This window comes from Galendromus occidentalis, unplaced genomic scaffold, assembly GCF_000255335.2.
Source record: "Galendromus occidentalis unplaced genomic scaffold, Mocc_1.1 scf7180000077488, whole genome shotgun sequence".
In the NCBI taxonomy this organism is placed as follows: domain Eukaryota; kingdom Metazoa; phylum Arthropoda; class Arachnida; order Mesostigmata; family Phytoseiidae; genus Galendromus; species Galendromus occidentalis.
The window spans coordinates 150,363-290,987 of record NW_003805476.1 but is presented as its reverse complement, the minus strand read 5'-3'; the positions used below and the strand labels follow the sequence as shown (position 1 = coordinate 290,987).

At 50.5% G+C, this 140,625-nt stretch overlaps 10 protein-coding genes across 10 annotated transcripts; all 10 read right to left on the bottom strand.

Annotated features, from left to right (window-relative positions):
- Window positions 1–14,382: 14,382 nt before the first annotated feature.
- LOC108864577 (glycine-rich cell wall structural protein-like) lies at window positions 14,383–15,273 on the bottom strand. The gene is made up of 4 exons (XM_018640551.1): window positions 15,262–15,273; window positions 14,876–15,053; window positions 14,587–14,775; window positions 14,383–14,450 (listed from the first exon to the last, which is right to left on the bottom strand). The coding sequence occupies exons 1-4, from the start codon at window positions 15,271–15,273 to the stop codon at window positions 14,383–14,385; spliced, it is 447 nt and encodes a 148-aa protein (XP_018496067.1).
- A 39,008-nt stretch (window positions 15,274–54,281) lies between these two features.
- Window positions 54,282–59,094, bottom strand: LOC100897207 (putative phospholipase B-like 2). Its single transcript, XM_018640594.1, has 12 exons — window positions 58,846–59,094; window positions 56,940–57,062; window positions 56,636–56,768; window positions 56,421–56,527; window positions 56,125–56,342; window positions 55,930–56,021; window positions 55,643–55,800; window positions 55,409–55,501; window positions 55,198–55,269; window positions 54,964–55,116; window positions 54,693–54,852; window positions 54,282–54,547 (listed from the first exon to the last, which is right to left on the bottom strand). The coding sequence occupies exons 1-12, from the start codon at window positions 59,049–59,051 to the stop codon at window positions 54,296–54,298; spliced, it is 1,767 nt and encodes a 588-aa protein (XP_018496110.1). The 5' UTR covers window positions 59,052–59,094; the 3' UTR covers window positions 54,282–54,295.
- A 279-nt stretch (window positions 59,095–59,373) lies between these two features.
- On the bottom strand, window positions 59,374–62,914 carry LOC100897492 (transmembrane protein 45B). The gene is made up of 8 exons (XM_018640596.1): window positions 62,544–62,914; window positions 62,093–62,153; window positions 61,695–61,838; window positions 61,333–61,453; window positions 60,689–60,766; window positions 60,405–60,536; window positions 60,096–60,306; window positions 59,374–59,933 (listed from the first exon to the last, which is right to left on the bottom strand). Exons 2-8 carry the CDS (start codon window positions 62,142–62,144, stop codon window positions 59,865–59,867), a joined length of 807 nt encoding a protein of 268 aa, XP_018496112.1. The 5' UTR covers window positions 62,145–62,153; window positions 62,544–62,914; the 3' UTR covers window positions 59,374–59,864.
- Window positions 62,915–68,872: 5,958 nt separating this feature from the next.
- LOC114828380 (zinc finger protein 544) lies at window positions 68,873–76,266 on the bottom strand. The gene is made up of 5 exons (XM_029112272.1): window positions 75,619–76,266; window positions 73,565–73,628; window positions 71,348–71,554; window positions 70,356–70,530; window positions 68,873–68,939 (listed from the first exon to the last, which is right to left on the bottom strand). The coding sequence occupies exons 1-5, from the start codon at window positions 76,264–76,266 to the stop codon at window positions 68,873–68,875; spliced, it is 1,161 nt and encodes a 386-aa protein (XP_028968105.1).
- Window positions 76,267–80,757: 4,491 nt separating this feature from the next.
- Window positions 80,758–81,593, bottom strand: LOC100898796 (uncharacterized). Its single transcript, XM_003746133.2, has 3 exons — window positions 81,271–81,593; window positions 80,993–81,179; window positions 80,758–80,899 (listed from the first exon to the last, which is right to left on the bottom strand). Exons 1-3 carry the CDS (start codon window positions 81,398–81,400, stop codon window positions 80,878–80,880), a joined length of 339 nt encoding a protein of 112 aa, XP_003746181.1. The 5' UTR covers window positions 81,401–81,593; the 3' UTR covers window positions 80,758–80,877.
- Window positions 81,594–87,240: 5,647 nt separating this feature from the next.
- Window positions 87,241–97,638, bottom strand: LOC100898653 (zinc finger protein 64). The gene is made up of 5 exons (XM_029112271.1): window positions 97,599–97,638; window positions 97,212–97,484; window positions 93,096–93,503; window positions 90,826–91,284; window positions 87,241–87,497 (listed from the first exon to the last, which is right to left on the bottom strand). Exons 1-5 carry the CDS (start codon window positions 97,636–97,638, stop codon window positions 87,241–87,243), a joined length of 1,437 nt encoding a protein of 478 aa, XP_028968104.1.
- A 2,418-nt stretch (window positions 97,639–100,056) lies between these two features.
- LOC114828379 (zinc finger protein 214) lies at window positions 100,057–100,607 on the bottom strand. The gene is made up of 2 exons (XM_029112270.1): window positions 100,408–100,607; window positions 100,057–100,323 (listed from the first exon to the last, which is right to left on the bottom strand). The coding sequence occupies exons 1-2, from the start codon at window positions 100,605–100,607 to the stop codon at window positions 100,122–100,124; spliced, it is 402 nt and encodes a 133-aa protein (XP_028968103.1). The 3' UTR covers window positions 100,057–100,121.
- Window positions 100,608–114,228: 13,621 nt separating this feature from the next.
- On the bottom strand, window positions 114,229–124,186 carry LOC100898219 (zinc finger protein 64). The gene is made up of 8 exons (XM_029112268.1): window positions 123,913–124,186; window positions 123,131–123,715; window positions 121,302–121,607; window positions 119,104–119,831; window positions 116,762–116,993; window positions 116,338–116,688; window positions 114,472–114,576; window positions 114,229–114,392 (listed from the first exon to the last, which is right to left on the bottom strand). Exons 1-8 carry the CDS (start codon window positions 123,974–123,976, stop codon window positions 114,229–114,231), a joined length of 2,535 nt encoding a protein of 844 aa, XP_028968101.1. The 5' UTR covers window positions 123,977–124,186.
- A 12,027-nt stretch (window positions 124,187–136,213) lies between these two features.
- On the bottom strand, window positions 136,214–137,183 carry LOC100897933 (zinc finger MYM-type protein 1). Its single transcript, XM_003746127.2, has 2 exons — window positions 136,844–137,183; window positions 136,214–136,764 (listed from the first exon to the last, which is right to left on the bottom strand). The coding sequence occupies exons 1-2, from the start codon at window positions 137,181–137,183 to the stop codon at window positions 136,214–136,216; spliced, it is 891 nt and encodes a 296-aa protein (XP_003746175.2).
- Window positions 137,184–137,669: 486 nt separating this feature from the next.
- Window positions 137,670–138,635, bottom strand: LOC100897786 (uncharacterized). The gene has a single exon (XM_003746126.1). The coding sequence runs from the start codon at window positions 138,633–138,635 to the stop codon at window positions 137,670–137,672; it is 966 nt and encodes a 321-aa protein (XP_003746174.1).
- Window positions 138,636–140,625: the final 1,990 nt, after the last annotated feature.

Here is a 140,625-nt window from a genome sequence, read left to right as displayed (position 1 = left end):
CGGGCGAGTTTGGCCTACGCAACCGAGACCCCACCCGAGGGAGTTGAAGGCTTCTTTTCCCGCTCAAAACACTAAATTCACTCCAGCCGCTTTCCTTCCAGTCCCCCGGTCGTGGCTCTACGCAAGAGGAATGCCGTCCTCTCATTCACTAAGCAGAGAGCAATGCACAGAAGCCGCTTTATATTACGTCCGCTGGACTTGTATAATGTATACAAGAGCACAATGTTCCCTTGCGCGGTGCCACTATGCCGCTGCCGTCTTTCTCTTTAGCCTCCTGTTCGGCGTTGTCTGACAACTGATCAACATTTCAACTCGTTTCGATCGGGAAGGACAACTATTGCTCATTGACTCAGACTATTTCGGTTCCTCCGTCCAACGACTCCCCTGCAGCGGAACCGAAAATGAATAATGCAGCGAGCTACTGTATGCGTTTGGGCAACTTTGAATCAAATCTTAATTCTTCGGGCAACTCTCTTGGAAGCGACTCACTGTACGCATCCACTCGATTTATTTTATCGACGATGGGATAATCTGTTTTTCGTGAAGCGAAAACGCCAAAGATTGGCAGTATCACTGGGCATCCCAGAGGTGCATGGGAAGCATGAGATGGGATCAGACATCCCGTTCGCTATGATGACAGGCAAATCGTCGATTGGGAGTCCCGAAAAAATCATTAATGACGCTTTCTAGAAGCTTTCCGACACCTTCGGAGTGCTCTGAACGAGCTCCCAGTTGAAATTGCAGATCGCCTGAAAATCATAAGGCAGATATGGTTCGTCGGAACAATTATTGGCGATACATACGCAACGTAGGTCCATACGGACAGACGGACGGACAGGCTGACAGACCCAGTGTCTGTCCGGCTGTCTGTCCTACCAGCTAGGGCCGAGTCAGTGGGCCCGAAAGCGACGTCGTGCTTCTTCCTATGTGTTGCGGGGACTGTCGGAACAGACTGCTCCGTTTCTGTTGGGTGATTTATGACCGAGAGATGCGACATCAGGAGTTTAGGATCCATCTTTGCATCAAATGACTTTTATGACAGCGAATGGACCCGACTTCACTCAAGGCGACAGCCAGCTCAACTTTTTGATGCCGCTGCTGCTTCCTTTTCTACCGTTTCTTCTTCTCGCACCGTCTCTATCCTACGACTTCCGGCGATATCATTCCGTGGAAATTTCGCGCACCGTCATCATTTTCCCGATTTCGAGTCGTCGTCTCCCACGTCTTGTCTTTGAAGGTATCATGATTTGTGTATGAGGCATTTTTGAGTCAGCATCCATAAAGTAACTCTTCGGAGAGAATATCCGGAGCGAGAACGTGAGCGAAGACGACAGCAAGACGAGTGTTTTCGGAAAACGAAGACGACTGCGCGAGTGAAGTCGCGTTACTGTACGTCAGGAATGCGCATAGAGGATCCGATGCTAGCCGTACGCACGAGTCGGGGATGATGAATGAAGCCGCTGAGCATTTATTCACGAACAGAAAACTCGCCAGCATCTCGACTGGTACCGGAAAACGAGTTCCAATCTACTTAAAACCCTCACGGAAATTCTCCTCGCGAGAATCCCGCCTTTAAGGTCCTCATCGCCGAGAAGCTCTCCCCGTCACGGAAAACCTGGGTCTCCTCCATGGACTGCAACGGACAGAGATACATGCAGACATACAAACCCGGTTCCAGAACTTGTCCCTCGAAAGACGGGATCCATGGGTAGACGAGATCTTCGATTTTGATTCGACAGATCAGATTTCGAACATAGACTCTCGAAATTCAACCCGTGGGATTTTGGCCACTCCAACTCGCCTTTCGCTTGCTCGTGGAGGAGCTCTTGGGATTCCTTCGCAGTCTCTCCGGAACGCGGTAAGAGAGTCTATTCCTGATCACCTGGATGCTTGCGTGATACCAAAAATTAGCCTCCTTCGAGAAGCTGCAGCATTCGCCCGGCTGGGATACGCGATTCCACTCCGAGCCGCGCCGCTGATTCTAAATTTGACACAGTTTTGGGTTTCACAGTGATTTCCTCGTCTCTTTTCGTCTGGGGTTCAGTATGACTGGACACGAGTCGCCGCGTCTCAGATCTCCTCTTTTTATCCAAACATGATCTTGTGGAGACTCCAAACCAGTCTGTGGAGTGAGTGTTCCGGCTGACAGCTCTCTTCCTTCACAGTGCGAGGATCGCACGCGTTAGTCGGGGTTGGCGATGCTTCAGGAGAAGACTAACCTCATCGGGGAAGTTCCCCAGACGGTCCTCACAACAACAAGGATAACTATTTACAGTCTATTTCTCTTCTTCGCACTGAGAATTATTGATATTTACGACGTGGTTGAACGGAATGCTTGCGAGCCTTCACGTTGCGGGTGGTTACTCAGTCTGTTTGGTTCATTATTCACTGGCGCAAGCACTCTTCGAGCGATCGTTCAATTTTTTCCTCAAGCCTTCCGAGAATGGCCGGATGATTCTCGCCAAAATCGTCAGTTCCCCCATCTTCTCTCGAGCGACGGACTGCGCATCCCGATGCTCAAGAAGCAAGGCAATGGCAGCATTCAAATCGAGGTGATGAACACTGCCGTACGGTTTCAGATGTAGGAGCGACCCTTGCAGTTTCCCACAGGATCGTCGACGTTGTATCGAGATGGAGGTCCTAACTCCGAAGCGAACTATCGGACCTCGGAGAGACATATTCGGAGCCTATAATAATATAATACACCTTTGTCGAATATACATCCCTCAGCCAATGGCCGACTCGACCGCGATGGCTTCCGCGAATCAGATGCCACAGGCTAGCGAGGTCTGTCGAGGTCTGCCGAGTAGAGCGGAGTGGGAAAATGAGCTCCATGACCGCATCTCCCATGTTATCGGCGAGAGTTGTCCTTCCTGAACCACGGTCTGATTTTCATTATCACTTTTCTGCTTTGAATATGCTTCCTCACTCGATTGACGCTCAACTCACCAGCGGAGAGACGTGCCATGCATACTATGGCGGTCTGATGCGCGACGCAGCGGCGGCAACGAGCGACGACGATTCCCAATGTTTCCTCTCCTTTCGCGACCGGGAGCTAGAGCCATGATGAGAATCTCCGAGAATCATGCCATAAACTATGCGGTGGATACAAAAAAAGGTTTTTCGGTTCTCCTTCTAGAGAAACACAATCTTTCCAGGATATCCAGCTCGGTTGAAACCAAGAGGTGTTGCCGTTACTGACGATTCCGCCGACGGACACCTTGAGTGCATCTCGCAAACATATGCAATGAATAACCTGCAAGGCACATTAATAACAGCGCTCGTCTATGTTGTACCAATGGGAACGAATGCAGAGAGTGGTTGGTTTTCTTTCCGAAGCCTTTTCCTTTCAGACAGACAAGTGGCGATTAGGAAGCGAACCCAATATCCACAATTGCAGCGTGTCACCAACCGGTTGAGCCTCCGCCTTCACGCTAGCCTGTAATTATCCACTAACGAGGGATGATAGGGACTCTCGTGTCTTAGCTTCCCGCTCGGAACACCGCGATCCCAGTGTTCTCTGTGGAGTCTGAATCGGGCCGCCCGGCAAGTTCACATCTATCCAGCCGGAGTTCCGGGACACGGTTCACACATAGCAGACATCCCGCTCATGGGGAGGGAAACCCTCCCGCGACACTATCCCGCGCTGAATGGCTGATGGATACTCCCTCGTGCTGACCAACCCGAATCGCGAAGAATCGCTCCTCGAAGCTTTTCATCACGATCTTGCAATAATTCGTTTGCAATCCATTCGTTATGCGACTAGGCCCTTGTCCGGATTCCGGAAAGTTCTTCCATGTCGTAACGAAGGGGACTCGCGGTAGCGTCAATCTCGCCGAGATGACCGGAGCCCCGTACTCATCAGCGCGCGTCTCTGCTGCCTCGCGACATCGTAGTCGTCCAGTAAATTCACGGCAAATCATTTTGTTTACGAGCAGAACACGTCCTACTCCAACCCGTACTGGTGGTAGTTGGGGGAACCGAATCTGTTTTTAACCCTTTCCGGAAGCTCTAAAAACATTCTCGCTCCCAGCGACGGCTCCTTCGCATCCAGGCGTACATTGTTCGCTGTTTCACGCGTCGTATTCTCTCTAGTATCGGGAGAAACGGGAGCTGAGCGGCGGCGGCGACGGTAGCGGCTTTGATGAAGCCCTCGTCTCTTATTCACGTGCTGAGAGGTCCCGGAGGTGTCCCGAGTTCATTTTCCCTTCCTCACCTTCACGTCGACCCATGAGGGATTCCCTAACCATCTCAGAGCTGAAGCAATCGCGGTGACACCATCGCCGAGGGTCGGAGCAAAACATGCATAGATTTCTCATTATCTGTCATTTCACTCGTGAGTCGGCTTTTACTCTGCGAGATTCTCTTGTTTCAAACTTTGAGTTCCGGATTCCCCATCGTCGGTCAGTAACACGAGCAGCGAGCTCAGAGCGACTTCGCGAGCTTTGTTACGCAGTTGGACGAAGTAATTTAGGCTCCGGCGTTATTACGATCACTATTGCCAGGCAGCGGGGCATTCAAACGGCATTTGAATTATCGCTCTCGGAGGAGTCGTTCGAGCGTGGAAAAAAATCGTTTAATACTAGTCTCGTGGCTAGCTCCCACTTTATCAAGGACGTGCGAGATGTCTTTTCCCGTATCTATCAAATCCACGGTTCGAACGTGGAGCCAAGGAACAGCGTTGCCGGAGAGGGAATGGGAAGGATCGGGGTTCGGGTCGGAAGAGTGAGTAGCTTTCATCTAGAAGCCGCAAGCAGAGACGCGAAAAAAAGAAGCTTCATAATTGGCTGTGGTAACCTCCCGCCGCTGCCGCTTGGGATGTTGAAAAATCGTCGCCTCCGGCTAGATAGTCGTCGCTGCTGCCGCTACCGCCGTCGACGTCGTCGTCTATTCTCTACATGCTACTCTCGTGGGCGCTCTAAATTTTCGCCATAGAAAGCTATTGAAGACTGTTCATTTTTCTCGGCCGCTTCCTCAGCGACTCACTGGGCCGGCCGGCCGGCCGGCCGGCCGGCCGGCCAGCCCGCCACCGAGACAGCCAACCCGGACCGACGAACGGCCACCAATCCCCTCCCTGTTCTCGGCTCGCAGTCATTCCAACCGGCTCGACGGCGAGGGATCTGCTTGGGAACACAAAAACGGGAAACTGATGCCACAGGGGAAATATGATGACTAGAACGAGGAATAACTTACAGAAAAGTCAAATTATCCCTCAATTCCCGAGAGAAGGCGGAGGTCACTCCGAGCCGTTGCCGCTGCCGCCGGCCTGGCGGCACCCCAGCCAGCGCCTGGGCCGCCAGCGATCACCCGGCGACTCGTCCAGTCCGCCGTCATCCAACGTAATCTCTTTCTCTCTTGATCTATCTCTGGTGACTAACTTCATTTTGCTCAGTGTGTCCCAGAAGCTTGGCACACCAATGTTTGAGTCGCCACACAATCGTTATCTCCTTGTTCATCCCAGACGAAATTAGCTAAACGAGCGGCCATCAACGCCAAATGAAAACCATCGGTCGTTCTTGGAGCGAGTGCGGAGCAATTTGAAACATTGAGTCGCTCCGTAATCGACCGATATCCGCTCCGACTCGACTAGGAAAGAAGTGTGGGCGCGACAGACTGGCGGAGATCTGATTCCTCGATATCCTCGTCGCGCTTCGATAATGAAGGCTTACTTGTTCGCGGCGATTGTTATGGTGTGTGGCATTTGACTGAGCTCCTTGCTCGCTCATGACTCATTATCAGAAGCCAATAGTCGGGAATGCTGGACAGAATGAATGAGCGCGAAGACGTTCGCCGCTGACGAGCGGTCGACTTCAATTCTTTCCACGCATGCACAGGTGGGAGGATAGATTCGTCCAGAGGAAGATGGGGAAAACGTTGACGATACCTGTTGCTCTCTCGTCAGAGCTCTGAATTTTCAGTCGGGATCCCTTCGAGACGGTACTCCACGTACCCTGACGAGAAACCCAGAAATTCCTCGTCAGCGAACGCAGAAATCTGGGCCCGTATGTGCCTATACGTATTTCGCTCGACAAATATTCGCTCCTCTTCTCGCTTGTACCTAAAGCGAGCTCGCTGGTCTGGCAGCAACTGTCCCCTTCGGTCAAGATTTAGAACACTGAGTTTCTCGATCTAAAATTCATCGTGCTGGCTTTAGAGATGGCGCGCTCCGGATCTGAAACGGGGAATGGGAAGAATCGGCGCGGGTTTATTCAAAGCTCAATGGATCGCTGATATGATCTATTCTCGCAGCCCTCAGAATGTTACACTTACGATGGCCGTCCAGGCCTACCACTTCCCTCGCGATTTCGTCCCGGCTGTCCCAGCGCGGCGTCGCGATGAAACAATGTTTTCCTTGTCACTCGGCAATGTTCGTCTCCTCGCGCCGCTCTCGGTGCACACCTCGCGCGCTCACTCTTCCGTCCCTTGATCTATTCGAGGCTCCGTCACACCTTGGGCGAAGGCTAAGGTCACAGTGGGCATTTGTCATGGAAGCTCACCAAGCATCCAACTCTTCCAACGTACCCTCTTATCAAGGACCTCCATTATCCCCAACTGGGAGCTGCGGGCGGGGAGCAACGAGCCGACGACGAGCAAACGAACGGAGCGAGTCAAGCTGCTGCTGCTGCTGCTAGCCAAGTCAAAAAAGAGAATAACCTTCCATTTCTCATCTATTCGTCCTTTTACATGTTCCAAGGTCAACGAGACGCTAACGACATTTTCCGCAGTACTCTCCCTTTTCGCTGTCATTCCGGTCTGATTCCACCCTATCGTCGACTGCCTCCTTCAACATCGTCCGACAGTGATTCATGAGCTAGCTCGGCGAGCGCCATTATCCGCCCGTGTCTGGAGCGGAATCTCTTCTAGAGGTCCAGAGCTAGAGTATCCTGGAAGCGTACCCGGGGTCCCGACTCGAGTTCGGGTCCACGCGATACTCGCCACTCGGTCAGCTGTCGCGATCACAGTGTCAGGAATCCCGACGATTCCCAGAGGATTCTCGCGCATCGCTCGAGCCCTTCAAACGGTCCAGTAGTTCTGCTGGGTCGTTCTGGCAGAGCTTGGGTTTGATTTTGACAGAATTCGAGAAATCAGCGAGCTGCCATCGGGCTCTCGAGTTGCCAACCGAAACTTATTAGAGTCATTCCGGGAGTCCGCGGGAGAGGTGAGAATTCCGCGGATTCCCACCTACCGCCCAGGAATCACTGCGCAACAAAGACTAATGATAATTCTTCGGATCCGAGCAATGATTCCGGATCAGTTTGATAGTCTCCGAGATATCTGAGATTTCTCCGAGATTCCACAGAAGGTCATCGGACGTGAGCCTCGATTCCCCAGGACGAAGAGTTGAGACCGGGTCGTGGAGTCCGTAACAAGACTGTGTCCCTGCGAAGTTCCGCTCTTATGAAGATGTGAAATAATTATCACACTAGAGAAACGAGTCGCATTTTATCTCCGACTCATCGCTCTCGATTTTGAAGACTCCATGAGCCTCACACACCCCGTGAGAATACAGTGCTCTTCAAGCAAAACAAGCGATCGCTGGTAATAGCCTGTCGTAGCCAGCCGCTGAAAAGCGGCTGCGCCAGACTACAAGCGGCTCCACAACAGTGTCACAAGTGCTCATTCGGGTCTTTTTTGAGGAGGATTTGTCCCCAGAGTCCCACTGAACACTGAGGAGCTGCGGCGTTTATCTGCGACACTCAGAAGCGGCACGACAGACACGGAACTGTTGCCACATGTCTACCAGCGCTTTGGTCTGTTGTCGGTTGGACGGACAGACGAACAAACAGAGAGTCAGTCAGTCAGTTAGTCAGAGGAGCAGTCTGGCTCGCTTGTTCTCCCGCTCCGCTCCGCGCCAACGAGACGAGATGAGAATCCGCACCGGAGGCGACGAACAACCGAGTCCCCAACGACGACGACGATGACGCCGTTCCCCATGCGCGATGTTGCCCCGAGAACCCAGGAACAGTTTCTCGGAATGACGGACGCTCATGGTGACGAAAATCCTCCAATGGGGACTGTCTCTGAAAGAATGTTTCTGATCCGATGGTGACTGCGCCCGCGCTCGTGCTGAAGTATTCGACGTTTCGGACTTCTTGGTGAAAGCGAATCGGGGCTTTCGTTCCTTCTCCGATATCCCGTCGTTTCGGTTTTTGTCTCCAAGAGCGCGAGATGAGCGTGACCAGTCGAAAATTATAATACATGCGCCGGATAGTCTGTCCCGCCGTCCTGTCCGATACGTGATTGAATGGTAGTCCATTGCAGAAAAGAAGCGACGAATGGTGACCCAATCGAGTAGTTTCGCGAGCGGAGCAAAACAACATATGGCGCGTACCGATCGGTAAACAGGTGGCAGAGGTGACGTTGGTCTTCGCGTAAACGTCGACGATCGCGGCGAGACGAGAGAGAAAGAAAAATTCAGTGATCGGGGAATCGGCGTATGGTATTAATAAGGCTGCAAAAGTTTCTACAACAGAGTTGCCGGACCGGCCTATGTGAGCACGCTCTGTTCAGCAACTTCATCCGCATGGAACCGAAGTTTGATGTGCCTCCGATTATCACACCAACACCGACATCGATGACGTCGACGTTGGGACCAACATCTACGAACGCAGCAGTTCCGCCATAAAGCCAAGCAGCGGGTAGAGAAGGCAAAGGGAGCAAAACTTCCATAAGACATTACATGGAGGGCGCCAGATGCACTAGAGCTCAGATTAACGTTGATCCCTGCGGGCGAAACCAGTAGGGAGAATTTCAGTCAGGAAAGCATGACTTAAAGCACCAGATTTCGAAAAATCGGGAGGGGGAGGCGCTCACCGCGCCTTCAACTCGGCGGGCCCAGGTCATACGCATCCGGGAGAAGTTGCCGTTCTCCCACGGCCGTTTCGTGGATCCTCTACCTGACGGGGCATCCGGTCCGCAGAATGATCAAGCCCCCTCCGCGATCGCGATAAAGGGACGTCGACTTCATTCGCCTCGACGTTCTTGCGTTCTTCCCATATTTTTCAACATCGAATGCTCGCGAACTAATACCAGTGCTTCGGACGGAATAACTATGTTCCGAAAGGGATGGATCTCGAATCCGATTTTCCGGGAACCAACATTATGTAATCGTTGCGCAATATTTAAATGCGAACGAAGCGGGGAGAACTCGCGAAGGCACTCAATGCTTTCTAGGAATGGTGGTCCCTCGGGAACTCTGACGAAGCTTCACTAAGATCCAATTTGACTTTTGAAGTTGTCAAATAGAAGTTAATGCCCGCTTCCTCCGAGACGCGGTGTAGCCTCCAATGTGAGAATTTTTCGAACATTGGCACCTTTCCAGGAAGTTTCTCTGTCTGCTCCTCGCCCGGTTTGACGTCTTCCATATTCTTTGGTATCTTAGGACGAATTCCGAATATGATTCCCGGAACAGCATCACTGAATCATCGAGGCCTCCAGAGTCAACTGAATTGTACCGAAACGCTGAACCCAGAGCAGGCACGGGAATCGTCGCGTTCGCAACGTCCCCGAGGAATTTCGTTCGACTCGAGGAAAGTTTTTCCTCCCGGGGACTTTGAGGATACGCATCGAGCCACCCGTCGAACGAAGCCGACGTTGACTTGACAGAGCAATTATTCTGGTCTGAAGGAGAAGAATGTTCAAGTAAGGTTCTTTCTTCAGAGATCAAGCTGGTTCTCCACATGACCCTCGAAAATAAGAGGAACGGGAAACAAGTGCCCGACAAGCTTATTTGCAACTCAAGGAGGATGGAACCTTCTTCTGTTTCGGCCGTCTCGTCGTTCGCGACCAGATGCCTAGAGACGCGACACTGGGAGATTGCTTCTCACTACGGACTCATGGGACCCGCCGCTACATAACACCTATCGTGGTGCTCGGCGGAACCCCTATCCAGCTCCCGCCGTAAACCTACGCCAGCGGTGTCGGGCTGATCTGACGGCGGAAATCTTCGGGGTCGCAACTTAGTGGGAAAGCGCTAAGGACCGAGAGGCGACATACAGGCTCTGCTTGGCGTTTGGACGGCCGCTGGGGCAGAGAGGGAGCGTACTCGCCTATCTGCTCGCTTGCCTGCCTGCCAATTGTATGCTAAGTGATATTCGGTGTAACACCGAGCAGGCCCGAAATAAGCATGCTCGCGCAGCGTGCTTGTCCTCTAATTCGGCCGCGCAGGAGATTCGAGATTGCTTGCAAGATTCCCAGCCGCTGAGGCATCCAATACGAGAACCTCGACTCCGGGTCTCGCCGTCAGGATCGACGGCCCTAAGGGAATGTTGCTTCAACATGGGCATGTATGATATTCGATCTGCAGAAATTTATCCGCGCTCTTCTGCGATAAGTCGCACCCGAACACGACCCTCACCATGTTTTTTCCGAAATGTATTCTCCGGAGCTCAAATCAGGATTCAAGCGACTCTTCAATAATAATTAATAATTATCTCCTTCCGCTCCGCGTGTTCACTCGGACGGAAAAGCAGAATTGATGCTTCATCCGTAACGAGAGAGCATGATGAGTCCGAACGATCCTTGTGATTCATCCGTGAGAAATCAGACAATAGCAGTCACGATCAGGACCTCCGGTCTCGCACTCGAGTAGCTGAGCTGCGCTCTCATTCCCCGTTCATGTCGACATTTTCCAGTTAGTTCGAGATTTCGACCTTCAGTACGATTCCAAAAAATCTCTGATTCGTAGCCTGCCAGGTCTATTCACAGACAAGGAGGAGACGGATTCGCTCCCTCTAGAGATCGTCTGGGCACCGAATTGGCGGCGTAACAGCACCACTCGTCTACCCTCAGAATCGTGCTTGACTCCCCCAGTTGTTGCTCCAATATAGCACGAAGACAATGAGAAGCAACCGGGAGACAACAGTGTCAAAACCTCAGAGCGACGTCGACGTCGCTTGCTCATCAATTTTAGATCAAAACTCTATTTTGTGCCGAGCTTACTTCTTCATCAGTCGGTCGCTTGGTGGGCTCTCCTAACTCCTTCTCTTAGGCCACCGCCGCGCCGCCGCCGCTGTGACTGCGGCTGCTTGGGCTGAGGGGCGACCGGCCGGCCGGCGCGGCGGAGGGGGCTGATCTCGATCCTATTAAGCGTGGAGCTCTTTGGCTTTGGAGAAAAAAGGGACAGCCTCCTCCCGCTCGGCTAGCGACCGAAAGAGTGAGTGGGAGGCGGCGTGTAATCTTCAAGCAAGCTTCAGCAGCCTCCGCCAATACTGATAAATCCTCCTGGACGAAGATACTCTCGCTCAATCAAGCGCCCTGATTAGAGCTAGGTCTTCCGTACATAATACAGCAAACGCCTCTGTTCGAAGACACTCTCTTTTTGATGATCGCATGGTCATCGATGAGAGTAAATCGAGGCGAATAAATAATGCCGAGGAGAGTCTGGAAACATCGTCCTTCCATCCAGGTATTGTCCAATGCCGAGGCGACACACAAAATTAAGGGTTCTCCTCGGAGCGTTATTACGGTCGCAGTGAGCGGCGTCGCCGTTTCCGACAGGGGCTGGAAGTGTGGTATGCGTTAATTTCTGTGAATAATAAACATATGGCTCGCTGGCTCGCCATGCCGCGTACGCGGAGTTATTCCGCAGCAATGAGGGAACCCATACAGAGTGTTGAATCTTGGACGAGCGACGAGTGAAAGTGCTGCGCATCCCCGGGTGTTAGACTTTGTGCGACGCGTGATAATGCGTACTCGACCGCTGCTTGTCGTCCCGCGCCGGAGCGGGATAGGCCAGTGGTCAAATGGAAAACCAGAGATCGTTCAAAGGGAGCTCCATGCCGAGAAACAACACAGAGACACCAAATGGAGTAGGTTTGAGGAGATACAGATCGTTCTGCCGTTCATTCGTCCACGCCGAGGGAATGTTCTGCTTCGCAACTCCAAGGAGTAGCTGACTCTTCACGATGTACGAGTATTTCAGAGTGAACAACCCGCAGGCCCGATTCAGGGATTCGTGGTATTCAGGAAAGCTCGCTGGTACGAGCCCCACGGAGGGCATGGATACGATATGATGGAGGAGATGTATGTATATGATGGATACGAAAGTTTTCGTCTCAGTCCCCAAAGGGTAGTCGATAATCCAGACGTATAATTCTCGAGACGAATGAACTCCCCCTGCTCTGTCACTGTGTCGGCGGATCTTCGAACGTTCATCGGGGTTCGTGAACGATTCGATTCGAAATTTTCACCGCAACGTGAAACGATCTGCAGCATATCGAGACTGACTCTGAGATCGCGTGTTTTCCTGTTCGCCACAGACTGACTTGAACGAAAACTAATTTCGGTGTTGGAGAGCTAAGGAGAGCTCCAGGGAGTGATCCTCGCATGTGTATATGGAAGCGTATCCTTTGTGTTGTCTCCGAATACAGTCGTCAAGCGGTTCTAAAGAGCCCAGGCACTGCTGGAGATCCGATACCCTCTCGAGATTTGGTGTTCCTGATCCGGGCTTGGCCGCATTCGGCCTCCAATTTGACATCACACTTCAGGACATCTCAATTTAAATCGTAGAGTGGCCGGACGAGTCACATTGTTCGCCGTCGTGAAGGATTTGTGCCGTCTTATTAGTGGATGGAATGATTCTTTGTCTAGAGAATTTATTATCGAATCTGACAATGAAGAACCAGATGCGCTCCGAGCGAGGGTCAACTCAATGGCTCAATTCTCTTGGTTGCTATCTGATGCCCCAGCCCGGTGTCAGGGACCGAGAGTCGCCGGAATTCGATGACCGCTGCTCCGGTGAGACTGCGGCTCAACTCTCAACAGAGTCCGATGAAACTCGAAATCCGGTGAGTCAAAAATTGAATAAGTGAAGACCCGAACTCGAATTGCAGATATGAGGCCGGAGTTTTTCAAACACATGTCAACCTTCGTGGCTGGTTTTCGGCTGTCTGGAAAACTAGAAGTGGAGCGAGTTCTCGGCAATAGAGTTGCAGGACGGTCCAGGACGGTCCAGGACTTCGTCATCATGGTCGTTGAAGGAATGCAGGAGAAGAACTCGCCGTCACCCGAGTCGTTATGGAGAGCCACAATCGAAGGGAAAACCCGACTGCTGTGAAATCCTCCGATGTCAAGAATCACAGAAATGCGACGGAGCTCGTCATGACCCTTGACGGACAATGAAGACTCCGCACGTTCCGAGGAACAACTCGGGTCAATCGTGATTGACATATTCGTAGAGTCTGGGAATGAGCCGGAAATTGGCGAGCAGGAAGTGATCGGAGAAGCGGAAACCGATCTGATGGGGAAAGATTGATCAGACGATGAATATCTGCAGCTTCGCGAGGAAGGCAAGACAGGACAAGATAGAAATCGAAGCTCTGATCCACAATTATGAGAAGCTCGACGATCTGCGATTGGAGCGACAGGAGTTGCAGAGAAGCACGTCAGAGCGAGGAAAATACGCGGATAGCACGGCCCACATGGGGACAGCTCTGGAAGAAGTCGGGAATTTTCGCGAAGGAAGGGACGGAGCCAGAAAATCTCTTGTGGATCTCGAGGATACCAAAAGGGATGAAAAAACGTCGGAATCACTCGCTCAGCACTGAGTTTAGCCATCGAGACGGGTGTGGAAGGAGCGACCAATGGGCGCAGCTCCGTGAGAACAATGCGCTGGCATGGCAGTATGCTCAGATGCTGATTGAGCGAAGTCCGATAGATTTTCAAGACTTACTCTGAGAACCGGGATTCGTATCGCAGAGGAGATTCAGGAGGAAATCGATGTGCTTCCACGGGTGTTCTTCGCGCTCGGCCCGCGCGAAATGATTCCGGCGTTGGGGGCTTGCACTACAGGAGACCCGATGATACAGGATCTTTCTAAAAACTGCTCTGAAGAATTTTTCCCCAATCTAAAAGAAGCTCAGTTCTCGCTCAAAAAAATCCTATTATCCTCGGTATTAGGCTCGCTTAGAGTATGCTCAGCGTCGAGCCCGAGCTCCTCCACTTGGATCCCAAGATCTCAAATCGGAATCCCAATTCATGCTCAATTCGGTGAATTTCGGTTGGGAGTGCAACGGCATTCGTCGCTGATCACTAGATCGCTGGACGGGCAATTTTACGGAATCATTCCGCTCAATCGAGCTGTAACGTGAGTATCTGTCGTGCTGGATCGACTCTCCGCTCAGGAACAGAAGATTCTCTCCGAGCCATCGAGTGCGCGAGACCATTGATCGATAGGACTGAAGGATAGAAAAAACACTTGCCCTCATCCATGAGTGTTTCCATAACTTTATATTTACAACATTAGTTCTGTACAAGCTTTTGATATTTGACACATATGCAGATCTATCGATCGATGAGAGACTTGTTCTCGAATCCGGTCCAGTTCATGCAAGAGCGGTAGTTCGGGATTCGTCTCCGGGAACTTGACGCGAGCGGGATATCTCACCATCCACCCTTCGACCAGCCACCACCCCCTTTGACTTTTGTGACAATGTATTTCTTTCCACCCCCTGAAACCGAAGTATAAGAGATTATGGGGATCGCTTATGAGGTTCCCATCATGATGCCGAGGCAGATAAACCCGGGGGAACTCCGACCCCGAAGAACGGAATCAGTGACATTCTGTCGCGAAAACGTTCGACTAACCTTTGCCGTGGCCACCACCGCCGCCGCCGCCGAAGCCCCCTCCGAAACCTCCGCCACCACCGCCCCCGTGTGAGCTCTTGAAGACGAAGGTCGATTTTTTCAAGTGACCATGTCCTTCATTTGGGATGCTCTTCAGGATTACTGTTTCACCCTTGCTTTCTCCGCCCCCCGACCAGCCGCCGTGGCCTCCTGTAACGAGTCAACGTCGGCGTTAGCCTCACATTTTGAGCGAACATCCATTCGATAGCCGGAAGAGCGATATTGATTTCTGATGCGTAATTCTACTCACCTCCTCCTCCGCCACCGTGACCGCCACCACCTCCACCGCCGATTTCTTTGATGAGGTAAGTTGTCCCACCACCACCGCCGCCGCCACCTCCCGACCAACCGCCACCGCCCCCGCCACCTCCTGACCAACCTCCGCCTCCGCCGCAGTAAACCGCACCCAAGAGAGCCGACAAAATCACCTGGAAAAAAACGCCGTGAAGTCATGCACGGGGTTGTTGATTGAAGCGATCTCGGCGGCAGAACACATCATGAACAAAGGGTCACGGTTCTCATACTCGATACTCGATACAGTGGAGCTCGCTTGGAGATCCGAACTCGGAGAACGGACGCTCGAAGAAGGTACCTAGCTCGGGGGAAGCAACAAAACTAGCGAGTCTCTGGGCTTACCAGTGTTCGCATGGCGATGGAACTGTTTTGCAGTGGACGCGTGACGCGAACCCTTATAGCACGTTCAGGGGAGGGCGAAGCAAGGTCAGAAGACTGGCTGGTCAAACCGGCGGTTCTGCTGTTGACTCGTCCCATAGAGGTTCTGAATACTTGCCCCTCTCCTCCAAGCGAAGCGTCGCTCCCTCTTCTTTTTCAGGATGTGATTTATTCGGAGCAAACGTTCTTGTCAAGATGTGCTCCCCCAATCCGAGTAATTCGTTCCATTTCGGGGAGAATTGGAAGTGGTTTTCTCGAAATCGTTTATTCAAGCGGCGGCAACGTCTGCGATTGCTCATTCTTAAGTCATTCCAGTCATTTGTCTGGAGACGTTGCGTGTTATCAATCCTGGTTTGGTGAAGATAACGATCGACGGAATCGGTCCGGATGAGATTTGCAAGAATTGTTCAAGCGAGCATTTTCCCGTGATCTGTCAAGTTGATGAATTCTTGTCCTGGATCCCCTCGATGATGACGATGATGAGATCGTCGATGCTGCTGAGCGGGGGAAAGCTACAACTGGCATCAGTATCCGTTGGTGTGCTCGGTCAAGCGATACACCTCGTCGAATTTCTTAGGGGAAACGATACTGATCCTCGGTCGGTCAGTCTGTTTCGTAAACCGAGGAAGAATATCTAAGTGGTGGTGTTAAATAACACGGAGCGAAACAATGGTGTGAACACGGCGGGATTTTAGCTGTCGCCGTTTCTGAGCTCCGGTAAACAATAGCAGCGGCATCAACACTCGCAACAACAAAAGTTCCGACGATGATGACCGTCAGAGTCATAACGGCGATAACGATTACGGCGGCGGAGAAAAAGTCAATAATCTGAAATGTTCTGCGGCCGTCGAACAGAAACAAGCGACTTGGGCGAGATCAAGGTCTTGGCGTGGCCCGATGGATCGCCAGCTCGCCCGGATGCAAACCATGCCTCCAACCCCAAACGGTCAAAAGTCTCGTCGCGGTTAGCGGAGGAAAGAAAAAGTACTGGCTTTCGGGACGGTTGGACGGATGGACAGACAGACAGGCAGACGGACAAGGGACGACGCAGCAAGTGAAGTCAAGCTCTGGTCGATCCGGACGATGTTTCTCAACGACGCGCCCCGCTGTAGGGAGGGAGGGACCGACGGAGGGTCAACCACGCGGCTCTTACACAATTGATTGTGTGTCTGTGTTTGAAGGAGTAGCCAGAGAAAAGCAAGAGAAGTGAAATGCGCCAAAGAGCGGGTATTCGTGTACACACAGAGACCTTCACTTCGTGGAGAAGCCTTCGTTCATAGGCTGCTTCCAACTCCATTCGGAATCCCGACAAGATGCCAGCCTGCGATTATGGAGTTAATCCAGTACCGTTAGCGGCTTCGCTAAAACCGGGAGCTTCGCATTCGGAAGAAAAGAAGCAATCGGTTGCGGTGTTTATCTCTTAGATCTCTTTTCTGATGTCAGAAGTCAATGCTTGGACGCTGATTTTTCATATGAGGGAATGGTGACGGCGGGACTTGTGTAAGCAGTGAACGTTTAGAATACAATTTTTCTTCGACAAAACCGATTACTTTCCTCGCTCGGATGATTGCGCTCAAGGCTTGTCAATCGCAAATCTGACGGATTTCGCTTCATGCTTCGAAAAAGTGGCGGATGAGCTTGCGTAACTCGAATTGTCCTGACCTGTGTCATCGAATGAACCAGGATGATTCGAAAGCCGATGTTTTCAAGCTTCCCCATCTCGGTCTCCCCCATCGCTTCATTTTCTGGAAATTCCTTCCGGAGCTCGATATCGCGCTATCTCGAAAGCAGACTGGCTCTCCGTCCTAATGGATTTCGATAATTTTGGATATGATGATGACACGATAATTATTGAGATGGCGTGATAGCTTTAGGATGAGCCAGAAAACAACGAGTGCAGACCTCTGCTTTGAATCCTGATCAATAATCAAGATGCTCAGGGATTGCTTGAAGCTCCCGGAGCTGAGTCGACGGATGTCAGCAGAGCGCCGGAATCTTCGAATGGATTGACAAGATCTTGCTTCGGTGCTATTCGGTACATGGGGCGAAGAGAATTACGCTCCCAGAAAATGGTGGAAAACGGATCTTTCTCGGAATGAGTCTCCATTGAAACGCATCGTGCCGCTTTCATGCCGCCGCGCCGCTGCTCGATCTCTCTCTTTGCTGATCTAGGTCTGGGATCTTACACCCGGGACCTAAGAGACAGCTACTGTTGATAGCCTCTGAGGCAAGAACTTTGAGGTTGGTAGTGTGTAGTGTCACACTGCTCAGGTCGATATGAGGTTGGTTTCGAGGAGCAAAGCGACGCTAAAGGATTCGATTCCAGGAGTCCTGAAGTTGACACCTCCGAACCTTGACAAATCCGGGTTTCTGCTCCAAACACACTCCTCGTCCATTGAGGAGTGGCAGAGAAAGAACGAGAGGAGAAAGCTCCGCGCCTCATTCGGATGACTCTCGACCAGATCTTCTGCTTTGGATACCCGATCAGCTACGCGGCCGAACGAGCGAGGAGTCGTGAATTTTCAAGCAATATCGCCGACAAGATCGTCGTTCACGACGGAGATTCCGAGAATGTCATTCGTTCCGACGATATCCGGCGAGGATATCATTTATTCTGCGACGCCCGACATGATCGATCTGTCGGAAGCACATTTTCCTTATCAGGCGTCCTGAGTCCCCTCGCGTTTTGCGGCTTGAATGGTGATCATCGACGAGAAACTCGTCGAGACTCAGGTCTAGCCAGCATCATGTATTGAACCGGAAGTTTTCATAGGCGATGGAGCCCGATATCAAACGACGGAATCCGAACACGCTCCTTCCCTTCTGAGAATTCCTTCGATTCCTGATTACGGAGCTCTAGCGGGGTAGGTGGGTATTTTCCGCGGCACTTCCAGTTTTTTCCGTCTGAGATTTGAGGGCGAATGCGAAGCGTTACGTCTGGTACGGGGGTGAGTCTCGGCCGGACATGGCTGTAAGTTTGTCATTTCGCTCGTGAGCGGAAGCTCCGGTGACAGCCGTCATCTCTATCCTCTGTCAGCGTCAATGTTCAAGAGCTCAGAGCATTCCTACGGCGAGCCGACCAGTGGAAGAGGCGGGCTGATTACTAAACCGGTAGGGAGGAAGGATAATTCACATCTCTACTGCGATTTATTTGTACCGTCACCGGGTCCGGTCATTTGTTCTCTTGATTCATACCCCGGCGTGACTTGATGCCAGGAGCTAGGCACCACTTTCCTTTGGCCGGGCAAATTGTTAGGAAGATTCGTGCCGATATCACAAATTGGCTCATTGGGATTCCCCCCGTTTCGTAATTCCGTGATGAATTCAACATCAGAAAAATAGGGTGTTTATTCGCCGAATGGGCGTGGAGCGAGTTCGTCGGACTGGGGCAGCGACGGCGATATCTTTTCCTAGCTCGGAGGACTCCTCGCATTCCTACAGTTCTGTCCATGGCAGAACCACGGCCCCAACGCGGAGCACCGGGTCGGCGTTTCCCCATTGCGGGCACAGAGACCCCTTCACGGATGAGGATAAATCGGTGTTTATTTGAGCTCTAGTGATCGCATGGAGCTGAGAAAGCTGCACCCCAAATGGATTCAAAATCCCGTATACTTCAAGGGGGGCGGAGAGGGGGCGATGAGAACGGAAACAAATCCTACCAGAAATCATCGGAATGTCGTCAACCAAGGAAGACTCCGAGTCGAGTCTTGCATCGTGAGACCAACCAGCGATCGAGAACTCGTTCGCTTCAATCAAGTTGCGCTCGAGATCATCCTTTCGCACGACGCTCTTAATCTCCACTGAGCAAACGGTTCCACTTCCGAAGTTCGTCCGCGGGAAGGCATTCAAGTTCCCCCCTCTCGAGAAATCCGGACTCCGATCCCGTGTTTCGCGCATGTCCCCAGCGTCGCTGGCACGATCAGCTCGTATGATTCGCGAAGGATGACATCCTGTCTCACATGGGGGAAAACAGCGGGAGCACTGGCGAAAGCTACCTTGTTCATTCGGATCGCTGGAGGATCACCGTCGCAGTCTTGTTGTTTGTTGACCGTTAAGAATTGAGAGCGATAGAGACCGAGTATTTCGTTCGTAGACGGACGAGAGACGTAATTCGAAGACTATCAAGTTGTGCTTTCGTAGTCGAGCCCGGAAGAGCCGAACAGCTGCAGGGTGCGCTCTGAAGCAGAAAGAATTTCGCAAACATCGATGATTGATGGCATCAGTGAAGAGACGCTCGGTCTTCACTTTACTGAAGCGTGCCTCGGACCGAAGTCACTCCGAGCGTAAACCGGAGACGTCGGCGTCTCTGCTCGGTCCGACGAACGGCCAACCGTGGGAGAGGAGGGAAAAAATGGAGCAGACCCCGGAATCACGCAGGCCGAGATAAAGGATACGAGGGAAGAAGGTCTTCTCCGAAGACATAATTTGACTTTTTTCCTCATTCTTCTCCCCTCGAGGTCGTAAAACGGAACAGGGACCAAATTGGCAAGAGTCCCATTACTCTTCGCCAAAAGAAGTGAACTACATTGCAAAGATTTCCCGTGCACGCAAGACATTCCGTTGAGGAGGTTACAACGACATTGGACATATTTCGACTGAACAGTCTCCGACAAGCTCCTCTGTGAGAGAGCAACCTGCTCGAGAGCGGGTCGGCGGCTTCAGATTTCAAATCGGTTCGTCGCTCTTGAACGACTCCTCCTTAAATGTCGGAAAAACGTCGGGAGAAGGGTTTGATGCCTTTCGAATTCCGCTGTGGCATCGCTCGTTCCCTCAACCGCAGAACTCGCACTCGACTGACAAAAACCGATGCCGCGCAAATCTCATTATCGAGTGAGCCCTTGTGGATATTGTGAGGAGGCCCTTCACCGGGAGCGCTATTTCGGTAGGGCCGGTTCGGGGCAGAACGCTTGTGAATTTGCAAACAACGAACGAGAAGGGCTTAAATTAAAGTGAGTTGTGTTGCTGCCTAATGAGCTTGCATGTATTGGAAGCATCTTCTTCCTTCCCGGAGTACCTCTCTTGTCGATTGCCCTGCTCTGTCTCTCACAGGTCCCTCCACTATGCTGTTTTACCTTCACCGGACTTCATCCGTGGCCCCCTTGTCAAGTCCGTTACCGCGGGGCGGTCCGGACGGGGGGACGGAGGGGGGTCGAGTGGAGGGGGGTCAGCGGAGGGGAGGGGGACTCCTATCAGGATGAGCTCGGATGGATAGGGTCGGTGCGCAAGAAAAACCCTTCGACTCCTGCGGCAAGGATTCGGACATGGAGCACAGCTCCGGAAAAAGCGTATGCTTCTTGAATTATTCTGCTCCCTCTGTCCGTCGATTTTCTAGAGCATTCGCGATACCGTATGCGACCCATTGATACCGATTCAGGTGTAGAGGAGAATGGCTGCTGTATCGAATGCTCGTACATATGATTCTATCCGCTGATCGCGATACATATTTTGTGACGGCAGGGTGATCGCCATTCCGGATCGGAAACAGCGCGTTGCTCGAGTCTTCGGAGGGGGAACTCGATGCTTTCATGGGGCTCAAGGGAGTGGAATAATCCACAGCGAAATGATAAGCGTCCTAACCCTTCACACGGAGCAGAAAGGGGTACGCTTCCCTATCGAGTGGTTTGTTAAAGCGTTTCTCTCCGGCATGCTATTATATTAAACGATCCAGCATATGGATGGACGTACGGGCCTATCGACGGTTAAAAGGACGGACGTGAGAACGGATATGAGCCAGCACCCAGTCAGTTATTATCAGGTGAGGTACGAGCTTCGGCTGAGGTCTAATCAGGTTTTATCTTCTCCCGCATCCTCCCTCGTACGTCGGACGTCACGCATTCCGTTTCGGGAGTTTGATAAGGAAGTGACGCTTTCACGAAGAATCTGCAGGGTTTTTTCCATAATTTCTCGTAAATACCAGGGGAATTCTGCGGGTTGGTTCCATGGGACTTCCCGGTCCTCTTGGAAAAGCGTCAGTATTCGACCAGTGTTCCTCGGCATTGGCGTCGTGATCAGTCTCGAGCGTCGCTGAAACTTCGACTCGTGCTCTTCAATATTATTGAGTCAGAGAACAACCTTAGCGGGCAACCCTGAGAGTATCAAATCCGAGAGGCCTCGATGGAGTTATCGTGACGAAGGAACGAACTTGAGCGGTTTCCTTATCCGTGAGGCCTATCACTTCTCTGTCTCAATTAGTTGCGTCCGAATTCGGTCTTGAAAACTCTCTGCTGTGTCGTTTCGATTGGTTGGCTCAGTGGGATGAGAATGGCGTAGTTCGACAGCATGGTTTTCAAAAGCTGCGGGGTTTGATCTCCGACGCACTTTCCTCCGATCGCGAGCAGCTCGGGCTCCAGACGACCCTGCGGGGAAAAAAACACTTGGGACGAAAGGGTGCCGTAGCTCAATGGATTTCGCATACGTGATGAACACCCTTCCAGTGGGAGATGTCGACTCAGAGAATTCCGGAAACATATTCTTCGAGCACGGCATGAAAAGCGCATACGTAGTGGAGGAGAATAGTGATGGATCGGAACATCTCACAAGGTACGCAAACGGGTACTCGCTATCAGTCAGGTTGCAGCTGAACAGTATTGATGAAGAATGACGGACAGCTCCGTTCAAGATTCGGACGTTGTCCGACAATAAACTCCGGTATCCCAGAATTGACACATCGATGTATGACAAACAAACTCCTCATGTTCCTCCAGCCGGGGTGTAAGCGAAATCCGATGGAGTTCTCGAGAGACGAGCTCGATCCCGGTCCATCATAGTTTGATGGTCACAGTTCTTGGGTATCATCTCCACATCTATAGTATCGAATATCGACGTCTGTGCCGGCATGTTATCTTGAGGAAGATGTGTCTGATCGCTAAAGAATAGTTCGCCGACCAGATTCGGGATTCCTCTGCCAAATACCTACCCGGGTTCGACCATCGCGCTCGGCCTCCGCGAAAAGAACATGACAATCCTTTTTCCACCCAGTGTCACGCCTCCAGGGTCATCGTCGAGGCAAAGAGCTCTGAACAGAGTCCAGAACGCGAAAACAGATGGCAAGGGAAGAACTCTCCGCTCGAGCTTCCCTGATCGCTCGACGCATCGAGCGGATACGTCTATGGAAGTCAAACGTTCCTGAAATACGCTCCCCCGAATGCCTAATAGAAGCCATGCAAAGGTGGGTCACAGCGATCATGAGGGATGCTCACTTGAATATTTGAGCTCGACGAGAGCCCGTATGACGCTAAATCGGTGAAATATGTCGCGCGGGAAAGAGCGAACGACATCAACGGTTTCGTCGGACGGAATTCTCTCTCGGCCCGCATGAGCCGCTTCCTTGTGAAACCGACGGCGAAGATGTCCGAAATCGCCTGTGTGTATCTATGGATTTCCAAAGTTAGGGATCCGGGGTTTGAAAAACAATTCCCGAGCGTACTTCCGGGAGATAGCGGCCCAGATTTCCGTCTCGTGAAACTCCGAAAAGGATGAATACAACAGAACTCCGACTCGCTCGATCGAGAGTGGGTAGACGCTCAGCTCGGTTGTCGCTTTCAAAAGCAAGTCTCCGATGCCGACAAGAGTGCAACGGGCATTTGTACATAGACCGAACATCAAACCGAATTCATTTGGTCAAGGCTCGCAGCGGAAAGTTGTAGTCGACGACGACTCGGTGGACGTCCATGCATTTGCCCATGGCCGCATACATGGAATGCCACTTACTGTATTAGGTTTCCCGTCTCGTTTCGTCCCGAAGCGAAACCATATGCTTAGCCGCCAATCGAAAGCCGCGGGGATATCCGGAGCCACATTAATGCTTCCGATTGGTCTTAGCGATTCGATTTCGCTCGGTATTCCCTCGAAGGGTCAACAGCAATCATAAGTGGGTCCCATCCAGCACACGGGAACTTTGTCTCGCCTTGGCGGGATATTCGGAGAAGGGATCACGACGAGGACCAGGCTGGAATTTTGAGGAAATCGGGGCCCAGGGACAAGGTCCCCCGTTCCCGAATGTGGAGCGAGCGAAAGATTAATCTGCGATACGAAGCGGGGATATATCACTCCGCGAGGGACCTCTTCGCTCGGACCTTGGGTTTTTCCCCGGATACGGGATGAAGGTACTGGTTCTCTTCGTTGGACGGCGGGCACTCATCTCTCTCGTTATGGTAAATCAATTTGATGAGGAAGTCTTCCAATAGCTAGTGAGTGGGCTATTTAGTTGAAGACCGAATCTCCCTAGGCGCCTCTTGCCGAAATGGACCTCTTAGGCGGTCGTTCGCGATTTCCGCTTTCCACGCCTATGGATGACTGAGCCGTCGATCCTTGGCGCCGTCTCGGCCTCAAAAGGAAAGCTCCGATAAATGGCGACCCATGGAGATTCTTATCTGACGATCCCATCTACACACGAGCATGCATTGGCCCGGGGAAGCTCTCTGGTCGGAAGCGGCCGCAAAATATCGTTTCTAGATCTCGCGGATATCATTCGAGGGTATTTCCACTGGGAATCATCAGATATATCACCGAGCTCCCTTTCCGAGAAAGTGGTGTATCCTCCCGAAGTTGTTCCACGGAGAGATGTATCGCGACCGTTCGAGAGGATTCGCAATATCTGAGAAATGATCATCAAGGTCTCAAGGCTTCTTCTTTTGAGACGAGTTCTCTCGGGTCTCGCGCCGCATCTTGCAGCCGCGGACCTTTCTCGAGGACCCGAGCGTGTCACCGTTTTTTGAACCCCACGCGACGCGGAGATTTTTCGCCTCTAGTAGCCTTACAATATTAAGGTGTCGGAGGCGGGAACAGCGGTGGCCGTGGTTTCGTCTAAAATTTCCGAGGCCATTTACCGAGGCCGTTAGAGCTTTCGACGAATGAACGAAGCCTAACTGGACCTCGAACGACCAAAGTGCCGTCACAGATTGCCTTAATTGAAGTCTCGCCATCGTCACCTAGTAACAGTCTGTACGCCTGCAATCCGGTCGTCGTCGGCGTCGTCATCGCCGCTTACTTGGTCCTCGTCGTCGTGATCATCGTCACGCTATTCCGTTGATTATTCGCTCAGTTTGCAGAATTAGCAATGAGACAACCGAGGCATACCGGAGTGTGCGGGACGTCGCGCGGGGTGGGTCGAGCCTCGAGGAACCATTGTGAAATAATCACCAGCACGTGAGTTCAACCATTCGTCATACGTACCAAATACTGAATAACCTGGAGGTGTCACCAGCTCCAGATTCCGAAACTCCGAGTTCGGAGCGAGGTCATTCCTTTTAATTTCCCATCCCCTACCAGCCTCGAAGTGGATCATGAGCGGTCACTTGCGAGCGAGGAGAACGGACGGGGCACTTGTCAAATGTAGAGATATTGTCCCCCGTCTCTCGGGATGAGAGCCAATGGGTGGGCGAGCAAGTGCAAGTGTTCCACTTTATCTCTTCCCTCACTCGTTTTCTCTTCTGTTGGGGAACATTGTCGGTTCAAGAATCCATTTAGAATATTTCTCCGTTCGACAAAAATGGCCTGTCCTTCCTTCGCTCGCCGTCGCTATCCAAAGCGGACCGACTTGAGTCGACGAGGACGACTCGGGACGACGGCGACGACCACGCCGCCGTTGGTGATAGTAATAAAATGCTGTTATCATTCCACCATTCATAAATCAATATTACAAAGCTAGACGAGGGAAGCTCTCTTTCCGCGGCTGCTGCCGCAGCTGATCCTTTTGAGTCTCTTCAAGCCTCAAGCGAGGAGTGCTCGTTCTTTTGCTCGTTCCTCTCCTTGAAAATCTCCGTCGACCTCTCAGGCTACCATCCATGTGTCCTGAGAGACCCATTTTTCACCGCAAGGTAGTAGTCGTTCTTTATTGCCATAGCGGGCTTCCGAACGAAGCAAACCAAGCAAGCGACCGACCGACCGACGTCAGACGGGACCAGACAACTACCGAGCGAGCGAGCGAGCGACCAACGGACCGACTACGGAAGAACGAAACCAACCAACGAACGAACGCTAAACGACGCAATAACCAGGATAGAACGCTCACATCTCTCCGCGCACCCCACGCCTGCCCCTGCATCTCTCTCTCGAAGCCCCGCACCTCCGGCATCGTCTCCTGCGAGCATGACGACGACGACCACCACCACCATGGCGCAGCAGAAGAGCTAGGTGAAGTCGTGTAGCTGTCTCCGTTGCCGCTCCTGGCGTAATTGATTTATATACGTGGCCAATTTTCACCGGCACATATGTCACTTTTCAATAATACATCATTGGCTGCGCGAGCGTCCCTTCCTCCTCCGACCTTGTCTGCTCGTTGTCGGCGGGAACTTCCGCTACGCGAGTCAATATTTGACCACTTGACGAGCCTCTGCAGACCTTTGAACCCCGATCCCATCGACCTCATCGTTTCCCTCTCGTTCCACTCGGGGAACAACGGCTACAATCAAAGTTTCTCATGGCTGTGCATTGGTTTATAGCGGAGGCCGCAATGCATTTCACCCTCGGCTTGGTCGGACACAAACTTCCAGACTAGTCAATTTGGACGAGGATCGATTAGGAACAAGATATGGGTTCGTCTCCCTCTCATTGGAGCGCTTTCGATCGTTGTTGTTGTCGTCGTTGTTGTCAACGCGGTTTTTGCCGTCATCGTCGACAGAGCGTACGGTGTTGGGCAGAGCCGCGACATACCAAGCGCGCTTTTTTCCTGCTAGATGTCGGGGTTTTGTCGCGCCGCGAATCAATCTGCTGTGAAATGGACTGCAGTAACAATAACGACGGCAACCTCGACAGCGTGGCGACGACGACGACGATAGTGGCGGCGGCGAATCTCATCATGCATCCTTGAAGCTGAGGAATTTCGAAGTCAAGAGTATTGTCCCGACATCAGCGTCAGACGCTCGGCCGCGTCACGAGTCAACGTTCCGAAAATAACGCCATCTGCCATAAGAGGCGGATCGGTACGGGGGAAACGAAAAATAAGCGCGAGCGATGCAGATAAGGCTGTGGAGAGCTCCGCGGGGTCGGCCTCATTGTCAACTCCCGGTCGGCATCCAGACAGCGTTTTTCAAGCTAAAAACGCTGAGCGAAAGGTCACCAGGCTCCGAGCTCGGCGAGCATAATAATCTAGGTTCCATTAAAGCTCCCTCTTGTCGAGCATCGGCTTTCCCTCTAGTTCCCCCGATCCGGACGGGATCGCGTCAACTCCTCCCGCCCTTTCCGATAGTGGAGGAATTAAAGGCACAATGAGAAAACAGCGAGAAGACGGCGGCGGAAAACAGTGTTGTAAGGAATGTGCAAGCTCCGCATTGCGGAATTTCGAGTACCATCCGAACGTAATTTTTCTCGACTCAGATTATCATTCTCCGATTAAGCGCCATCCGCTCGTCGTCGATCCCAGATCGAGCTCCCGGGCCGAACCGACGACGCGAAGCCCCGAGCAAGGGAGATTTTTCAGAGTTTTTGCGAGTGACTAAAGCCGCCCGAATCGTTAGTCGAGCGGAGAAGGATCGCCTTCCCTGAACTTACTGGTAAAGCGCAGGCATTCTTAAAAAATAAATTGGATTGGTAAGCGGGGAATTCCCAATGAGGAGCATCATATTATCGTCACGAAATCGATGACGCTCCCCATGCACGAGAGGAAGAAAGAGGCATCGAATTCGACGGAGTGTCTGTATCTCTCGCGGGAGTCTATCGTTTCATCCAGAGTGTCGCGTGTTGGTCCCACGATGGTGATGTTGCGGAATGGAGCGAGGGTCTCCTTCCATCATATCCGGCGAGTCCACTAACCTTGGTGTTTGCCATCGCTGACGAAGAGCATCGATCAAGAGACTGGAACGACCAGGGAAACGGATCGAAGACGAGTCGTACGAGCGAACAGTCGCAGAAGTGGCCCAGTTGCAGATGGAGGAAGAACGTCTCTCGGTGTCCTTTGGGGATCGCTTTTCATTTAGGTCATTTCACCACAATTTGTCTTTCTCGAGTTCCTTCCCTTTCGTGACCTCGTCATCCACGCTCCGATCCTGCGAGCGGCTCTTCGGACGTCAATCGCGCGTTCGGCAGACGTTTTCCATCGTCCACATAATCGAGAGTCTCTTCTCGCCGTCGTCGGTGCCCTATGATCCAGATTTCTGCGCGTTGTCCCATCTACGTCACGTCGGGAGTCAGGGGCATCCAGTCGGCGAAGCGTCCCCATCCCTCCGATATGACGATACGGAGCTCCCTTATCTCGATCGAAGCGGCGACAGGAGTGTCTCTCTTTCAAGGAGAGTGTCGGTGGAATCTCCTCGACCGGACCACTCAATACTCCAATTCTTCCAGTGCCAGAGTAGCTCCCCGCTCCATGCTATAGGCACACCTCGAACTGAATGATCCGGAAATAGCGAGCCGCGGAGTAAAAATCACTTCAACAATCGGATCAGCTTTTTTCGATAAATACGCGGGGGAGGACGCTGCGGGAAGCTCGGCAAAGTTATTGTGAGGCTTCAGCAAAGTTTTCAACTCCATCTTGACGAGAGTTTCAAAGGGAAATCCACATCGATGGGCTCTAGGCCGTCAGCGCTCAGTCGATATTCTTTTGGGTTGCTTTATGATGATGTTGCTGATTCGAGCAGGCGAGGCTGCTCCGCGACTGATCCCGAGTTGGCACAAATCCCACGTTGCCGCTTTCCGAATCCAGTGAGTTTTTTTTCCTCCTTTCCTTCTCCTCCGGTCCCCGCCTGCGGCGATGCTCGAACTGAGCGTTGTTGGTGACGGAATTTCAACAAAATAATCGCGCTGCATCCTCCGTGGAGCGATCCTGGCAAACTCGCTGTGCATGTCTCCTGCAACGTCACTGTGTTCGTTGGGTGAGCCGTATGAACGAGCAGAACTGTGTCGTATCGTCTCGAATCGACAGATCTCTTTCGCCGTCGACTCATTTGAGAGCTCCGACCGAGATACCGTTTCCAGCGGTGGCCTTACTCCCTGGAATTTCATCTCCCGCCAACCTTCAAGTCTCCGGAAGCGTGGAGACCGCGAGAAACTCGTCGACGTCGCCGCTTCAATCGACAGAAGAGTTTGTTTGTCTCTGTAGTGTCCATTGCTCCGTACATACACGTCAGAGAAATCTACGATAATCGGCTTCCGGAGAAATGGATTGCCGTCCAGTGATTCGATGTCTGTCGGCGGGCGAGAGCCGAGTGTCGAGTCACACATGCACGCGGACACATAAGCAAACATTAGAGCCTGTACTACACGAATCGCGAGATATGCCTCTGGCGTGTCACATTGTGGGATTACGAGAGTCGTCGGAGTGAGCTTGGGAGCACGCGCTGCGATTACTTTCCCTTAGCTTGGGTCAGCAAGCGGCGAGATTTGACCGAAAAACCGAGGAGACATCGCCGAGAATGTCGATTCCGACCGGAGAGGGAGACGCAGAATATCCTCGATATTGTGACCGATCGATGGGCGTCGGACGAGTTGCGCTGCTGGGAAGGCTGGCGAGCTCGCGAAGGCGAGAGATCTCGAATGGGAATCGAGGTGTCAGAGCAAAAACGAGCGGGTACGGGACGAGAACGAGACGAGGGCCGGATCGCACAGCGGAGCGAAGGGTATTCGTCATCTTTATTTCTGAGCCGTCAGATTGCTCCCAATCCAAATGAAACTAATTCAGGACGTCGAGTGAGAAGCGGCCTCTTCCCTTGATGGCAATGGATGAGCTAGATGGATGAATTTTAGAAAACACCGCCATTCGACGGACAGCTGACTCGTTCTTGGCTTCCCCATGTCTTTCTTTTTCCGTTTTCATTTTTCCTCCCCCTCTCCTCCCCGTGCCCCCACCGACCCACGCAGCCTCGGCCAGCAAGCGGGAGATTTCCCTGAGCCTTTGGGATCGCTCGCCGGAATCGTTCAAATGTTCACCATGACGCCCCGAGCGATGCCCCATATCTTGCCCTATCCGTGCCCTCATCCACAGACAGTTCCCATATATCAAACATGGATGTGATAGGGGGGCATCGCCGTCACTCCGGGCAGCCGAAATGTGATGAGAGTATCTCGCTTCCTTTTCCTTCCGCGTCACTTGTCGAAAATTCATCTGATTCAAGGAGGGGAACGGTGGAGCGAACCGAAAGGCGATTTCTGCGTTGCCCGTCAAGCCAGCCGGGTTATGGAGCCTCACCTCAGCGTATGGTATGGGAGTGGACCCCGCATCCCTGCTTTTCCCGGCGAAGGATACTTCTTCCACTCCAGGGACATAACGATGCGCTCCCCTCATTGGGGATTCTCCACCGGTTCAAACATCGGGACAGCTGATTTGTTCGTGTGCTCAGGGAGTTTTGAATATGCAGAATTAAATTCTGACTCCAGTAATCTAACCAGCCTTCGGGGAGCACAAAGCAAACGCAGTCCTCAGATCTCGCGTGGGCGTCTTCTCGCTGCCTTGACAGGATTAATTTCAATACGTCATCCATTCCTACAAACGGAGCTTGGACTCGCCGTGGGGAATCGGTTGACCCTGCGAGATGGTTTCCCCAATCGCCGGGGATCTTCGGGAGATCAGGTCGCAGGTCAGAAAGGATGAAAAGGAGAGCCGTAAGAGGCGAACGCAGGGTCAGGCACGACAGTTCTCGCTGGAGAAACCGAAGAGAAGAGCTCAGAGCCTCGCCTTGGCGTTAGAGCGGCCGACCCTGCGGTGTAGGGGATCGCCGGCGCCGGTCGCGAACCGGAGAAAAGGAAGGAAGAGCGAGGGGCTGGTTGAGCTCAAGGGGTGAGCGCAACTTGATGCCAATCCGAGTCCTTGGCCATTCCCCAATTCAAACACAGAGAGCTGAGTGGGCAGAGGTATTCCTGGACTCGTCCGATCGTTTACCTTCGAAACGTTACTTTTCTCTCAGCGGCTTCTGTTTGCTCGAGCCGGCAGACCTATGCCATCGGAATCAACTATTCCCGGTCACGGTTCGAACTGTCACAGGACAACGAGCACCTTAATGGCAAGGATTCTTTCTTTCATTTCGAGAAGGAAACGCCTTCTGGCTCCCGACGAGGGGAGGGTGAGGCATCAGCGGAGGAGGCGGCGCGGCGGAGCTTTCCCGTATAGACCTCAGACTTCGCCAGGCATCGCTGGACAACGGAACGCTCTCCGTAGTTCCGCCCTTCGTTCCGGGAACTTCTGACCATTCGACCTTTACCACCTACTCCATACCGGAGGTGGAAAATTCTTCGTCAGCTGGTCAGGCAATATGGAGCGAGACCGACCGTTTCCCGCGGATTTCTGATGGTCGTTTCCTTTCTCGAGGAGGAAAAAATCGACTATTCCCTCCAGTGGGCCGCTCTCTGAACGGGGTCTGCGCTGGATTCGACCGAGCGATTTGGCTCTCTCGACGTTAGCTCTCTTTTCGGTGCCGTCGCCAGCGCCTCCCACGCCGCCGATTCGAGAGATTGACGCAATTTTTAGACCACGTTCGTTTGCCCGGTCGTTGGAGGCAGAAAGCACTCTATGACAATTCGGAGGTGGCACCACTCTCTAGACTGCGATGAAAATCATTCCGATCGCGTCGTGTTATCGTTGATGACGGCGACCTTCGACGCTAACAGAACGAACGTATCGAGCCGGGAACTGCTCAAGATATTGGGTTGTCGATGAAATGAAACGCATCCGAACGCAGACGAGCCCGAGCCCTGCTCACGATTCAGGTTTGTGCTTGGATGGCGAATTGGAGACCCTCCTCACCATCGCCATATTTCGAAGACGACACTCAGTCAGTCAGTCAGAACGCCGCACGGATTCCGAGCGCGAGACCGCCTCAGCCCGAGATCCTCCAATCTCCCAACCAAAGCCGTCCCGCTCGCTATTACAGATCGCGGAGTCAATGAGGGGGAAAATTTTCGAGAGTTATAGCGCTTTTTCAGCGAATCGAATTTGACATCCCGCCATTGGGAAGCCAATTTTGTCATCGGTACCCCGTCTCTCTCTCCTCACCTCCACACATCATCCGGTGCTGCCCCGTCCCTGCTCGCCCTTTTTGTTTCAGTCCCTTGAGAATGTCTTCTCTATTCCGATTAGCTGCTCGAAACGCGAGGTTCCATTCCCCACTCAAGAAGACTTGCTTCCACCCCACGACCACGGAAGCATGTTGGTATTTCTCACCCCGATCTCAGGAGCTCCGTTTCCACATGGAGCGTGATTAATCAGAGTTATGAGGATCCTTAATCTGGGTCAGCTCGAGCCACAGTCCGCAACAGGCCACCACGCAGCCCCGCTTCTCTTGTAGCCGATCCGCAAAATAAACACAATCAGGAAAAACATTGCTTCCAGGACGTACATTAGCTCACTGTGGTGAAATATTCTCTCACAGCGGAAGGCCCGGTAGTGCATTGCGGGAGTAAGGATCGGGCCGACTAGACTCGTCCAAATGTTTCGGCTGCGATGCTAGCGACGGAACAAGTGCTGTAGGGACGGGTCTTGGTTCTGGTCGCTGAGTCCCTAGTCTGGACTTCCCCCAGATAAATAATTCCGGGTTCCTCTCGGCCAGACCCATGGTCCCTCCGGTAGCTGTACAATGTCCTTCCGAATATGATTGCTGCGGCTCGTCATCACACGGTACTGGGACGATCTCGCGAAAAAGTTAGGAGGAAATTCGAACTTGCGAAACCCAGCCACAGAGCGCTGCCGAAAAAATTCTCGGTGGGAGATGCTTGTTGTGTGTCTTAGTATTGTGATGCGAATTAGACCGATGGATGGTCTTCAACACAAAGCCAGCCAGCATTAGAAAAACCCCCTGGGATAGAGGATTACCGACCGAAGCTCACGCAGCTAGCTAGCTAGCTAGCTGTGTGACGCCAAAGTCCTGATGTAGTGATGGCCTAAGTCTTCAGAGACCTGTGGACACAAGCCAGCGTATGTTTCTTCCGCCGAGAACTTCAAGCCTAACGATGTGTGTTAGTTTCTATGTTTGTTCGTTCCTGTGTGTATCTGAGTGTGTTTTGTTTGTTTCTCCCACGATGCTGGCCGCAGAGTAAACACGTCGCTGTCTTCATTTGGGGTCTCGTCCATCCGTTTCATCTCTTCGAAAATATGATAATTGCCAGCTCCTATCCAACGCGTAACAATTGTTCGTCCCTCCGACTTAAGCACAGTATTGTACTTACCACGCAAGCGCCTCGTCAGGCACAATGACTCACCGACTGCTGATCTGTCGTGAAATCCTCCTCCCATTGATATGGTGATCGGCAATGAGAATGCGTCTTTTTTCGCCTGGAGACATTGTTTGAGATGAAAGCCGCTCGAGATAGGGAAGTTGCCTTCGGATTCTCTTCTCGTCAAGGTCGCAGAACAAGGATGAGCTCTCAGCCTGCGAAGCTAGATCCTTGCTTGGAGAAATCATTCTCAGCGAGTCGACTCGGGACGTTCCAAGCGATGACGACGACGACAATCTCAGCGACCACGGTGCAGGAATCGCCAGCGTCCAAGGTGTGACAATTACTCGCAGGGCTAAGGTTGCGTTGGAGCCGGGCGCATTCCTGCACAAATTGTAGCAAGAATTCCATTGACAGACAGCGCGGGGTATTTTTCCCTCCCGGCCTTCTCATCGCTCATTCTGCACCGGTTCTGCGACACTGACCAGAAGAGCAAGGCTGGGGCAGCGCGAGAAATAATTGATTCACGGCATCTTTCAGGGAATGACGGCGACCGCTCGTGAGACCCTCTAGGAGAACCCGTGACAGTGTTCCTCTGCAGCTGACGAAACCCACTGGGTCCTTTGTTCTCGAAATCGCCGGTCTTTCGTTAGAGGTCCGAGGCGGCTTTCGTTTCGCTATTCGTCGAGTTGCGAATTATCTTCGATGGGAAATTTTCGTCTAAATGATGTTTTCGCTGTTGACCAAGTTCCTTGGCAGTACAAGGTGATTCTTCTCAGCTCGTATCGGTTATCGCGCGCCACAACGAATGGGAGGAAAATGCGTAATACATGCCGTAAAGTGTAAAGTGCGTGAAGTGTAATATGTATGGTATTCTGCATAGGCAAGGGGTGTCTCTGACGCGGCTGTGAAATCCGCGCGCTCGTCGGCTCTCCCCACGAGCCGGATGGCTGACGACAAGTAGAGATGCTTTTAAAATCTCACACGATTCGACCAGATGACCGACCGTGTCGTTTTCTTATCATAGCGGGCGCGCAATCTCTCCATTATCTGCTTGAAGCCTGAGGGGTTTTCTTTCCTCGAAGCGACCGCTCGAAAGCGTCTTTCAGTGGGCTGGCTGTCGCGCTGTTGGCTTGGCTGGGTGATTCGTTTTTCTTCCAAAGGATGGGGAACGTCGGATGAGATAAGACATGCCACCACCACTGCCTTCGCGACCGCCGTCTTGTAGATCCATCGACAGGAGTCCACGACCGATGGCGGTAACAGCGGCGGTCGCCATTAACGCTATCTGAATTCTATGAGTCCAGCGCCTACGGATCACTTCAAAATACAAAATGTGGAGAAGCTCCGGGGGCGAAGGTGGTCGCGCGAGAAAAAAAATGACGCGATCCCCCCTCTCCCCCTTATTTCCTGTTAAATATTCTCTCTGAATCTCTCCTTCAGCTCTCACGCCATCTCGCTCTGGAGCGGAGTTCGCCTTGAAAAAAAAATCCAACCTCCGCCACTATCACCGCCACCTCAGCTTCTGATGGGTCTTGATGTGCGTCGAAGAGGACGATGCCGTCGTCAACGACGACGTCAATGGGGCGACGATGATGATGATCATGATGACGATGGAGCGGACCTATGCGACGATGAGAAGCGAGATCCTCCCAAGAGAGTTGCCGCAGAGGCAGAGTGGGAGGACGGGGACTCGAGATGCAGCAAGCAGTTCGCTAGCAGGCGGGCTAGCCGGTCAGCTAACGAAACTGTAGAAGGAGAGAGCCGTCGACCGAGCAACGGTAATTAATGAAATATTCATCCGTGTAAACTTTAGTTCATCAATCTCCTCACAAACGAGCCGCCGCTTGTTCATTACGACGATGCGTCGTCGACGTCGTCGTCAGCAGCAAGGGCGACGGACGGCCGCGTCTTCTTCCAGCCCCGGAACCAGCAAGAGCAAATAAGCGGAGTGAAAACATAGTATGGATCTCTCTTCGGAGCTCCCGCGACTTGGGCAAGCTCTCAGCGTGGAATTCATCATTCACGGACTTTCGGGTGAGTTCCTGCTCTCAAGGGAATTTCCTAGTGGAGGTCCTCCGGAATCGGGTGCCGGCGGTTCTAGCCAAATCAAGCAAATAGTTCGCCGCTGTCAACTCGGAAGCTCCTGGATTCAATCTCGGCTCGAGCTTCTCGGCCGCAGAGTGACCCGCTCGCTCATCTCAGCGACGCATTCTCGTAAGAACATGATTCGTATGTATGCCGTCCGGCTGTGCTCTCATTATCCCGAAGCTAGGAGAAAACAGGTGGTTTAGGCGAGCAGCCAGACACGCGAGGTGTCTCTCTGAAAAGGATGCAACGTCAGCTGGATCTCGTCACGGCTCATTTCTGGAACAAAGTCGTTTGTCGTATGACATCGCTAAAGACATCACCATCATACGAGTCATCATTGTCGCTAGCGGAGAGACACCTGCCACAGCAGCAAGTCGCTCACAGCCCTGATCCCGAATAATAAAGATATCACACACCACCTGCTGGATTTGCTAAGTCAGCGCATCACGTTGTTTCGAAAGTCCAGCTCGAGAGGAAGATGAGGTACAGGAAAACATTCCGAGAGTTCCTCGATTCTCTTCCATTCATCGCAGCTCTGCTTTTCCCCTTATCTTTCATCGGAACAGACTACCTACCATCCGTTTGGAAACATGGGAGCTTCATCGAGAAAGACAAAGCCCGACAGGCTGGCTCCGCCAGGAATCGGAGCTAGGGAGCTGGGATGAGAAAACGAGAGCCGCAGAGGTTCGGCTGTTCATCAGGAAGGGCGACAGCAGGGACGAACAAACGAACAACAAAAATTAATCATTGTTTGCTCTCCAAGGCCGTTTGATTGGGAAACAGATTTGTGACCACATGAAACAACCTTATTGCAGAATCAAACAGAAGAGAGAACGCTTTCGGAGGGAGGGCGGAGATGGAAGTCCGGAGAGGAAAGAGAGAGAAGCGCAAGAAAGTCAAATATTCCACTCTATTAGAAAAAGTTTGTTGAGCGAACGAATTCCACCTAGTCAGCGCTTCCTGAGACGCACAGGAATCGGCATACAGCAGACACTCGAGCGGAGCAAAGCTGGAGGTGGTGATTGTGGAGAGAGAAGGAGCCGAAGAAAATTGCGCCAGACAGAGAAAACAAGAATCGAGAAAGAAAAGAGAAGGGCTGCGCCTCAAGAAGGCGAATGAATATTTGTGCGGGAGCCAGAACCCACATTCTTCCGCTGCTAAATTATTTTGGGAAGTCGCTCCTTTCTGCCGTGCTGGTTCGAGTCTGCATACGCCACTACCCGGAGTGAGCCTTCGAGAGAATCGGCTGCCGCGAAGTAAATTATTCCCCGCCTTCGGACGCTCCATCGGCAACGACGCGGGTTGAAGGATTCATCTCGACGAAGGACATTCTGCGGAAGATGAAAATGCGCGGTGCAGCTATCCGAACCTTTATAGGTGGGTACATTTTTATTTTATTATACATATTTCTGAGCCGCATCATCCTGGAAATAAACTTCTGGACCCTCTGTATGTATGTACTCGCTCACGGAGACGGTCATGCTGGGAAAAATGAGCGAGGCGTGAGTATTTGGCCCAGCACAGTCGGCCGAATTCGTCCTAACGGATAACCTATGCAAAAAATGGCAGGGAGCAAGTTTGTAGCTAAAGCAAAGAAGGTAGCAGCTGGGCCCTCCCTAATTGCAAAGTCTGCTGCCATTGCTATTGGTCTGGGTTCTGTTCTGGTGCTTCACGTCTCTGCCGTCATCGTCGCCGGAAGAGAGCCGGCGGGATAGGCGCGAGCACGAACGGGGCTGCTGGAGGTTTTGGTGCTTGTGCTGGGGGCCCAAGGAATGAGACCATAAGAAGAACAAAGTTAAGTTTGAATACTCAGACGTGCTGCGGTTTCCCGGCCCTGACGGTTCCCAGATTTCCTTACTCCATTGTTGTCCCGCAGCTCCGTGCCTTCCACGAGCTAGTTCGGTAGTTCACGTAGCTGCTTCTTAGTCCACCCTGCGCTCGCGGCCGCAGTGAGTAACGTGAGTTTAAGTGGCTCGCTTTTATGACTGCTTTATCCAGTGAGTTCCGGGAGTCGAGAGTTCTGGCTCCACCGATTCAGAGCGGAACCAGCGAAAGCGAACCTCCGAGCAGTCGTCCTGTTCTATCGCCTTGATGGCGGTCATGCGATATCCACTAATGAGCGACATATCCTGATCAGTCTCGTCGGAGCGGCAGACTCGAACCCATGGGAGAGATCAAGTGTGTGTGGACCTCACCGCTGAAGAAATCATAATTCGCAGAGTTGCGTGCGTCGAAGAGCGTTGATCGGATCCGTCGATCGAGCGAGGAAGGTAAATCCGGAATCTAAATCCGGAACTTTGGACTATCGGCGGAATTCCCGGGCTCGAAGCAAAGACTGGCAGGCTTCGCAATGAGGCAGAACGGGCTCCCGTCTGTTGACCTCTACCATCCGATCCCACACAGGGACTATTTACCGTGGAAACAGATCAAAAATTCTGTGAGCAAACTTTATTCACGAACCGTTTGAAATTGATCGAAGTTGCTCCGCGAAAAAAGTTTGGAAGAGGTTTTGCGCTAACGAGATTTGAACATCGACCGAGGAACGAGAAGGATTTTGAAAGGGTCCGACGACGGTTTAGTCTGGAAGTTTCGAGGGCGAACCGAATAGAAGCTGGTAAAGTTTGAGAGCACGAGGAGCGCGCAGATTCCCGTGAAAGTCGCCACTGTATTCATGGGATGTTGTTGCGCAGAAGAAAAAATCGCACTCAGCCAATCTCCATCCGTCGATGACTATGTTAGCAGCTGTAGACGTCTGTTTCTCTATCTATATGTTTATCCATCGATCATCGTCGTCCCGCTGCCGACGCCGATTCGTGAAATTTCAGATCGCGGAACAGCCTCCCGCAGTGGTTACATCCTGATCCCCTCGGGCACGAACGAGATGAAGATCCTTTCGGTCTCATCCATCGCGTCGGTCCTCGTTTTTTCCCCAGTCTCCCTCCCCCCCCCCCCCTCTATCGCTGCAAGTCGACGATATTCCCCTATCCGACAGCGAGTCCGACCGAATTGATGATGATCTAAGCGGAGCGATGTGCGTTAGCCGGCCGAGGCGAATCGAGAACCGGCTGAGGCAGGGCGGAGCGAAAAATGAACGAGCGTTGAGATAATAGTTCATAGCGTCATGAAATGCATCGGCGCCGCTATTGCTTGTTTGCTTGCTCCGTATCGGTTGAGCGATTACGTACGTACATACATGGGAATCAGATGAAACGGCTGCCGTCTGCCAGCTGCCAGCCTCATCTCTCTCCGTCTAATCCCCGAGCTCATGATCATCGCTTGCGGAGAACGTCGGTCAGCCCCCGCGCCGCTTGAATACCTTACGTATTCACTCCAGCAGGGATGAAGCTTTTTATCTTCAAAGCTACATATGTCCTTCGCGGTTACAAGGCCGTCGAGGAACGGATGGTCAGTCTCAAGATGGAGAAACTGGTGAGCGGGCAACGAACTACAATCCACCCCTCCCGGCCCCGGTATGATTCTATTGCTGAGGACCTTGGGAGCGAGCGAGGAACACCAGCTGTGTGAAGGAGAGTCTTCGCTTGCCTTAATTAAGGTATTACAGGAGAGGAGCCGTATGGCCAGCCGGCGGCTGCGGCCAAAGAGCACGCGGCCGGAGGAAAATGCTGCTTTAATTTCATTACAATTCAGGCAATTAAATTGCGTTTAAGGACACTGCAGGCTGTCCGAGTCCCTCGCTGTGTTGGACGATGGGATCTTCCCTTGCTCGTGTGACATGTCGGACATCAGGTCGCATCAAGACCTTCGCATTTATGTCCTGCGTATCCCTTCCCCCCCGGACTCGAGTGTCCGACATCGCCCCCCCAACCGGTCTCGACTCGCTCCCGGGGCATTTAAATTGCCTCAGCCACCGCCAATCAAGTCCAAGCCATCCTCTGACAAGAGTTCTGGGCAACTCTAATATTTGTTCACCGCTCACAATAGAGGGACAAGGACATGCACGGACGAGAGCGTGATAAAAAGAAGGACGACGACCACGTCCGTCGCTGCTGGTCGTCCCTCTTCCAATCTTCACCCAAGTTTGTCGTCCTGAACAGTACTCCTCACTGGGAGGACAAAGGGCTCGCAGATATTCGGCTCAGAACTAGCTCCGCGTGCGCGGCAACGGGAGAAGGAGAAAAGGAGCCCACAAAGACGACCTGTTATGAAAATTGAAATCAGAAAAATCCCTCTCTGTCTTCCCGCGAGACAGCTGGTCATCGACGGACAGCACGGTCCGAGTTCCTCCGGGAGAATTTTCTGCTGATTTACACCGTTCTCATTACGAGACACCTCCCCACGACGAGGACTCGCCAAAACCTACCGGTGCTCGTTGAGCTTTGCACGTTGCCGAGATGGGCACGATCGAGCCACTCAATTCTGCGATTGGGTCCGAGATCCCGAGAGTAATTATCATTATTTTCCATTTTTATCTCTTCTGTTTGCTATTTCTTTCGTTTGATCAGAAGCTCCAGGAGAAGCGTGGCAGGCCATGTCGATGGATAAGGACGTGACTATCGAATAGACGGGCTCTATGATCAATCGATTATTCCTGATCCGGGCTATCGTATCATATGCCGTGGTATCATCGGCGTGATAGCACTTGACGCAGAAAAAATGCCGAGGATCGACGGACGCATAAGACGACGGAGATTCGTCATTAATCTGAGGCTGGGCAATCAGGCAAGCGTTGCGTCGCATCGTTTGCGAAAGCCTCAGCAACGACACCGTGTTTATTAATGACGGGCTCTGCTCGCACGAGGCCAAGGTTGAGAGAGAACGACGCCAGCTGCCGAACGCTGACGCAGCATCTGACCTTGCGAGAATGTCTTTGCAGCTTGCAAGCTGCAGCGAACCCAGCCGCATCATCATCCCTGTCGCTGGCGTCGTCGTGGTCGAGCTTGTCGTCACCGGTCTTGATTAGACGTATGCGCTCCCATATTAGGTTCGACTCGGGCTCGGACCTGCGAGTGAGTTCGGGGGCGAACCCGTTTTGATTACGTCCTCTGAGAAGACGCTCGTCCCGGAAGGGATTTTTAGCGTAGGATTACGCTCTGGGGTCGGATTGGGAAAAAATTGTCTATTTTCTCAGAAACGAAACCTCTATCGAAGAAAACTCCGATGGTCAAACATAAATAGAAAGACGGTTTATACTCCTGAAAATACCGATTTTAATTAAGGAACGTTTGACGTCAAAGTTCGGCACGTCAAATCTACGTTTCTGCTGTTTTCTCTGGAAGGAGACGTCGAAAGCGAAAACGTGTGATGGCTGAAAAGAATCAGTGTCACATTATCCGTCTGATCGGTATTCGAATTCTCACAAAGCGCGTCTGTTGTTAGTAAACACTGTATCCCGTCATATATCGCACTTGGATCATTTTCCGCGAGGTCAGATAAGAGGATAATGTAGTTCATTCGAGCTTTGACTTTGGATTCAGGAATTAAGAAATGAAATTTGGTCAATATTGGTTGGAAGAGGATATCGAAAATTATTCGAGCTCTGAACCTGAATTCAAGAACAAGAAACGAAGTTTGGTCAATATTGGGTGGTGACTGGTGACTCACCACTCACCAGTGGGGAGATGCAACCTCGAGCTCTTCTCACACCGCGTCCCGATTAGAGAATATCTCTACCGTCTCATCGATGTCCGTACTCTCCGAAAATTAAAGAGTATTGATAAATTGGATTACTTCTCTCCCTTTCCGAAAACGGGCGGCCTACCGAGCGCACATTGTATCCCAGAGTACACTCTAAGCTCGTGCGGATATGATGTAAATTACTTTCATGGCTGGAGGTGGTAAGTCAGCTAGATCATCCAGTCATATACAATGGTTTTCATGATCCTCCTGAATCTCCGAATCTGCCACCTTTGAATGCCATAAGTCGGCGCTTAATTAGCCCGAGGACTCATGCAAATAAGGAGGCTTCGAGAAGACTCAGGGATTCATAGAATTCTTGGTCAAAGAAGATGTTCTCAAGGCTTGGCTAGGATATTTGCAAAAGACACCATTGTACAAATTATACAAAGTCAAAATTGGTTGGAAAAATTTTGATTTGGGAAGCGATCAGAACCAACAAGCTATTGAGCCGATAGAGTCCAGGAGTGATTCCGACCACTTGATGTCGCGGCAGCAATCACTAATCTGGAACGAAGACAAGTATCCAACCGTAGACCCCGGCCAATCAGAAACTCCTCTTGCAATCGTTCATGATGAAGATGGAGAAGAATCAGCATGCCCTGAAATTTATTATGGTCAGCACCGACGATTCAGAAAAGGTTATGTGGTAACACTATTTCTGATCGTCAAGTGAGATTCGTCGGCGTGATAGACGAGGTGCCACACCTGAGCCTTGAATAATGATTGATTTCTGGGTGTGCATAAGGCATCTTCCTTCTCTATAAGAACCAAAAAAAGAAAAAACAAATGGACCATGATTTTAGATACTAACTTTAAACCATCTTAGAATGCCTACCTCGTCGTCAAAATTGTTCGAGAATCTTTCTTGTTCAAGCGTAATCCTACGCTATTCTCTCAAATGAGTCTTGACTCATTTGGACTCTGTGCTTTTTTCAGTGGATCGAATGCTCTATCGACGCTTCGTCCGGGCCGTTATCTCGCGAGGTTTCCATCTCTCCGTCGAACTCGGCAATACAAGTCGCGGCTCTTCGGCGGATAACCTGTAATTTATGGGATCTCATCTCTCCGTCAGGGTGCGGTTATCTGTGTGTGGCCGTTCGCTGGGGCGGTCGGTCGCTTGCTCCTTCCGTTCCTCCGCCGACCTGCTTGTCTGTGGGCTGACTGCTTCGCAGCTCGGTATCGTGTTTAGGATTATGAGGAGCATGGGCACGGCATAGCCCACTTCGTCATCGTACGACTTCGCGCTTCTCACGTTCATATAAGGGAAAGGAGGATAAGAGGCACGCGGGTTGTGCTGTCCAGAGGATATGGGAACCGGACCCTTCATCCGTGTTCCGTGGACACTTCTCACGACACCTCATTTACGTCTGTCAAAGCCTGATTCATGTCTCGCTGGCTGCTCCACGACACAGAGAAGATTTGTCACCGTCTGTCATACCACCGGGGATACATATCCTTACGTGTATTAAGACATGGACCTAACAATTGGTAATTGATATACAATAACTCGCCGTTTCATTGCTCGGAGACACTAATATGGACGCCTTTCGAACGTTCCCGCGAAAGGCTCAGTCAGCCGCCGTCGCTGTCGACAATGTGCGGCTCGTGCGCCAGATCTCCTTGTTCGAATCTTCCTCGATGTAATCCCATCAGCCAGTCAGGGGGGACAGTGGAAGCGGAGGCGGCAGGAGACGGAGAAGAAGCGACGGTCGCCGGGAAGAAAAACCCCGTCCCGACAAAGCTCAATTTTTATGCTCGATGAATCCGTCTCCATATCTACTCGATTGACTCCTGATCCTGCGTTGCGTGCCCCGGCTTCCAAGAGTGACCGAACTCTAGGAATGAATGGAGTGTTCCCTGACAAACTTCTCACGAGTTTCCATCTGTTGCCGCCGAGACGCAGATTTCGCTCCCGAATGATCGCTGCGTTCGGTCCTTCGAGTAAGACGGATGCCCGAAGCACGCAAAATTTGTCACGCGGAAAACTCACTAAGCGAAGCATCTCATTTATCATGGCTCGTTTCGGAACGAAGCGACCGAAATTACAGAATCATTCCATCGACCCGCGGAGAAACGGGAGTTCATCATTGACTTCATGATCCGTCGAGTCCCGGGACGTCCATTCGTAACCATAGCTTCGAGCGCTACTACGATAAGTTTCAGCACTCGGTCGCATTTCTCCTCCCCTTTACAGAACGAAAGCCACGTGATCCATCGAATTTCTCTCAGTAGCTCGGAGTAATATGGCTCTCTTGCAGTCTTCAAGATGACGAGGAGAACAATAGGATAGACCAATGGCTCCCGAGTCTACAAGTCAAGCTAGTGAGTGATCAACTCACTTTCAGGTTAAAAGCGACGAGCAGAGAACTTGATTTCCATCGGTCTATCAACATGAATAGCTGTTTTCCCCTAGGCTCTGTAGAGGGGTCTCACATGCGTAGCGAAAATCCTCGTCGGGTCTCGGTCGCAGCCCGATCAACCAGACAGATGAATTATTACGGATCATGAGTCTTCCTAGCAAGATTCCTCAGCCATGATCGGCAGTAACATGGGGGAAGCGACCAGCACAACGTCGGCCCTCGAGCATCTTCCCCGACTCGATGCGGATGAACTTCTCGAGGAATAGACTCGGAACGAACGCATGAACGACGAAGCAAGGCCATGAGTTGCCGTCTGTTCGTTCGTCGTCCTTGTGCGTTCTCGATTACAAACTCGATAATGGTTTGCACTCCAGCTGCTCAGACGAGCGTCTCTTTCCCGCCTCCTTCTCCTCCTTTTCCTTCCTCTCCCCATTCTGACCGACCAGCGCATCTGTACGCGCGGGCTGGTCGGTCCCTCCGAGCGCGCGTCTGCTCGCCGGCACGCTACGCGGTATCGCGGCTTCCAACTCATCCCCTGAAATGTTCCAGCGAGCAAGCCCTTGATCCGAGGCGGCTAGCCTGCAAGACTGACTTGGTGAGCTCGCTTGCTCCAGTTTTGTCTGCGTGAGCAAGTCGCTAAGAATGTCCCCCCGGCTGCGGAAGAAACGGGAGAGGCCCTTAATGAGCGCAAACAGTTCCGCAGTAGCAATGGTCTGCCGTCCACGCAGTGGGCTAGCGTGCCAAGCGGCCTCTTCGCTGCTGACCACGCACCGACAAACCCACACTACGCAGCAGCAGCAGCAGTAGTAGCGGCGGCGGCAGCAGTGCTGGGTCTCTATACTCCTAAGAGCAAACTTGTTTAACGATGGTGGCAAGCAAGCCGCCGTTTTTTTGTACTTTCCAACGCTCAGTCGCTCACGTCTGTCGGGTCGCGACACGGGTCTTGGAAGATGTCGGTGCTTGCTCTGGAGGGAAGTTCAGCTCGCTGCCTGAGGCGCGCGAAAGGGGTGAGCACTCCGAATCTCTCCGATAGTCTCCCGAATGGCGGCTTTCTGAGAGTCTCGCCAAAGGAATCGAATGTTCCTCATTCCCACAATGACTCATCCTAGAATATGAAGTCCAGGACCATATCTGCACCGCCATCATTCCGCCGGAGAGGGCGAACTCTGGGAGAGTTTTCCGGGGGACCCATGCGGTATACATATCGAGAGCAGCGTCTCGAGAAATGCGAAGAGCGACAATATGAGAATCTGGAAGTACAGCCAGGACCGCCGAGACTAGTTCATCGATCGGATATACGAGCTGGGGAGTTCCGTCTTGTTCGACGATGAAGGATTCACATGTGCTCTCTCGATTTACATGTCCAGGCTTCTCTTCTTGTGAGATGACGAGTTGACCAGATTTCGGACTTATTCCCTTGTATCAGCTGATCAGTAAAATGGGACTGAAGGGACTCGCATGCGGGACTTACTGTCTCTTGAAGCCTCACCTATTTCTCCATGTTTCCGCTAGATCTCGCTGGCTTGAAGAGAAGAATAGTTGGCTGAGGGGAAACTCATGGTCATCACATGCATAGCGGATCCCTCGAGCCTCGTCAGACCCCTCCGGGCTCAAGTATCACATCTGATGCATATCATCGACTGAAATCGACGGAGCCAAGACGGAGGGCATGTGTGACTCTTTTCCTCAGTCCCAGGTAGTCTTCAGTATAGTCAGTCGGAAATCCCGGGATGACCCCGCCAGACTTTCAACGGGAATTCTGAACTCGTTCCGCTCCTCTCTGGGAGGATGGAAGCCACAGCGAGATCGAGAGAGTATCGTGCTCAAGATTGCGACGCAAAAAATGTGGAGAACGAAAATGAACTTCTTGAAGAGTCCTCTCTGCGGTTCGTTCGAGTTTGCGACTACAAACTTTAAGCCCAAATGACTTGAACACGGCCGACCGACCCAGCAGCCGACAGAGCGGTCCTCTTTCACTCCACGGTGTTTCTCCTTGCTCCTCCGACCCGAACTCCCTTCTTTCTAGAAGTTGTCGCGGAGCAACGAACACAGGGCGGGCGACGGGGGTAGAATAACGAAAGGGATAGCATGTATCTCTCCCTCGACAGCTCCACGCGTTCGGCAGCGGGGTGGCGGGACGTTAATTAAAGGATGCCAAACCGAGAAGTGAAACGGGAAAAAGGGGCGGCGGAGAAACGAAAAGGAAGCCCAAGAAAAAGACGCAATGAAAGATGGGGCTATGACCGGCCAAGCGACCCTCCGAGCAATGAACGGACGGGCGGACCGACGGATGGACGGGCCGACCAAGAAAGAGAGCGAGAGAGAGAATCGACGAGAACTACGACGAAAGCCAGCATAGAAGTCGGCAAGCCGTCTTCCGTTGTTCATTAAGTCGCTCGCTCGTTGTCGACGTCCTCTTCTAGAACTTGGGAATAACTCAGGAGAGAGGGGAAGATAGAGAAAAATAGCGGAGAGGAGAGCCAAAGCGAGAGAGGATCTCTCCATTCATCGAGGCCGTGTTTGCTTAGCTCGTTAAAGTTGATGGATTGCTAAAATCGACCAAGAATGAGAAAGGGAAGGAGAGATGGGGAGAGGAGGCCAGCAGAAGGCTTCCACTGCCACCGAGGAGAAAGAGCTTCCGATTTTCCCCTTTTCCCTCACGAAACTTTACAAAAAAGATGATTCCTGAGCCATCTCGTCCATTCACCGTCCATCCGTTTGCTGAGAAGACTCTATGCGTCTCGTGCGTTCATTCTTGGAAGGGAGGATGGTCACAGATCCCGTCTACCAAGAACGATGAGAGGGGTCACCCGCGAAAAAGTCTCTCCCATATGAGCTGATGGAATCCCTCGTCCTGTTGGACCTGACGCCATCCGAATACGTCAATTGGAATTTCTCCTTAACGTTCGAGAGACCAAATAAGCTCTTCGAGACGTGGGCCTTTTCCACTGAGATTCCCCGGGTCGTTAGATGTAGTCTAAGAATGTTGACAATCCCGATGCCGAGCGACTTGCCGTGACGGCTACGTGGTCGATTGTGATCTTCATAATCTAGGAAGCTAAGCTAACCCTGATTGGTGATCTCCTATAGGTTTTTAGGGTTCTCGCTCTGAGATTCGACAGAGTTCCATGTCGATCGGGTGAGAGCTCCGGGTGTCAAGAGGTGACACGCACACACCGTCAGTCGAGCATACATTAAGTTTTTATATAGCGATATATATCTTCGCCGGACCCTCTATTAGTCATTCGTTCGCTGCTTTCAAATCAAAAGCAGTTGCGGGAAAACAATCAGCGTCAAAACTTCCTCCGAACGACGACGAAGATATCCCATGAAGCTTCATGGGATGTCTTCTTTTGTTGTCGTCATCCCGCTCTTTGTCTGAGCTTTCATTCGTAGTTGAGCGAGGCAACTCTAAAAAGCATCTTTTGATGATCTCTCACGAAGCGCTCGATTCCGCCGCCAACTCTTCAGGAGTCGACCAGCGAAAAGTTACTGGACCCGACGATAGACAACGAATCTCTAGAAGAACTGAAGATGTTCCAGACACGGGTAACCGCAGGAAACACACTTCTCCGAGGAGGCGACCTTCGCCGCTAACTTCTGAGGACTCCCACGACGCCGTGAGTCTCTTTCTTCCTTTTGGTGTGTTGGCTGGTGGGTCCTTCCGTTCGTCTGTCTGTCTGACTGTCGGTCGGTCCGTTCATCTGATCGTCGAGTGAGCGAGCGAACGAACGACGGGCGGGCGGATAGGCAAGCAGGCAGGCAAGTGACCATCTGGCGTGGAGTGCCACTTCATAAGGCGAGCGGAGCCGGCGTGGGGTAACACTTTGCCAATGTTGAGCTCCATTTGTCCAAAGGGCGTTGGCAACTTTGCGCCAGTTTCTTTACTTCTACTGCCACCACGGTCGTTGTCGTCGTTGTCGTTGCTGCTGTTGCCTGCTATTGACAAGCGGCTCCGACACACGGCAAAAATAGCCAAAAGCAAGCAGCTTCAGCTCCTGCCATTCCTTAGCTGTTTTTCTCGCAGCAGAAACAACAATCAAGGCCAGCAACGTTCCCGGAACGTATAGGAGACGGAATCCGCGTGACAGGTGAGAGCGGGAACTCATATGGTACGACGCCGGAGGAATATTTCTCGAACCCTCGTCTTATCTTGCTGATAGCGACCGAACTGGTCGGAGGTTCGGTTCGGCCAATATTCAAGAAGTCCGGGTTCTCCATCAGAATGACCCCGAAAGACAACAGCGAAGACGCTAGGATGGGAAGCAGTCCCAGGTTTCCATAGGTTTCGATGATAAGGGTCCATTGCGCAGTAAGCGATGAGTTAACGGGTATTTTCTGTCGTTCGGTCAGCATCGATGCTTCCGGAACGTCGATTGAGCTGGCGGGAGGAAGGGTATAGCAGGCTGCTCCACTTGTGAAAGCCATGGCGCAGGTCGGATACAAGCGGCACGTCTTTCTTGGCAAGGTTGAACGCAAATCCAGGATCAGGACCCCTCCTGGAGCGTTCAAGAGCTGCATAACGATCTGAGCGGTCTTGCAAGCCTTTGAAACCTTCTCAAAATTCACCCCTCGAACTTTTCCCGGAGCCGATTCCAGGGAATCGGGAGAGGGTGAGGGGAATAGTCCAGCCGAAAGATTACCCATGTAGAGGGAGCGAGTTGAGGTAACATAGCATTCGACAAGTTTTCCTGCTTTTCCACGGAAGCCTTTGTGAGCAGCGCATGTGCATGCATACATATGTTTTGTGAGGAAGGGATCCCGCGAGAGACCAACGCCCCATGAGATGAAATGCGCTTGCGCGCTTCATATACCATTTTTTCCCGAGCGGAAACGGAATCCTTGCCTCTCTCTATCGCTCAGGCAGAGACAGCTTGTTCACTCCACTTGACTTTCGCTCGAAGTCAGTCAACCTTAAAATTGATGTTAAAGCGTGGCCTAGTCAGTTTCGCAAGAACTTCCGCAGGATTCGTCCGGATGAGAGAGTCTAGCGGTGAACGCTCAAATCGAGAATCGAGGGACATGAAAATGAATAAAATGATAGGTCATGGACTCCTCCGACAGACTCATATGAGATACTTCGGCACTCAGATCCGCCTATTAAGATTCGTGAAGGCGATGGATCTGCATAGTCCGTACATGATCGACACTCCACGAAAACGGGAAATATGAGCCGCGACGTGGAGAAATGTCGGGATGAAGCACCTTGTCGATGTAATTAGCAGTAGGATAGGATAGGTTCGAGCCTTGGAGATGGACAAGGTATCAGGCGGATGATGGAGCGGACGTACGAGCGAAAGGATCGAGGGAGATTCCGGACTATCGCCGGCTTTAGCCTTCGAGCATCGGCTTGCCTGATAGGGATTATTAGTCTCTGTTTCGGTTGCTGAGATCGCCGAACTATGTGCCACTGAAGGACACCGAAGACGTCGCTGTTGGAGGATCGGCTGGAAGGCCGGGAGCGCAGTGGCGGCCGCTGTCAACGCCGAAGGAGGTGATAATGACGCTGCTCCCCGGAGACCGGGAGACTCATTCGGGCGAAGGACGAAACTGATTCGCCTCCATGAGGGGTCAGACATTCGGTCAGTTAGTCACGACGTCTCAGTATACCATAGAACACAATTGAGGACACACAAGCAAGAAGCTCTCAAACCTCTCCGCCCTCACCTCCGCCTCAGGCAGGCGCGAGAGTTCATGTTTTCATTGCCCATGGCGGAATTCCGATGAGATTCTCATTCAGCGCAGAACAGCGGCTCAGAACTTTCCTGTGAATCCAGAACGATTCAGAGCGTTCCCCGAGGCTCCGGTATGCAGGGATCCGGTCTAGGCCGGGCCGACCTCCACCCCGATCCCCCCTCTGCGTGGTCAATTCCATCCTTCAGGATCTCCCAACGAACCGAGTGAACGCCAGCCTTCTGAGAAAGCGGTCGCTTTCCCCTGAAGGCCGAATACTGTGAAGTCTGATCCTCCGGAAAGCGGGGTCGGCTGGCAGGTGATCAGGTCTTTTTCCAACTCAAGGATCCCGTCTCGTCGATTCAAGTGGATCACTCCCACGCGTGCGCGATTTGCGAATATCGGAGGGCAATTCTGGAGTTGTTCGAAGTTTCTGACAGGAGGTGAGGTGGTGAATCAGTACGAAAAAATATGAGGGCAAAAATTAACTCTAGATTATCGCTGACGCCCTGGATACCGAGAAAACGAAAGATATCGAAAGTAGTTCGATCAACAACTGTCTGGTCTTATAGATCATCTGCGCTCAGAGGACCTGAGTAGGAACTTACCAATACTTTGAAACTACGTAAGCCTTATAATTCTAGTCGTTAGGTGTCGTTATAGGCGACAGATTTCGTCCCGCAATGCCCACTTGAACTCTCTGTGTTGGACGCAGAACGATTGGCGGTGGACGTCGTTGACTTCATATCGTCCGTAATGGAGGCGAATCCTCCTTGAGAGGCCGAGGAGGAACCAATCTGCTCGGGAAGATGTCAAGGGTGCGTTGCGGTGCCAACGCGATTGCCCTCCGTCGTTAAGGTAATCCCATTCTGAAGGCGGGGAACAAACGGAGGAAGATGAGCAAGAGAGGTTGAGGCGGACAGCCAAGGAATGAGGATGAGACCAGAGAGGCTGAGAAGAAGAAAACAAGCGACCGAAGCGGACCGGAGCCAAAACTGAGTGAGGAAATACAAGCAGAAGTAGGAGAGAAAAAAAACGAGCGGACAGCCTTGTGCTAGCGACTGTCAAAATGGTCATTACCAGGAGATGGTCCTCACGCGTGGAATGACTCGAGAGACGTAAAAGGATTCCTCGCTATGGCTCTCCGAAGGCCAACGAGAAGCCAAGTGGACAGGGAGCGACAAAGAGACGGTCTGGCCAACCCAAAGTCAATAGCTTAGTAAACAGCCGGCTCCCCGTAACGACGACAGGGGGGAGGGGGCCTATGTCTTTGTTTCTCATCTCGGGGATGTCCACTAAGCGATCTGCGACAGGAATGATTTTTCATTAATAATAATTACGTCGTGAGCTTGGTTGCTCTCAGATCGGCGTCCGCGTCTTCCTGTGGTCCAGGAGCCAGCACGGGTTACGAACGGGTCGCATCTCAATCAACGGAGAAACATCGCTGTCGAAAGCTGGGGATCGAGAATAGCTGAAGGAGGAGGTGTCAATCTTTGAGCTCGCCGTGCATGGTAGAATTATTGCTCGACTTTCCTCGCGAGCCGAATGAGCTTCCAATCTCGCGGCCTCTCCCGGAAATGGTCCCTGCGGGAAGCCGCTCACGGATAAGCGAGTTCTGCAATATTTCTGTGAGGCGAGTCCAGGGGAAGTGAAACAGCCGAGAGCTCGGGAATGGTCAGAAACAAAATCTACAGCAATCATCGAGCTTCGCTCCAAGCCTGATCTCTTCCTGGTGCACTTCGGATGAGGAGATCTGGAGGTCCGGCATGGCATAGTTAGCGATCAGATCGAGAGGAGCTTTGAAACAGCGCAGGTTGCTCGCAGGCACTTCTCGCGGAATTCGGTCCGGGGAAAATATTGATTGTGAGAAGCCACGATTTCAAGTTCATATTCAAGAGCTCGTGTGGAAATTCCGCGGGCGCGAGTCCACATCGTGAGCTCTGTGGTCGAGGGCTCAGAATGAATGGGCCCCGACGGCAGGGTCGAGATCGCATCGTGACGAGATGGCATTCTCTGTCGGATATAGGGGGCCGCAATTACGGCGTGACAAGGCATCGTTTTTGAAGTCGTTGTACCTGAGCATTAGTGAGCACATGATCAGACCATTGAGCGACTCTTCATTTTCGAAACGGCTCTGTCGTCATAGAAGGAGCTCTCCCAGCAGACGTTCCATTTCTGCTGATGAACTCTCATGGAGCATATTGCCTTACTCAAGATTTTGCGGAGGGGATTGGAGTCCAATACTCCGGATAAGTGGCTTGCCCAGGAGGGAGTACGAGGAATTCTATGGTCATTTGCCGATCATCGTACATCTCGAGGATCCGTTGTGCTCCATTCACCCGCGATCATGAGAGCGCGGACAGGCGGAATCCATGAGAGCGGAAAACTTACGGGGAAGGAAACGCAAGAAACGCGTTTGATAGGGGCGAGCCCTCAATGGCGGGGCGTCCGGAACTCCGTCAGTCACACCCCTGGTTGAAGCTGTCCCATGCCTAAAGCTCCACGTAGTTTCCGTCTTGTACTCAATCGGGGGATTCCTATGAGCTTGCGATCTTCGGTTCGCATCTGGGTGATCTGACTCCTCATCTCTGCGACTTTTTACTCGAGGGGATTAATCCGCCGATAATAGTACGCCATGGAGAAGCAGGCTGAGCTTCTCTGGAACGCTACACTTATAAGTTTTCTCGAGTGTCAATGGAGTCCAATGAAGTCGAATCGGTCAATCGCGGGTTCGGTCACAAGAAGAAGCGATCTCCTGAAGACCGAAAGAAAATTACCATGAGAGCAATAGGTCGCGTGTTCTCTTTAAACGCCGACGAGTAGAGTCTTCGGAGGACGAGCTGCGGGCGAGCATTTCTAATCACTTAAGCTTAAAGGTTCAGGCATTATTCATATTCTATCAATTCATGATTCGGAGGTAGAACTGACCGGTATAACGATGAATAATGTTGGTGGACCGGTAGAATTCCAAAATTCAATATTCATCAATTATTCTATCCCTCTATCTAGATGCGCAAGAAAGAGAAGAAGGAGTTTACAATCCACTCGTCGATGCTTAGCTTGTTAGAAAGCGGAGACGTCGAAAATAGCTTGCGGGCCATGAAGGATGTTCGCCAGTGGAATGCCGCGCTGAAGCGAAATCGAAATCCAGAAAACCCCTGACAGCACACGATGATCGCAAGGAATGAATGAAGTCCCCGCAATCAGAGGCAGCAGACGAACCCTTCATGTCCTCAATTCGTCAATTTTCGCTCCCAGATATATATTCGTCCGCATCTCAGTACGGAGTCCGCTAGTGCTTGCCTCGAGGCGAAGGTGTTCTTAAAGAGGAAAGCGGAGCTTTCGACTCGGAGGCGTTCGACCTCCGCCCCGCACATAACGGCGTTCCACGGAGAGGCATAGCGCTGATGACCGAAACATCCCGAGGATTTCATTCCGAATAGTCCATAGATTTCATCGGTGATATCCGGGGCTGAAAGCCCCGTCAAGCAACGATCATCAGACCACCGGAAGGCGCAACTCTCTGCAGCGCATCTCTCTGGAGGTCGTCGGCGGCTTCCACAGCTCTTTCCGGTGCCATAGAGATCTCGTCTCAGATTAAGATGGGCGATCAAGCAAGGCTTCTCCCTTCTGACCGCTCGTGGTAGATGTGCGGTCATTGTCGGGAACGTACGAACTGAAGAGAAATCTCGCAGTGCGGCCGCCAGGCAAGAGATCCGCAGCGATCCCGGTCCACGCCAGGAACTCTACTCGGCATGTTTCTCCAATGCCGATATCATAGATTGTGATGTATAGGTAATTCTTGCCTGATCCGCCTGAACCATCGATGAAATAATGACCTCCCCGTTCCCCTGGGAGCCTCTTGGTGGAGAGGCCGAGGAGGAAGCAATCTGCTCGGGAAGACGTCAAGGGTGCGTTGCGGTGCCAACGCGATTGCCCTCCGTCGTTAAGGTAATCCCATTCTGAAGGCGGGGAACAAACGGAGGAAGGTGAGCAAGAGGGGTTCAGGCGGACAGCCAAGAAATGAAGATGGGACCAGAGAGGCTGAGAAGAAAAAAACAAGCGACCAAAGCGGACCGGAGCCGAAGCTGAGTGAGGGAATACTAGCAGGAGTAGGAGAGAAAAAACCGAGCGGAGAGCCTTGTGCTAGCGACTGTCAAAATGGTCATTACCAGGAGATGGTTTTCACGCGTGGAATGACTCGAGAGACGGATTCCTCGCTATGTCTCTCCGAAAGCCAACAAGGCGCCGAGTGGACAGGGAGCTAAGGTGGGGCCAAACGAAAGTCAATAGCTTCGTAAGCAGCCGGCTCACCACAACACGGGGGATTATATCGTTGTGTCTCATTCCGGCGATGTCCTTTGAGCGATCAGCGACAGGAATTTGTCATTGAGATGACATTTCATTAATAATATTTACGTCGTTAGCTTGGTTTGCTCTCAGATTAGCGTCCCCATCTTTCCGTTGTCAAGGATCCAGCACGGGCCTCGATCGGATCTCGTCTCAATTACCGGAGAACATCGCTCTCGAAAGCTAAGGATTACGAATAGCTGAAGGAGGAGGTATCAATCATCGAGCTCCTCGTACATGGAAAAATTTTTACTCGACTTCGCGAGTCGAACGAGGAGTTATCTCGCGTTCTCTCGCGAAATGCTCCGTGGGAGAACGCTTTACGGATATGCGAATTCCGCAATGTATGTTCCTGTTTGGCAAGCTTTAGGGAATTAAACAGCTGATATCTCGGAAATAGAAGCTCTGGCGTCTCGCTCGCCGATGCGTGTATCGACCTAGCCGATTTTTTTCGTAGACAATCGCGATTGCAAACCTGAAATGGTCAGGGAAAAATATCCACAACCATCTTCGAGCTTCGCTCCAAACCTGATATCTTCGCGGTGCGCTTCGAGCGAGGGGGTCTGGAGCGCCGGCATGGCATTCGTCCGCGATCAGATCGAGAGGAGCTCGGAAGCGGCGCACATAGCTCGCAAATGCTCTCCGCTGCATTCGGTCTGGGGGATATATTGATTGTAAGGGGCCCGACTCCAAATTCAAGAGCTCGTGTAGAGATTCCGTGGGCGCGAGTCCACACGGTGAGCTCTGTGGTCGAGGGCTGAGAATGAATGGGCTCCGATGGCGGCCTCGAGATCGCATCGTGACGAAATGGCATTCTCTATCGGATATGGAGGACCGAAATTACGGCGTGACAGGGCATCCTTTCTGAAGTCGTTGTCCCTGGGCATCAGTGAGCATGATCAGACCTTTAAGCGACTCTTAATTTTCGAAACGGCTCTGTCGTCATAGAAGGAGCTCTTCCAGCAGACGTTCCATTTCTGCTGATGAACTCTCATGGAGCATATTGCCTTACTCAAGATTTCGCGGAGGGGATCGGAGTCGTACTTCGGTTGCTTGCCTTGCCTGAGAGCATGAGGAATTTTATCATGATTGGCCGATTTTCGAACTCATCGAGAATCCTTTGCTCTCCATTCCTCCACGATCGTGGGAGCGCGGACGGGCGAGATCCATGAGGGGGCGAAGTTTCGGGTGAAGAGTACACCAGAAACGCCTTTGATAGGGGCGAGCCCTCAATGGCGAGGCGTCCGGAACTCCGCAGTGACATCCAAGAGTTCCATCTCCCGGCCGAAGCTGTCCCTTGCCTGGAACTCTACCTATTTTCCGTCGTTTACTCAATCGAGGGATTGATCTGAGCTTGCGATCCGTGGTTCGCACATGGGTGATCTGATTTCTCATCTCTGCGGATTTTTGCTCAAGGGGATAGATGATTCCGCCGCTGAAAAGTACGACATGGAGAAGCGGGCTGAGCTTCTCCGAAGCGCTACACTTATAAGTTTTATCAACATCGACTTCTCGAAGGAAATGGTTGTCAATATGAGAATATGGTTGAGATCCTTGTCCAATCAATTTATGCGCACGGGGTTGGCGGTCATCCAGCAGCGTCGCCTAGCTCGATACGGACCCCGGGAATGCCGCCCCTATCCGACTCCTTTCCCGGACATCGCTTGGAACGAGGATGGTCCTATTCCCGTCTCTTCGAACTCTCCCGGAGGATGTACCGCTAAAGGATTTCCGACTGCTCGTGAATAGCGAAAAGTTGATAAGTATGAGTCGTATAAGTCGTCGAGGTATTCCTCATTATATGTACCCTAAAACCATTTATCGGTCAATTTCGAGCGTTCGCTCAAATCAGACTGTGAATGGACAGCATCAAAATCGTCATCGAGCTTCGAGCTCCAATTCGTCATGATCGGGCCGAAGTCGAAAACGTCTGGGTGCCCTTCGTGTCGTAGGGTCGAATCGAAGTCGGATTCACTCCAAATGAAGGTAGGTTGCTGATCGTTTGTCGGCCCACTCTGAATGAGCATGTCGAAAGTTTTCACCATGTTGGCATTCGTCACCTGAGGATTCGGAAGAATTTCTAATAGATAGATAGATAGATTGCACCTAGCTTAGAAGAGGAGGTATATGATCGGGCTCCGAGACCAGTTCCTCAAGATTAAATTTTTCCTCCTGGCTGAGGTGGGTATCAGCTCAGAGGTTCACCTTCACATCAGTTCCACCGTGAGCCCTATGGCCCAGGGCTGCGAATGGATAGGTGCCGTTCGCGGGGTTGAGATCACATCGTGACGAAATGGCATTTTCCGCCGAATATGGGGGGCTGCACTTGCAGCGGGACAGAGGATCATTTTTGAAGTCGTTGTACCTGTGCATTAGCGTGCATGATGAAATGATGAGCTACTCCCATTCCCGAATTAGCCGTCCGGCGTAGAGATGATACAGTCTCCAAGCCGCTTAAGGGTCCGATGATACATACCTTAATAGTTTGCGGAGGGATTCTAGGTCGGTCACCTTAGATGCGTCCCTTTCGAATATGAGAGCTCGAGGAGTTTTATCATACGAGTACCAATCCCCATACTTTTCAACCAGGCTCCATTGACCGCTGACATTGAAGATTTTGGGGAAGTATCTGCATTGACGGAATGAGATCTTTGAAGTACTCGACGGAAGATACATCTCAACTTGGATACGCCAGACGTTTTTAACTCACGCAACATTGTAACTCGGCCAGAAGCCGAACTTTTGAAGGAATGACGACATATCCTGGTGAACAACGTGGCCACTGCACCACATGAAAAGAAATAAAAGGATGTCTCAGTACAAGATCTTCAGTTAATCGAGAGACCTTACGGGGCTAGAGAATCACGCGGGGATGCAGCGATGTTTTCGTGCGCCCCACACACTCCGATTCAGACACTCACGGCATTTGTTCGAGTACGTGGAATGTACCGTCCTCGATCGGTTTTCCCTTTTGGAACAGCTTGTAATCAATGATCATCCATTGATTGTTGTAGCTGGAAGACAAAGTCGTTCGATGTCGTGGTTCAGGGAAATAAATCTCGCGCTCCACCGCCAGGAGCATATGAGGCATGAGCCCTCGTTCATAAGGCGGAAATATGTGGAATTCGAGAGGGAAATCAATCGGCTCAACCTACGTGCCGGAGTTATTATAAGCGTAATACTGGGCCCATTCCCTGCCTGAAGATGCCAATCGGTTGGCCACCGTGTTACGGATCCAGGATGGAACGGTGTGTGGATTTGTGAACTCGTACAAATCAGGATTATTGTTCTCTATCGTTGTTTCGGAGACCACCTGAACGAAGGGCACTGATCACAAACTCTTCGGTCACCGACCTTGCCCCCCTCAGAGAGCTATGAGCGGATCCTCCTGATCATTCCTGGTTGCCAGATTGCCAGCCATCATGCGAGTTATTATATTCACCAGCCTGCTCGATGTGATATAGAAGTCGTCTCCCGAGATAATCCTCCCGGGATAAGATGAGAATGAGACTCCATTCCCGGGAACGAGCACGTCTGCATAATTCGAAGAACAGAAACGTAGGGTGAGCCGTTATCCGGAGTTGTGACTTTCCTCAATAATCCAAGTACTTGTTCGGGTTGTGAAGTTGCGACTCACCGCTATCGAAAGTTTCGTGGAATTCGAACACGAATTTCTTCTGAATCCTCAACATTGTGTTGTATCCGGTCCAGGTAGCATGACCAGCCACTATATCTGAGTTTCCCTCGAGAAGTTTGATAAGCCCCGAACAACTGGACAGTGCACCAGGAGCGTGTAACTTCTCTTTTCTTAGCTTGTTCTCAAGATCTCCGAGGTCTCCATGCAAACTGAGGAACCTGGAGGACATTCTGGAGCTCAGTCGAGCGGCTCGACGCGAGGCCCCTAATCATTGAAATCGGCTTCGCGATACGTACATTACAGAGGAAACGTTTGGCGTCAGGTTATCGCCCACGTAGACGTAGTGGTCTTGCATTCTCATGCCTGCCTCAATTCCTGCCAGCTGAATCAAAGACAGTGCGACCTGGGGAGGTTCTCGATGTTTAAACTCTTTATCGAAAAGTATTGATGGCGCATTGAGGGCTTAAGTATGGTGGGTGAATGGGAGAAGGGAATGCGTATCTTCACTCACGTGATGCCAATATGGGTCCACGAAGCTGTATTTCTCAACCATACGAAGCATGTATTCGAGGTTCTTCTCGAGAAAAGCTCTCAGCTCAGCGCAGTAGGCCTCATGACCCTTGCAGTAATCGGTATATATGTTCCTGTTTCGGTGGACGTACACTGCGTTTCTCTTTTATACAACCTCAAATCTACTCTATTCTGTTAGCCTCTGTCAATCTCGTGAAGAACCATGAAGCATGGAAAGGAGAGAACTCCTGCTCGACACCGGCGGGGAGCCGCGACGAGTGAGTGGGCGGTATTTTCTTGCTTACCGATATTGTTTCCCGATCAACTCGTGAGTGAGTCGAGCCTCCAGTAGGCCAGCGGCGTACGCCTGATGTTGATCGAAATAAAATCCCTTGAGAGAATTCGTGCGTATATCAAGATGAGCCCATCTGGAATAGCGAAGATTCAAAAATGAATCCGGCATGGCCACAGGAAGGATTGTCTAATGAGTAAATGGGGGCATTAGCTTTCATCCCCGGATGGTGAGGCTGGTGAACTTGTCGTCGATTGACAAGTCACGGTGATTCTCGGGAGCGCCCTTCGTTCTCTCTGACCTGTATGGATGCTCCTTACGAGACAAAACAGATTGCGAACAGAAGTGTAAGCCAGAGGTCGTCGGGGAGGCGGTCATGCTCCGTGAGGAAATATCCTACCCGGTCTGGACCGCTGGTCGGATCGAACCGAAATAACTTGAGGAGCTCAATTTCGAGCGAATTGCCAGAAGCTTCATCGGGAGCGCGGATCGGGCGCGTCCGCAGAGGGGGGGGGGCGTATAGCCCCCTCCCAGATTGAGAGTTCTTAATACTGAGGTATAGAAGCGGGTCGCCGGGCTGCATACTTCCTTATCTACATCTGACCTCGATAGAGACGATAGATCACGATTCCAGCCTTCACGATTAACTAAATCCGGTGGATAGTCATATCTGCGTTCTGATTCCGACGCGCATAGAGAGTGCTCTTTTGTGTACATGCCTGTCGCCGATCACTCACCCGGTAGAGGCGATTTCGTCAGTGAAAATGCCGGTCGCGAGAATTGATTTACCGGGGCCCGTGCCGTTCTCGAAAGCAAACCGTCCGTTCATCGCATCCCACCAAACTTCGGCGGAGTGTTGACCTCCGGCGACGCGATCTATCAAAGTCAGAGTCACCATAACACTCAGCGGAGTCAACATTTCGTAGTTCATTTCTAGCGACTGGTGGTGGTCCAGCCGGATGCTCAGCACAGAGGCACAAAGCCACTTGGGCAAGCGAGACGGGAATCCGCCGTCCCTTCGCAGAGAGAGTCTCGGGTTAGCTCCTCACCTGGCATCAGCGGTTGATCTAAGCTCGCCAAAGATCAAGTTCGCCTGAATCCGGAGCTCCAGAAAACGCCGACCGTATTGGTATCCCAAATCCAGATTATGAATAATGATTGGATGAGTACTCCAATGCGTCAGCTGGTTGGCTCGTCCGTGAGCCTGACCCCATTTCGAGGGTGCTGCATGCTTATATTGTGAATGTTGCAAGGCAATACGTCGGGCTCTCAGCAATACAGCATTCTCGCTTGTGACTTCGTCTCCGACGGTAGAGCAGAGAGGATCTCGAAGAATCGTCGAGCTCGAATTCATCGTCGATCAATAGCCACACATCATCAGCCAATTACCCTCTATTGATTTGAGGACGCGGGGCCAGATCAATCATGATAAATTTCACGTAATGCCCAAACTATCGAACCTTCGGCAGAGGGCTCAAACATCTGCTGGATGGTTGCAGAGAGCTATCGATGACTTCGCCGGAGACTATCCCGGGCGGACTTCGAACGGGATCCGAACAGCGTAGGGCACGGAAGAAATCGCGGGTAGGTACGTTGCGCGTTGAAATCGATTAGGATCATGTGCAAAAAGCTACTGGTCCGCATCCTGTTTAGAGGCTAAGGGTCTCATATCAGGCAAAAAAGTGTTGATGACCGGCATTGTATGCCGAACTTCGGAGCCATGGCGAGCCTTATGCGACCTCTGAGGTTTCCAATGATAATTATTTCAAGTGCCCCGTTTCGGAACGATCCCCTTTTTATTCAGAGAATCGTTTCCCAGTTCCGCCCAGAGTGGCCCGTTGACTGTATGTCGACTCACTCAAGGAACGTCAGAACTGTCGAGCTCAGAAAGAACGGTTAGGCACTAGAGATCATCTTACCCAGTGGTTTCGATGTCGTCGGTGAAAACGCCGGTGGCGAGGATCGAGGTGCTCATTTCCGTACCATTATCGAACGCGAACCGTCCGTTCGTCGAGTCCCACCAAACCCTTGCGGTACGCCTATCGCCGGAAGCGAACGTGAGAAATAGACTAGCCATGAAAACTGTGAACAGGGCAGTGCGTGCCGCTCCTTGCAAGACAGCCATTGCGAACCCGCGGAGGCTCGCACAGTCTGTACAAAGCGTTACAGAGAACAGCGAATCACCGATTTGCAGATACGTTTCATGAGCGGCGAGAGACTTTTAGATCCGCTCATCTCGAGGCGTTGCGAAGTAATCTCTCATGACAACGTCAATCAGCGCGTGGAGTCGTTCGACGGTAGCTATTTCTCTTATCACGTCAGACGAGAATAATTGCATTCAACGATATTCGGGACGTTCTCCGATGGAGATCTCGAAAGGAGCATCGGGAAAGCACAGAGAACCCTATTCAGTCGTCTAGATGGAAAGAGAGTCCGATGGTGGCTGACGAAACCTTCCTTTGATCAACCATGATTTATTTACACATCATCATACAGAGTCCTCACTGCGAATCTTCGAGAGTTCCATGTGCTTACTCAGAGGAAGAGTGAACACGAATCACGACGTGAACAGAGAATCAAGGATGAAATTTTGAGGGATCGGGGATTATCGCCACACTCCGCACTCAAAAGACTTCTAGGAGCGTCGGGAGATGCGAGCTCGGAGGAATATTGTCCATATTAGAATTACACGTCATGAATCCTCATGAGTTTCAATTTAGAGATCCCCGAGCTTCTCAGTTGTTCGTGGAGACAAGAACGTCGCACCGAAATGTCCTGCGAGCAACCAAGTTCCTCTGGCCGGGCCCGAAGTTGACACATTTTTAGCATCTGTTCAGCCAAGGAGACGACCACAGCCCCGCTCTGACGCGGAAATCTGTTCGGAATCCCTGGTCGTTGCCGAGTATCAGAACGAATGCCAAGAATCATTCAACGATCTTCAAAAATCATCGTTCTCAAATCCCTTGAGGGCGGCTTCCTCTCGTTCAGGACATCGAGTGTACTCCGTCTGCAAGCAACGATACCGATGCCGACGTTTCATGATGCCATCGAGCTCCGAGGATAGAGGCAAGCTTGCCACCGCGTCTCGGATCGACCGGAATCCGATCCGGCAGTGTTATATATGCGTGAGAAATGAACGGAAGAGGCGAGCAATATTCCAATATTTTACCTCGATCGATCCGGTGCCGAATTTCTTGTGGGTAGCCACGACAATGAAGCCACAGATGAGAGTCGCAACAAGGACATGCCATGTGAAGATACATGTGGCCACCATGTGAGATCCATGATCATTGGCATCGAAGGGCGGTGGACCCCAGGGATTGTGTAAAATGTAGCCGACAGATATGAACCAGAGGCCGTGCGTCAAAACAGCGATCGCTCTGTGGAGTGAATTAACCTTTTGGTTATCGACGGCGATGCTAACCTTCGCTTCCGGTCGTTTTCTGGCAGCTCCCTGCCGCGGCACGGGATGAAATACCTCATGTATCCAAGGAGCACGCTTTCACGGAATACGCACTCGGCGAGGACTATCAATACGATGGCCACGATTGTGAAACCCAGCAAAGTGTGAACCAGCACGTCGAGAGGATCTCTGCCGTGTAGATGGAACCTGCAAGAATGAAAAATGAATTCGCAACTCCGAACTTGTTAGAGACAAGCGACCTCGATGGATAGGCCCCATCGATGCGCAACCTCTCTAGGCCCTAGACACAAGGAACAACATCTGAAAATCTTGACAAGCATATTCGATCTTCACTTCACCTGAACAGCAGCCACTCCACCATAGCGGCGACAATGATCGCCGCAAAATCACTGCCGGGGGGCAATCTTCGTCCAATGCTGTAATGATTGGATGGATGAAGAATAATTGTTTCCGGATTTCACTTATATTATTCGCGTGCGAGACCAGGTCTGAGTAATTATTGATCGGCGTGGCCATTATACGCTGCGACGGGTACTGGGCCACCACGAATATCGGTTCTCGTGAGCTGACTCGCGATGGCGTATCCGCGACAGCTTCGCCCCGGGGAGAGCACCCGGATTTGGTTTCAAGCTCGATTCCCGAGGAGGGCGGGAGGTCGAAACATCCGGGATGAGCTTCGGCGCTACGCTACACGGATAGGTTCCTCGACCGCATTCGCTCGGTTAGCGACGCTGGCGTCGACGTGGCTTGCTAGGGATGCGCGGAGTTCTCGGAACTGTCTTCCGGAATCACCGCAGCGGGCTAACCTGAGCCTTGAATACAAGCCCAACCCAACCTTGACTGGCGGCGAGTCCGAATATCAGTGCGGCATCCTCCTCCTTAAAGTGCCTCGGACAGGCATCGCCATGGAATAGTGCCACGCGCAGCTTCGAGGAATTTCCTCGGGCAAGGGAGGTCTCCATACTACGAATTTTGTATCTACCTTTTCCGCGCGCTCCACAAGTCGATTATTCCACTGATCAGGAAAAAAGTGTACATGGTCATGTGCTGCAAGTTACCCAGATGGGAGAATCGACCGTCCTCGAAGGCCGTGTACGCCTCTCCTGAAGAGAGAGAAATCGAAGATTTGCTGCTGAATTCTATCGAAAATAGGCGATCAGAAATACTTATTGGGCGTGAATGCGTGAATATATCGAGAAGCATTTCGAATCAGTGGGAACGCGGAGAGTAGCTTGTTCTCCAAGTGGAAGGAGAGGAACACGTTACGACTCCATACGATTCTATTCGACTTCATGGGATATTTTTGGGACCAGAGCTTCATTTCCATTACCGAGGATGACCAACCTATGATTCCGATGGGTGAGATGATGATCTTCAACCACGTTTCCGGACTCAACCTGCGCCCAGGCCACGGATGACTTGCGCGATTTCGGAAAGCTCTCGGATTAATGGCTTGTTGAGCTGATATCGCGAGCATCCACCAGAGTGCTGTGTCGATAGATGACTGGTTAGATCCAACTCCCTTGGGGGAACAAGAATCCACGTTCTGGATCGGGGATGTAAAGTAAAGTTTCCCCCATGGAGTATGGGCGCCTGATTTTTCCCCCCCAGAGACGGAGCTCTTCTCTGCTGAATTCCATCGAGTATGGAGTGAGGATGTCGATTTATCCGGGATTGAGAATTCTTGTCGGGGACATAATCGGAATCGTGAAGTTAGCAACTGCGCTGAATCGACGACTCACAAACGAGGGTGAAGGTGAATCCCGGCAGGAAATGCCCGATGAAGCTCCCCATGATTATTCACTGCAATGAATGAGCTGTAAACTTTAACTTCTGCTTCGATCGCACTCAAATATGCTGACGCCGCAGGAATTATACATCGCCAACGGCCAGCGGAGTCTCGCATGCGCCATCGGTGAGAGCATTCCGAATATTCTACCTGGAGCAAGTGATATCTGGATTCCAGCACCCTTTTGTCCCTAGATAAGTCGATAGCCAAAAGAATACCATCATGCTACGCCCTCCTCAAGCGCAGACAGCACAGACGTTGATTAGCGAACTCTCTGTCGGATTTAAGAGGACGATGTTCCAAACAAAAAATCCTGACATCTCCAAGACTCTTTCCCGATCTTAGCGGGACGCGGATTACCCATCGACGGCTGTTATCTCTCGATTCTCGAATCACCGACTCACCCTGAAGGCCGGAACTACTGAGGATGGCTTGCGCACGCGGAATCCCGAACGGAATCGCTTCAGAAGAGCTTCGCCGAAATCAGAACGCACTCCGAATTCGAGCACACCGCCCTCATAAGACCATTCTCGTTTTGGATGCTGAGACTCGACGAAACTCCCTCCGGGGAGCTTGTCAACAGTTCCGATCGAGGTCACAGTCCCTTGTGTTCCTAGCACTTATTCTGCCTGAATATGATATTCTAGCGGTCGATAGCTGTGTTTTCAGCGAGCACCAAGACTAGAGTTTTCACCTGACGATTGGGCTGACTCGTTTTACATACGCGCGAGAGTAAGCTCGGATAACGCACTGCCGGTACCGCTCGAGGAACTTTGAGAAATCGATACAAGAGTTGGGCGGAACGACGCTTGTCCCTCTCCTAGCGAGAAAGTTTGCTGCTCGCCGGACTGGCAGAATGGGCAAAACTCGACGTCTCGCAAAGTATGACGGCCGTGGTTGGAGGCGAACTCACCTGAGGCACCGAGCTAGTGAACTAGGTAATCCAGCCTGTTTTGAGGGGCCGGGCAGTGCAAGATGGACAATGGGAGCATTGTGAGAGCGACTCCAATGTTCCTCGGAGTAATGATAAACTCTATTGAGTTAGTAGGATCGCTCTCAGCGGAGACGAGAAACACCCGCGGACCTCCACATCGGAATTATCGAATCACGGGAGAAAGACCTCGACGGTCGGGACTTGACGTATCCATACAAAATCCGGAGTCCAGAAGCGTAGCGGATCATTTTCAGGCGGCATTTATCTGCGACCACGACGATTTGGCGCCTAGAGCGCGCACGCACCGTGATGGATCAGCGAACGTGTTCCGAGACTTGTTTCGCCCTGTTTACACCCTTATCGGAGACTAGCTGTCGTGGAGGGCGATACTTGGAATGCTGAATGACTCAATAGCGAGAGTTCGCATATTGTGGCGGCGCCAAGGCGGCATTCCGAGTCCGCCACAATCCCTCCCTACTTCTTCGCGATCGATGAAAACGACTCGAAAGCCAACACACCACGATTTTCGAAGCAATGGAATTATTGCGAAACTTGTAGAGCTGGCTCATATTGATATTGGGGAAGTCCGGCATACACTTTGACCTGGTTTGAGTTCTGCAAGGCTTACTCCGTTCGATATGAGTTCCATACAAAGGTCGTGGTTGTTGGCGGCCTCGAGGGACAAGTCACCATCGATGTACGTACATGGGTGCATCGATCCCCGCTTCATTTATATCCTGTGGAACGGGGTCCTCGTAGGAAGTGTCGCTCCGATGATTCTATTCCCTCGCAATGAATCTGTCTTTCCCCCTCTCGAGTAACGCTCGCTTCCCATTTCTCGAGTCGGTATCGTATCATTTTACGTGATCCAAGTCAACAACAGCAAATCAATTCAGGCCATGGCGGAGCATTCCGCTCATAAGCTCCCTTTTCGGACTCAGACCGTACTTATACCTGATAGCCAGAAAAATTCAACACCATCATCGGATCGAGTTTCGCAACCATGTTTTTAGCCTCAAGTCGAGCCCTCGGAGGCGAGCTCCGATGACGCTTCTTGCCCGTCTTCCTTTCGAGAAGTGAGAACCGGTCATCAGACCGTCGGAGCTGTCGCCGGGGTGGGCTATCTCGATGTCGAGCTCAAGATAAGCCGCGGAAGGTTCCGCGGACCATGCCGGGAAGTTGCTCAAGGCTACGAACAGGAGCTGCTGGCGAAACGCCCCAGGGTCTCATGAACTCATGATCATATTTGAACACAGAGAGATCAATAAATATCATTACCTACTTTGAACCTATTCAAAAATCGTTCTATTGCCCCATTTGTGTACTCCGAAGCAAGATGCCAATGATGGCTCACCGAATACAAGCTCAAGACAGACCTACACATACCAAATTCTTTGAAAAGGAGTTTTCAGAGCAGACGACGAGCGAGACGTATGTACTCAATAAGTATTCAATGGCAAAATGGAGTACTATTCTCCCCCAAGACGTTGATCTGCCTATATTTCCGGGTCCCGATTCAGAGAAGGAATAGAAGAAGATGAGGAGGAATGTAGGATACACTCGGCTTCACTCTGGCGACATCTTCCGAGCTGGCCGCGTAGAGTGACCTACACCGCTCGTCGGGAGTTGGGAATTCAGTAACAGGAAAATTCCTTGACGGAAAAGCTCCCTTGGCGTGCGGGAATATTATCGATGCTTAACTCATGCCTCAAGAACTAGAGTCAGTAGCAATTCTGCCCTACCACGACAATTCCCAGTTCGATCGTTCAGCAGGCACCAATAACTCACATTTGATTCGATGCGTGATTGTTGTACCTCTCCGAGCGATGGCATTAGGTGGGACTTTCGGTTCACATGGGACCCAGATAACGCGGTGACTGTTTCTGCTAAGTGGTCATAGTCGCATGACGGGCTATGAGAGCAAAGCTCGGCGGGAGCGAGTGAAGCGGAAGCTCGTTTCGAAAACAAACGGATTCCCTGTTGCAAATACATAGACGAGCCGATCGATGTTCGGAGCATGTAGCCGTCACGAGGACAACATTGAAATGTGGTTACAAATTGACCTGCATGAATGAAGCCCGTCGGTAATGAGGGTGGTATGAGGCTCGACAGAGTCGCGTCAGTGTCACGGATCACGCTTGGACCCATGTACGATCTTGAGGTTTCGGAGCCGGCCTCAGAGACAATCTGTGACGAGAGTCGTGGTCATCGTTCGAAAACTTCGTGGCAGCTTCGGAAGGAAATTAGGAGGGCGAGCGCTGCTGCAGTATACTTTCGGGAGCGAGCCGATTTCTAATGTAAATGCAAGAGATCATAAATATATGGTCTCCACGGATTACGGGATGTAAAGTCATCGTTCGTAGAGACTCTTTATCTAGGAAGATTCAGGAATCGAAAAGGGGCGGGAGGGGGGGACAGAGACTCAGGAGGCGGAGCTGCCAGAAATCTCATGCAAGAATCTCAGGCTCGATGATGATTCTGTTGCATCTTCCAAATTGCGCCACGCCATCATCGGAGTCCTCTTTCCAATCGGGTCCTGGTGGAGGCTCTTGGATAATCAATTCATTCCCTCTTGAAGAAGCGCCCCTCCCCTCATAAGGCCTTCTGAGTCCCCTGACAGAGAGCTCACCCACATGGGAGCCCATGGAGCTCCCATGTCCCATGCCGATGAATCTATTCTCCGAACGAGTCTATCTGGAAGAGGAGAGATAAATACCGGACTTCATCCGTGAATGTCCGTGAAACAGGTCTCGGGCGGGATCGGCTTTTCGGAAGCAGGATTTTCGCTTCCCGACGTTCGAACAAGGAGGGATCCGATTGCGGTATCCTGACTGGAGGTTATCCCACACCATACGACGACGGGAAAACGCATAAGAGGTGATTGTTGATGAGGCGGTCGGTCTCCGCTCATTCGGAAACGATATTATGAAATGTACGTTTGAGTACTCCCTTCATCACTTAAATGAAATCTATGAAAGAGAGCCCGAAGATGCCCTGCCTGAAATGAGAAATTCCTCAATCGATAGCCGTTCCTTCAAGCTTCAAGATAGTAGTTCCTCATCTCGTGGTCCGACTCGTATTTGGATATAGTCCTCGCGAATGTTCAGGTTGGAAGCTCGTCAGTCAGTCATTCTGTCATTCGCTTCGATGAGCTGTTAGTTCCTGGCAGGTAGACTCGAGCCACTGGCCTCCTCAGTTTTTCTCCACGACCTTGCGAGGCCGATTTCGCAAACCACATGCTCATCGTAGGCGGGACGATACGCTCTCTCAGGCGACCATCGCCAGTCGTTTCGCCAGTCTCAAGTGATTGCGCCGGCATACGAAGATTGACACCCAGAGAAGAGACTAAAAGTTAATCACCGAGAGGTCAGTCGAGACGACCCCCGAGGACGCGGTGCTGATTAAAAGCTGACGTCGATCGTGAAGAAACAGTCATCTTGATTATTCGATTACAACCTCTTGGGGACGATGATGGCACCGTCGCCCCTTTTGTCACTACCCCCACCCCCTCCCCCTCCCTCGGATGGCCTTGTCGGTCGTGGACGAGGCTCGGACGGCTCCGAAAGGACCGGAAGCGTTAGACTGCTGCAGAATTATTGTAAGCGGCAAACGTCAATTTGACAGATGCATGCTCCTGCAAACGCTCCGAGATCGTTTGTACAACGTCAATTAGACCTGTTACACTATCGGGGTCGAAGTCGTCGCTTCTCCAGAGATGTTGCAGGATAGTATTAAAAAGGGGTCTGCAACCTATCAGAGCGGGCTTCCGTTCCCGTCTACCGAAGCGCCCTCCGCAGCGGAATAGGGTGGACAGGACATATATAAGACTAACGCCTCGTCGCTCAGACCCACTCGGACTTCACTCCCGCGCAGTCTCACACAAGGTTAGTGGGCAGGTGATGCAGTTTCTTGTTCTGTTAGATAGCCTCCGGAGGGTACTGTCTTCCACTAGGACTAGGGCTTCTCAATCCTTCTGAAAACCTGAGACCATTCGCAGATGCTTCGCGCACTCGCTGTTATCCTGGCTCTTGCGATCCTGCTCGGAGCCGTCAGCGCGGGCGGAGATGTCAACTATCGGAAACCTCCATTCAATGGGAGTATCTTCGGAAAGCGCAGCGGACTCGGAATGGCCGCCAGATCGTTCCCTGCTCAGGAAGACCGGAACGTTTGTGAGATTCTCCTCGATGCGTGCGGACAAGTACTTCAGAATGTCATGGACTCGAAATGATCTCCCTGGAGCTGCGGAATGTATTTCTCTGTCAGTCAACTTAGCGAGCACCTGGTGAACTAAGTCAGCGGAATGATGATTTCGGAAGAGTGTATCTCACGGATAAATAAAGTCAGCACCAAGCAATAATAATCTCGCATCATTTTCCCGGCGGAAGAGAGAAACAAATGAAAGAAGGAATGGAGAGGAACATCCGAGAAGCTCGTCACTCGTGGCCTGTTCTCAGCGGCTCGGGCGGGCATTCCACTCTCGGCGAATTGACGTACTCTCTCAGGGATATATTCTGACGATCGATTTCCGCGGGAGCTCCTCTGACGAGTTAGATCAGGATAATTTTATTACGGTGCCTCATTCCATGACGACGATCCCACGGTCTTCTCCAGACGCCCCAAGAACTTCGAGGGCTGATGGCTAAAGATTGGAGTCAGACCTTTTCTGAGCTCAACACTGATTAGACAAATCTCGCCAGGAATCCAGGAGTGCGCGCCTTAATTAGGTAATCATTTTGAATTCATTCGAAATGAATACTGCGGAGGAATTGTCTCGCTAAATCCTACCTCGGCGCAAACAAAGAAATTGAGATCGTGATCTCGCGTGTCATGCGGCTGGAAGGAGGCGCGTAAATCACCCATTGTCTGATCGCACCGATTTCCGATCCCGGTCGTCTCTGTGCAGACAGACGGCTGTCGACAGAAAGGTATTGACGCGAGCAAGGAGGAACGCGGCATATGAAACTTGCATTGACTAGATCGCGGTTTGCAGACGTCGCGTCGGCGGAACTGATGAGTGAACCGGTGCATTATTGGCCGATAGAATATGCATCCAAGAAGTCCATCTTATGCAGACAAAACCTCGAATGAGGAAGATGAGATCTACAATGGCCCCTTGAAGTTAGCTGACGGAAGGAAGATCGAGGTGATCCTGTTTGGCTCTCATGCCCCCATTCTTGCGCTACACCTGATTCGAGCTGCGGGGAAGTCCCCACGAAACTCATTCTGAGAGTTTTGGACTTGATCCGCGGCCTCCGATCCAGGCTGGTTCGCGGCGCGGCGCCTTCTGGGCTATCGAAAGTCGGGAATCGAGCAAACTATACACTTATCGACCTCGAATATCATCTCGGGCAACTCGCCTCCATTCGAATCCCCGGATGCGTGGCCGTCGAATGCTTCCGCTGAGCTCAACAAAAAAAAATATTGATTCCGACTGCCTGCCGCTCTGAAAGCATGGTAATTGCGTTCGTACTAGAAATTATGACGTCGGAAGTATAGAACATGTTGAATCTCCTTCATTTTATAACGATTCAAGTCTCCTCGGCTCAATCAATAGTCTCTGTTTCCTCAATGGCGAGGAGGGAATATAGGTTTCATCTGAGTATCTTACAATGAAGTCCGCTCAAAACAGCTTATGAGCTGTGAGATCGATAAAATGTACAAAACATAACGAGGCAAAACAATTCGGTTCCAGAACACATTGAGACTGCACACTGGGGATCACAGATACCTATGACTCGTACGATCTTGCAGGCCTTCGCGTCTTTCGAGATTGATATGTTTAATTGCAATGGCCCAATATCACGTGGAGGGTCGAAAATTCTTGTGGTGTCGTTGCATGTGAGCCTTGAGGTTGCCTTTCTGAGTAGAGCGGTAGTCACAGCAGGGACACGCAAAGGGTTTTTCATTGGTGTGGATTCGCCGGTGGGTTGTAGCACTAGATGGAGTGGGGAATCGAGCGAAACAGAATTCGCACGTGTACTTGTCGACTTCGTAAAGCATGTAGGGCGGTTCATATCCCCCGGAATCTGCAGACACGAAGATGAGCTTCATTATCGGGTACACGGCGAGGACTTCCGGCAAGGGAGTCGGAGGAAATGATTCCAGAGCCCAGGAGGCATACGAAACGACAGGAAGTCCGTCAATACAAGGGATTAGGGGGCTTTCGTAGCGAGGATAGAGACATAGGTTCCGCGGAAACAGAGGCGGCGTCTCTGGAGGGAATTCCGCAAGTTTCCATGATTGGAAAAGTTTCTTGCAAGAATATTTTCAAGGTCAGCTACGATCAGTGGATTCCTTTATTGGCACGTTCCTAGACTTCAGGTCGACAACACTCTCCTGAGCCTTCTGAATACATTCGCTATCGAGATCCAGCGTGCTTGCAGCCCGGAAGGAGTTCTCCGCCGACCGAGTTCTGGAAGGAAATCCATTTCAATGATGTCTCGATCATCAATCAAGTGCAATTAGAGTCCGAGACTAGATCGTGACGAATTCGTTGTTCTGATGAGAGGAGGAAAATACTCGAGAAACGAATGATTCAAACAATTTCATGATTCAGCGGAGGAACGCTGGAGACTCGCTTCGGACCGAGCTCCCCGCAATCGGACCTACGAAGTGACAGCAGCCAGAGCAATAATATGACTATAATTCTTGGGAGCAAACGAAGGAGGCAACACGACAATTGGTTCCGGGTTGAGATAAAGATTTATTCACGAGGGGGTCAGTTGGTTCTCAGAAGAACTCACAGTGGTTGCTTTGAATAGTCATTCACCTATGCTCAATTCGAACACCGAGAGGGAGTTTACTCTTGATTTCTCCCTATAATGATGATAGTAATAATCAATAATATTAATAATGACAATGACTTTCGATATTCTATAGAGGTGGGGGTTCCATGTCAATGATACGATACTCCATATATATTAGGTAGACACTGCACTCCGCAGTCATATAATCATTATCCTAATATTCATTAAATCGAAATATTGCGGCGGCAACATTGCCACAAAGTTTGATATCAGAGAGAGCTCATTTCCCGAGAACGAATATCATTTTGCACGATGATGAACTGAATCTGGGGCACAAGGAGACCCTGCTACACAATTATCTAGAAAATGCTGTCTAGGTCTAGGGAACTGGATTTCGATATTCGGTATTTTACTTCAGAGCAGCTATAGCTAAGGACTGGCATTCCTCCTCGAAGCTCTGCATCAGCCAGGAGACATCTTTGGGATCAATCTTGTGGACATTGCGAACATGGCGGCAGAGATGATCTGAGCGCAGGAAGGCTTTCTCGCAGATCGTGCAAGGATACGGTCTTTCATTGGTGTGACCCCGCATGTGTACTCGCATATGCCACGTTGTGGAGAAGTCCTTTCCGCAGATCGAACAAACAGGTCGTTCACCTCGCTCCAGGTTTTCCTTCTGCTTATCCGAGTCCCGAGTTCTGAACGAAAAGCCTGTTGGAACAAGGAAGGTTAGACTAGTGTCCTCTGAAAAACCATCTGAGATATTCATATGGAGTTCTGATCCGTTCGAATTCGGTGTCAAAGCCCTGCCACTCAGGGTCGGGCACTAAGACTACTCGCCGGCCCCAACTGTTTTTATTCGAAAGATATCTTCCCATGAGTAGGGGAAAAACTGGCGCCTTGCAATCCTTTGGTGCTCCCTTCACGCAGCTCTGTAAGGAAAGGATCGATTAGTGAAGAAGGGTATCGAGGTCTCCAAATGGATGGAGTTCATATGATGAAGGTCGGAAAGGAGGCTCGAGAAGTTCCCAGTTCAACTTTATTCCGATATATATTACAACTTCGAGTGACTAACGAAAAGCTCAAAGTTCTGACAGGGTGTCTTTTCCCCTCTCGAGAAAACAATAATTTCATAGGTCGTCTTTTGGTCACACGAGAGCGGTACGACGTCTTGACTTTTTGTGACTGCTGGTATGGAGTCGTCTTCGCTCGAGAAGCCGGATGCTCGACGCTACCACAGATTTTCGTTCATATAAACTCGCAGGATTCCGGACTGATCGCAGCTGCTCGAATCCCAAACAATGGCTCACATCAGACTATTTACAAAGCTTAGAATACTGCTCGCCAACTCATGTCGATTCCGATTTGGGTTATTCTTTTGGTCTTTAGATGCGCAAAGATGCGTAGAGGTCGCATCATGTATATCACGTGATGAAAAGTGACCGTGTACAGCTCTGATCGATCACGTTCTGGATTTTTGGTTGTTACGGAGAACCCCCGGTGACTAGTATCGCTTACAGCAACCTACGTAGCGCCTGCACATAGTTCTCATCACTCCTTGTGACGACAATCGGCTTCTCCGGATGCGTGCGAATTAGGTGGTTCTTCAGATGGCCACTTTGTTTCGCTCGATAGTCGCAGTGCGGGCAACTGTACGGCCGCTCGCCAGTATGGATCCGCAGATGAATTCTCAGGTGGGCACCGGACGGGAACGGTTTCTGGCACAAGAGACAGCCCTTTCCGTCATCAGAGATCAGACTTTCGATGCTGCAAGCTTCTGTAATGGAAGTCAGCTTATATGATTCAGGACAATTTTTTTTTCTTGCGCTAGCTGGGGCATCTCCAACAAAAAGGCGTAAGCAACACTTCGACGCGAGACCAAATTTGAAAAATCCGCGGGTCCTCTGAGTGAAAAGAAGGCTTTTTTATTCAGACAATGTCTGCGGGCGGCTTAGTCCTTACGATCCTATCGGCGAGTTATCTGAAACGATACGACGGGTTAAATCTCTTAATCTGAACTACTCAAGATACTATCGACGACTTCAGTTCCAATTGAGGGGCATGAGCTCTCAGGGGTTTCGCTTCCCTCTCAGAGCGATCGAGGACTACCAGGTGAAAAAATATCGTTTATTTCTGAAGAACGTCTTAACATAGGCTTGGATGTTTTCAAGTGTCTTTCCGATCTCCGCGTCAGCTTTTTTTACAGAAGTTACAAGATTGGGAGAATGTATGGCAATAATGTCGAACTCTATCGCTATCGAGTCGAATTGTGACTTAGGGCGAGGAAGGGGTCCTTTTTTGGTTCGTCGCTCCGTCCTTCGGCCACCAGGAGTCATTGGCAACAGTGGCCGCTATGGCAAAGATTTTTGGCAGCCTTCTGTCTCATTTGCCCTGATCTAGGCAGCGCGGGACATTCCGCAAGGCTCTGATCTCTGACGAAGCCCTCGCTTTTCACTAGTTGTCATAAATGCAGGCGACGGCGACGTGGGGAGGGGGAAGCTGTTCCGAATCGAAGACAATGATAGTCGCTTTAGGCTTGGAACTATACCTATGCGGTTAGGTTTCTCTTCAACGGGCTCTTCAACGGGAGGTATCTCCCAAGTAACTCGACACAACGCGAGGAGCCCAACCCTACAAACACGTTCAGAAATAGATCCTAGTAAAATATCAATCACGATGTACAAAGGCGAGCCATCCATAGGATACATAGAGCAGATCGACTTGATCTGATAACTTTTAGGAACTTGAAAATAGTTCTGGCCATCGCTCAGTAGCGAGGCGTCTTGTGACCCGTGAAACGCGAGATGAACCCGGTCATAAACTACTATGACCGCAATTATTTGTACAGAGGTAGGTCAATCGAACGAGATCAGTCCGGCAGACTCGAAATATAGTTGCCAGTTGCCAAAACCTGATTACTTGGTATCCACATCGGCGCCACGGTCTCTAATTTCGATTTCGAGCAGATGCCTTAGGTTCCCTCGTATGTTCAATTCGATTCCTTTAGGAAGAGGGGTTCAGGTGCGAAGCTCCACCGAATCCAGTCTTGATTTCTTTTCCAGCGGGGATCTGGCGATATCAGACCTGATCAGTTTCCCGTACCAGAGTTCCGGACCTGCAGCCGGAACTCTTATTTCACGAACCAATCTCAGTCATTTCCAATGTTTCTAGGAGCTCGTATCGACGGTGAAAAACCGCTTTGGAAATATCGAATGAAGGTTCAACGTTTTCCGGCGGCGGAGGAGAGCCCTCAGGGGAGCCAGAATGGTCGACCCACGTCTGGGTGAGGCAGAAACTCTGTCACAAAAGGGAGGCTGATCGTAGTGGATAGGCAGGCTCGCATGAGATTCTATGGATCCGGAGCTCATTTCCATGGTGCTATCATTCGAGTCTCTCGTCAAAACGATCGACGTATTCTAAAATTGAAACCACTCGGCGAATACTCTCAGGGGATGCGTCAGCATCGGGTGATTCACTCCGTGCGATAACCTTATATGTCTAGGTGCTTGTATGACTCTTCTCGTAGGAATATATGCATCTTTGGTCACATAATGTGTTTTCGTCTCGAATCGGAGATGTGGAGGGCGACCCCTGGTTATCCTTCGGATGAATCAAGAGAAGTCCGGGAGCTGCCCGTGGTAGCCACCGAAGGGAACGTATGACTGGGACGGTTTATTATGAATGCCTTCAACATGCTTCTTCAAGGCTCCTTGTTGGGTGGCTCGGTAGTCGCAGAGGTTGCAAGGGTAGGGTCTTTCTCCAGTATGGCTTCGCATATGAATTCTGTAAAAATTGCTCGCGATCGAAAACTAGTTCGGTCTCAAACCGAATTCCTCGATTCGGAAAATCCCCATCGGGAGCCGATACGTAAAACTTTCCAGTTGGCCGCTCTCGTGATTGAACCTACCTGAGATGACTCGGAGATTGGAAAGGCTTCGAGCAAATTTCACAAGAATGCTTCCGAGCAGGTGTCGATGATGACGCCGAAGTTGCGCCTGAGGGCACCGTCGCAGAGATATTGAGCAGGCGGGATGACTGCGGAAGCGGTGGGAAAGCGAAAGATGGTATGTTGGCGATGTTGTTCAGAAGATCCAACGGTAGCGAGAAGTCTGAAAATATTGAGAATCATCATTTAATTGATCTCCAGGACGGAGCACCTCGAATAATTGTGTATCGAACGACTTCGAAACCTCTGATCGCATCTGTTGTCCTCGTCCAAATGAGCATCGGAAAATATTCGGTGAGAAACCAGGAAAATTCGCAAGATGATTGAAGAGAGCTCCGACCGACATCACCATCGAAGAATGCGGTGACGGAGGCTCATGAGAATCGCATGCATCATCAAATAACTACGAACGGGCCCACGAACGCTGTGCGGAACATGAGTGACAATTTATTCATTTTCTTCCATTCCCGTACATATGTCTCGATATCTCGTATAAAACTCTTCCTGCAATACCGAGCCTCTGAGACCTCATCGATCTGCTCAGATGAGCTCCGGGACAGAATCTCGGATCGGATTCGAGCATTATAAAATTGATGAGTCGACTCCCCGAATTCTGCACGGTCCCCATTCTTACGCTGACGGAGTCAGCTATTCCGACCGTTGCTTCGGAACCTTGTCCGCTCATGCCGTTGCTATTCGACGGAGCTTCGCTGAATACCCAACTTCTTGAGATCTCCAGGTGAATCAGAGCTGCCGTCACGTATATCACGTACGTTCATCAGCGGGTATCTCTGCGAGTGATACTCCCTTCCTCCGGGAGCATGCTCCCCCGCAGAGTTCCCCGTGGCATCGGAAAAATGATGCACTCAGACTACTCCAGGTGCGGGTGATCCGCCATCCCACAAGACATGTAGAAATATAATATTTTTCTTTGTACGAGAGGTAATAAAGATTTTTTGCGATATTCAGCACAGTCCCAAGGCGCTGGTTTTCACGTCGGCACACTCGATCTAACTCTACACCAAAGAGCAGCATCAGTGGTGATCATATCATAATTAACAGGAGCATGAGGAAATCGCAAATCCCGCTAGGGGTCATAGCAACATGGAATGCATCGCATGATATAATATAATTTGTCATTCATGCATATTTCAGAACCCCCTTCCGTTTCCGCTGAATGCTCTCTTCTGGACTAGCTTCAATTACTACCTACGCAGCAAAGAGAGAACGAGCAGAAGTTAATAACGGCAACATCTAAACGAAGGCAAAGCAGAACGACGCTCAACGTATTCTAGGAGTAGAATCGCATCATTGACTTGATGTCGGCGTCGATTGCCCCCTTCCCTCCCTTCGTAGCGAATCAGAGGGCGTCCAAAAGGATGCATTCCTGAACCCCATCTGGGAATCACGGAAATAATGGTATTCGACTTTTCGTACGAGAGATACTTTCCCCATCGACCAGAAACAGTGAGCTTGCTCCCTCCGGGCGCGCGAGGAGTGGGCTCCGTAGAAAATGGGCTGATCTTCGCGATCCCTGCAAGGCACCGAATTCTCCACGAATGCATTCGGGGCACGGAGGCTCTTCTACGAGGTTTTCCGTCGTCTCACCAACTTGTCAACGGCGGAAACCTTTGGACCTTTTGTCACCTTATCGGAGATTATCCCTCCCAGGTGCCTGAGGCTCCGGAGGTGCCGGAGCGGTCGCCCTCAGACCGAAGGCTCGCTCTGATCGTAGCCCTGACTCGATCCTATGCCGCCTCCGTTTCTCAAGATTCTCAGACTGGGGGCAGAGGGGGCATCTGAACGCCATGTTTCTTCGACATGTGGTTTCGGAGAGCACCCCGCTGTCTCGCCCGATAATCGCAGAGATTGCAAGGATACGGCCGCTCTCCAGTGTGCGTTCGCAGATGACGCTCTAAATCCTTATACGAAGGAAAACTCTTGTTCACACAATAAGGACATGGCTTTCGGGTGAAAGACCCTGTCAAAGTTGCGCCTGCCCGCATTCGGCGCGCGATCAGCTGGGAGGGAGGGACATTCGACGAATTCGACGGACCGGCCATCCCAACCACCCTGGTGGGAGTGGGGCGGTGCACTGTGTGGACCGGGGCAGCGAGCGGCTCTTCAGCTGCCGCTTCTGGAACCGAGAGCGGGGCCAAATTAGAGGGAGCCGTCGAGGCTCCCACGGTTGAATTCAATGGAATGATAACCGATGGCATTTGTACAGCAGGCACAACTGGTATGTGGAGCGACCCCATGAGTTTCGAGGCTCGAACGGCCTGGAAAGCCCCTTTCCGCTCGTCATGGAAGATGACTGAATGCGTTATAACGGGTGGACGATCTTCGTTCTGTTTCGTCAGAGAAAGGGGAGTGATCTGAGGAGGCGAGGAAGGCGGAGACGTCGGCGCTGGATACACCTGAGAATGTTCGATTCGCGTCTGATGAGCCGGCGGAACTGGGACCGCTGAGGGAGCTTGAGGATCAAACACTTTGTGCCACATCGCAGTTTCATCAACGTTTAAGGGCAAGTGCGCAGGTGACGGAACTCCAGATGAATGGGAATGCCCGGGGGAAGACGGCGGTGTTGAGAGAATATCTTGTGCGACCCCTGCTTCCCGGGAAACATCATCGCAAGGGACCGAGCATGAGGACTCTGGAAGAGGAACACGAAGTCAGCAGAGCTCCAAAAAGGAAGATTTGCGTAAATTTACCTGGCAGCCCTAAGCGATGGGGGTGTCCGTAGCGAGAATGAAAACCACATCCGCACAACCGAGGCCTTTATTGACATGCAGGAGAATGTCAATTCCGCAGTTCGAATCAAGGTTGCCTAGCCGATCGGTGTTCTGCCGACCCGCTGCTCTGGCCACAAACGGGGAGCGAATCGGGAGAATGGACGAGGTCGAGATTCCCTCACTCCTTCTCCGCGAGTTAGGTCCCCCTGGCGGGTGACCGTAGACGTAGACGGAGGTAACGGACGGTCGATGGATGTACATCCGTCACGAGAGTGACCGCGCCGCTTGGACGAGCGTTCCCGGGGAAGGATGAAGCTCAGGAGGTTACACTGTTTGCTTCCGATGCTGCAGTGCTGCAATAGAAGGGGACCATGAGTCGCGCCTGTAGATGGTATACGTCTCGCACCATTCCAACACGGAACTTCAATGATTTCCCTGAAGCCGATCCGCGAAGAGTTTCAAATGAGATCGCGTGTTTATGAGATCTCCGTGTTCGCTCTACATTACCCACATACCTAGACAAAATCAGAACGCCGCGGTATTTATGTTTGTTAGAAAATAAATAGTTTTATTCAAAGTTCTGTACTGATCGTCACCATGTGATGGTAAAGATCATTTTTTATAGTATGTAAATGTATATATTATGATTGAGGGAAACTTTCCCTTGATCAGAGTTTATGCCGTCGCTTTGAGTTTGAGTTAGGGAAACGATTCACACCTGACGACGATTTGTTCGAACCGGGAATTGACTGCCTGAATTCTGGATGCTTCTTTCTTGCTCCTTTGTCCTTTTTTCGGTATCGATATGTCGGTTCTCGCGGCCTTCGCTAGGCCATTGCACTGTGTTAGAAAGTCATCTATCGGTCGGTCGATCATCAGTCACTCAGTTACCATTCAAACAGATATACGAGCGACCTCATAGTCGAACATCAGTCAATCAGTCAGTCAATCGGTCGGTTGGTCAGTAGATCCCGTTACACGGTCCTGTTAGACTTGTGGTGAAACGTTCACGTTGTAGAAAAAATATGAATAATGAATTCTCTTCATCCATCAAACCGTGCGCAAGTTCATAGAGTTACTAGAGGGAAAACGGTGAATCAGGTTAACCGAGGGCACATTGTCCAAAAATCGTCTACCCCTGGCAAGCTCGCTTCGATACATTAACATAAACTCTGAACTATATCGGTCGGCAGAATCTGCTTTACAACATCCTCATCGATAACGCGGATCACAAGAAACGCTTCTCTTGCCTGTGTCTATTTAAATATTATTATCATTCTTACAATATGCTTATGATTGCACTGATATTTCGATGAAAATTATAAATTAACGAATGATTGAGATTCCCCACAGGCTGAGTCTCAGTGCTGTGTGTTGTTTGAGTCTGTTTGTTATAGCGTTGGATTCGGATTCGATACAGTTTGCCGGAACGATCTCTGACGTCTACCCCACCGCTCGGTGGGATAGGCATTCACCTGATTCGTTCCGTTGAGTTGAGAGAAAAGCCCTCGGATGAACCCTTGAAAATTGCGGTTGATCGCGGCAAGGAATGTAATGAGCATTTCGGAAAAGAGCTACCTACGAAGGCTAAGGTAGGGCTGGTGGACAAACGAAACCGTCGGGATACCCGGACCCTTCGAGTCTTCCTCGCCATTTCCCCTCTCTGCGACCGTCGCTTCCGAGAACTTCCTCGAAAAAGGAATGCGATCCGAATATCCGTTCCATAGCGAGACGGCACAGAAAGGCTTCATGAGGAGGCGACTCACAGGAAACGACCCTCCGTTGGCAGAAGGGGGCCGTTGAGGTTGTCCTTACCACAATAGTGAGTGAGCGACAGGAGAACAAACACAGTTACACAACAAGGAATTCAAAAGAGGCCCTCCAAGAAAAGAGGACTGAGCCATCGTCCGACTTCAAAAGCGAACGTCGACGACACTCTGAGCATTGCCATTGATACATGTATGTGAACGTGGTTTCAGTGTTTTCTGAGTATGATTGTGTTTAGAGTCGTGTCAAGAGTTGAGAACAGCTTCGTTCCCTAAATTTCCGGATCTTCAGCTCGATGTTCCAATCTTTCGTTGAGTCATCCATTTCTTGTCTCCTTCTAGAAATGCCATCGATCTGGACGCCATTTGACAATAATTAATACCCTTTGAACGTATAGGGTCCGCTTCGCCCCATTCGTGTGTTTCGTGTGGGAAGAGTGTGTATTCGTTCGTCTGCTGTATATTTGTAGAGAGTGTTCGTCGATTCGTTCTATGAATGAGTTATTTGTTCATAATATCCTTGTATACCGAAAAATGTTAATAACTGGAAACACGCGCTAGACTTTGCCGACTCTGTTCGGAGAGAACTTATCCGTTGAGATTGTGTGGAGCGGAAATAAAAATCTACCAACGATACCTTGATATAACGTTGAGCAGCTCGTCCCGTCAGACATCAGCAGCAAAGTCCCACGCGACCTTCACCACGGTGAGCATTGAATCACAAGAGTAGATCGGGTGACCTTCGCCTACGGCACGAAGGTCGAAAGACTGACGAGTATCACCCATGCCGTTTCACACATTCATTACCCTACACATTACTACTAGTATTATAACTTAGGCCTAAAAATTGCGATTAGAGAACTGCGAAGGGAGCTGGGGTTGGAAAAAAATGTAAAGGGGCTCTACCTATAACGTTGCTATTGCACTTCATCGTTTACTACGTCTCCTTTGAGTTCATTCAGCTATTGACCCCCTGGCTCGAAGTCGTTAGTGAATGTTTGTATAATCCAGAGGTCTCCAGACTTGCCGCCGGCACCGAAAAAGTTCGGGGGCCTCTCGAGTACACTATTCGTTAGTTTCGAATACTGGCTGCTGACGTGCGAACTCCGACATTCAAGTTGGATTCTCTTGAATTTCAGTCCTCGTACTGTAGACCTTCGATACTAGGCAGAACAGCGTCATTGAGGTCTTGAGGCAAGGGTAAAATGCTCAGCGACGGTTGCTCGTATTCGAGCTCGCGGCGACTTTTGTCAACGGAAACCGTGAGCACTGGTGTCGACAAGAGTCCGCTTAGCGTGGGATTGTGAGGATTGTTCAGGCCTTTCATTACACCTAAATTTCTCTTCTGGCGTTTCTCCGCGCACTTGTAAGAGTGTGTTCGCATGTTGTCCAGACGAGATGAGCGATATTGACAATAGTTGCAGCCGTACGGTCGCTCCCCGGTATGCGTTCGGGCATGGCGTACGACGAGATTGCGATGCGGGGCGCAGTAACTGCAATGTTTACATTTGTATCCTCCTTCAAACGGAATGTAATGCACTTCATCCGATGCTTGCGGAGGGGGTGGACCTTGGCCGGGAATCATGGACAGCAGTGACAGCATCATCTCTGTAGAAACACATGGACTCATTTGAGGATTTGAAGTCGGTCGGTCGATCGATCCTTCGATCGGTCAGTCAATCGGTCAGTCAGTCAGTTCGAACAGCTGCAGCAGCAGGGCGCTGCCTTCGGTAGCTTCTTGTTAGTCGCAATCCTCAGAGCAGGAATATAAACGAGCAGGAAACCAGTAGATGAAAGGAGAGAGAGCTGATGGAGAGTTCCCATCGTCATCATTCCGCAAGTGGAGTTTATGAGTAAACACATCACCGGAAAGATCCCGAGGTCGCGTGCAGAAATTGTAGAATGAATCACTCCACGGCAAACTATGCAGTCGAACACAGACACAATGCTTTATTGCACACGGCGGTAGATGTCACTCAATGCAGCTCACTTGATTCGGAACCACAAGATGAGAGTAAACGATAGACCGAGTCTTGGCAGCTAAGCTTTCTCATTGAAAGCTGAGATTCCTACTTCCGAGAGGTCGACAGTCTGCAAGAAGAATTCTGGTGTTAGATGTGATGGCGAGGGAGCAATTTCGAGTCTCATGAAGCTCATGTTCCTCAGACGATGAATTTTTCCTTGATGACAACAAGAGACGGTGACCCTCAAAGCTCTCACGGTGGATGAAAGTAGAGCCCTCCTTGACTTGATCACGCAACTTTATTCCTCAATGACTAAGTTTGAGGCGGGACCCCCTCTCGGACGCTCTGCGCCGACTCCCCAAAATACACAGCTTTTCTACCATCGTCAGATCTTACATATACCTATGCTTCAGAGAATGTCGACGAATCGTTCTAACAATGAGTCCTGCGTGAGACTCTGAGTCTTGAGAGTACTTGGCCGAGCCGGGATGCGCTCCCTTCGCGCACCGGGTAGATGAGTTCAAACGAACACCGTGGAACACCCTCCACTCCTCCGTGAAAGCATCCCTTCGGATTACTTTCAATCGGCAGGGCCGAGGAAGTGATGCTTCCAGAGATCAAGAAGTGACTTCGATGAAGAACCACGCTCTTCAATAGTTCGGAGGAGCAAGCCTAAAATCGTTCGACGAATGCGATAAGTAAAATATGCAAGCGAAGCGATTCGTCTCAGATGACATGAAGTAGTCAGATATCTGTCTAGCTTACTCTTCCGCTAAGTGACGCTTCCGGTGGAACAGCAGACCGGTCGTTCCGGAATTCGGAGTTTTCACAATTTTCGCGCACTGGTTACATTGAGCGTTGTCTGGACTCAGCCTCGTGAAGAACTGCCAGATCGGAGCGTACCGGCTCTTCCTCGCTCGCCATATACCTGACGCGGAGAACGATACTGGAGCTGCAAGAAGAGACTCGCCATCAGATGGGATCATAGACCTCAGCTCCATCGACCGAGGGTTGGCATTTCATTCCGATGCCTCTCAACTCACTTCGTCCCTGTCCAGGATGTAAGGGGCCAGCGCGCCTCACTACGCCGATCGGGTAGGCCAGTCGGATACCGCCGAGCGGGAAAATTCCGGGCGATAACACATCTTCGAATGAGAAATACAGTCTACCCATGAGTATCCGGGGATAGTCGCCATCCTCGGTCGGACCTTTGTCCTCCTCCGCATGCTCCTCATTGCCCTCGTATGTTTATTGAATCAATCCTCTGTCAGCGTAGAGAGAGGTGCGCGGTCTTCTGTTTCCACCCGAAAGTTTCTCGAGCATGCTTCAGGAAGGACCCTTGATCATGGATCGTGGAGGGCTCTGAAATGAAGAAATTCCAATCAGTTACTGTGGCGTCCAACCATTTATTTTTCACTTCCCCGGTGAGATTCCAGAATCACTCATGGGGATGACAACATAATCCTTATGACCTTTGACATATGTACGAAGACGGACTCCTCTCTCTCAGTATAAAATGTAGATTTATTTATTTACTCATTCATTCAATTAAATGCATTGATCACCATTAGCACTGAGCACGCGTACTCACAGGGCTCCGTGACCACGGTCGGTAATCAGCTCTGTTTAATATCACTCTCGATCGTAGCTCCGTTTTACAATGAGACGAGTCCCAGAACGGGAGGAGCCTGTATGTTCAACTAATCGAGGATACTTGCACTTATTTTGGGCGCTTCATAGATCATATGGACAACCTGTTCGTGGAATCGAACTGATTGTTCCTCCCCGTGGAAATCACAGAACCGACAGGCGACGAAATCTCCGGTCGACGTTACAAGTAACGGCGAAGCGTGTGAGGTCGCTGTCATTGAATTCGACTGACCCGCTTGAAGTGAAGGACTGGTATTCCTCCTAGAACTACGAGGGACTAAGATGGGCAGATTCTCCTTTATGGGGTGCTGGGTTTTTGCGTGCTTCAGAAGATCGGCTTTCGAAGTTGTGATGAACGTGCACTTCGGACAGCGAACGAGCCGACAGTTGAGTAACATGTATTCTGGAAGGAACAAACGAATTTCTTCGGTTTAGCGGCTGTCAGCAAGGAAGTATCGATATAAGAACCCCGGATCCGGGAAATCATAGGGACTGGTTAATCGGCGTCTGGGTCGGGCTGAGGCGAAGGAGAACGAGTGTGTTTGAATAGTAGGTTCCACGATTTATTTGTTGGTCGCATGCTCCATCTACCAAGATTCAGATCGAGAGTGTATAATTTGATTAACAGACAGTTTACAGACGAATACAGTTTGCTTGGATCTGTCTCGACAAACCAGAGAACGACGGATCGCACGCACCACTGGTCCTCGTAGTACATATGTACACGCACAGAACCTCTACAGAACACAGCGATGTGGAACTTCGTCGGACACCAACGCCGCAGGAAGGTCCGCGGAAACACTGAATGCCGCCGAAGAGTCAAGGACAGGATCCAGAGACAGTAGACGGATTTGAACTCACGTCAAAAATACTTCATCGAACAACCTATTAATGGGATACGCAACTCGTATCCTTCGTTTGGTCTTCTGGTCAGCGCTCCGTTCCGAGACATCGGTTCTGAGAGAATTATACAATTTTGGATGTCATATAACAACAAGAAAAAACTGTAATCAGTCGATTCAACCAGAAATGATTTTTGTTCATCATGAGAACCGTGGTGTATACATCTGAGAGTTAAATCAATGAAGTACGACGTCTGATGATGTGTAATCTCAATGGACAAGATCACCGGGTCGGCTGACCGGTAGATAGTTGGATGGGCGTCCACGTACCTACGTACACGCGGGTAGGAAAGCTATAACTGTGGAAAAGTCGTTAAACGGAATCGCTCCATCTGTATGGTTTGATTGTTGAGGGTTCGGTGTAGATTTCACGTAGGAGGGGTTTTCTAACGGAGCCCGTATTCCGGGAAAATATTGCACATGAAGTCATCATGGGAATCGGAGTTCTAATGCTCCGATTCCTCGAACATTTCAGAATGTAGGTGCCGCAATCTGGATGCAGGTGATACATGATATCCGGAATCCAGTGTTATAAAAATATATATTCCATATGCGTATAAGTATCTTATCGTCCAACGTTGACCTATCAATTTCTTATCTGAATGCTGGAGACTATCCGTCTCGATTCGGCAAAAGATACCAGCGGACTCACAGCAAGTGGAAAGGCAGCTCCTTGGAAAGCAAGGTAGGAGGAGGTCGGGTGCCAAATAAATGAACAGGTAGAGCCCGGTCGGGCATTCGATGGATTCGTTGATGGATTGAGTTTCCGGTGGATGGATAGATGAGAGCAATGATGCTACTGCACAATGAAAAACGAAGATGGTGTTACGATACATTGGGGTTCTGCTCAGAGATTCACGTCGTGGTATTTTCGGAGAAGTCTTTTTGGAGAACGATTGTCTTCATGTCGAAGGCCGAACCCCCGCTGGGGTATACGTAAGAATCTGGATAAGCGCAGCAAAATCACAAGTTGGTAGATCACATTACACCGCTGCGGATGAGAACGACGAAGAGCTCAAAACTTTGATCTCGTGTTCGCCCAGTGACGTCGAACACTTCCCGCGGGCATTCGCGGAATGTAAGGGCTAATCGGAAGGAACTTCGTCGTATCATCATTCATCGACGTCGCCATCATCCGCTTCAGCTTTCAATTCAAATCTCCAAAACGAAACAGCTCCCAGCGATTCTTCGGCTTAATCGAAGTCATTATCGCTTGGCTACAGCATTCTGGATCTCGTCGCATATGTTGCCGCATTGGCTCAATCAACAAGCCGGCCTGATGAATTTCTACAATCGATGGATTAGCGGGAAACCGCGTGAATATGATTGGAGTACAATGAGGTAGCTTGATGAAAAACGTTCCTGATCGACAGAGGGCACGCTGAGTGAAAAGGCTCAGCGTGGTGAGAAAAGAATGCTTCCGAGTGCTTTAGAGATCAGAGTATATAGTTGTACTTGAGGCACACCGATCCGAGTCGGATCCATGTGTGCTAAGGCTCATAAGGAGGGGACTCCGCAAAAGGCGCTGAGAGTCTTCACCGTTTTACGCAGATAACGCGATGCATACATCAGTCTACAAGTTTACAAATGTAAAATATCGTCGATGCTTCCACCGTTTCCCTCAAAATTGATTCGTTCCGCTCTCACACAGAATCGAGAAGAACAATTATCTCGAAGCTGGATCGAGCAATCACGTAGATGTCTGTAGTTCGCTCGCTATGTTATGATTCCGGTAAGAATATATGTATTGCACTTTATGCAGGTATCTGCTGTGTGGATGCATGTATATATTAATGATACGTTTCACATTCGTGAGGGCTTCGCGTAGGTTTGCAGATTCTTCATCGATATGATCGATATACATCTATGGATATGAGATTATGATAAATATAAATGTTTGTATGATAATCCGATTTCAATTCAATAAATAATGACCGGCATAACATGCAGTCGTCGTTGTATGTAGAAAAATCCGATTTTGTTCGTCAGTCTCGTGCCTGTCCGCTCCCGTGTTTCTCAAGTTCATCTGCATCACAGCTATGATTGCAGACCGGGATCCCCCCGAAGTTTCACTCCGATCGTCTCCTCCAAGAGAAGCTTGTTGGGACCTTGGCGGTCCTCTATCAACTCATACCGTTAGGGGACCCTAGGCATTGTTGTCTTTCTCGAGAAACAACGGGAGCTACGAAATTCACGAATCTATCACGAAGTTCAAATTCCACCTAGCTGATCGCGGTCCTCCTTCAGCCGGGAGAAGACGACCGACTATTCGAGTGTTTTGTGAACGTTGATCATATGCGATTTGATGGACTTTCGCCAAGCCGATCGGAAATCACATAGAACGCACTTGAAAGGTTTCGTGCCACTGTGTATCAATTCATGTCGACGGAAGTTGCCGACATCATTCGTCTGGTACGGACAGTGAGAACATCGGAAGCGTTTTTCTTCCAACTCGAATAGCGATTGCACGGTTGACATAAACGCCCAACCTGGAAGGATACAGTAAATCAGAATCTTTTCGGAGAACCTGAGTAAACCATTCGCTTGTGATGGTCGACTCGTGCGCGGATCCGTCAATCACGACTGCACCATTTCCACCGTCACCAGATGAAGTTTACGTGAGATGGGTGAGTTTTTGTGCTCCGAAATGGATAGTAGTTTGCAGGGAGTTATACAGGATGATCATGAACTGTATGCGAGATGTACGCGGTTTTTTTTTATTGAGAACGAGCTCGGAGATTCCGTTGGTGAGCATTACATCCCTGGCTGACTGACGGGATCTAATGCGGAGGGTGGGGGACACTCTCCGTGGATCCAGTGAAGGAGGCGGTCACACGAATCCCGACGGAGCGTCTCTCATTCATGAAGGCCCTGCCTGGAGCGGAGTGGTCCGCCGTTTCCAATCCAGATCCCAAACGGTATTCTCTGAAAGATTCGATACGTTAGTCTGGCTCTCCATTTTTTCTCGCGCTGATGGTTCTCGGGCTCAATGTCGAAACCCACTCATGGAAAAACGCCGCGTGAAATTTTCAGATCCAAACTTTTATTCATTCTTCCACGATGCTTTTCGGCTCATGGTTCAGGTCCATGAGCCCCTCCGGAACGACCATTGTTCCTTCGGAATCAAGCTCTTGATAAGCAGGTCATATCGGTCGAATCCAATCGGTAATAGTAAATGCAACATGTGTAGGAATATACTTAATATAAAAGCGATGTCCATATATCTGATTCTTGTTTACTTGTTCCTGTATAGAGAGATTGGTTGGTGGTTGGAGTGCTGCTTATGTCTCGTATGTCGTTGCCGCCACGGTTGAATAAGCCGTAAAGGAATGGTTCAAACGCGAATGCACTATGCCCGCTAGTTGCGCCCGACCTCCGCAGAAGCCTCAACAAAATGACTAGCGCTAAGTTACTCGAACGAAGCGGTCAAGAGCGTTGGGAAACTGCTTTTGTTCTCATAACGTCCATTCATAGCAAAGAATATCTTGAACAGATTTTCGTACATGGGCTCCCTTCGGCCGAGAAGCCTCCACAAATCTCCGAAGCGGAGTACGCTCGGACGCAAATACCTCTGACTAGATATGATCGATGATATTGCCCCTATCCCTTTCGTTCGCGTCTCCCGTTTCCCCTAAATGAACGACGAAGCCTCGCCTAAACAAATCTGTTCCATCACGTGAAACTCCATCACGAAGGCCTCAATTCGCGTACCAGCCTGCGATTTACATCGCCTACTACCTATACGCAATAAATAATCACGGTCTACTCCTTCATCGCTATCGGTAACCCCAGGCATCGGCGCTGTGCTCTCCGCGAACTTCAAAGACCGAATCCGCTCATTAGTGGATGAAGAGAGGTCGCGGGATCTGGCCACAGCGACCAACGCCTTTGAAGAGCATAAGAATGACCGAAGAGCGGGATCACAAAAAATAACGAACCTTCGATTCCAGTCTCGAAATGCGGACGGCTGCCGGAATGATTTTCCTAATTGCGCTAAAACTTCTATGGGCGCTCAACTAAAACTGGGGAATACCTCAAATATAAATGCTCGCACTCATCCCGATATCACACTCCCAAAGTTTGATGCAATCGTCGACTTAATCATGTATCTCCTGGTCAATCCTCACAACTCTCCTCGTTTAAATGCTTTTTGTCAATCCAACCAATATCGATCCGAACGCAGGTACGGTTCGAATGAAACCTGGCAACGATCGCTTTGCGTTTGCAATGGTCGAGAGAAGATCCTCGGCGTCGTTGTGAATCCGATTAATGTCATACATAGGGGATCGCGCATCATGGGAGTTCGGTCAAAAAACCACCCGAAATCTCACACGGTCGGAACAACGTCCAAGCTAGCTACCTAAATCCCCAACTCAAATGCAGAGCTCAGCGAGCGATATTCGACAGAGGAACTATCCTCCCGGGAGCTTCCCAGTGCTCCGTCAGTCGCTTATCAGTCGCTCACGATAAAATCCGAGAAAAGTCCTCCTGATCCCTGGAACCGTCGAGGGTGAACGGATGTCTTCGAGCCATGTGAGAGCTCAGAGCGTCCTTCCTAGAACACGAGTAGTGACAGTGTAAACACCGAAACGGCTTCTCGCCCGTGTGCGTGAGCAGATGCCGCGATAGCGGGAATCGTCGATTGGTGATGTAGGCGCAATGATCGTACGGACACTTATATTTCCCAAACTCGTTGCAGTTCTCGAGATCGAAGAAATCTGTGAATGGAGAAAGAAGTCAAATTAGTTCGGTTGGCCCTGACTTGACGGACAGCTTTCGGCGTCCGTAGAACATCCGAATCTAATGTTTGAGAACGACTCACGACGCGTTGGGAAAGCTGGTGCAGTGAACAAAGCTAAGGGAGTGGTTGGTAACGGAACGGGAAAGGACTCCGAGGTTGCGGATCTTGGATCTAGGTGGGATGAGCTCGAACTCCAAACTCGATGGATATGATCCGATCCGAAACATATACCGATAGAGGAGGATAATCTTCAGGGGGGACCTCCTGTCTAACTCCGCAGTACTTCTACTACGGGCTGCATCCGGATCCTCGGGAGCTCTGGCGGTGAATAACAAACACTCGCGAACTCTGGAGTCCGGGGTTTTTGGAATGCAACATGAGTTTATTCATTGGAATTCTTTCGCTCGTGAATCGAGTCGTTCTACATTCATGGGGTATATATATAATATATTTATAGAGATGTTGTATAAATTCACTCATAAACGTAGCTTATGATTGATTATTCGTTGCACATTTCCGTCGCTGAGTCTTCTTCTGCTGCGTTTGTCAGTGGATCAAGAGGGGTATCCGCTTGATACTATTGCGGACCTTGATAGATAAATTTCTTTCGCATCAAGAAGAAGCACTTCACTTCAGTGCTTTTCCTCTTTGAGTTTCATCGTTTCGCATAGACTTCAAGGTAGCGATGAAGTAAATTGATGCATAAGAACGCGATCATAGTCATTATCGTTGTAAGGCCCTACCCTGAAACCTTCAAGATTGAAAGATACCAAGAGATGTTTTTGCTTGAGTTGATCCGTGTCTGGCTAGTTTGAGTGGCGAAGTCAACCGATGGGCAATCGATCGCTTGGGTCCCTTAATCGGGTTACTTACGAGCTTGCTTGCTTGTTCGCGCTCGCTTCTTCCCAGGACACATGGACAAAGGATGATCAAGAGCAAGATCAGGAGACAACTTATTGCAGCTTTGTGACTACTCCGTATGAGTCTAGGACAAATCGGGCTAAGTGAGTGTTCGCCTAAAAATACATATATAGGTCTGTAGCTTCATCTGTCTCGAAATCCCACCCATCCGCGTGGATAGGTCAGTGCTTTTCGGAATGATTCTCCATGAAACAACGACTCCATGAATGGAGAGGAAAAGTCTAGGAGGCCGGCACAAATTGAAGGTATAAAATTGTTCTACAAGATTGTTTTAAAGAATCGATTCCAGAGAATCAGAGAATATGTTCGGTTGCACGTCGCCCTTTGTCGGTAAAGATTGAGTAAGCTTCAGATCCTTGTATGCGAAGACTGAGTTCAACAAGTCAAATATTTCTTCGCAGAATTTCGGCGACTCGGTCAGCCCCCCGTGGGATCGAAAGAGGCTAATACTTCGTCCGGAGGCGACCTATCGCCACGCTACACGCTCCACCCGATTAAAGGCCGGGGAAGAAACGCTTACGGGTGGCCTCCACTCGGTCTCATGGAAAACTCTTCGGCTCGCTCAGCTTCTCGAACGCAGCGGGCTACACGATTGACCTGAACACCGCGATGCTCCGAGGAGGAGGTTGGTATTGTCGCGGTGCTCGTCTCATTTGATCAGGAGAGGGACTGACCGGTCGGATCGAGGCTTAGTTCAATACAAAAATAGTTTTGTTCTTCAAAAAAGAAAGAATTCATAGCATATACAATACAGTATCATTCATATAACCAGAGTATCTTTGGATCTCTTTGGATGTCTCCGGCCATCCAGGCTCGCGACATCATGCATTTATGCGAGACCTGCAGAGAGTATTAATTGTGACGGGTAGACTAAGGGACGGACGGAGCTCTTCAAGCTCACTCGGGGCAGCTGCTCGGAAACCCCCACCGATTCCCCCGATAGAGACTCATCGGTAGCATGGGAGCAGGTAGCCTCGCGATTGTCCGTCTACAGATGTCCCCCGTCACGAGTCTTAGGAACCATGTCTCCGCAGGCCGGAGTATGGGCGCCACCCCTGAACTATAAATGAACAGAACGATGATTCTTAAAAGCAGAACTGGTCGGCATCAAGGTCACCGTGAGCAAACGCTCGACTTCGATAAAATGTAAGTCGATTTGCAGCCGATTCAGGGACGATATTAAAGGGTAAGTTGAGATTGGGGAACAGGAATACATAGCTGACATCTGAAAAAGTCACTTCGCACACTACATCGATAGCAGCGGCAACCATGGACTCCAAATTGGTGATACCACAACGCGGAATATTCCGACACAAGACCATCTTTCCTGCGAAGTCTTAGCTATGCGATCACCCCGGAATTCAGTCCGGAATCGAGAAATAGCCTCCTTCGGACGATCGGTGAATATCTACGGATATTCTCGGAACACGCCTTCGGGAACGATGGACAGTCTCGTGGATATTTTCGAGTTTTACGTCGACCTTGAATACGGCGACTCCCGAGCTTTGGGAAGCAGAAACATCCGCGGCCGGATGACGTGACGCGACGTAACTTTTAATTCGCGATCGTCGAGAGGGGAAGGAATGTATCGTGAGTTTCTTTGAGCTCGTTGTCCAGGATTATCGGCAACCAGTGGATACAACGAATGCTCGGAATGCCGGTTCCAGGCTTGTGACCTCGACGAGCGGAGAGATTCATTATCCTCCTCATCAGCGTCGGAATGAATTCAACTCGGAATGGCTCAATCCCGCGATTTTTTTCTCTTGGCCAATCACGGAGCCCCGAACATGCCGTGCGCAATCGAGGCTTGCTCCCGAGAGTCTGAGGCTGCTCGAACAAGGGATGAGGATTGCCTCCGCGGGATATTCGGAATGATCGCTCGATAATGAGATTGGGATATGAACAAGTCGGTCTCTCCACGAAGTACAGTGGAAATCTATCCGTAAGTGGAAATGTGCCGCAAGTTTTGAGCTGCCCTTGCCCCATCGCCTGTATTTGCGAAAAACTCATGGTCGCGTCGACGTCTCCGCCATCTCTGACAGCCGCTGTCATGAATGTAGATTTTTGCCGTTGCATCTGTCAATCGGTGTGGGTACGTCTATCGTCTGAGAGCACGCCTAACTTCGTTTGTATATAGAATATTAACATGAATATTTGAAGAGCTTCTCTCGAAATGGTAAGTTAGTTGATCTTCCGTTCGTTCGTTCAATCGTTGTTTGTAAAAAAGATTCTTGACTGTTGAGATTCTTCCGAATCCTACTACTTTGCTGCGGTTCCGAAGATCCTCCTTCTCTCTGCCTGAGCTCATGGCGGCAGAAGAGAAAATCCGTTCGGACTCAAAGTCGAAGTGGAATGCTTTGGGGAATTGTTGCTGTTCCTGTTACTCCTGTGCCGGGTGCTGTGCTTGTGACCGCCACCACTGCTGTTGCTGCTACTGCTGTTGTTGTTTCCATTGTTCAGGTTGATGGTGGAGCTGTCGTTGTTGTTGATGTTGCCGCTGCCGCTTAAACTCAATGCACTGTTATTATTGATGATGCTGCTATTGCTGTTCTCCTGCGCTTGCAGAAGAAGCTGGAGGGCCATTGCAGAGTTTTGATGCTTCTTCCTGACGTGGGTCAGTAGGTTGTCCTTGCGGTTTGAGCGGAAGTCGCAGTAATCACACTTGTGGGGTTTCTCGCCCGTGTGCGTCAATATGTGTCGCTCGTGAGCTCTCTTGATGTGGGTGTTGTATCCGCAAACATGGCAAGAAAAGAACTTCTTGTACAAGGAAGAGTTGGGTGGTGAAGTTTCCAGCGGAGACGATTGCGCTATCCTCCCGTACATTAGCATATCTTGAAGTATTTCTGCAAAAGGATCGCTCTTAGATGAATTTGACAGCTCCATCTCGGGAATTCAGTATGCGGCGGACAACCCTGAACTTGTCGGAGGTCTCGGTCGAGGCATGCAAGTCCGAACAAATGTGAGCTGTTCAAGGTACGTACCGTGTTAGAGACGAGTGGAATAGTAGGTAAATAAGCCCGAGAATGGAGAAGTAAGTAAGCGAGTTAATGGAAAAGTCACATGGCATACATTCATACACGGAAACTGGAAGTCTCGCATAGTTGTTAGTTCAGTCGAGGGAGACCTCAGTCGTATCTCCCGAGTTGCTGAACGGTCCGACGTTCGCTGGGTTAGTTATCGAAATTACGTGCGTCTATCGCAGACGAGACCATCGGCTACAAGCAGTCAACTCGATCTTTCATCAGATCGGAGGAACAGGACAGATTTTTATTGTCACATGCATGCAGAAGAGCGCTCTTGTGGCAAAGACGACAGTCAGAATCAGAAGATGAACAAATAATGGATCCTCCGTCCTCAGAGTCCGGTATCATCTGGAAGAAGAACGCTCGTTAAGTTCTGCTCCAATCGATAATTCCGACTATTCGTCGATCTGCGAAGCGTACCCCAAGGTCCCCATCCATCAAGCAGCACGCTTGTATCTCGCATTATTATTCCGATACGTTTTATTGAGGCATGGCTGAGAATATATCGTCGTAACATGATCGGTTGTCGAGGAGAGATTAAATCTAAAGTAAGTCACTTCTTGCTTTCTGTTTTGCATACTGTATAGTAACAAGTGTCCAGTTAACATGGGTTCCTAATACTTTCCAGAGAGGTTAGAATTGTGCTCTTCCAACGAGATCAGATGCATGGCGGATCGCGTTTCTACACTCTGCGACCGCAGTGAGCTCGTCGCAAGATGTCAGAAAGCAGACGAAACCGTCTAGTTGAGGAACGATTTGATCGGTCGAGATCGTGGAATAATATGATTGGCATCCTTTGAGCAAATAAATCGGCGCAAAGAGATCCATAAATGAAGAAGCATCGACTAGATCACTGGATGTCATCGAGTGAATTCGAGGATGCTTCTTAGAGAGATCATCGGTTATCATCAATATACTGATGGAATAAAGAACGTTCAGGCCTCACTTAGGGCAATCTTCGGGGGCACCGCTCGGTTTCCGTGGCATCTTGAGATCTAGAGACGGTGACCTTTCGTAAAGAGATATTGGGTCAGGTAAGGATACATAGCTCGAAACTGTTCAGGTACTCCTCCGTGGTACAATCAAATGTACTCTGCTTGCACTCAACGAGGGTATAGTGCTGAAACGAGTAAACAATGTTTATCGCGCCTCTTGCGCCTCGGTACGGTAAGGAACACTTCGGCGGCCCTAGGTCCAGATAGCGTCCTCGCTCGAACGCTTCGGTAGCGTCTGTACTGCAGGGAACTCTTTCAGCCGTAACTATCAGGGATCATACATGCACATCATCAATATCTTGAAAAAAGAGATCATTGCATGGTCGCGCTCTATGCGATCGACACTATGAGAATGGCACGTTCGTGAAGCTCGTTCGTCCACGGCCCATTCCCCTCGAATCCGTCGGGGGGAGATCCAGGCCTGGACATCACTATTTTCCATAGTGAGCAATATTTCATATCAACGTGGTATAGCGAGTTTTGCACATGAGGTTATTCCAGTGAAGCGTAAGTTGTAAAATTATGGCTTATAAATTTTCCGAACGACTGAGCTAACCGGTTGGCAAGTCCGTTCAGCGGCGAGACCGCGCGTCGTTCAGTCCATGTTTTCTTCCGATGAGTCCTTTGATTTTTTACCTGATGCGGTCCGTTTCTTGTCAGATCGCTTGGGTGCCGCGGGATTCTCAACGTCTCCAATGGGCAGAAGATGGAGCGTGACGTTGGGCCTGCAGGGCAGATTTTCGTTGTTGACAGTGATGACGGACACGTCCGGTATGATGATACTCTCGTTCTGATGTTTTGTCTTGATGTGGTGCTTGAGTTTATCGCTTCGAGAACTTCGGAATTCACAGGAGGTACACCGGAAAGGCTTATCGCCCGTATGCGTCAATATGTGTCGATAGATGTTCCGTCGGTGCTTCACTGAATACTGGCAGATAAGACACAGGTTGTTGCCCTCGCCGTCGGTGTGTATGAAGCGGTCGTAGCCGTTGCACGAGATGTAATTCGAGAGTCCGGGTCCGCCGACATTGTTGAAGTTTATGTCTGGAAAAACTGCGGCTATGTGAGGCTGATCCAGCAGGCAAGAAACTTCAATGACAAGGGCAGACTGACGATAAGGGAGCGAAATCAGAAGCCGGGGAGAGGAACTCAAAGTCAATACGAGGAACAGCGGGCAAAGGAAACGGGTGAGGAGGAAATCGCGACGAACTCAGTAAAATTCACTCTTTATTGATCAACGGAGAGGCCACACGAAGCCAGAAAGAGATTTCCGGACAGGAACAAAACGGTAAAGGCTCAGCGGATAAAGAGGCAGCTTCGGAAGCAACCGAGGAGATCGTCATATGGAGAGCCGCAGACGAGCTCAGGATGACAAAATCACTAGCGCTCAAAGCAGTATTCTTAGGGCAGCAAGCGGGAGGATTCTGCAAGGAAAACACGGATCAGATATGTGTGATACAAGAGACTTCGAGCGGAAGCCGGAGCAAATAATCCGCTCGGATTCGGTTAGCGGGCAGGGCGAGCACAATACCGTCCATCAGATTAGGCATTCGGCACAAGCACAACGGGAGGAGAAGAGTTAATATTGGGAACATGATGGGCATGATCCCGATGATAGTAGCGAAATAATCTTCCATACCATAAACATCATTTTTGTGAACAGGCTCAGACTTCTCCGTCTACGCAAGAGAGCTTACGCGTACACTGGGCGAGCGCTGATCGCTCTCTCGGCGAAATCTCTCTCACCCCAGAGGTACGATGTTTTCGATTCATCTGAAGACAGACTTTCTGAGGTGCGGTCCCAGGCAGAGCTCGGTCAGGGAGGGGGCGATTCATGCATTCATGCTGGCTCACCGAAGTCGAACTTGTGAGGTCGTAATAGCATCAGGGCAGTCTGACAACGAGTCGGACGCCGAAAGACATGATCCGTAATCACTTCGTCCGCCCCCCTCCGAAAACCACGGACATGCGATGGGATAGCGAATAACATGCGGGGGGGGGGCTGGTCGACGATCCAGCATCGAGCCAAATCGAGCTTGAGGTACGAAACGAGCCGAAGGGTCGATGGTTCTCCTTCCGAATTCCGATCCCCTGCATTGATGGTGCTGAAGCCTTGGAGCGAAGGGCGTTCCGCCCGAGTGGGCCGAACTGCCCTCGGCTCGAACAGTCCCTGAGCTGACCTGATCACTTTCTCCTGGAATGGAAGACTCCTCGAAGCTTCTTCGTATCTCTGAGAAGGAGAGACGAAATATGATTCAGAAGACCTACATCAAGGAGAAGAAAAATAAATTGATTTATTCGCTATCCTCTTTACACTCGGCTTAAGTAGTAAGTATCTCAGTCTGAGTACTAATCATAGAATAGAACTCTCTTAACATCACGCGGCTGTATGATCAAAAAGATCTTTGGTTGACGGACTCCGACGATAGGTGGTGCGCACAGCAAGGTGCTGATGCAACACTGGAATGGAGCTCTCTCGCATCAGGAATGCGTAGAAGGCTCATTGCAAGTGAGTTCTCGTCGTCCGTGGAGATATTGGGTAACGAAATGCCGCACTCCCAGCGTTGGGACTCATGTCGTAACAGATGTTGATAGTCTTGGATTCGGGCGAAACAAGAACAAGCCCATCAGAAGCGGACAAAAATCAATAAGGAATCCGTCGATAAACGACACCGAACATCATGAATCAATACTGCATCGGGGCTTTGCTACTGGTTTGATTTCTTCCGGAATGACTGCGCCGGAGCCTGGAATCTCCGATAGGGGCCGCGGAACGATCGGCTCGACATTCACCATGCACAGCCCACCTCTTCGGGAAGATCTGCGAGAGCGATCCTCCCGAATTTCGGAGGCTCGACAATGATCACGGTGGCCGCGATGGAACGATATCGCTCTGCAGAGGCGTGTGTAGATTCGGCTTCGATTTCGACGAATCGACCGCAGACCTTCTCGATCAGATGTAGTGTGATAAGAGGAACAGGCTTGTAAATACGATAAATTTCTCCGTCCGGAAGGCTGAGTGACCAATCGCTTCGCGGAGCCGCGTTTGATAATCAGGGCCCATCGGAGCTTCCGAAAAATCAACTCGAGCCTCCCCATCGGCTTCGAGCAGGGCTCTTCTCCGCCGAGAATATCACCGATCGACCGCCGTTTGGCAGACAAGCTCGCCGTGCCGAATTGCGATTCTGACGGTCTCGGGAGCTCCATGGCGGAAATTTCACACTACCATACAACTGATTACTTAAGTTATATTAACACGATTCCCGCTGATCGATTTTCTATACGTTGATATTTGATATATTCTCATATGTAGGTTTGTATGTAAATGCTATTTGTCGTCGCAGGAAAAAACTCTCTTCGACTCTTACAATTGCACAAATTTAAGCCTATGCGAATGCCGAACCTCGCCAAGCTAACAACAGCGAGGGAGGCAGTTAAGGCGCCTGCTTACCTAGATCAGTTCTTCTCTGCGGACATCGTTCTAAATGAAGGACAAACAGTGTCGTCGGTCGCTCCCGGCGATGGCTCGGAAATATCTCATTCCCAAAAGCCGATCACCATTTCGAAACCGGGCACCAGGAAGGAAAAACGGATATTGACGACACTGATATGTCCCGATGTGGGTCTTCGGAGCGAATCAGAGGGTTTCGGACAAGAAATGTTCCCGAAACATCGGCACGGTGCACCGCGGAACAAAATGCTTGAGGAGAATATTGGCTGGTGCTCGAGTAATCCGGGAGGAAGCTCCTCCCAGGTCGAGCTCTGCTCCGTGAAATGCCTTCGAGATCGTGTTCGTCGACCTTAAGTTCCACTCGGAGGGCGACCGCCAAGACTCTCAACGAGTGTGGCTGGGATCTCTCATTTCGAGGCGTCCTGCTAGAGCGCAGGTATTGCGGAGTCGCACGATAACCCCGAAGTGAACTACTTTCCGAGAGCAGCTTTTCTGAAGTTGCGTTTCTCGAGACGAAATGACGGGGCTCCTCTGGGCACCGAAGGTGGAGTTGGAAGCGATACCGTGCCGCTCGAACCCAATCCATACCGCGAGACACCGACAAGAGCCTCAAGAGCCGGAGACCGAATTAAGAGCCTCCCTTCCCTGAATCGTTGCAGCTAGCGACAAAGGCGCCGGGATCGTCCCTGATTGGGGTCTGCGCACCAGCCACCGCAATCTCATCTGCCGGGACCGTTCTCTGATCGAGCGACCCGGTCGCCCTCCATGAAGCTCAACCCGCTCGAACAGACTCTATTTACACACTGCACCATCTGTTCGCCACCAGATCGCGGTTTTCTAGGCAATCACACGATTCAATAGATGATGTAAGGCTTGGAGAATAATAATAGCAGATAAATCTATCATCACCTTGTACCTATAACTGTTGATTGGGTCACTGACTCACGGTTGATGTCGACGTCTCCGAATTCCCGACGGTAACTTTCAAGAGATCGTGGCTCAATCGCTTGACTTACAGTTGGTGTCGGCGTCGTATGGCAGTTTTGTTTGTTTCATTCCTTAGCTGACGATGCGCGTCGCCACTTTGTAGCCGACATTGAGCAGCCTTAACTTCTCATCACAATCACTCTGTTTCCACTCCCCCTCTACGCACGTTTCCGCTCAACGGTGTGATCACAATCTGACGAACTCGCTAGTAAATAGTATTAACAACGGCGACAACGGCGCGAGAACCGCGGGAGAGACTCTCTCAGCTATAACATTTCACTAAATTTCTTCTTCGAACTCGAGCGGCCTCAAACCGAGGTATCGTTGTTTGCGAGCCCGCACAAAATCCATGTATTCGGCGTACAGCGAGATATGCTTATTTTTCACGTGATTAGATACGTGCTCCCGTCGAGTTGTCCTGAAGGGACAGTATGGACACGGATACGGCTTGAGACCCGTATGCTTGACCATGTGGCGCTCGAGGTCTCTTTTCAATGGAAAAATTTTATCGCACAGCGGACACCGACGATTGTTAGGATGTCGACTCGTGGCACTCAAGCAGTTGCCGAGGTCCGGGACGAACGTTTCTGCAACACAAAACACGACATGCTCAGTAAAGACCCGTCACTGGTCGAGAGCACGATCACTAAGTCGGTGGAGCACGCGCAACTGAAACGATGCGTTCTTCATCGAAAACCAACGTGAAGCATCCACCGAAGAAGCAACCCATAGTTTGCTCATCACGAGACGAAGCAGAATAGGAAATTATTCGACAAATGAAAACGAAGCTCAGAATGCCGAGGGAGACTGAGACGATCGACTTGCGAAGAGAGCTCGTGAGAGAGGGGGCCCGGGCTCCCTCCTCGGACGTCCGAGTCTACAATGAGAACCTCCCTCAGAGAACCGCGGTCTCGGCAATCAAAGCAAATTTTCTCGCGACGGTGAGCTATAGAAGGACACGTGAGATTCGCGGTTTATTCTCAGGGATGCCCCTCCAGGCATTCCCATCAAATCCACGTTTATTTCTTCAGTCCTATTCTGTGGATTCTAGAGGATCCGATGCAATCATCGAGTTGGCGCGGACATCCACACGTACCTGGAAGTAAATTTTGCAGTTAGTACTGTTAGAAACACGGCAAACTCACAGAATTAAAAAAGATCAGAAACATTCGTTTGAGCGAGAGCTAGGTGATAGACCTTCTCTCGAAGATAACCCGAATGTCTAGAATTCCGAGCAGGGAATCGAATTCGGCCTCGCTGATCTCTCCGGTGAGATCTGTGCACATGAATGAGCCGAAATCGGGGGAGATGGGAACGTTTCCTATCGGGTATTCTTGCAGTGGAACGAGAAATGAAGCCATGCCTCCGATTGGACGTGAATGCCACACATGATTGAAGATACAGTTTGGAAATAGTGACACTTTATTGTGTGATTCCTCGGACGTTCACCACTGCGGATCTCTCGAAGACGGTCGTCGAACTACTGAGACCCCCGTAATCGACCCATTTCGGATATTGTTCTGGCTCATCTTCGCTGTCGAAAATCCGATTGTCATTCTTGCTAGTTTTGCTCCAATGGGAACCGACGATCACGTCACGATTTTCTTCATCATAATAGTCATCGTCATCATCATAATAGTCATCGTCATCATCATCATGATACACCTTATGGTACTCCTCCTTTGATCAGTCGTATATTCAATGTACAAGTTCAGTTCAGTAGCACATGGCGGACGCTCGAAATGGACTCGATCCAAAAACACGCATCCTCGTTGAGTATATCATCAAAGAGTCAGAAGGAACCCTGAACCCGATCGTTTGCACTTTTGATTGAATATGGAAGCTTATCGATATCGGAGTCGAATGAGAGGGAAAACAAACGTCCTGGGGAAATTATAGCGGTTGAGAAGTATACATTTTCGGTTAGAGTGAGTCAACGCGCTCGTTGGTTCCCACCGGCCGTACTGTGAAGTCGAGGGGAGACGCATTCGAGGAATAAAAATTTTGACAGAGAGAGAGGGAGAAAAAGAGAAATCCTATTTAGACACTTCGAGATCAGAACTTGGCTGTCGTGCATCTTTTGGTGAGCGGCGGGAACCGACGATGAAACGGTTGAGAATACATTCATATATTCACTACGCGGCTTCAGAAATTGCATTTTGTCTTTGCACTGTACACGCATCGTCTTTCCCCGCAGCGGGGAAACGTGTGACTCCTTGAAACTGATCATGAGTTTATACACCAGCAAACACTCGAGAGACGCCGACGATATCCGGATACCGATGGAAAGAGAGTTCCCGGACATGTTCCTCCCCGAACGAGAAATGCGATTTGAGCATCGCGATGCCCTGCGAGATCGGAGTAGAATCCGTCGAATGCGAGCGCGGATTCCACGGACAACGATATCCAGGAAAAAATCGTCGACCACAAGCCCTGCGATACGGACGCTCTCTCGCTCAGGCATCGACACATCTTTCACTCAAACGCCGCTAAGGTCTCACTCTGAATTTCTCTCAAGGTTACCAAGCTCATTCGCATCGATTTCACGATGGACTCATTCGTCATGATCTCCTCCAGTCCCGTCTTCATTGATTGCTCGATCATTTGGTTTTTCCGAGATGAGCATCGTCTCTCAATCGCTGAGACTAGGAGGCGACGTCGCACTCAATAAATAACCTACGGTTTCATCCTCACATTTGTAACACGATCAGATAGCAACGAAATGATCCTGATGTTGGTTATATTTGGTAGCATGTATGAAAACTCAATTAACTCTCATGTTTCCCGCTACGGTCTACCCGGAACATTCGAGGCAGACCGCAGACACTTTGGTGGTACGAAGTCTTCTTCTCATGGGGGCTCCGCCCACTCGCTGCTGAGTTTGTTTCGCCCCTTACTAATTAGTGAGACAGTTTCCACAGAATAAATGATGATCGGCATTGTACAAGATCGAGGTTATGTTCGGACATCATCGTCATACCCGATGACGAGAAGCTTCGGGCCTCCTCCCTCGCGTCTTCATGTATTCCCCATTCATTTACGTTCTGGAGTTCGGATCTCGGTACGTAGTACCACGATGATCGATGGGTCGCATCAAGATCGTCGAGACGGCAGTCGACAAATCATTCGAATCAATGTGAGAGAAAACCCGTCGATCGGATTCTCGCACGAAACCAATAGGACACTTCATCGACTCATCAACCACTCGATGGATTCTCGATGAACTAGCTGATGTTGCTGTTGTTATTACTGTTGCCGAAAATCGTTATCGGCAGGATCATGTCCGTGGCTCCGCTGGAGTTGTGTGAGATGTGAGGAGCAACGTAGCCGTGCTTGGCGAGCATGTGCTGACGCAGATTATCGCTCCGGGTCGTCATCACTCCGCAAATGGAACACTCGTAGTTCTTGACTCCGGTGTGAGTTTTCCTAGGAAAAAGAAGACAAGCATTATGCGTCTCTAGAGGCTGCGTTGAAGATCTGGGCATTCGCGGCAGCCGTCCAATCACTCACTTATGACGATACATGTTGGCTCGATGCGTGGTCTCATAGCTGCAGAAGTCACATTTGACTGGTGTCGTCGTCTGATTATAGCTTTTTCTGCCATTCGAACTGTTATGGTTAACGTGATTGAGATTGTTGTTATTATTGTTGTTGTTTGAGGAGCCGCTGCCTTGTCCTGGGGGTGATGTACTCGCACCGAAACTATCCATAAAGCAAACCAGAGCTGAAAAGTGCATCAAATAAACAAAAATTTTAACGTAAGGTAAATAAAAAAAAGAAGGTCTCCGGGAAGAGAAACGGAATCACGGAGGATGCCACCAAAGTGGTATAGGATGCAAATGAAATCGGGGGAAAACGCAGATGAGTCCCATCGGAGATGATTACAAAGAGCGGGAAACGGAAACTTAATCGTCATGCAGGGATAAGGAGGGCTACGGATCAAATCTGTCATATAAGAAGCCTCTATGTATCTACGCGACAAACATAAGCTAATGATGACGGTTCCATACTGCAAGCAGTTTGAATACGGCGACAAACGAATATAATGAGATCGAACTCAATGAGAACCGCAGCGAAAGCAGAAATGAAATCGGCGCGTCTCGCCCCTCTGCGTCCACCAGCATGGCGAGAAAAATGAACATGAGCTCAAGACCAGGAGAGGAAAGATAATTTTGTTGCATCTTTATTGTATCCGTATCCATCTCAAACGATCGCTGAATATGCACTGAATGCCAGTACCATCTCGAGAGCTATAGACAATCGACCCCGACAAGAGAATTATCTATGATCGAAGTGGAATCCAAGCGCAGAGTCTCCGATAACCACCAGTACTGACAAAGCGAAGCGTGCGAGGGGATTTCCCCCGACGATAGCACAAGTTTGGCCTTTCGAGATCTCTCGACGGATGTATTCGCCCAAATCCATCACTATGAAGCCTAATGATAATTAAAACCCCGAAATAAGGAGGTACACCTCAGGGAGCTTGGGAACGAGCGGGATAAACAATATCGTTCTCCTCTCCTGATCGTCCGATGCTTGTCATCCTCCACCAAGCTATCAGACTGATGCCTCCGTAGGAATAGCAGCAGTCGCTCACAGTCGAGCGCAAATCAAGGGCCAATGCTCTTTTTCGGAGTTTCCTTGCCCTGTTGACCCTGCGGATGCAAAGTTCGCTGATGGCGGTAGAGCGACGAGAGCTGTGTGGCCTTGTAGACACATTGACTACATTTGTAAGGACGCTCGCCCGTGTGCGTCCTCTGGTGGATTTTGTAGTGTTGTAAATTGTTCGTCTCATAATGGCACTGATCACAGACAAATCGACCCTCGGGATTCGTCAAGTTCGATCCGCTCGTTGAGAGATTAATTGGTCCGCAAGAATCGGCAACGGGAACACTTGCTGCTGCCGCAACCGCAGCAGCTGCTGCCACGGCGGCTGCGACTGAGTTCACAGACCCACTCGTTGCCGCGCTGGTTACCGCCGGCGTCGTAGAGCCAGAGGTCGTTGCGACAGCCATGATGCTCATGCTGGGAGCTTGCAGCGTCGGTTCTTGCGCCGGTTCAATGTTGGCCATCTTGTGAACGGTACGCAAGTGGCTCCGAAGAGCCGCTTGCGGAACGTGCTGCGAACATCGTGGACAAGAGCTCCGCGGCGCTTGCGTCTGCGGCGGTGTCGAGATGGTCGAACCCCCCTGCTGGAGGAGTATACCTTTAATCGAGTCAGGCAGGAGACCTATGACGTCAGCGGAATCCTTCGAAGTATCGCTGTTGACGCTCGGCGGCCCTACGGTAAAACAATGTTAGACAATCGCTCTCTGCCGAAGGATGATGTTGTGAACCCGAAGCGGCTGCGGTGAAGGTGGAGGTCATGGACGAACGGAGAATTCGGAGAAGTTTGAAGCTACATATAGGAACATTGGTGGACCTTCGTAGGAACGAGATTCTAGAACGAGGACTCGAGATGGACATATCGGCCGACGAAACATTGACGAGGATAACAACAGAGACCAAGACGGGAACGGCGACGGAGAGGAATAATTATATGAACGTTTCAACAAAAGGAGCAACAACAGAACACTGAGAACAATCGAGTTTTGGGTTTTCGTCGCTTCTCCGTCAGACTACATCGTTGAAGCTATGGGATCTTTATTCGGGTGTACATGAAGTTCACCATCGTGATCTTTCCAAGCTCCAAATGCCCTCCACGGAAGTTGTGTTCATGAGATCTTGATATAAATCATTGTCTCGATTAGCCTTTCAGGAGAACCGCGATTCTTTTGATTGGCATCTTTGGCAAGGAGTATCATTACTAAATGCAGCGCTCCCGGGAGGAGCGTTGACTTTTGAGATTCGAACCAGAAAGACACTAAGTCAGGTGTCTTTCTAAAGTAATCGATTGTTTGAAGTGGTGTATCATGCGTATGACTAATCGCATATCAATGCTCCCCTTATCTAATATCGAGAAGATTGCACTAGCGTCGACAAGTCCCTAGTTCAGCTCCATCGTTCCCTAGTTCGCTAGATCCTGAGGATTCCGAGCAAGCTCCGGAAGATTCCTGAACTTATTTGGCAAAAGTCGGCGTACATAGACCAGGTCAATATGGATGGCCGAGCGGTGATCGCTAACTCGAACATACCGATAGATATTCGGAACCGCAAGCCACACTATTCGGTAGTATTGTATATATCATATATAGGGTATAAATGATTGATGAGTATATAGCACGCTGGAACAGCTCCCACCTAAGCGTCGCTGTCCTCGAGAGCCCCCGGACCAGGAAGACGACATTGGATTCCTCGACTGAATGATTGTCCGTGTCCGGGAGAAGAACTCGAGACGACATGATTGACGATGGTTTCAGGGTTGGTTGTTTGATTGATTGACTGATTGTCGATTGATGGGTCGATCGCCCTGCAAGCAAATCGACCCATCGATCGCATACAAAGATGATTGCACTGCATGGGGAACATACCTAAAAAACATTCACTTCTAACCTGAGTATACCTGAGTAAATCTGAACCACAGACCTTGGAATATCGCACCAGAAAGGAAAGCACCTATTGCTGTCGGAAAAACAGGAATCGACTGACGACTTACAATCCGTACGGAGTAACACACAAACAGGCGAACAAAAGAGGTACGGATCGTCGAGTGGGAGAACAGAGAGTCGAATCAAAGCTGCCGGATCTCCGGTCATGGATAGGTCCAACAATTCCCTGGCACAGAAACTCAGCCGGCAAACAAGGGCAAAGGGTCGATTGAAACCAAAAAGAAAATCGACTCTGAAAATCATCCACCTTCCTGACAGAGAGCATCCGCCGAGGATTGCACGAAGTTCCTGGCCTGATGTGGAACGGAATCGGAGACTGCATGAGCACGACTCAAACGAATGGAAACGAAAATACACCGATCTCTATGACGTGAGGGAACTCAAAATGACCAGAACAGGTGCTCAAACGTGATTGACCAGTTTCTGGATGGGAAAATGTCTCTTCTGAGACCTGAGCTCCTCCGCGGCTGCCGCAGCGACGGCCGCAGCGGCGGATTCGTCGTCTTCGTCCTCCTGAACCGATATGACCTCTTTGGGAGAGATCTGTCGACCGCCCGCGTGTTGCTTCAAATGCCGCATTAAGTTCGCCTTCTGAGACGAGCTGTAGGTACAGTAGCCGCATTTGAAAGGCGTTTCTCCAGTATGGGTGCGCATGTGACGAATGATAGCGTTGCGGTGAAACGAATCGTAACCGCAGATCCGGCATTGGTGCTGAACCTTGGCGACGTCTCGCTTGAACTTCGAGAAGATCAGCTCATCGTAATTGCCGGAGGCAGCGAGTTCTTTCGCTCTTTCGGCCAGAGCGGGATCGAGTTTCGGTTGAATTTTGATGATTTTAGTTATGATACGAGGGAGCTCGCCAGCTTTTCGGCTGGCGTTCACAACGTTCGAGGCTCTAAGGAGGATGTTCGGCACAAGTCGGACCATCGGAGGAACCGGAGGTTTCGCGGGCGGCTCATCGTCGTCATCTTCTGCAACGAGTGAACGCATTCGGATCATCTGCGAGCTCGGATGATCGGCTCTTCGCTACCACGGGGCTCTAAAGGGGCTTCTAGCGGGGTGTTTGCTCCCATTGCGGGAGGCTCATTCTTGAACATACATTATGTGAAATGATAACAAAGTGAGGGTCGCCGGATACGCCCCTGAGGGCCCTCGTCCCAGCGTTTATATTCAGAGGGATGAGATGGGCCGGACGCGATTCATTCTGTCGTCGTCCTTTCTCGAAGAACAGCTGCATGGTGTTGACCCTGGATTCTGGAAGGAAACGCGAAATTAGAATCTGTCGAGATGACTACCGTGGCTCCCAGACTAGTCTGACATAGGCTCCACTGAAGAAGAATGCTCCATTTTCGAAATTCTTTCGGTATAATTGAGTATTTTTTATTTACACCAGAGGAATGATTGCTGACATAATCACAAAAAGCACATCATTTGAATCGTTGATGTCATTATCGGTGCGGCTGCCACCATGGAAGATGTTGCCGCGTAATGATTGTAGATGTTGTGAGTCATCATCAACATCGCCCGAGCCCTCCCACAACTGGATTTCTCAGTCCTTCCGTTTCGCTTCGAATCGACTTACCGTTGTTTCACCGATTCATAGTCGACATTCTCGCGTTAGATTGTAGTGAAAAAATAACAGTAACTCAGTGAAAGATCGTCGACTCCAACGCGTCACCCATACTCACTCTCCGTACCGCAATGTCAAGACACGTACGGGATTTGAAGAGCTTCACACTCGCGCATGAATGCCTTCACTCTCCTACGAAAACAAGCTATCCGATCCTGAATATCGGAGACCATGCCACCCTGAGGCAGGCTTCCGCTCACGAACTCAATGCTCCACGCTGATTCGTTTCCCTTCCTCTCATCATTCGTGACTATATCATACCTTGCGTGTCTGTTTTTGTGTGTTCCTCGTAAAGGATTTTTCCAATTTGTATTTATATATATATATATATATCCTTTCATGTGTATATCTTCAATTACATATATATCTATCGTCATCATGTTGAATCATGGCTTCCGATATAGGACGAGTATATCACAAGCAGAACATTGCATTTCAACTGGGAAACAATTTACTGCCAAGCTCCACGGCAGCAGTTGCTCCGCAATTCGTCTCGAACTTTTGGAATCGAGGTATTCACGAATACATTCGTTAAGCTAGGATTACCATCGTGCTCCTTCGTTCGTTTTCGTCGAACCAGACTTAATTGTGACTTCAGTTGAACTAAAATGGAAGCCTCCCCAGCCTCCCTCAGGCTTCCAAGGGGAGGGGAGAGAGGAGTAATTCGATCGGCGAACAAAAAACTCTTATTCAAAACGGAATCGTAGAAATCCTATCCAAGGCGAAAACCTCGGAATCACAATCATCAGGTCGATGATCGAACAAATCCGGGGAGCGTTGATCTAAAATAGTCGAAATCATGATTCGCCTCTACAGTTTGCGGAAGACTGGTTGAATCCGAAGCCCTCGCGCTCGTCGGGATCAACCTCCTATCGGCATCGAAATGAGGAGAATGTATGGCGAGCTTAGCTCACCGGGTAGCGAAGCGAGGGGTGGATCGTTGGACAAATTAGTGGAGCTTGTCCAACAATTAGAGTCCTCGATCTCGTATCCGTCCTTAACGCACTTCTGAAGTGAACGTCCGGACACCAAATGATTTCGATTTCAAGCTCCTCTGGGCTCGTTCGGCACAGATCAAGCCGGTCCAGCCACTGGATCATCAACTCCCGTTCCGTGTTTCTCGTGATAACCATCGCGTGGTCATCCCAAACTTGGCAAAATCATCGGGGAATAAATCGTTTTCGGGAATCCCATGCTATCTACACAGAAGTTCCCGTTCCAATTCCTCATACCGTTGCGAAACAACTCAGTCAGTTGCCATCTACAAATGGGGCGTTTCGACGAAGCCTTGAGTACTTTGTCGATCTTAATTGTGGCACAGGGTTCAGTCTTAGCTATTCTGCTGATCACAATAGCTATACATCGTAGAAATTAGAAATTATTTCAGGTGCTCTAAAAGAGAAGGAATTAAAATAACTGTCAACTCAGAATCTACCATCACGTTATCCGTGGGGACCGCGGTAGTAGTCATCGGTATAAAAGTACTAATGTGTGACTTCCCCAAGTATGCTCTCGCCGTCGCATGTGATCGTTTGACGATTCACCTGGTCCGGCTTCCGAACCCCGCGGGTTCACGAATAGAGGTTTTGAGTTCTTCGGGTTGAAGTATTTTGAGTAACTCGTCTCACTGATATATCGACCGCGCGTCGGAAAAACCTGCATCCGATTCCTTCGATCGCATTCGAGTCTCACTTGTTCTACGGATTCGTTTCCCACCCATGGAAACATTTTTCCTGCTAATTAACTTCCTGATTAAATATAGATATTGCATTTTTCGTCTCAACTCCACCGACTCCTTTCATCGATGGAGGGCTCCTCGTTCATCGAATCAACATTTGATTGAATAGTCACCGAAAATATTGACACCGGGTGCGGGTCTCGACCGCTCAAGAAAAAACCGTGACCAGATTCAGAATTGCACAAAATGTGGATGTCTCGAGACAATGCGAAGTTCGACCTTCTGCCTCTGTGTACCTTCGGTTCATACGAACTTCTGAACTGAAGTTTTCCAACTATTCTCCGTATTCATTCTTCCTCGCATTCATCATAGTCATCCATCCTACCATCGACCAGCATTCTATGACTCTCTATTTTGGAGTGCGTCGCTTGAGTTTCCCGCTGCCGTCATCAATCCCTCGTCAGTGAATATTTATCTGAGGCGTGGTTTTCTCGTTACTAATGAGAACCTGCACCGGAAGATCACGGTGTTTGGTTCTGATGTGCAGTGGTACGTTTGTTTTCTCTACGGAGGCGAAACTGCAGTACGGACACCTGTACGGCCGCACGCCTAGATGAGCGTTTTCGTGCCGCTTCATGGAGAATTTGTAGTTCGTTGTGAAGTCGCAACACGTGCACTTCCAGTATCGGCGTCCGTTGCCGTCTTCAACGAGATGAGAGTACTCTAGATTCGATGACGATGTTGCCGCTCGCAGATCCCAGCACCCGTGCAGGAGCTCCATCATATTGTCTGAAGAATAAAATTGGCAGAAAATGAATTAGCAGTCGCTGAGCCGCGAGTCCGGCATGAGTGGCAACCACATGGACTCCGACCCGATCCAGGATGAATTTCCAATGAGTTCGCCAGTGACGTTCTTTATTCATTCTTCCAGGGTTCTCTCACACAGTGTCCGGGGATGGCAGAATGGAGCAGTCAAGATTCTGAAAGGAGAACAGCTGTTAGGAAATGCTCGATGATTAAACTCTTTCGGATGAATCTTTCCAGTCGGCAGCCGAAAGGCATAAAGCATGGGCTTTTTCTAATAATGAGTATTTTATTAGTAATCATTCGTAAATGCATCAGTACAAACGCTCAACATTGTCTACCTCAGTTACGAACAGATGCCGCTTAGCTGAACACTGCTAGGCATTTCAATTTATCTAAATCTTGGTTGTGTTGAATAAATGATTCTCCATCGTTCAATCCATTGATTGATTGTGTCTCAATGCATCGCTTGTTTGATTCAATGATTGTTCTAATTGACTCGAACCGATCGCTTTGTAACCCGGTCGAGTATCATACAATGAACGAGACCGAGTCAACACCGAGCTCACCTTGCCGGTGGGCCGTGTTCTCGCAAAAAAATCCTGTCGGTCCAATAGCATCGACGAAGCAACAAGCCTTCTCCTCCTTCTTATCTATCAACAAAAGTCAACGATTCGGGCCATGATCGATTGATTGATAGATAGATAGATTTGTTGGGTGGTTGATGATTTGTATCTGAGGCGAGCAGATCAGTGATCAGGCTCTGGACGACAAGTCGACCAGTCGGTCGTCCCGTCGATTCACTGATTCATCGATAGTTTGATTTATTGAATGAATGAGGATCTTCATCGAGTCGCTGGTGAGCTTGCTCAAGCGATCGATCAGTTTCTAGATTATCAATTTCCCGAATGGTGAATCGATCCGCATCCAAGTCTCAATCGACCAGAGATTTTGAAAATCATGTTCCTCGAATCACGTACGCCTCGCTCAATTCTCCAGTCACCGTCGAAGTTTTACTCATTCATCCATGCATCCATCGGGCAATCCATCCATCCATCCATCATTCAGAACATCACTCCATCAAGAATACATCCATTCATCTATGCTCTAAGGCATTCACTCAGCCATCATTCGATCTTTCGCTCGTTGATTTAGCTCCATCAGCATCCAGACATCCACGCATTTCCTCGCAACAACAATAGCTCTCGCGACAATTAGGAAAGGCCGCGCATCTTCGTTGTATATTATTCTCCTGCCATACTTCATATCATTATCATACTTATACTTATACTTATTCATAATAATGCGTTATATTAATTGATCTTATACTTTCTCCGCAGTTTTCCAATATAGATATAATGTGTATCGCTTGTATGCTCGACTGTTGTATATATTGCTCTTTTTCGTATTGCTTTCTCCTCATCATTGATGTTGCTCAGCGATGTGAAGAGCCATCGATGTCGCTGTTGTCAGATGGTAACGTTCATGAGTCATGATAGAATCTTAATCTATGAAAAACGGCATACGACTCGATCATGAGCCCACGTACAAAAAAGGAAGGAGCCACAAAGGACAAGTCGAAGAACTTGGCGCCTCAGTTGATAGAAAGTTCGCTGAGAAATCTATTCAAGGGAAACGAAAACAATCAGAAAAACACTCGGATCCAGGTGAACTAGGCAACTCGAAATAACGGGGGGAGAGGGAGTATACTGATGACCGTATCGAGCCAGGCACTGACAAATACACAGAAAGATCCGTGAAACGTTCGGAATGAGCATTCTTATTCCATTTACATAGACGTGACCGAATCGGTGCTTTTGCTCGGACAATCTTACGGACTTTAGGTCCGCAGTCTGAGTCTATCGCAACAACCTACCTAATCCCAAAGAGACATCTATCGGGATCAGGACATCATGGGGCATTCCGGGATGATTCTCATTCTCAAGAACATGCTCATTTTCCCGTCTCACGGTTTCAAAAGAGTGCTCACAGGCATTGGAGAAGGAAACTAAACAAGTTCATGCCTACAAAGGCAAAGAACACCATGAACGAATCTCAGGAAATCGAATCCGCACTCCCCTATCGAGACTTCAGATCCCTCAGAAAGGCTAGAAAATAAGCATGAGATATAAACATCGGAGTTATCATAATGATTATTGCCACCAGAGCTCGCATCGACTCGAAATTATATTACTCCATTTGTATGTGTTCCATAGTCTGATGAATATTCCAGGAAGCGTAACGGTGATGGTAATACCTCTCCAGGCGATAAAAAGTTCCGGTAAAAAAGTACTGGGAGATAGCTCCGAATGATAAGTGCTCTCACCGCGGCTTCCTGCATCGTTCTCTCAATACCTCTCTAGCCCAAATGTTCGGGACAGACTCCTCTGTCTAAATGCGAAATTCAGACGGGCTGTCGCCCCACTTAAGCTGAACACAGTTTCTTAGGAAGTTGGCGCTTGGTCGACCTAAGCATTGATCAGGACGATCAGAAAAGTTTTTCAAGACTTCAACAGACAGTAGCTCCGTAAACCAGATGGCTTAGGACAAAAACAAATGCACTGTGTCCGCGGAACCTTGATGCGCCACCATGATCCGTCTCGAATATAAACGAGGGAAAACATGCAAGGCACCTGGATCACGGAATTTGGACTCATCAAGAAAATGCTCTCAGATTGAAGTTAGCTCCGGGAAAACTCTTCCGGATATTCAAGCCCGAAGAAGTTTCCGAAAACTTTGATTTCGTTGACTAGAGGACATTACACGAGGGGGAACGAAAAATCATTTCACGAAAACACGGGGAAAGAGGTCCAAGGAAAGTTTGTTCAATTTCGCTCTATCATGGTAAGTGCGAATCATGATCGTCGCATAGTTTTCGAGGATGACTCATCAACTCGGTGCTTGACTCTTGACTCCGTGTCAAATCATCGATGTTCTTGGAGGGTTGGTCTGCTGATAAACTCTGTTGAACAAAGTACTTCATGTTCATCGTCTGTAAGATGTCGTCTTCGCTTGTGATTTGCATAGTTCGTTCGGCTACGCGGCTTGGCGGTTCAACAGCGAGGCGGGGGTTAGCTTTTGGCATTCGGCATTCTCTGTTTCTCTTGGGTTGAGTAGTTGTTCTCAGGAAGCATCTAGGAACTCTCGATGGCACTAAGGACTCAATGGCTCGACTGCGAACGTCATTCTCGAGATCGGTCGCAATCCCTGGCGTCAATCTCTTCCTCTTCGTAGGGTCATCACTATCGTCATCTTCGTGTTTCCGTCAATCTAAGGATTCCTCAGCTCGGCAGGTGTTGGGTGGATTGTGAGCGAGCTGATGGAAGAGGACAAGAATTCTCTTCGGGCCTCAAGGAAAAGCCTTGGGATTCTATCCCGAAGGTGGCATCGTGTCGGTTGCATTGCGTGCTCGAGGTAAAAAGTGTCTCCGGGAAGTGCTCCAAATTGAGATGGTATGCTTCTCAATGGTTACGGTGCAGAACGGGTTTAGGTGAGGTTGGTGAATTTGTTGCTGATTGTTTGCAGAATATTCGCTGTGACAGACAGGACGGTGAGTTCGTCCGTCTTGAGGATCTTCAAAATTTGACTGAATTCGCCTCGAAGCCCACGGCCAGCTGTCAGCCATGCAAGTTTGTGAGTCTGTGTGGTGAATCGACAGCTGGCAGTTCTTCTCCTCGGCATGGGTTTCGTCGCTATAAGTGGAGCAGCTACGGTTGTGGCTGCGATTGTGGCCGTCGTTTTAGCCGCCTCGCTGTGACCTGAAGATTATGCCGGTGAGGCCGTCTTAGTTGCACTGTTCGCCAATTCCAATCTCCGTCAACCGCCAGGTTGTGACTATGGATTCGTGATTCGTGACCAATGATAACTCATGGGAGGGGGTTGTCAGCGATCGATTGTTGACGCGACCGCAGCGCTCGAGGGATATACTTCCGAGAAAGGACTCATCGATCATCAAAAGAGGAGCGGTCAAAAATCAATCATCGTTCTATAAATAATAATCGGAGCACGAAAAAAAATCGTCCTCGGGTCGAAAATAATAATAGGCATACGGTTGATGCAGTATACAATTTGTGTGTGAAAGTGCGCGCTGTATAATCGTGTTCATCAAGTGGTTGTTTGTCGTAGTTTACTTGAACGATTGTAAAAGCGAATTTTTGTTTTTCGATTCGTCGTTCTAGATATTCGTTGCGTGTGAGTATCACATCTATGAACCTGCCTGGCGATCCACTGGGACGGACATTGGCTACTGATTGTAGTATCGTCGATGAGTTCCGACGATCAGAGCGTCACCAATAATTATCATAATAGTAATGATAATAATAAAAATGGACAATGAAAATCATGGTAATCGCATCTCGAGGGGATTTCTGCTGCGAACATAAGGAAGGAAAACTTGGCACACTCTGCTCTTACTCTGCACCGGAATACCCGACGGTAGACAGACGGTTCGAGGTTTTCTCAGAGTCTCCCTCGAGCTGAAGGTAGGAACGGGGGTCGTCTCGGGACAAATCATTCCTTTTTCTTCCGAGCGAAGTCACCTCCCGCTCTCTGAGCACAGATAATTTTTCCGGTGACCGATGAGAAAAACAGCTCATTGGCACGGGCACGCTTGGGAAGATTCGGTGAAAGCAATTGAAACAGTGAAATCCCCCCAGGTCGGGACGGATGATCCTGATTGCGAGAGACTACTTTTCTCATCGTTCCCCGTAATAATCTGTACTGCTTAGTTTCTCCGCATGACGACTTCTGTCGTGATCGTGATGAGTAGAAAACAGTAGTAACTTGAATTATGGCGCATTACCGTCACAGGGCAATTATGTAAAATAATAGCAATAGCGTCAATAATTGACTACTATTCCATCGAGTAGTAATAGTCGTCAGAATCATCATCATCAGCGTCGTCGTCTCCATTGCCTCAATGGGACGAGGGAGGTAATAATATAATCATTATTAATGATAATAATAATCAGGGTAGAAATGATGTCATCTAAACTATAACACTCTTCCTAACAGTTAGCATTGTCAGTCAAATCAAGACGACTACCATGGTACGAACTGCGTAAGTTAGTAACACGAGCTCAGGCGAAGCCTGCCAATATCATTGACGCCGTAATTCAGTTTGGGCGTCATGAGTTTCCCGGACGAAAACACGGGTAGCTATTTGACTTCCGTGTGTGTTTCTTTGCGTATGTGTTCGTGTTTCCCGAGTTTGTATGTACCGCCAATGATTATCCCGCTGGGAACGCAGCGGAGTTTTCGAAAACGAGTGATTGCATCAGCAGCGGAACTATTGGACAGTGCTCCGTATCTGTCAGATTTGGATAGATTCGAACGATTCCACACCATCAAGGCAGACTCCGATTCCATCGTCAGTATCATCAATCATCATCATGGGAGGACGATGGCCAAAACGGGAGGATTGTCTAGAATTCAATCGTGATAGACTTGCGATGATGGTGGGAACGATCAGCGCCCCAGTGATTTTCTGTTCGATACCTATTCCTTCTGTACCCCGCTTCGAATGTGGGAATGCGGCCCGTTTGTGGGCCCCCGTATGATCGTCTTTGTCCATGTAGTTGGGAGCAGCAAACTGGTTGTATCGGATCTCAAGCAGTGTTCGGGAACTTCGAGGAGCGATGAAGAGAACTCGATCGACGCTTAAGCCGAGTGATGCTCTCGCTTTTTGAGTTGCCAAAAATTAGGGTTGTGAGAGCGACGGTCCCGAATGCAGGGTCCAGACTCGATTCCCGATTGGAGTTGCATGTTGCATCGCTCCCCGAGCCCAGCGTCTAACTGTGTGAGTGTCCGCCCACGCGCAGGAAATCTCTGAGTCTGTCTGCTGGCTGCATTGGGATGATTTCTCTTCGAGGTTCTCAGTCATTTTTCGCCATTCGTCTCCGCCTGACTCTGGTATATTATTACAATTCTAACAGACAACATGATTATTTAGGAACTCCTCAACGACCTTCAAACGACCCTCCTGACGTCGACCGTAAAAACATTATTGCTTGCGATGTTACTTGTACATTTCGTCTAGGTGTGTGTCTTCAGTTCCAGAATTTTTTTGAACTTTGCAACATATCCGATGAAGCCTCAGATTCCCCTTGGGAACTGTCAAACACGTTTTTCCTTCCATGAGGAACTATTATACAAGTACCAAATCAATGGTACCCAAGGGGATTCCGTGAACTCTCTCTCCGCAGCAGCCCTCGAGTAAGCTCGAGGGAAACTGCTTCTGCTTCGTGTTGCTCACTCTCGAGCAATGTACGTAAATCCCTCGACTATTTGGGTGTTTGTCTCTCGCCTGCCTGTCTGTGTTCCAGTCAGTTATGTCACTATGTATGCATGCATGTAGATAGAATCTCAATAAAAAGCACCCGCGCCCCCCCCCCGCCATACCCTACTAATGTTTGTTTCTGTACTTTCTAAGGCAAAAGTGTTTCGCAGAATCATATTGCAAAATTCGTCCGTCTTTCCGGATGTACTAGTTATTCCGCTAGTTCTTGTTTGTTTCTACTCCCGGAAAGGCTGGCTGCGGTCAGTTAGTCGCTGGACTGCTGCATATCTTATCGCTTGCTTGATTGGCTTCTTTGTTTGTGGCCTTCGAAGTCGAGTAATACATCATCAGGGGCGAAAAGAAGAGGACCTCAGACTCATTGTGCCCTCTCGTTTCACTCGGGTTGCAACGACGAGTGAAAAACATGTGCTGCCGCCTGTGTGGCCATCGCCGCGTATTGCTGTACTACGGGAACGAGATGACGGTCCATGTGTTTCCGGAGATTCGACCGCTGGGTTGCACGATAGTCGCAGAAGTCGCACTTGAAAGGTTTCTCCCCTGGAAAAAGAGGAGAGATCAGCTCATCGCTCTCGTGGGTTAGTCGGGGCAGCTCTCCTACGAAGGCCAAGACGCTGACCTGTGTGCGTGCGAATATGATGCGTGAGCACGTGCTTGTAGACGGTCGAGTACCCGCAGAAGTTGCAGACGTGTTTCGATCCCGACGCTGACGATTCTCGATGCCCTGCAGAGAGAGAGCACAAAACCACACTGTTCGTAAACGTTCGATGCACACCACCGGTCGAGACAATCATGACAGGCGACAAGCCCCGGCCACGTATGACGCTTGAGGACATGGGGGGAAGGAGAGACGTCACAATTTATTTCCTTGTTCTAAGGCGCAAAGCTCGAATCGCATAGAACAGGGGAAACTCCACAGAGAATTCACCAGCCACAGGCAGGACGGGCATAACGGTAAACACCGAAGCTCACACCGAAGACGATTCGAAGAGAGACATCGCTCACGACAGAGAACGCTTTGTCTGCAAGGAAAACTCAGATTAGTACATGCTCAGCCGCACTCCCACAGCAGAACATCTCTGAGCTATCTAGAAGAATGACGCGACGCTTCCGATAGAAAATATCAAGTGTATTTGGTATCTAGCTGTTCCAATCAATCCATAGAGATGAATTTTCATCGCCGGCTCATTGGCTACCGCATTGTCGACGCTCGTCTCCCGAATCGAGGACCACTCATTCCTGGAGTAAGCATTCGATGACGCGAGGCTAGTAGGTAGTGAGATAGCTTGTAGGTTAGGTAGGTGGTAGATGCGAATCTTCGGAGGAACCCGCGACCGGCGATCGGGTCGCAGGCCGCGCGCATCTCTGTTGAGCATCTGGAGGTTTTCAGACGGATCACACAATCACGGGAATATTCAGCTATACCCTCGTCGTTCGATGTCTTTTTCCCCCGTATAGAGGTACATATAAGGTCTGAGATCATTGGTTTACTTTGTCATATGGAGCACAACCGGTCCGTACTAAAATATCGGAGGTTCCGCGTGAGAGCCCACTGGGAAATATTTTGATTTTGCTCTTTCATTCGAGTTCATTGGTATCGTTCAGGCCATGATAGCATGTTTCTGGTAGCTCACTTCTATGTATAGTATCTATTTTGATTCTGCTCGTTGTCTCACATCAGTTTTTTGGTTTCGACATACCGACCCTGCGGAGGCAGGGAGGGAGTCAAGTCTTCCCACGAGCCTACGACTCGATTGGAATGCATCGTGTCTTCTTTCTACCTATTTTGAACTATAAGAGATTCGGCTAAAGTGATGTTTCACGAGTGGAATTATTCTTCCTGAGCGTCTTCATTTCTGGCATAGGATCCCGACCAGCCCCTGGGTCACTTTATCGCCCACAAATAAAAAGCTTCTCGAGGACCCTCATCACTAAAATCATAAGAACATATCGAAACGAACAGAAAATGGAATGTCGTGAAACGGAGCTGTCGAATACGCTATATGATTCTCGAGTACCCGCTCAACTGAATCCATCTGATTGCAATAATACTTTAGCGTGTTGCAGGCATCCATCACGTAGGTGGGGGAAAACACTTGCGAACTGAATGCTCCCCCTCCTGAAAGTTGGCACTATCGACGGAACGCTTCCATGTGCGATGCTTACGAGAGCTCACTGCCCATTCTAGACTACAGGTCCTCCTCGGGAGTAACTCATAAATGTATACAGAATACGAAAGCTGCCCGGCTGAAAGCCAAGATTAGAAAGTATCAAAGCGAACAAAAATCACATTCCGAAGCTCAGACCTCCACGCTCGAGCTACAGGTACCGCGAACTCAAATCAGGCCCTTGCCATCCGGCTCATCTGACCGACATCTTTGACGTGAGAATCCCCTCATTCTATGCCTTGTTGTTTCGGCCTCAAACACCCTCCAAGATCTAGTTGTTGTCCCCCAGCTCCCAAGATAGCACTTGGATCACTTGCGAAACTCTGCCAAGTGCCCCACGGATTTCTGGACAACCAAGGAGTAATCGATAGGATTATGCTGGAGCAGCTGTTGTAGACCGACACTGGGGGGTTCCTGGACGCAACTCAGACCGCTATCCGGCGAGCTCGACACCGTGAGGATTTCAGTTGAGATTGGCAAAGCCCCAGGCGGATCTTCCGGTGGAATTCCCGGAGGAACTTCGGGAAGATTCTCGTACTGAGCGCATATGCTGGGCATCTGCTCGGTTTTCCCCGAAGGCTTCTTATGACGAGTCCGAATATGAGCGTGGAGGTTCGAGTTGGTCTTCGAGCGATATCCACAAATCGGACAGGCGTAGGGGCGCTCGCCTGGGAAAGAACAAGCGAGTTAAGAATGGTTCAAGGTCGATAGTGCGAATCGCAAGCGACTCGAGTAACTGACCTGTGTGAACGCGGCAGTGTTTTCTGAGCGAATCGAAGCGCTCGCTCCTGTAATTGCATTTGCCGCATATGAAGGGGTTCGCACCGAAGTGCCCGAAGAGATGATTCCTCAGATTTGTGGAATACGAATGCGTCGTATACTTGCAGGAGGGGTAAAGGCAAAGATATTCTGTGCTTCTCATGGATCTCCGGTAGAGCCCGATGTAAGCACCGACTCGGATGACTTTCGAATTCTTATGGGAATGAGAGCCAATCGAAGAGCGAACTGAAAAGCCAGGATTTTTCTTTCAGTTATTTCTATGCCGATTCCAACCTCAATTAATCGATGAGATCCGTTACCCTTTTTTCGTCCCGTCCGTTCCCCTTTGAGTGGATCTCGGGCTGACCAGAGTCGACGTCGGGAAGTCGCTGATCCCTCCCGACAACTAACCCGGAGCCTCATTCATTCCGAGCTTCCTCTAGAGCACATTCATTCTCCACTGCGCTCGGGGACTCATTCATCAACATAAATATTCATTCGCCAGAAGGAAACTTAAATCAAGAGACCATGCAAACTTTCTGATCTGCTCGGCGCCCTTCATTCACACCTGGAATTGGTCGCATCCACTCATCTGCAAGGAAAAAATCCGTTAGAGTCTGTCGATAGCTCGCGGAGAACATCCGCACTCCACTGATGCGTATTCCGGTAGTCACCGGATCTCCTCCGCACTCCGTGAGGTCTTCGACTCGATGAAACCGGCTGACAATTGTCGATAGCGTATAGAGAAAGTGAATCTTTATTCAACGAAAACAAGTTCGGTGACAATAAATATATTCAAACTTATATCAACAGGGATTATATCATGACTTTACCGACCAAACAATCGAATCAGAGTTGCCGCTCTGCAGTACATCGCTTGATACTCTCTCTTGGAGCAACGAACTCTCTTGTATTTACAATTCAAGCTGTCAGGTTGTATCTTGAACGGGCTGAATACATTCCATGACGACAAACCTTATGAATTGCTTCATCAGTCCGATCGTTTTCTACAGAGCGGGAACACCAGAATCAGAATTACCATAGTGGATCATAGGAAGAAACAATGGAAAGAGGGATATAGGGGTAGGTGGAGGAACGAAGAAGGCTTTGTTTTGCCGAGAATCGGCCTAGAGCTCAGGAAAAGCATCGGAGTGATCTCGCATGGAGCGCCGGAGCGTGAAATCGTGAACAACAAAAATCTCACAGGCGATACGCCTGAGAAAACGTCATCGGGTGAGGCTCGGCGTGCTTGGCGATCATGTGGAGCTTGAGATGATTGGGCCGTTTCGCGGTGAAATCGCACCTCGTACACGAATACGGTCTGTCTACGGAATGCGTCTTCAGATGAGAGACTAGATGAGCACGGATTTTCGCTCGATATTCGCAGAAGTCGCAAGCAAACGGACGATTGCCTCCGTGGAAGAACTCCTCGTGGTACCTTAGAGCGGACAGGCTTCCGGCGGTGAACGTGCACGAGCGGCATTGAAAACTCGAAACTCCTCTTGAAGACCGACGTGAAGTTCTCCGTGGAGCTGAAACATCAGGCTTCGGAGTATAAGCTTGTGAGCCGTCTTAAGAGAAATGGCATATGCGGACTCGCGAAAATCGAGGGATGAGAGGAGGTCTCTAATTGCATCTTCTCTGATCAGAATGTGAAATTCAAGGGCCCTCGTCGTTGATCGATCGGAAAACAAGATGCAGATTTATTCACATGAACATGTCTTCTCCGGCTCAAACACTCGTTTCGGAACTTTGAAAGTCTTTAGCGGTACTGTCGGGAACATCTATACCCCAGTCTGCAAAGGGAAGGCTCGGTGAATTTAGGGCTCGGGGGAGCTTCAATAGATGAATGAGCGGCCAATTCCGCAAAATCATTCGTTCCGATCGCTGGCGCCGTTCGGAGAAGGATTCGGATAAGTGAAAATAAATCTGGGTGGTCCGACTATCAAAAGTCGCAGGATTTATGTCGAATCCAGCTTGTATATCCAATATGTACACGGATCCATGCAACCACTCCTCAACTGATCAATCCCCTTTCAAAGTGGCATTGTCTCGACTTTCGTTCGATCTTTCAAGAATCGCGATAAAATACGGGCAGTATGTACACAACGTGGCATGCTCGGACACTTCGTCATTCATACAAATACTCAACGAATCAAATGAAATCCGAGGTGAAAATAGATACGGAGGCGTGATCAACAGTTCTCACTAGCGAAACCAACGGGGGTGATGATTAGGATTATTCGCGATGTTCTCATCTCAGGCTCTCGCTCGTCACGAGGACGACGCGAGAAAAACGATGCCTTCGGCGCCCTGTTCTAAACCTTCTGAGCCTTGCTTCGATTGAGTAAACAAGTTTTGGCGTTCTTGTGCTCGACGTCGATATGTTTGTTGAGACCTTTCGGACCACAGAGTGAATCGCAAAACATGCATTTAACTTTGACACCCTCCATATTCTCGCGGATCGTTCCCAGCAACGCTTCGACGTGTTGCCGAGCTACGTGACTCTCGTAAGAGTTTTTCGAGATCATTGGTCGGCCGCAGTAAACACATTTTATGGCGGGTCCTGTTCGGTGCTTGTTGCGATGACGTTGGAAGCTAGCTTGATTGAATGTAATGTACGGACAAACTTCGCAGGCGTACTGAGCTCCCTCTCGGTTCTCCATGTTGGGATAAACCGCGGAAGCCGGAATCGGTTCGAGAGGATCGATGCCGATTAGCTCCTCACAGCTATGCTTGCTTAGCCTCGAGTAGTCGGGCGTGTTAAGTCCACAGACGGAGCAACGGAATGTGCTTAGCATTCTGGTCCAGGTATCCTCCTGATTGAAGTGCTCTTGAGCGACGTGACTGTATAAGGCATCGCAAGATTCCAATTTCGTGGCACAGAACGTACAGTCTTGAGGTGACTCGGCGTTGTCCAAGTGACTTTTGAGGTGATCGTTCAATTCCAGAGAGAAAACAGTGGAAAACTGACAGACTACGCAAACGTGCTCTATAGTGCTCTGGTCGAGCGGTTCCTTCCGTCGAGATTTCCGCATCTTCGAAGGCTCGTCTGAAAGGAGGGATGCCCCGTTAGGCAGGAACGACGTCTCTCCGATCGCGAATAGCTCGAACGACAGATTCGTTCTCATATCCCGAATGTCGTCCGGAGGATAGAATCTTGTAGGTAACTAATTGCATAAGAAAGTCGTTTGGGTGGGCAATAATAACTTTATTTCACACAAACCAAGAAAGCTGTAAAGCTAATAATCGTTACCGATTCTCATAGGTTGAAATCAAGAGTAATGTAGGTCTCGTTGATGTAGTTGTTTTTTTTTGGGAGACTTCCCCTATATTTCTCGGACGATTCTCTCTATGAACACAACAGCTGATGTTTTCCGTCAAATTCCCTTCTCATCGTTATAACGAAGCATCGAGTCAAGCCGATGCAGACCTCCTTTTAAGAAAACTCATCCCGCTAGAAAAGGACTCACGCTTGACCTGACGAAGACCGCCGCTATTTTAACGATAAATTAGATAATAGCAATAATCATTATTATAATATTATTAATTTGGCACCGCCATCTACCATGGGTCTTCTGACGATCAGCAGCCGCGCTTGACTTTCTCCCGCTCCCATCAAGCTTCAAAACATCCTTGCCGACGTCATGACTCTCAACCGGAAGCCAGCCATCGCACTGATTGAAAATGAAGACCTACACAGACAGATTGGACTTTTTCCCGCCGTTCAAATAACCTAGAAGTTTACGCGAAGATCTAGGCGGAGGCAAGTGACTCAAATCGATCAGAACCCGCCCTCCATACTTGTATGCATATTGTATGTTCATACATATGTCATATATTATGCGAAAGAGGCACAACACTGCTTCATCATCGCTGACTGCCGCCCAAAAAAGGCAAATCGACTAGTGACTTGAATTAATAATAAATAGAATATACACACAGGTTGAGAAACCACAACTGAAAGTCTGCGGAAGTGAGCAGGTGCTTGAACCCGCGTCACGCCGAGGCGAAATTGTAAGTTTACCGTCGAGCGAGAGTGTTGCATAGCAATTGACTCTGGGTGTCGTCGACCACTTAGCTCAACATCCCGCTTCTCAGGTCAGCTGCACAACCGGGCTTGGTAAGTGAGTATTAAGTATTCCTATTGGCCGTCATAATGAGTATTTCTACGAACAAGTAGCGAAGTATGAATGGATCATTTTTTTCTCGTCTATAGACCCTTGTTCGTTCCTCTTTCCTAAGCAACCAATCAGAGTGTTCTACGAAATCTAGGCCTCATCTAGTCCGATCGGAATTGACTCTCTTTGCCTCCGTTAATTGTCTATAGATGAACTGTGACGCCAGCTTATGCGCAAGGGTTCTCTTCTACTGATTTCACCTCGTCGTCCAGTGATGATGCGATGCGCATTTATCAAAGTGTGCCTGTCTGTATAGTTTGTGAATTGTTTTAGGTGGGTTGACTGATGAGGTTATTTGTCTTTGGGAAGAGACGAGGCTGTCAAAAGGCTTAGCAGATTGCTCGGGTAGGCCATCTGAGCGGCCTTGTCGACCAGCTTGGAGCTCTGAGCTGGACTGTTGCGGACGCCATCTTTTCGAGGCGTCGGCCTCTTGATGCCCTCGTGAACTTCACGAACGTGTCGTCTCAAGTTGGACATTTTCGAGTACTTATAACCGCAAATAGAGCACGAGTAAGGCTTCATTCCGAGGTGCGTTGACGTATGCTCGAATAAACGTTGTTTGTAGTTGGTCTGATAAGGACATTGAAGACATCGGTAAAGATACGGCGCGCACGAGTTCACCGAGAGATCACCGCCTGCGTTGCCACCTAGACGAATCAGGGAGAGAGAGAGGAAGAAAAACGTGACACGTTAGAGGGAACCGCGTGTTTGCTCCTCCGTCATGCAGTTAATTCAATCCACACTTGAGTTATGTCTCGGTTCCGGTGGACCACTGCACGCTGGGTAGGATCGACGTGGCATGGGCTCTGCGCACAGGGGGCAGCTTTCGTCCGGATTTTTTTTTTCTCTTTCTCTCTCCCTTTCTGGAAGAAAATGCGAGAATTAGGTTTGTCCTTTCACAGGGAAGATATCATCAACTTACGTTCACTCTGTGAGCCACCTCGATCGACCTATAGAGTTCTCCGAATAATTATTCGACAAGAGGCGAAGCGGGACGCTTTCGAGGCTTTTATCGTTCGTGAAATCCGCGCTTGCATCTTACCCGTGCCGTATCGCCACGCCTCGATCTGGGTTCCACAAAGTTCCTCGGAATTAATTTCAAAAACTCCAAAACGAGCACACGAGGAAGTATTTTTGTTAAGAACACACAAGCGGTTAAATTTATTCATTCACTATAGGGAACACTCGAATGATTAGCGATCCTCATCGAATCGTTTCACAGCGGTATGTCAAATGTCAAAAATATATATGGATATCTGTAGTATCATATACGGTCAGAGAATTTCACATAGGGAGAAATCCAAACCTTCGGAAGATTTTTCATAAATCTTGAGTCTTCGAGTCTTGTTGGTGAAAGTTAGGGTCTCAGATCGTAAAGGGACCCGACCACAATAAAGCTATTTCACGGAGCGCCAGCGGTTCGAGATATATGACGAGCTCGAACTCTGGAACTTCCAAGTACTCTTATCAGGTACACTTATACGTACACGTTCACGCTCCGATACTCGTGCGCAAGGTTGAGTCTAGATTCTAAAGTGTATAGTTTGAGCTCTGGTTGAGCCGAAAGAAGTCAGAAAACAGGGAATTAGGAAAGGGTCTCCCTAACATTACGAAACCCAAAACACAGAATTATAGTTCATATATATCAATATTTGAGACATACCGAGAGTTCGGGATGTCCGTCAGTGAGTTCGTGTCTTAAAGCTTCGGACGGCTCGCTTCAGAATTCGAGCATAGAGGTATGTATATCTGGATGGCTGTATCTCGTGATAAACTGTATATATTATGTCTCCGTAGACGTTTTGTAGTAAAATAAAGCTATTGAATTAAAGCTAGCCATTGCGGGACACTTTGAAGGGGTCACGGATATTGGCGGACTTCGACACTCCGGTTAGCAAGCACCGACGAGAAAATCTTCCCCTGATTCATTTGATCACTGGACCACAGACCGCCCGGCAGCACATATTTCTCATCTCTGCTGTTTGTTCGCTCAAATGCAACTCCCAGGATTTGAAGATATTTCGCCCCCTCCCCCTCTCAAGTCTGTGTCGGTGTCGGTCCGTGCATGTGGTCGATTCTGGCTGATCCATTTATTGCGGCGGCGGGGGCAGCCCGAAAAACGCCGGCATCTGCGCGGGCGGCGGGGTAGGGGTCTGTTCTCGTTTTTTACTCGGAGGTGCGGCCTGAGGGTGTCTTCGTTTGATGTGTTGCTCGAGATTCCACATCTGTATTGCTTTGTAGCTACAGAGTGTGCATGCGTAGGGTCGTTCCCCCGTATGAGTTCGTCTGTGTCTGAGAATTGTGTGACGGTTGTTCGACATGAAACCGCAGAAGTCACAGCTGTAGGCTAGACTACCGTCAGCTTGTCGGTGAACCTGAATTTGCTCCGAGCCTGAGGTCGTCACGCGTGAGGTTGAAGTTCCGGGGAACATGCTCATCGTGTATTGTCGTTGGGATCTCTGCGGGGAAAGGCTCCGGGGAAGGAGAGGGAATTTCGTACTGAGGGATTGGAGGGCCATTGAAGTCGAGGGTTTGTGGAGGTCCATGGGCTGGTCGGGATGATGATGATGGTGAAGCTGCTGCTGCTGCTGTTGGTGCAGCTGTTGCTGCTGCTGCTGCTGCACTTGCTGGTGGTGGTGGACAGCAGCCGACACTGCAGCGGCTTGATTTGCCATTATAGCAGCCGCCGCGGCCGCGAGCGGGGTTGCCGTCAGCTCACTGTTACGCAAGATCAATCGGAGAAGGGCCTCAGAGTCTGAAAATGCCCTCGTACGTCAGATCAGTTTGATGACGTGCATTTTGACCAGCCAAGAACTTAGTTCAGCTCTCGAAGCAGTGAATCTGCAATTTTTCTATGTTCGCCCCATTCCCTCCTCGACATGAACCGCAGCTCAAGATCGATGGTAGTGATGAGTATCATTAATTACGATGCACGATTTCGCAGCTCCATACCTGCTCGAGTAAAAGCCTTTGAGGAAGCCTCCTCGGTCTCCATTGAATTTTTGGTAACGGCCATAGCGTTCAGCGACTCAGTATATTGATAGCGGCGGCGCGAGTAGCATTAGTCGTAAGTAAGCCCTTTCATTGAATGAAGCGTTCAAACTCATTGCCGACGGCGACGGTCGACGCTGTTGCTGCAAAGGAGCTAATCAATGAATTTTAGAACGCTCTAAGCCTCAATAACGTATGCCACATGAAAGAATTTTATTCCCTCCTAAACAATCCGATAAGAGAAACGCGATAGAAATTCATCGCTCTCAGTCGGGAATCCGCGAGAACTATTGGTCGATTGAGGGAAGGAAGGGCTCGTGAGGGCGATCTCACAGTATAATTGCTCGGTCGAGTATTCTTTCGAGTAGGAATGGAGCGGTGTGCACCTGTAATGAAACCTAGGGTTATATCAGCTCGCTGATATTCACGCGGAAATCACTTTCCAAGATAGATGAGGTCCCATCTAGGTTCTATCGATCGCCTACATCAGCCTACACTGCACGCGGGAAATATTCCCGATCGATTGAGTCATAGATTGTAGGGAGTAGGGAAGCGTCTAGAAGAACCCTTTCAGCCTTCGATAGACATCGGCGTGTGCCAATGCATGACTTGAGTGCAGCTTTCCTTCTCAAATCGGACGAGGATCTGATTGATTCCTGAACTTTCAGAAGAAAGAATCGACTAAGGCAGCCATCGAGCGCCACGGTGGGTCATAATTGCCTACGAGAGGTCACTGTCACCAAGGAGAACACAACCGTTTCGATCGAGCACAAAAGCTCACAGAAATTGTTAATTTATTTATTCGAACTTCATTTCAAACACATTAATGCTCTACTCACATTGTTAGTAGCGAGCTCGGAGCACACACTCATTCAGGCAAACTTACTTCCGCCCGCTCACTCCTTCTCGCCGCAGCGTCGCTTTTAATCGAAGCTTTGAATACAAGCTCATTCGACTCATCATAATTATGTTTTCATGAACTGATATGAGACCATGTTGACCTCGATTTCGATATCAGGAATAAAAGCTGGCAAGGAAGAGTCGCAATCGGACGGGTCAAGTCAAACACGCTCTCAAGGGGAAAATCGGATCACCTGGCTCGACGGTACCGCGTGAAACCGAGTCGTGAAGGTCTGCAACCCCTCCAAGCAGGGAAAGAATTCTGCAAAACTCGAACGAATGTTGCGCGGCCTCACCGACGGCCCTATGGGGAATTCGAGGCAAAGTAATCGTCGCCATGGAAAGGAATAGATGTCATCAACATCGGAACGATACAAACCGCACGACTAACCTGACGAGCACGTCTAGAACGAATACTGCAAGGAGGTAACGACTGCTGTCCGTCTGTTTGTGATTCTGTGACCGTGTTCTACCGCGTTCTAGCGTCCAACCTCTGCAGTCGACAGCAGAGGGTCAGAAATACGGCGCGGAGCCGCGGCATTGCGGCATAATCTGCCCGAGAAAAGTTCGAGACGTAAACTCACCACTCACAGACTAGTCGACTTCATCATTCCAGACTTCACTTCGGGCTTTCCTGGAATACGCTACGATTACGCTGGGTCCCTCCACAGAATCTGATCAGATATGAGACCTTATCGTATCGACGGGAAAAGAGATAAGGACGCGGGAGAGCGCGGAAAATCAGGACCCCGAAGCTCCGGGAGCCAGTCATTTTGGGAGAATCTCAGCTGGATGAACTCCGAGCCGGCTCCGCGATAGATCTCGGAATCGGTTGAGTTTCCGTGCGGAAGGCGACGCGTAGACAAAATTCGATTCGGGCTCGGATAAGAGATTACAAAGATAACTAACAGTGTTAAGCCCTTTTTGTCACATTTGAAGCACGCTCGCTTCGTGAGAGGAGGGCACAGCGCGCGCTCGATGGGTTTCCAGGGCAAAGTCGATGGGGTCAAAGGTTCGAGCACTGACTGTCGCCACCCGCGGCCTTATCCTTATCTATGTTCGCTTGATACTTACCCTAACATGCATCATCCCTCCGTCGTTCGTCTCGTCATTCATCGACTCTTCGAAAGTCGAGGGCGAAGATTCTCGAAGCGAAAAAAACACCGCGCAGAAGTCAAATCAAAGAGTCCCACTTCTCGAGAAGGGGACCCGGAAAGAGCCTACGAGCTTGATCTCGTTCTGACCCGGAAAATAGTGATTCGAAATGTTCGCGTTGTGTCGTGTGTCTGTGTGTGTGTACGTCTCTAATCGCATTATCGAAGGATCTAACCATATGAGTCACTCATTATTCACGGTTCACGGGTGCAAGGTTTCTATCGTAGCTACAATATTAACGCTGGAAAAAACTTGACCTGGAAATCGCACGACAGCCTCCTAGAAAGGATTTCATACCTATGTGACGATTTCCTATAAGGTTTCGGTGCGGTCGGGTGCAGGGGACATTTTCAGCGCACCGGATTGATTGAGGGACGGCATCTCTCGTCGCCTCCTTCTGCCCCGCTCTCCCGCGGCGGGGAACGAGATATCTACCGTCGGAATGCCGAGCAATGCAAACACTCAGTATCATTCTCAAGCCGACTGTAAGAATGGGGAACCTCAGCGGAGGGAGAGTTCACTTGCAGTGAACTCGCGCCCTCTCCGGTCATACCACCGGCCTGCTCTCCGGATGACGCAAGCAGCGAGTCCAAAGTTTCTGGATAGAGAGGTCCACAGCATTCTGGCTGGCGACCAAGTCTTTGACACTCGATCACCGGCATCGCGTCAACCGAGAGTGATCTGTAAGCTCAAATCCCCGAATGGAGCGAGCTATGGATGATCCGTCTCGTTGACTCGACATCGTATGGGTGTATCAAGAGATCTCATAGATACCGTACGACGGCATACCCAGCGATTTCGAGAAAAGGCAATAGGCTGCTCCGAGAGTGGGATCTGCTAGAATTCGCTCTTCTTCCGCCGGGCCTCGTTTAGATAAATAATATTCACCTCCAAATCCAGCCCGGGTGTTCTCTGACGGAGTATCTGGGCTGACAGAATTCGACGAGGAGGGGTCGAGACGCCTGGATATCGGCAGTTTCTTGGAGGGAGCACTCTCCCTTTCATTTTTGTACCGGTGCGAATCCAGTGGTGCCGGTCAACCTCCGCAACGCATCACACCCAGACGATTAGCCCGATATTTTCATTGTCCGATCATCTCGGTTATCATCGAAAAATATCTCATGATCACCCCGTCTGCCTTCCCATGAGAGGAACGAGCTCTGCATTGAGCAGTCGAGGCGATGATCATGCTGAATCGATAGGAAAATGAATTATCATTACATGAGGTTCGGAGTCACCTTCCGAATATCGGGCATCCCACCTTTCTTGCCGAAGTCTCTATATTGCACCATTGAACAAGAGATGTTTTTAATGTGTGCGTGACCGTTGCAGCTGCCAGCGATCAAGACTCACAGTATAACTTTCATCCTCTTCCAGAATCTGCGCGAATCAGCGGGAAAGGATTCTTGAGAACATTTTCCCCTCGCAGACGGACTTCGTCTCCGCGTAGTCGATCCTCATTGCCCCGGGAAATATTTCGGAACGCGCAGGAACTTCTGTCGTCCCCTGTCAGATGACGCTTCGAAGTCGGATGACACTGGTGACACTGGTGTCACGACGAAATCGAAGTCGACCGAGGCATCAAGTGAGATAGCCGACGGACGATCCGTATCAGATTCTGGTAGACCACCGGGATTCTTCTGAGCTCCGAAGTAACAGGCTCGGTACGAAGCGGATGGAAATAGGAAAGGATAGCGTAGCTTCAGCGCGAAGCGCTTGTAATCGCCGCCTCGACGATTAAAATATTCCTCTCAATCTAATCAGTGGAGGTGGAAATGAGAACGACTATCCGATTCTGCATTCTGCAAATTCACAGCAGGGCGGCTCGATCGGTCCCGCTTCCTGAAACATTGTCCGAGGATGACGTGGGCTGTCAAGCTCCGCTCGAGTTCCGCGTGATGTCATGGATCGATTACCGCTTTGTATCGGAGGCTCTTGATTCGTTTCCCTCCGTATGGGTGACAACGCCTCGAGTCTGGTGCTCACTCCTCCGAACGGATTTCATTTGCCGGAGCTCCTTTCTTGGGAACCGATCGAAGGAGCCAAAATGAGACCGCGATCTTCCAAATAGAACCACGCCAGCTGGCCAAGGTTTAAGAGGCAGCTCGCGTCCGCTTGGGAGTTGACCGTGCGGTTTTCCATCGCACGGCAATGCTCACGGCTTCGGCTGCCGCGATTTCGGCGCCGGCTACTACGTCTACCCGATAGTCTCTCACAAGTGGTTCTACCTCTCGACTCCGCCATCGACACCCACGCAGATCGTCGTCGTCGTGTTTTTTTTTCTTCTCCTTGTGCTTACAGACAACAAACGCGACGGCAGCAGCGGAATCCAGCAGCATCCAGCTCGGCCAGCCAGCTCCACTCCTACCCAAAGCCATACACAGTCGCGTTCCCGTTCCCCTCCTCATTGTCATACCCAAGCCGCAGCGGCCACGATACGCGCAGCTTTTCGGCTACCTGCGTGGGCCGAAGACGTTGCATTTTGCGTCGCGTGAAACCTGGCCGGCTTTCGAACCGAGCGAAGACTGGCAGGCAGGCTGGCTGACTGACTGGCCGACAGACGTGCAGACTTCTGTAGTAACTCTCATCCCATTGCTCCTGGCCGAATCTTCCTCGTGCTCAAAATGACGACAACTGTGGCGGCGGCCATCCATCCGCATTACGCAATGCGATTCCCTCTCTAGCTTGGTCTGTTTCTTCCACAGCGATGATGGTGCGGCCACCGCCGCCGCCGCTCAGACAGGCAGAGGCAAGACAGGGTTTGCTGGTGCGGCCGTGTCTACAGAGCGTAGCATTCATCTTCTGGGAAAGCTGAACTACAGCATCTCCTGGTTGAGCGTCGCCCGGCTACAGGGCGGCGACAGCGGCAGCTTCGTCATCATCGGCCTGATCTGCATGCACCGAACATCCCACAACCACCAGCATCGTTCGAGCGAGCGAGCGCCAACATCCACACGACGACGACGACAACGCTATGAGGCGCGTTATTCATGCGAATATTCCAGAACTGCCTCTCTCTGCACATTTGTGATGCGTTCCTTGAACACATCGACAAGCGCAACAGCTTTATTGCTGCAAAAAAGTATACTTTTCCGCGGATGGATTATGTAGCTCAGATTGTTGTTGACATCAATCGAGCAGGACGACGTCAGTGCTGAACTAGAAGAGAGGCACGGATTCCTTATCGTCACTCGTCGATGATAACATGATAAGGAGTGCCTGCCTTTTCCCATCGGTTGCTTTGCACGAACATCATTCAATCAATATCGGTGATGGCTTGCCGAAAAATCAGCGATTAGTTCTCCCGCTGTCCAGGATATTTCTGCTTTGGAATTGGCGCGCGAAAGGGGGAAGGCGGGCGGTTCAAAATTCCTCATCGATACGGAGGGACACCCCGTCGGTTTCTGGAGGTAAGAGAGCTGCCCACGGAAATCGGTCGTGGACTGATCATCATCATCTCACTCGGATGAGAACTTGTCCTGAACATCAAATGACTCCAGTTCCCCGAGAACTCCACCCTCCGCCGTTCCTACTATCCCGACCGATATTCCCCCTCCCCTCCCTCCGAGGCGGACTGGCTTCGCTGGCAGACCTGTCTCTCTGTCAGATCCTTTCGAGCCCCTCCCTCCTTGATATAGTTCGGCAAAGGGTTCAAGAGGAGGAAGGTTCTCTCTCCTCGGTTTCCTTTCGACCTCCCCGTCGACGTTTCTCCCAACAAGCCCTTCGTTCCGACCCCTGAGCTTGATATCTCCTTCGATTCCCCCTCTCCCGATAACTGAGCTTCAACGTCCTCGGGAACTCAAGAGGGGAGATTTTTTGAGGAGACAGGTCTCTCGAAAGAACACGCTTTTTCGGACTGCCGCCGGCTCTGGATAGACTTTGTCTGCAGTAACCCGCCATTTCCGACGTCTCCTGATATCCATGCGAAGCTGCTATTTTCTCTTCCGCGTCCTCAGCCGGTCCCTTCGCCTCTTCGAGGAGGCGGAAACTCGATTCCCGGGGGAATGCTGTGCAGCGATCGCCGGGCCGTGGCGCTCGTTCTCGAGAAAGACTCGGAAGTCTAAGCCGTAAAAATTAAGCGAGTCTCTTCGCCTAAGCGCAACGGTTTTTCAGCTGAAGCTCGCGGGAATTCGGAATCATTCATCCACGTCGCCAAAAAATTGAATCACATATTTTGTCGCAGCGTCAGATTCCTAAATCAGTCTTCCGACGTTTCCGAACGGAACCTTCTTCGATCCGCTCCAAGAGCTTCTCAGATGACTGAGTGAGGGATGCGGCCAATATAAGCTATGTTTTGCGAAATGTGGCCCAGCTCAACGAAATGATATCGGATCGCGTTTCGAGCGCAAGAAAAAAATTATCTGTGAGCCTGACAGAGGAGAGAGTCGCTCCATGCGGATGGTGATGGAGAGCGCTCGTGAACCGAGAGCTTCTCGACAATGATTTGATCACAGAGTGAACAGATAACTTCGGCGCTCATCGAATCGGGGTTGGCCAGATGGAAAAGATGCGAAAGCTTGACAGGGGCCGTCAGAGCTATAATCAGAAAAAGTTCCACCGCCGTATCGGGAGGAGACGTTAGATTCGCTGCATGGGAATCCGGGGAAGTCGAACCTGCAAAATTCGACACGAAGCTCGCAAGTTCGGCCCGATACTCAGGCCACCTTTGGCCAACTGACATCGGGACCGAATCGACGGACCCCGAAGGTCTGAATTCTCTTCGGGGACGATGAAAGAATTCATCTCGCGCTCGCTTTTTCAAACCCTGAGCGACATCGATGCAGAGAACGTCGGCTCCTCGGAAGCATACTAGTGCAGTGTTATCTTCCACCGCATGACTGGCACTTATTAGAAACAGGTGTCGCAGCTTTCGTCGATCGCTGGACTCGTGCGTGGCTAACTGGAGTTTCCATGCGGTTGAATGAGGCCAGGTCGTAGTTTTGACTTCTGGGAGTCGGTGTTCAACGCGCGGTGTTCAGCGAGCCGTGAGCGAAGGTTATTCCTCCGGACGACCTGCTACATTCCCGCACATAGTGGCCGGCCGGCCGTCCGGCCGAAGAGTTGAGCCGCGGACGGCTCGGTCGCCGGCCGAGGGCCGTTCAGTCAGCCGGCCGGCCAGGTCTACGCTTGTTTTGAAAGCGTTCATTCTCCTCTCGGCCAGCCCGCCGCAGCGTCGTCGTTGTCCAGCGCGTCGACTGGCCACGGCAAAGTCGACGGAATCGAGGACTGACCTCTCCGCCGCAGCGTCATGACGGCACGCTAAGGTACGCATCCGGCCCGAAGCCTCTCAGCTTGCTAGTCGCGCTTGTCTGTAGGCTGCAGGCGGCAGATAGGCTGACCACGATGGCCGGTCCGCCGGCCGTTCGAGCATCGCCGCCAGAGGGAGCGGGGAGAAGGCACCAGAAAATCCTGGTCCCTGATCCCACTCACCCAGAATAGTAATCCTGCCATCAGACAGCGGCGGTCGTTTCGCAGCGACGGGAACCTTTCCGAATGCTTCCCGACAACAGCCACGATACGTATTAGGAGAACGATCCATGCATGAGTCGCCCCCGAAGTTTTCGATCGAGTCTGGAAAAGACGAACCCGCTGGAAAATACGATTTCGGTGACGACCGGTACTGCGGAAAAAAATATCGAAAGCTCCCGAAAAATCCTGAGCTCGAACGAATCGCCGGAACGATCGAAAACGATTCTCCATCCAACGATCCCGGAGCTCGTTCGAACCCCCGCGGGGAAGGGGGTTGTTCCTTCTCGAGATCTTAGGTCGACCGTCATACAACACCTCATTCTCGTTGGCATTCCCATTCTGCGCGAGAGTCCGAAGTGGTGGTCTGGACATACGCGAGGAAGTTCCAGAGCGCGCGTTTCCCTAAGGTGAGGGACGACGATTCTGGAAAAACACGCGTTCGTCACGTTTAACGACGGCCGGCGCCGCTCGACGGACTTGCGTGGCCGACGACGCTAGCTCACAGACAAGCGCTGCACTTAGTTATCTATGAGATGTGAAGGTTCATTCCATGTATGACGTTCACGCCGTCAGCCAGGCCAGCCGACCGGCGGCCGGACAGCGAGCGGGTCCACAGACAGGGCCGCCGGGCGGCCGGGCGGGCGGGCGTCAGCCGAGCGTTTTTCTTCTTCTACGTGTTCCTTGTGTGAGCGGGCTCCCTCGCTCGGTTGGCGACTGCCTGGATGATGATTGGATAGTTGTTGGCTTGCCTTGCTTGCTCGCTCGCTCGTCCGCTTGTAGCTTTCGGTCTATAGGGCTTCTCCTCGGTCGGCTCAAGGTTCATCGACCTATCTAGCTCCGAACATCCACGGCAAGGCAGTCATCCCTCCACGCATCCATCCAAGGCAGAAAGGCAGTCGACCAGGCAGACAGACAAACAGACAGAAAGAAAGAAGGGAAGCAAGGCAGGCAGCCGTTCTTCTCCCGTTCTCGGAGGCTTTGAGCCTTTGTTCCATTATCATTATCCACCTCTGGTCGAGCTTTGCAGAACTTACTACCTCCCCATAAGGGAGCTGACGATGTCGGTGCCGCTGGAGGCGTCGACCGACCAACCGCAACCACTGGGGACAAGCTTGGAAGACGGTCTCCTCGCATTGCTCTCAAGAGCGATCCTCCGATCTGGCTTTCGGCTCAATCGTCTCCAGAAAAGACTGGATCCGTAAAATCATCCAATCGATTTTCGGCGGGACTGTATGCGATAGAGAATCAGACTCCGCTTCTCGGAGCTCGATCGATGATCCGAGCAGCTCAGCCGTAGACGAGAAACAGCTAGACCCGAGCCGGGGTGTTTCGTGCTTCTGGGTCGGAGAACGATCTGTTCTTCCAAGATCTCCCGAGCTGCCCCGAACGGACGGAGTCATCTCTCCAACTTCGTCGTCGTCCCAGGCTGCAGTGCACCATCGGCTCGAGACTGGTTCCTGGGCGCCGCTGAATCAGACCCCGGGCTTCTACTCTCCCACCCGGCGCTCGAATCAATTCTGAGATGCGGTCTTAAATGTTTTGCCGCATCCCCGCCTGAGCAATCCAGGCTAGCCAGCAGCAGGACGAGTGGGGGAGTCAGAGGGAGGGAACCGAAACAGGACGTACGCGGAGAGATCGGTCACAAGCTCCGAGAAGATTTGTTGGTTTTCTGAGCAGGGTTCGGGACATTCGACTCTCGGTCGGAGCATGCGCTCCGACATCGTGCGTGTTCGGTTCCCGCCGAAACTAGGCATTCAGGGTCGGCTATCTGCTGGCAGAGCCGTCCCATGTTGGCTTTCCCCGTCTCCTTCCATTCCGGTTAGCCTCCATCCGATACGAAGAACTTCCGTTCACGAAGTTCCTCATTGAATGAGAGAATAATTCGTTTGTGAATGCAGACGCTCTCAGAATGAGCCCTCCGATCATCGATGAGCGCTGGAAATCGATGCGGACAAGGAGTCGGCCGCCGATGACGACGTCATTCATTTACGGACAAAAAAATTCAAATCATGGATCCGCGCGCGCTCAGCTGACTGGCTTGACGCCCTCGATCGCTGGTGTTTCGGAAAAGCGAACGGAGGAAAAGCCCGGCCAGAAAAGCACTGCGCACTACCACTACTACGGCCACCGCCGCTGCCTCCATCGGCTGTGGCACCGTCGAGCACTGCCAGAATCAAAAAGGGCAATGGCCTAACCTCACGGTGCCGCCGTCGCCGCTGCTTATTCTACCGCTGCGGATTCTGTTGTGGAGCTAGTTGCGGGTTGCGAACATCGGAGCTGGTCGGTCGGTGGGCCGGTCGCCTGGCCAGCCGACCGGCTTCCTTCCTTCGCAATCCTGAGCTTCCTAAAACTTTGGCACCAAAACCTCAGCTTCCGCGCTCCTCCGCCCGACTTCGCGCTACCGTCGCGATCATCTGATGGATCCGTTCCAGGAAAATCTTCGAGAACCTCTGAAGTTCAAATTGCAAGACTGAGATCGGCTCCTCGACTGGGGCATTTCGTTCGGAACAGCTCCTTCAGAGTTCGTCTTGTTATTCTTCGAAAACTGATTCGGCGTACACCGATATTCGGAATTCGATTGCGGACTGCCCTGCGTCATGGGATTGGGCCGACTGCGGTTGACCGAAGACTCCATTCCGGTGGGGGAGAAAACGTTTCCTCCCTCGATCATCCGAGCTCTTCAATGAAGAGTTTTCCATCCGACCATCCCTGCAACCACACTCCCGTAGTGCTTGTCGGTGTTTGGACCGGAGCTGGCACCGGCTCGGCCGCCAAGGTCGCGCTTGAAGCCGTCTGGTGCTGTCGTCGTAGTTAGTTCTCGACGTTCCGGCGCGGTCCGGACGAAGATGGCCGCTTGCGCGGTGATCTTCCACTCGGCTGGATAGCTATCGGTCAGTCAGCTATGATGCTCGCGGATGGAAAGTGAAAACAGTCTCTCGCGTAATAGCTGCGCGCCAAAGTGCCATGAGCGAGCGACAAGCAAGTCAGGTAGAATGGCGCAGTGAGATCGAGGCCGCGCCGGCCGTCACTCTGGCTGCCCTGCTTCCAGGCACTCATTCAGACGAGCAGGCAGTAGTCACTCGGCCGGCCGGAGGCAGTCCGCCGCTCGGCAAAAACCCGATGATGTCGGAGACGCTCTCGGCAGTTCAAAAATAATACATGAAGGAATAAGGAGGAGGACTCCGGTTCGCAGAGCCGGCGCATGAGGCGACCGACCATCGATGCGATGACGTCCTTCGAGCCCAATGGACCGAATGGATAGACTGTCTGCCGGACCGAATGAGGCAATGAGTGACTCCCGTCTAACTGACTGAGTGTCTGTCTGGTTGGTTGGTTGACTGGCTGGACGGAGCAAAGGGGTAGAATTGGTCTTTCTGTCGCTGGATCGTATGTAGTTGACAGTTGACGTCAACGTCGGCGGAGATGACGACGAGACCAGTAACCACAATCACAACATTAACGACGACGAGGGCGATCGCCACGGTCCGAGTGTTCGTCCGTTCGTCATGAGTGACAGAACGTCGAAGAACAAACATTCTCTGGTGAAATGCTCTCCGGAAAGGATTCACCGCTTCCCTCCGGTGAGCCATCGAGCGAACGAGCGAGCGAGCTGGAAATGAGGCCCTGCTCCATTGATGGGGCTCCTCATCGGATGCTCGTCGTCGTCGTCGTTCTTCCGTGGCTGTCTTTTCCTAAGGTCGTTCTCTCCAACGCTCCATATCTCCTACTTTCTTAGCTCGCTGGTCCTGTCCGTCTATCCAACAACTAGTCTTAAGAGCGACTCTCTCTCTCTACCAGTGTCTCTGTAAACAGAAGCCAACGTCGGTCTTCTCCTGGGCCTCTTCCATACAGGGAAAGGATCGGACGCACCGACCGACGCTGCGCTCGGGAACCAGCGAGGAAAGCAGTCCTCTGACTGCGGCGAATTCTTGCCATCGCTATCCACCACCAGCAATGATCCAAGTATGGAAGCGATTGGCTCTCTCCCGAGAACGATGCTCTCCCCGACCGCAGCCACAGGCGGCGGGTAGGCCGCGCATCCGACGGACGGACGGACCGACCGACCGACCGACGAATGGATGTACCTACGGCGACGAGACGAAACGAGGAGACCCCGCTGCTGCTGCTGCCTCCTCCTCGTCCTTCTATCCAAAGGGCGACCTGACCGCCTGTTCGTAGAACTATCTGGTCCGCTCGCAAAGAATCTGAAGCAGCGGAGTAGGGTCTCCGCGGTACGAGTCGACCGAGCAGAGTCTTCTCGGCCGATCTCAGGCCGCTGGCGTCGGCCCGAGTCTAGGCGAGCGACGGTCGCAGTCACCGCAAGGTTCCCTGGTTCATTCCTGCCCTCCCTTCGTGTCCCTTTGCCTGGCCGCTCGAACGGACTGTTGATTGCCTCGCTTCCTCCCCGATCGCTTCCTCTGGTATCCACAGGGGCGGATCCAGGATTTTCTCTCGGGGGGGGCCAAAGCCCCGTCTGGTCGTGGATGGATGAGTTGGGAGCATATTATTTAAACTTTAATAGCTTAATATAACTTTAGGAGTTTATATTATGAACTGCTTCCCGAGCAGCACATTTATTCGGTCATATGGCTCGACTGTTCAAGTTTCACTCAGCCCTAGAACTAGATTCATCCAGTCAAGCTGGATTCACGCATTACAATCACGTGAAATGAAGTTTAACTTATATGGCACAACGATCAGGTGATAAAAAGCGAGCACAAAGCTTCGCTCGATTCAGCTACAAGACAAAATCTAGCTTCCTCGCATTCGAAGCTAAGGAGTCGATGACCTCCTCGGGATCGACGTCGATGCCCCGTAGGATGCTCATCGAGGCTAATCCATTCAGGCGAGCCTCGCCCATCACAGATCTCAAATACGTCTTCAGCAATCTAAGACTGCTGAAAGTACGTTCTGCGGAAGCGGTGGTTACTGGGTATGTAGCGAGTATTCTCAAGAGGATATTGATTTTGGGAAAATCAGCTGCGGGGCAGTGATTCAGTGCATCTATGGCGCTTGCAGGCACTCCGTTTTGCGGGACTTCCATCCACTTCGCGCGCCACCTTTCGAATTCGGCTTTTGCGACGTTAACACTACAGCTTAGATCGGACTCGTAAAACTCGATCGCTGGATGCAGATCCGTGACAGAGCTTCTCACTGCAAATTTGGGTATCAAACACTGGACCTTCAGGGCGCCCTGTCTCGCATCCGCGAACAGTGAGATAAACCCATCGATCAAGCTGTCGAGGTACGGAATGTAACTCGTCACTCGAAAATACTCTTCACTTGAATCTGCGGGATGATTCTCCCTGTTGAGCTGTCTTTCACATATGCGTGGCATTCTGATATCAATTTCGAGGGAGTCGCAAACCTCTGTAACCTCTAGCCAAAATTTGTTGGAATCCATCGATCGCAGCTTCTCGCCTCCGCCTCAAGACAAGGAGTACGTTGTCCACTAAGTCAAGTGCCGCGAAAATATCAAGCTCCTTCGCTTGAAGTTTCACGGACAAGGGCAAAAAAAGAGATGAGAAACTCTCGATGATGAATAAAGACGTCACGAACTGGCATTTACAAATCGCGCTCAGAAGTTCGTAGGAGCGAGCTCCGGTTTCACCAACTTCTTGCTCCAGCTCCAGCAACGACTGCACGATCGGTATAAGAAGCTCCTTGAAAGCTATGAAAGCCTGGTGGCTCTCCACCCAACGCGTCATACACAATGTTTTGAGTCTCTTTTTTTCTGGAATTCGATGAGTTCGAGCGTTCGATCTGATCTTGTAGAATTCTCGTTCGTTTTGAAGAGTTCGAAAAGAATGCACATACATTCGCCACTGAGCCAGCTACCAATCGGATCGCGGCGAGCTCGCTGGAGTGCACCAAAGCCAAATTCAAACAACGAGACGCACAATGGAAGTAGAGCGCTTGAGGAACGACGGCTTTTATCTCGGCTTGCGCACCCTTGTTTGACCCTCTCATCGCACTACAGCCATCATAACCCTGACCTCTGAGGTTCCGGATGTCTAGTCCTTCTTCTTGAAGAACACCGAGTATGCTGCGGGCCAACCCAGACCCTGTCTTCTCTTCCACATCAGAAAATTTGAGGAAGACTTCTTTGACAACGTGCTGATTATCTTCGCCGCCAACATAACGAAGACACACGGTCAGTTGATCGGTCTTCCCCACGTCCCTCGATTCGTCAGCTAGCACGGCAAGAACTTGGCGACCTTGACCTCGGCGACAATTCTCCGTCGTATGATCTTCCCAATCGTTGAGATGATCTCGTTTCGGAACGTATGACTAACGTATGTCGCGTTCTTCTTGGCGCTGTTGAGGTGTTCTTCCAGAAGCCGATCCCCGGCATCGAGTCGATACCGCAACAGAGCTCTGAAGTTGCCGTCATTATTATTTCCGTCGACGGCGCTAAGAGACCCATCATCTCTGTGACCTCGAAATGGTATATTTTGCTTCCCGCAGAGAAGAATCGTTCTGATTATAGGTACCAATCCTTGTCGATTCTTCTTCACCTGCTCTTCTCGTGCGGCTAACAATCGGTTCCTGAGGTCGTGGCCGACCTTATCGTTGTACCAATCGAGGAATTTCTCAGCTTTTCCTTTAGCCTCGCAATGATATTGGCAACGCTCATGGTTCTTCAGAATATCCAAGGCCTTCTTATACTTGTTGAGAGGTTTCGCGACCAGAACACCGAGGAAGTTGGGCCCTCTCTGATCCGACGTTTCTCTCGCAAACAGGACGCAGTATTTGCAGAAAGCCCCTCCGCCATGCATTTCGCTATAGGCTAACCACGGCCATTTCACGAGATAATGATGCTGGAAAGCACGAGTGCGAGTCGACTCCAGAACTTTCGGGAACTGATAGTGCTCATCGGGTTTCCAGCAATCTGTCAGCGCTTTGAACCGCTCCTCCTCCGTCAAAGGAGCATGTAGAGAGGAACTCTTCCGAACGAAGCGGCCAATATCCATGGGATCGAATGCCAACCGCGGCTTCTTCACGGCCGGAGACGCATTCGAATCGCACTCGTCCAAGGTTTCAATTATAGGCGGAGATTCCGCTCCGTCTTGTTGAGTCGAGGACGTCTGTAGGTCTCCCTCGGCCACAGTTCCCGGTTCCGTGGAGAAGAAATTTGTGAGCTTTTCTTGTCTCTTCATCTTTCATCACGATGAATTCGAACACTGATTTCGCTTTGGACCGCAGATAACGCGAGGTGCGTGTCTTGAACGTAAACACAATTTTAGATGTCGTCGTTGCACATAGGTGTGAGTCTGCGGGGCTCTTCTCGGACGCGAAAGTTATCGATTCAAAGGATATATGAAGCTTTCCGGGGCAGACTGCCGGAATTGGTCGTCAATTGAGACCATTCTCAACCGATATAGTATGTATACCTTAGGCTCTCGGGGGGGGCCATGGCCCCCTTGGCCCCCCCCCTGGATCCGCCACTGGGTATCCAGAATCTCCTCCAACCCACGATCTGACGAACGAGCGCGCCGCTCGGGAGAGCGAACGACAAGGAATCTCCGAGGCGGGTCAGCGCTGTTTCTTTGCTGGCTCTGCAACCGCGCCAGGCGCTCAACCAACGTAGCACCAGTTGTCAGTCAGTCAGCCAGTCCGGGAAGCAGGAAGGCGAGCCAAACAGGCACACAGACAGTCGGACGTTAGGCTGCGAGCAGTATTCCTCCTCCTCCTGCGGCTGCTGCCGATGCCCTGTTTCTTCGTCATATTCTACTCCGGGTCCGGCCTCGTTCCAGAACACTTTGCTTCCTCGAAGCCCGTCCGCTGGCTGGCGCGCTGACCGACCGACCGGCCAACCTGCCCGCCGTCCACAGAGCCAAAAGGAGTGCAGCACCAGAATAGAAAAAATAGCCTCCCGGATAATATAGAGTTGATAACACTCGGCCGAGCGAGCAGCATGAAGCGAACCAGCGCGGCGTCAGCGTCCGACCGAGGTTGAAGAGACCTTCGTTGGCTCTGATGATCATCGCGCAGCCACGATTCGGATTCGAGGATTTCCCGTGAGGAGTATCATCCTCTTCCATCCTTGATTCCCTGAGTAAATCAATGCCTCACCGCTGGGAGAGTTTCTTTCTCGAGTACCTGGCGGGGGCGGGGGGCGTTCCAGAAACAGAGACCCTCAAGACCCGAGAGAAAGGAGAGAGGCTCCGGGTTCGATGATGCCTCGTCTGTAGTTCGCCGAGGGATCGATTATCTCCGAGGATTGAGGAGATCGAGCTCGGAGATCGACCGGGGGTCATCATCAACCATGATCGACCATTTCGATGGAATCGACGATCCTTCCTCTCGAGCGCTAAGCCGCCCCGCTCATTCCGTTCTTCGACTGAATGCTTAGATTCTTCCCGCGAATTTCTCACCGGAAGAGTTCTCAGCAGAAAAGGCAATCCATCACGAGCTGATTCAGACCGAAAATGTCGAGTCGATGCGGTGCAGCAGCAGCAGAACCTCAATGTCTTCGGCTGTTGTTGGGTCAGAAGCAAATCTTCACCGGCACAATTTTGGTAGTTGTGGAGCTTGGAATGGTTCGTAGGCGGAACGCGCGAGCCTCTCCGCGTAAGGAATGACGACGCGTAAAGCAAGATCAAATTGGGCCGCTTGCAGGTCGCGGCCACGAGATTTCGCCACACACACACCTACACTATCGTGACGAGAACGCGCGATAATACATCGTGGATCTGCAGCCTCCGGAACTTTTTTCAAGAAGTGTTGCGATAGGTTTTCCCTTTGGAGCCGATCCGCTCCGGCTCGAGGTAACTTGACAACTGTGCGTGTCGAGCAATGATTCGATCGAGGTCCAACAGCGGGCTCCCTCCCGTCATTCATGTCGGAATTCGTCGGAAAATCCGAAAAAAATGAGATCGCTCAAGAAGAAGCTCCTGGTTCCGGACTCAGTCCGGACTCTGATGCGGTTGCCGCCATCGGGTCCCATTTAGTTCCTCGCCGAAGATTCGATTGCCATTCGTTTCGTCAGAGGAGATACGAGGCTCTAGAGGGAAGATCGCAAAACACCGGAGCGATGCACCGCGAGCCTCCTGGATGTTTGAGAACTCCATTGGCAACACCCTGCAAGTTGGGAAGGGCTCCAAAGATTTTTTCTCAATGCACGAGTGAATTCTCCGCGGTAGATTC

Excerpts from the sequence above, each read along its gene's own strand:
- LOC108864577 (XM_018640551.1), bottom strand. Across the intron at positions 14,776-14,875 it reads TCACGGTGGCGGAGGAGGAG|GAGGCCACGGCGGCTGGTCG; the intron begins GTGAGTAGAATT and ends GACTCGTTACAG. Across the intron at positions 14,451-14,586 it reads CGGTGGTGGCCACGGCAAAG|GGGGTGGAAAGAAATACATT; the intron begins GTTAGTCGAACG and ends CTTCGGTTTCAG.
- LOC100897207 (XM_018640594.1), bottom strand. The coding sequence starts at position 59,051 with ATGGCTGTCTTGCAAGGAGCGGCACGCACTGCCCTGTTCACAGTTTTC. Across the intron at positions 57,063-58,845 it reads GACGACATCGAAACCACTGG|ATGGGCTCATCTTGATATAC; the intron begins GTAAGATGATCT and ends TCGCTATTCCAG. Across the intron at positions 54,853-54,963 it reads TCCCTCCGCAAACTATTAAG|GTACAACGACTTCAAAAATG; the intron begins GTATGTATCATC and ends GCTAATGCACAG.
- LOC100897492 (XM_018640596.1), bottom strand. The coding sequence starts at position 62,144 with ATGGGGAGCTTCATCGGGCATTTCCTGCCGGGATTCACCTTCACCCTC. Across the intron at positions 60,767-61,332 it reads TTGTGGAGCGCGCGGAAAAG|CATTGGACGAAGATTGCCCC; the intron begins GTAGATACAAAA and ends CAATCATTACAG. Across the intron at positions 60,537-60,688 it reads GTGGAGTGGCTGCTGTTCAG|GTTCCATCTACACGGCAGAG; the intron begins GTGAAGTGAAGA and ends TCATTCTTGCAG.
- LOC114828380 (XM_029112272.1), bottom strand. The coding sequence starts at position 76,266 with ATGTGGCACAAAGTGTTTGATCCTCAAGCTCCCTCAGCGGTCCCAGTT. Across the intron at positions 73,629-75,618 it reads GCAATCTCTGCGATTATCGG|TTTTCGATCGCGAGCAATTT; the intron begins GCGAGACAGCGG and ends AGACCGAACTAG. Across the intron at positions 68,940-70,355 it reads ACGATCTGCGAGAAAGCCTT|TACTCAGAAAGGCAACCTCA; the intron begins CCTGCGCTCAGA and ends TGACTACCGCTC.
- LOC100898796 (XM_003746133.2), bottom strand. The coding sequence starts at position 81,400 with ATGGGTAGACTGTATTTCTCATTCGAAGATGTGTTATCGCCCGGAATT. Across the intron at positions 81,180-81,270 it reads ACATCCTGGACAGGGACGAA|CTCCAGTATCGTTCTCCGCG; the intron begins GTGAGTTGAGAG and ends CTCTTCTTGCAG. Across the intron at positions 80,900-80,992 it reads AAGCGTCACTTAGCGGAAGA|GCTTGCTCCTCCGAACTATT; the intron begins GTAAGCTAGACA and ends GAACGATTTTAG.
- LOC100898653 (XM_029112271.1), bottom strand. The coding sequence starts at position 97,638 with ATGAGCAAACTATGGGTTGCTTCTTCGGTGGATGCTTCAC. Across the intron at positions 97,485-97,598 it reads TTCTTCGGTGGATGCTTCAC|AAACGTTCGTCCCGGACCTC; the intron begins GTTGGTTTTCGA and ends TTTGTGTTGCAG. Across the intron at positions 91,285-93,095 it reads CAAGAAACGGACCGCATCAG|AAATACTTCAAGATATGCTA; the intron begins GTAAAAAATCAA and ends ATCCTTTTGCAG.
- LOC114828379 (XM_029112270.1), bottom strand. The coding sequence starts at position 100,607 with ATGGATAGTTTCGGTGCGAGTACATCACCCCCAGGACAAGGCAGCGGC. Across the intron at positions 100,324-100,407 it reads GCCAACATGTATCGTCATAA|GAAAACTCACACCGGAGTCA; the intron begins GTGAGTGATTGG and ends TCTTTTTCCTAG.
- LOC100898219 (XM_029112268.1), bottom strand. The coding sequence starts at position 123,976 with ATGGCCGTTACCAAAAATTCAATGGAGACCGAGGAGGCTTCCTCAAAG. Across the intron at positions 121,608-123,130 it reads CCCTCAGGCCGCACCTCCGA|GTGGCAACGCAGGCGGTGAT; the intron begins GTAAAAAACGAG and ends TGATTCGTCTAG. Across the intron at positions 114,393-114,471 it reads TCATATTCGCACGCACACAG|GGGAGAAACCTTTCAAGTGC; the intron begins GTCAGCGTCTTG and ends CTCTTTTTCCAG.
- LOC100897933 (XM_003746127.2), bottom strand. The coding sequence starts at position 137,183 with ATGACGCGTTGGGTGGAGAGCCACCAGGCTTTCATAGCTTTCAAGGAG. Across the intron at positions 136,765-136,843 it reads TTTGGCTAGAGGTTACAGAG|ATTCAAGTGAAGAGTATTTT; the intron begins GTTTGCGACTCC and ends ATCATCCCGCAG.
- LOC100897786 (XM_003746126.1), bottom strand. The coding sequence starts at position 138,635 with ATGAAGAGACAAGAAAAGCTCACAAATTTCTTCTCCACGGAACCGGGA.